The sequence below is a fragment of the Barbus barbus genome (genome assembly GCF_936440315.1).
Source record: "Barbus barbus genome assembly, chromosome: 12".
Taxonomy (NCBI): Eukaryota; Metazoa; Chordata; class Actinopteri; order Cypriniformes; family Cyprinidae; genus Barbus; species Barbus barbus.
In genome coordinates this window covers 11,501,084-11,645,262 of record NC_136740.1, presented here as the reverse complement: position 1 = coordinate 11,645,262, position 144,179 = coordinate 11,501,084, and the positions used below count along the sequence as shown (strand labels likewise).

The window sequence follows — 144,179 nt, the reverse complement described above, 5'->3', positions numbered from 1 at the left end:
CTCAATGAAAACCACAACTGTGCATTGTAAATGCACTGGTTGAACGACATAATCCTTTTGTTGCATTCACAAGGAAAGACTGCAAGCACAATGAAGCTAAACGTAGTTCTGCCTCTCTATTTTGAAACTAACTTAGATTTAGCAATTGTGATTTAGGTGCATTAAAGCAAGAGTAAAATTAATTAAAAAAGAATTATGTAAATTGTGATTTTAGACATAGCCTATATGATATGCAGCCATTCTGATGAGTGTTAAACTCATTTTAAATGGTTAAACAAAGGATTTAGTCTCTCCCTCCCTCTTTCTCTGTATGTTAACATATGTAATGGTCGGGTTGCATTCAGCTGTGCGTTAGCTCATCACCCCTCTCCTATGACATCACCCCCCAACAACGCCACCATTCATACAGATGTTGCTTACAAAACATGGATTTAGATTGTCGTTGGGCAAACAGAGCTTCACACACTACCTGTGCACCAGCTGCAGGTGTCTCTTCAGTAAAGGGCTATACCTTCCACTGATGGCGACTGTGAAATTACATAATTCAATAAAGCAGAAACTCTGAGTCATTGAAATTAGTCTGAAATTACGCATGAGATTTAAAATTAAGTTACATAATTGTATATCCCACATTTACAGCACAAGGTATGACTGTACATTACAGTTTCCGTACAGACATAATACATACGTATTTGCTGAAAAAAATGAAATTATTTTCACTCAAAAATTACTAATAAAGCTCACAAAAACTTACAAAGGAATGGCAAGTAACATCAAATTAAATGTAAAAATTTAAAGTAGAAAGTCTGAAGTATTTTCATGTAAAAATACTTGAAAACACATCTGCCAAGTTCTTAGAAATGCACTCTTTGTACTTTGTAAAGTTTTAATTCAATGATTTCAAAAAGACATGGTTTAACTAAGTAATCAAGCATAAAATTATTAATTATCAATTAGTTTTGAAAAACAAAAACAAAAAAGACCACTTTTTTCTAATAAAATATTATACCAAACTATTTTTCTTTTAAGGATTTATTTTCATTATCATATCAGGACAGTTGTATCACTAACATTTATGACTATGTTCTCAAAAAATATCAAAATAAATTTTAATTCCGCAATTATACACAAACTCATCGCATCAGAGGTGTATTCAAGTCATTGCATGTATGAATTAATCATATTTTTAATGTATTTTTTGAATAAATGAATAGATTCAGATAAAAAAGCAACATGTCATTGATCCTAATTACAATAGAAATAATACAATTATAGTATAATTATAAGCAATACCACAAAATATTTTTATAAAATAGTGTAACCCAGAACAATTATAAAATATTTTGTTTAAATAAATTTAACAAAATGTAACTTTTTGCTTCAAGTATGCCTGAATCTGAATACTTTTGCGATCAGTTACGATCCTCTGTGGATGAATGAGGGTGCGATTACATAAGCCTGAATCTCCAGGGCTCACATAAAAACTTTACATCACTTTGATAGCTGTATCCCTCGTTGAAATTTTTCTTTAAGAAAGGTTCCTTTTTTTCCCACTGCTCAAGTAAAAAAACGAGTGCATTTAGAGCATGCCAAGGATTATGTCATCTGAGCGACGTGTGCCAGCACAAGGGCCCCGGAGAAACAGAGCAGGAACATATAGTATTGTTTACCTCATAAAAGCTCACCACCTAGTCTGACGCTTAGTGACAAATTTATCATCCTTAGTAACAATGTAAACAAAGGATAATTACCCCATGATAAAACAAAGAACCACAGATTGTTTTTAACTGTCACTGGCATGAATAGCGAGACTAACATTCCAAGCAGAAGTCGTAGATTTTCAGTTCCTGGTCAGGAGAACTTGTCTGGAGCAGCTATAAGGAAATACCCTTGCAAATATTAAACTCATAAACTCAAAAAAATGCATTTTAATGATTCTTTGCATAATTAGGTTATTTTGTATTTTTAGTTAAATCGCTTTCATTTCTTTCTTTTTTCTTTTTTAATTTCTTTCCATGCACAGAATGGCTTTTTTTTTTCTTTTTTCTTTTTTTTAATGAAATAATACATTTGGTGCAATTTATACTTAAGTAGGAAAAAATCTGACAAAATACATTTATATTCAATGCTTTCATTTTTATGTTTTAATTTGCTTATCAGGTTCATTTACTTTTAAATATGCAATAAAAATGAACTCTATATGCATTCTTAACGCACATTCCTGGCTTGTTTGTTTGTCTTTCTACTTGTTAATGAAAAGTAGAAAGAAAGAATGACAAAATATAGTAAAAACACATGCATAACAATTACTGAAATAAAATATAAATTTACTTATTTTACAATATCTTTACTAAAATAAAAATAAATAATTTGCAAATGAATCACAATAAATAAAAGTCACACTTCCAACACATTAGGCAAAAAAAAAATTGGATAAAGTTATCTACAAGTTAAACTCGATTTTTGCCTCTATCCTAGTCATTTTTCACATTTCAATCGAGTCCCGTATTTTTTCACATGTAAATATTACAGTACATTTCAAAACTTGTCTTCATTAGAATTAAGCGGCTTTGTCAAACCTGTTATTTACAATCGAATATCCACTTATTTACAGTTATGTATTGTATTTTTTCTCAAAATCAAGACAAAAACACTGAATAAGAAAATATATTCTCGTTTTCTGTCTCACATTTCCCTTTATTACATTAGTTTACAGCTCTAAGCAAATATTTACATGCTAATGTTTCAAAGGAAGCTGTAAACTGTATACAGTGCATAACTGCCAAAAAACTCATAGGGACCTTTCTCTCGAAAGCCTGCACATGCCAAAACAGTGGTGGAACTGAAAGTGGATCCGCACTGAGTTTGACAGGGTTCAGCTGGCACATACACAGGCCTTTTCCTCTCTCTGATAAGAGCGTTTGTGCTTCCTTTTGCACAGACACCAGAACTTAGATGTATCAAAACACAGCATGTGGAGGAAAAACTAAATGACCGGGTACGGAGCACATGTGCTGTTTGGCTAGCTTGTTGTTGAGTATACATCTATGAAAATATATCATAAGAGTAAATGGAGAGATAATTATACTGTATTTCACTCCCACTCCAACAACAGAGCAACTACATCTGCCTAGCACATCGAACAACTGGATATCTGAAACGTATAATCAGTGACTTCATTAATAATAAATATTCTGCTGCTCGGCCCAAGAGCAAAACAGCCACAAACACAAGAGCCTGCTCATCCACATCTGGCCTGAGATAAATGACACCTTAACCACAGAGTATGAAGACAGCACGGCACTCTGTGTGTGTGTGTGTGTGTGTGTGTGTGTGTGATGATCTGACTACGGTCCCGTGGGAACAAAAGCACTTTTAGCAGGGGTTTTTTTTTACCGGAGACCCCCTGGCCCACCACAAAATCAATCTGGCTTCATCGGCCAAAGAGCACAGACACACACACACACGTGCACACTGATCCTCCGTCCAACATACTATCGCCTCACACACTCTCTCTCTGTCTTTCTCACATACACAGACTTCCACTTTCCTCTGTCTCTCACTTTCTTCATGTTCTCTAGTTCGACCCTCTCTCTCTTGTGGCTGAGGGTTGGGTGTGAGGTTACAGTTGGGGGAGATATTTCCCATTTGGAATAAGTCAACATCTCTGTATAATGAGATTAGGGCTGGAGCTCCACACTCGAGTTGTGCTGGGCCGGGCCGGGCAGTGTGGGGGACACATGGCTCCGATCACCCCAGAACAGGTCACCTGATAGCACGGACGCCATAGTTTTTACAACAAAAAAAAAAAGGTGAAAAATCATGCACTGAAAAAAAAAATTGGCGTTGTTATATAGTAAAATATAAAAAAATCTTGTTTTCAGAGAATACATCTTTTTTTCTTCTTCATTTTTATTACCAAGCAGGGAAATCGTTTTTTTGTGTGTCTGTGTGTCATTTTGTAAAATTTAGCTAAATTTAAAAAATGTAATTAAAAATAATAACAAAAATATATAATGGTCTGATTATATTACACTGTACAGTATACATAAAATTATAACTATAGTTATATACTATATATATATAGTTATAGTAACTCTTTTTTTTCCTTAAGTTTTTAGTACTATAATAATATAATTAATAATTATTGTTTTATAATTAATATTATTTTACAATAACAATCTTAATTTTGAAATCTCCGTTTTTTTGTGGAGTGACTGTTGGAGCACTAGATGTTGGCAGCTTTCCTTTCATCACTTTAGGATTTAATTTAAAGTACATGTGAACTGCATTTTGTTTTTTTATATATATATATTTGCATTCTTACAGATAATTGAATTATCCGGCATCCAAAGGCGTGGTGACCTTTGTTTAATTATTCCTATAAGATCGTTTTAGTGACTCTTGAAAGCTTAAAACAAAAGGTTTCATGTGTCAGAGCAAAAGAAAAAAAAAAGAGGAATTTATAATTCAATTACAATCAGGGCCGAGAGCGAGGCAGAGAGGGGGGATGTGCCTGGAGTCCAGCCAGAGGACAGATAAGACTGCACATTAAAGTAATATTATGCTCCCCCTGCACGTTACCATAGCAACAAACGAAAGGATTAAAAAATACACATGGTGATCAATCTCCAGCGGGACGGAGAGAAGGAAAGAGAGTTGAGTGCTCTTTGAACGCTCTTTCCACCATCAGAATCATCACTCATGCTTTGACGTGCAGACACTCTCTCTGTCTCCTTCTGTCTTTTATCTTGTATTGTTTTTCAGTCTCCTCCTTTCTCGAAATGTCTGCGCTCCCCTTTTTCTCAGAGCAAAATAATTAACTCCCTCCTGAGTCCAATTCCAAATCCACAAATACCGGATTATTACATGGTATAATTAGTGGATTTTAATCTAATTACCAAATCTGTCTTCCTGATCCTCTTGCCACCGCTATGAAGCTCAGCTAAAATGTGTGAGCAGCCACATACTTAAATGGGATCTTTGGTAACTGTACAAATCCTGGCAGACGGATGTAACGGTCCTGGAAGAGTTCACAAAAATATTAACTCTGTCATCATTTACTCATCATTATGTGGTTCCAAACCTGTAGGATTTTCATACACGGAACAAAAAAGTACTAGATGTTATTTCCATACATGAGGCTGTCAGGGTTCAATAGTGATGACAAAAAAAAGCCTTGACGAGTCATATTTGAATATTTGAATGTAAATAAATGCAAAATAGCAAAATGCTAAATTTTGGAGTTTTCTCAACTTTTTGTTGAATAAACTGAAAATAACAAGTTGAGAAAACTCAAAAATCTCTTGAAGCTGATTGCCTTAAACTTTTAAGTTTTCTCAACTTTTTATTTTTTTTTATTTTAGACTTTTCAAAACACAAAGCAATGTTTGCACTTGCGTTTGTGCATCTTGATTGAATGCATTGGTTTTGCACACTAAATAATGATAATTATTTTAATGGTAAAGCACTGTAAAAATGGTTATTGGCAAATTCTATATTTGATGAAAAAATCTAATGAGACATTTCATGTAATTTTACAGTAAAATACTGCTAAACTCAGTTTTTGGAAGTTAAAAAGAACTAATAAATCTCATAATTTACAGGGGAAAACTATAAATTTACAGTAAATTCCCAGAATTCCCTGTGTGACAACTTTTTCTTTAAAAATGTTTCTTCTTCTTTCTTTTTTTTCTTTCTTTGTTTCTTTTATTTTTATTTTTGTTATTACTTATGTTATGTAACTGTATGGTTGTATGCTCTTTTTTGATTTTTAAACTAATTTCAGTTTTCTTTTCTTTTTTGTAGTTTATAAGTAAAAAGGCACCTTTTTGACATTGTTTGAGCTCATTACTGTCACTGTATGGAAAAAGCAGCCAGAACATTTTGTAAATATCTCCTTTTGTGTCACAAGACACAATTTTCAATGTTTTGATCCACTGATCAAATCCACTAACAGCTTGTGTGTGCTGTAAGATTAGTACATTCTCATAGCTACTAGAGTGCTATAAATCAGTTTGTCATCGGTACATATTGATGAAATGTGTAAAAAAACTAAACATATTCCTTTCCATTCCAAAAGAAAACTACTAGACACTCCTTCCCGCTTTCTCCACCAGTCTGTTTCTTTCTCTTCGTCTTTCTCTCGTTCTCTCTGTCTCTGAGAGCTCTGACTGGCTGCTTTGTTTCTGATGAGATCACCTCCATGCTGAACTAGTGCTAACAAGCAGCAGAGGCACAAGTGTATGTTCAGGGCATCGAGATATACATCAGACAAGCTGGCATACATTGTAGTAAAAAAGAGAAAGACGTGAGTGTGTGTCTATGTGTGCGCATGCATATGAGCGACAGAAAGAGAGAGAGGGAAAAGTCTTTTTTATGCTTATACGTGCAAGTGTTGTGTATCTTACACGGGTGACTAGTTCTGTAACAATAACAGAAGATAAAAATGAACTCAAATCAAATCATACAGGGTAGGCAAGAAGGAAAATATGCAAGTGTGTGTGTGTGTGTGTGTGTGTGAGACTGACTCACCAGCTTTGCCTCTGAGTGCATGGATGGAACATGAGGAGAGGAGCATGAGCTGTTGTGGGCGGGGCCTTGCATGCCCATCATGTTGGAGCCCATAGACATTTGCCTCTCCATCTGTACCCACAAATGTGAACATAATACTTCAGAATCAAACACATTAATGCTTGACACAACTTAAATAACTACAGTGTAAATGTGAGTGTACGTTCTAAATATTTGACGGCAAAATTACATAAAAATGTTACAAGAATTAGTTAAAGCTTACTTCTTACTGCTTCAAGCTAACCCTAATGTTTCAAAAAGTTGTTTCAACTTAAAATAATTTGTTCCCCCGCTGACTTAAAATTTTTAGTTATTTTAGGTTTAGGGTCATACTGTAGTATTTAAAATAGCTTTATATGTAAAAGTTCATCTTAGAAAGTCTTATTTAGATAGGTAGGTAAATATGTATGTGTGGTTTTGTGTGTGTGTGTGTGTGTGTGTCTGTACTTGTTTATGCTACATTGTGGGGACCAAATGTCCCAACAATGATAGTAAAACCTGAAATTTTTGACCATGTGGGGGCCGGCCTGCAGTCTCCACAAGGGGAAAAAATATTAAAAATAGTAAATGATGTTTATCTGAACGTGTAACAATGCAAACAGATTTTCTGTAATGTGTAGGTTTAGGGTTAGGGAATAGAAAATATTGTTTGGTCAGTATAAAAGTAATAGAAGTCTATGGAAAGCCCCCACAATTCACAGAAACCTAACGTGTGTGTGTGTGTGTGTGTGTGTGTGTGTTTGTGTTTATCTATGCATATTCCGCAACTCTGTGGGAAAAGCAGCAGTCAAAGACAAGCTAAGAGAGGAAGCTGAATACTGCAGAAGTGTGAAGCTTAAAATAGGACTATTAACAAGACCATAAACTAAACCAAAGCTCATTTCTGTGAGAAAGACAGAATGTCTTAATTCAGAAAGTCTCAATTAAATGTGCACGTAGACTGAAATTGAGGTTTTAGATGTTTGCACTCATACAAAGCACGTTCAGGTGATTTACACTCGGTTTAAGGTGAGACAAACTGTAAAATGGTACTTTCAATGCGTGTGTGTATGTGAGATTGAGAGAGACTGGGGGTCCTGTTACTAAAACCCAAGATCTCCCTCCGACCCCTCTTTCCAACCCCCTGATGACCTATAGCAGGGTGAAAGCGCAGCAGTCCGCTGTAATTATTGGAGGAATATTTGGTTTAAAAATATCACCCCACCCGGCACCCCTTTCCTGGGATGTCAATCGAGATTGAAAAAAAACGTCCTAGTTTAATTTAATCAACTCTGTGCTTTTACCTCCATAGCCAACATGGACTGGCTTATGTTACAATGAGAACATGTGTCGTGTCATTAGAACTCTGATATGGGTGGCTCGCTCAAACACACACACACACACCTTCCTCAGCCTGCATTCGAGTTCCTATTGGCATATCTGAAATAGAATTAAACCAGATTGAGCATTGGTAGAAAATTACACCTCTGCTGATGGGCGTCCTGATAAAGCAGTCACTGATATGGGTCATAGCACTGGAAAAGGCATTAATTTAAAGCAGACCGCTGAGAAAAGCATGAGAATGGTCTATGAAAGATGAGTTTGTGTGCGTATTAATGCATTTCGGTTGTCAGAGGCATCAGGAAACCATGACTGGGAAGTGTAAATGCATTGTGTGTGTTTGTGGGTTTATTTATGATCTCACAGGCATCAGAACAGCAGACGATCCTTGCATAGTTGGGTCAGGCAATGTGCCAGGCATGGAGGCCGGCAGTGGCTGTCGCTGTCTGTTCCTCAGGTGCAACAACGAGGAAAGGGAACCAGGCACTGGCCTAAGAAAGAGAGCCAAAAGAAAAAAAAAATGAAAAATTTGACTGGTTTCATCAGATCAAAGTTCAGAAGAAAAATGACGTCAGAAAAACCCATTTGCCATTATTAGGAAATTGTACCATACAGGCGGCGTATTCAGTTCTCGTTTCAGTTTGTCATAGTTCCTAAGAATTTTCAGTGCCTCATTCAGTCTTACTTAAGGTATAGTTCATAGAAAAATGACAATCTATTAGCATTTACTCATCCTCATGTTGTAAGTTTAGGAGCTATTTAATGTCCAAAATATAAATATATTGTAATATATAGAATGACAATCTCATATAAAAGTGTCTATGGCAAAATATTTAGAAAAATTAGTTAAAAATACACTTTAGTATAGGGACCAATTCTCACTATAAACTAGTTGCTTAGTTATTAGTACGACTATCATTATCATATTGGCTGTTTATTAGCACATATTCTGCATGACCTTATTCTACATCCCTAAACTTACCCAATACCTAAACTTAACAACTACCTTACTAACTATAAATAAGCAGCAAATTAGGAGTTTATTGAGGCATAAGTCGTAGTTAATGGTTTGTTAATAGCGAAAATTGGACCGAAAAATAAAGTGTGACCAAAATAACATATGCCAAGTTCTAAGAAAATTACACTTTGCATTCATTTGCCATTTTCAAGAAAGGTTTACATCCTAAAACATCTCTAAAAATGAAATTTGGTATAATCATTATATTAAAAAAATTTATATTTTTGTCATTACACCTTAAATACACGTTTGAATATTGTTATTTTTTCACAAACACCATGAATTATCAATTCATAAATATCAGCAACTTCGCCTTTACATAAGAGGGGCTGATATTTATTTATCTGATATTTTAAGACTCAAACTGACCTTGAAACGTAGTTATGAATGCCTGTCGTTTTTTTTTTTTTTTTTTTAAATCAATAGCGTCATGTCATTGACCCTTATAACAGAATAAAAAATTTGGGGTGAACTATCCCTTTTAGAAGTATTCAGGCATGCACAGAGAGGCAGAATGGCTTTCCCAGCAAGAGACATTTTGCTGGAAGCTCTCAATGGAGGTTTACTGGCTCTTGCCTTAAGTCTGATCAAACCCTGCATTCTTCAATAAAAGCGTGGGTGTGGATGAATACAAAAAAGATGGCGAGATGAATTTGACATAACAGCTTGTTACAAATCTCTCTCATAGTTAGTGGAGTCTGCAAACATGAGAGAGTTTAATAGCATAATACAATCAACATCTATAAAGCGTTCTTGCATACAGGTAATGCACTTAACAGGGCCTCAGGTGTGGCACACAATATATGTAGTTTCAACACACCGACTACACAACTTCCTCTCTGGGTTGGCAAGAAGCTGCTAGCACTCCACTTCCCCTGACCGCACTGATATTTAGGTAGAATGTGTCAAATATAGCACTCACTAACTTCACCACTATACCACCTATAGACTTTGACTACCACACAGTGTGGAGAAACGCAGCTTGTCTGAATAACCTTTAGCCTCAGATGACAAGCATTATTTCGGTCTGATTGGAGAGCTGACGGACAGCTGAAAGGGAAAGGAGGGGGTCCCCACCTGAACAAATACCTGTATTTATCCGGCCTAAATAGCAGCATTTACACTGCATGATTACTGTGTACGCATACACACACACACACACACACAAGCACATACGGTCTTTAACATTCTGACATATTGTCATTTGTGTCTAACACTCCAATCCATCACATGCTTAACAACCTCACATCTCTGAAACACACACATATACACACCCATTCGAGATTTGGCTTATATTTTAAAGGAATAGTTCACTCCTAAATAAAACTCACATGAATGAAAGTGACAAAAACAATAAATTACTATAAATATCTATTTCCTCATGTTTGTATAAAAAGTTGCCATCTGATAGCTTTATGTGAGGAACAGACCCAAACTGAAATAATTTTCTATAAATATTCCTCTCAGCTGTTAAATCTCATTTGCGTTTACATATATTCAAGTATGCAGTGTCAAGATGTCATAGCAGGTTTATCAAAAACATATGTAGCTTCTTAATACTTGAAATAGTGTATACAAACTACTTTTATTGGACTTTATGTTATATTTAGAGCTTGAAAGCCCTAATCTCATTCACTTTCATTGTAGTGAAACCAGGATATCAGGTAAAATGACTATTTTTGTGTTCCACAAAAGACAGTATGTGAAAATGGCATGACGCTGAGTATAAGTTCACAGAAGATTCATTTTGCAGTGAACTATAATTGCTTCGATCTAACATATTTAGCAAAAAAGTAAAAAGCTAACAACATTAGCATTCCGATAATAACACAAAACCTGCACTCATTACCCACCACTAAATACCGAAACTGCATCCAAAATCGCATACTCTCTGAGAAGACTTTTGAATTTACATACTTACTTTGTGACTATATTCTATTTAAGTATAAATGTGTGCAATATGAATGTAATCCAGACATACTATATTCATCATGTTGCCATTTTCTCATGTTGCGTCTGCCATTCACAACTCTTCTCCCATGGTATTGTGGGTCACACTTTAAAATCTCTGTAATTCAGATACTTTTTGCCTACAGTTTTATGAATACTATGAACTTAGACATACTACTCTTTTCACATACTGTTTTTCTACTTTATAGTAGGGAAGTACTGTATGCATATTCAGAGGCAGCCTGAGCTTGTCTCCTTTTGTTTTCTGGTGTAAAATAAATATAAGGGAAGAAAAAGGATTTATATTATTGTGGTGGAGAACAGCCACAGCTCAGCTCTGAACCACAAACCACACCAACATAGGCTGAAGAAAAAATTGTCTTAGCCTGTTACCACTGAGGTGAAGGGAAAGAGAGTGGGAAACAGAGAGCGGGGCAACTCTCTGCGGGCCAGTCCTGCTGCACATTAAAACTCAGCGAACAGGAAATGGTCCTAATTAAGAGCTCAATCTAGCCAACGGGAAGAAAGACGCTTTAGACGCTGTACAGGTTCCCTGTCAAACTCGCTCACCTGCTCCTCAGCGAGAGAGAAATAAAAAGCGTGTGTCAACAGAGAATAAAGAATAAACCTGTTATGAAAGGGCAAAATATCATAAGACAAAAACTTTCCATACACCCAGAATTACTGCTCATGTGGGTGTACATCAAGTGCATGACTGTCTGTGTGTGTTAGTGTGTTTGTATGGTCTACTGTATATTTTGTATTAATGACAGGCTGTCATTTCAGAGGGGATAATAAGACCCCCGGAGGGTGAGGGGTGGGCATATGTACACACTCAAAAACACACACGCACACACACACACACACACACACACACACACAGTGCAATCCTGACCCTCTCCTCTCACATTACATACACTGTCTCCCTGTTCCAACATGACATCACTCCTCCCTTTCTATTCCTCGCTGTCTTTTCTCTTTTTCTCTCTCGATTTCAGCAGGATCCTCCACTATCATTCTCTCTCTGAGCTAAAAGACACCAAACCCAACATCACTGACCTTGCTAGAGAGCCTCAAGTCTTAGAGAGTTTAAGATGTTACTCTATACTCTCCTTGCGTATAGGGTTATAGCAGGTTAATCTTATGGTGACTTTTTCAAGCATTTACAATACATAACGCATTCTAGTACAGAATATAGGGGGCCTTACTCAGGAAACACAAGCAGAATACTGTTTAAATCATTGTGAAATGACTGTTACTGTATGTAAATTGTCATACAGTTTAATGCAATCATTTACGCAAGAATGGTTTTGAGAATGGTTTACTCAGAAATTCATTCAGTTTTTTGTTTAATGAATGGCCCTAAAAGAAAACATTTAAAACATTCAATCGAAGATTAGACTGAGTTCTAGTAACATATTCTAGAACAGAATCTAAATTAAAATTACTGAAGAATTTTAGAATATTTAGAAGCATTCTAAATGTAAAAAGTTTTAGTGACATATTTACGGCATAATAGAGTATAATATTGCAGGGAATAATTCTAGTTTGTTTTACACAGACACATTCTAGAACAGGATCTAAAAGAAAATATTGAAGAATTTGAGAAGATTTGGGACCAGATTTACTAAACAGGGCAAATTAAGATGAGACTGCAATCCCATAAAAGCACTGATGTGCATTCAATGCATTCTATAATCGAGAAGGGAGAAAACAATTCTAGAAAAGTCATTATTCTGAATAGCAGTACACATTCTCCATTCTGGAATGTGACTTACAATGCATTTTTGAACACTATCTAGAAGGGAACTCCAAGAATTTTAGAAAATGTACACATATTTCAAGCTTTTCCATAAGCAAAACATGTTCATTGCAGATTTTGTACGGCTGTCCTAACCAGTATAAACATAATATTCCATAATCATATTAAGTAGGAGTCATTATTAAAGAATTCTTTAAAAGTATAGTTTCTGCTAGTGACATTTTAGAAAATCTAAAGAAAACACTAGATTGGATTCTTGAAGTGATTCTTGAGGACAACATTCTAAAACTATCAATTCTAAAAGGTTCTGAATGAATCTTTGAATCTATTGAATATTTCTAGAAAATTCGCAATTTTGGATGGTTATGTATAATGAATCTTTGAGGAATTTCAAAAAATTCTTGAAAATGTTATATTCTACACATAATCAAGCAATGCATTTTGCATTCAGTCTTCGTATGGCAGTCCTAAACATAATATTTCATCATGAGTATTGGCATAACCATATTAAGTTCTGGAATACAATCCAAAAACTCTAAAACATTCTGGACAATGATATTCAATGCATTCTATAATTGAGAAGAAAAAGAAAACAATTCTAGAAAAGTTCTTATTCTGCACATTGATAAATGATTTTCTATATATTTCTATATATTGTTTCTCAACTTGTTGTTTTAAGTTTATACAACAAAAAGTTGAGAATCTCCTACAAAAATAAGTTGAGAGAACTCAAAAGTCTGCCAAAGCTGGTTGCCTTAAAATTTTAAGTTGGCTCAACTTTGGGGAAGTCGTGGCCTAATGGTTAGAGAGTCGGACTCGTAATCCAAAGGTTGCGGGTTCGAGTCTCGGGCCGGCAGGGATTGTAGGTGGGGGGAGTGAATGTACAGCGCTCTCTCCACCCTCTATACCACGACTGAGGTGCCCTTGAACAAGGCACCGAACCCCCAACTGCTCCCCGGGCGCTGCAGCATAAAATAGCTGCCCACTGCTCCGGGTGGATGTTCACGGTGTGTGTGTGTTCACTGCTGTGTGTGTGCACGTTGGATGGGTTAAATGCAGAGCACGAATTCCGAGTATGGGTCACCATACTTGGCTGAATGTCACTTCACTTCACTTCACTTCACAACTTTCTTTTTTTTTTACAGTGTATACAAAATCAAGCAAAAATATAATTATGTTTTCTAGAAGATTTTCGATTCTGGATAATGATAATTTTTGAACAATTTAGATAAAGAATTTTAGAACATTTGCAGATCCTACACATAATTCAAGCCTTTTCATAAGCAATACATGTTGTATGCAGCCTTTGTACGGCTGTCATAAACACAGTATAAACATAAAATTTCATAATCATAGTAAGTTGGAGACATTATAAAGTTGCTTAAATGATGCATTCATCTCTACATGCCCAACTGAAGTGACTTCAGCTTAAGAGACTTGACTACCACTTCAGTGAGAGAGAGTGAGATGAGAGCCAGAAAGAGAGCGAGAAAGAGAGCCAGGCACAGTCAGCCCACTGACTCATATCCTTCCCTTCTGACTCCACTCCAGCAATGATGTAATGCTCTTGGCTTCTTACACCCCCCCCCCCCCCACCCCCCCACCTATCTCTCTTTTTAAGTCACACCATCTCTCTCGCTCTCTCTGAATACCATGTTCTCTCTTTCTCTCTCTTTCTCTCTTACTCATTGCACCACACTAACTTGAGCAGACACTGCAGCAGCGATGGTGCAAAAATGTTTCTCTTTTTTTTTTTTACATTCGCTGTGTGAATGTAACCAAAACAGCCCGGGGCATGGTTCCAGCCGCTGGGAGACGATGGTGCGGTCTCCATGGCAATGGGCCTAAACAGCGGGAGAAACAGAGAGAGGCCAAACAGCTTGCAGCTGCCTGGTGCTCCGAGTAAACACAGCACAGGACCTGCCCCTGATTTACCACTTTAATCACACTCAGAGAGAGAGCGAGAGAGCGGGCTTGCCACGGGCCCAAGGACTGCAGAGTGGGTAGAATCATATGAATCTGATCAAATAAATCAAGCTGAGAAGGGCCGTGAGGGAGCCTGAGTCTCATTAAAGACCGTTGGGGATGGGGCGATGAAAAAGCACCGTTCGGAGGAGGGACTTCGTTGACAGGCGGCGGTGACTTAGACTTAAGTTCCATGTAAAGTCGAGGTCTGTCAATGAGAACAACGGCGAGAGCCTTATCCTGGAATACCTCGGGGCGAGCAAGCATGGCACAGCTCACCACAAAGCCCCAATTATGCATGGATACATCTCTCATCGCTGCCGGCTGAGAGAGAAAGAGTGTGTGAGGGGGAAAGAGAGAGACAGACAAACAGAATAAGTGGTTTGGCTGACAGCCAGCCAGTTGTTTCTTCCCGTGACTGAAACTATGCTGAGAAGCTCTCCGGCATGACTGACCCAGGGAGGTTTCAGCCTCCGCCCCCACCTGTCTGTCAATTCATCACACTGATTTGAATCCTTCCCATGGCTAATCGATAATGCTTTTAGCCATGGAAATGCAAAAGACATGTAATAGAGTTTTAAACCATTCATCGTGACAAGCTTGTCTTGTGTGGCCAACATTCAGGTTAGAAAATCCTCTTTGTTGCTTTTCCAGAGTGTATTAGGGGAAAGTGTTTAATTCCACACCAGCTTCTCTTGTAATACATGACCTTTCACACCAAGGATGATAACTATAATAACTATAACATTTTAATAATCATTCCGATTCTATGAGAATAGGCAAGTACAGTCTCCACAACTAAACAACACAGAGGAACGATGTCTTTGGAATCACTTTAAGAAGGATTTTTTACAACTGATGAACAATAAAAACATATTAAAACAGCCAATAAATCTATCCGACTTTAAAGAGCTCAAGCATTTAAAGTAGTAAATTATATAAATGTAGCATGTGTTTATAATGAACAGAACATTATTGTGCGTTGGAGTGGACGCTAATATAGTTGTCTTTATAGTTATAGTTTTTGGTGTGAACAGGCTTTAATAAGCACAAAGTGAACATAAAATTCATATAGACACTATTTGTGTGATGTCATTTTAACAAAATCTGGCCAAAGTTTGGTTGGAGTTTGTTTTGATGGTTTGAAACAGCCAACCAGGACAAACTTTCCAGAAAACTCTCCGCACCCAGAAAGTTTGCAAACACAAGCTACAAACCTCTTTTTATCCCTGAGTGAAGAACAAAGAAAAAACTTTGAAGTGTATAATGGGGCATTTATTGTGAGCGAATTGCACATATAATTACAAAGAATGACACCTGTCATTTGAAGACAACTTCACAGGATCCTATCAGTTCCCAATGTATAAAATCCATATAAAACAGATAACAAATGTTGTTTTGTATTGACTTCAAAGACTGTGAAACCAACAATCTGCAATGTCTATCTTCAACATGCTAGTATGTTTTCTAAGGACATACTGTATACTGTATCTATACAGCCGAGAGCCTGACCAAATTTTTGTCATTGATCATGGTCACTGTCACAAATGTACTTTTTTCTTTTAAGACCTAAAAATGGTGCAGGATCGTAAAGAAACAGTTCACCCAAAAATGAAAATTTTGTCATCATTTACTCATCTTCATGTGGTTCCAGACCTGTATAAGTTTATTTCTAATGCTGAACACAAAAAAAAAGATATTTTGAAGAATTTTGAAGAACCAAACAGTTGTTGGTCCCATAGTAGGCAAAATAAATACTATGGAAGTCAATGGGGACCAACAACTGTTTGATTACCAGCATGCTTCAAAATATCTTATTTTACGTTCAACATAAGAAAGAAACTCATACAGGTTTGGAACAACATGAGGGTAAGGGTAAAATTTTAATTTTTGGGTGAACTATCCCTTTAAATACTAAATTGTTTAACTTTATTAATAACATTGTTTTATTTGACTTTTCAAACAAATTTTGAATTTTACATTTTCAAAGTCCTAAAACTTTGTTTATTTCCTAATTTAAATTAGATTTTGAATCGCAAATTTTAAATGTAATCTCAGACTCATGGACACCACAGTACACCTGTCTCTCTTATTTATATCCATATAAAAGACTTTATTTTATCACTTTGTTCCTCTTGTCTATCCAGCACCCTAGATCTTTTCCTCTCTCCCTTTTCCATCCTTTCATATTCTCAGTCTAGGACCCCTGTCTTCAATCTACCCCTGATCCCTCTCTTCCTCTGACCAGCAGTTCCTGTCTTCCTGATGTTTGCTCCGGGGGTCTCTCTCTTTCTCTCTGTCTTTGCAGGAGTGTGTGCGTTTCTGCATGTGTCTGTCTGGTGGACGGGGATGACACAGTGGTGCTGGAATGAGAGGAGCAGGGCCTGGGCGTTCCTCTCCAAACGCACTATTAAACTCTACGCCGTACACAATGAGCTCACTCTAATTCAGCTCAGATGTACATCCTGCCTGCCAGTCTTCTCTCTCTTTCTGTTTCCCTCTGTCCTCTGAAATTCTTTCTCTTTCAGACATGCACAAGACATACACACTCGCTGCGTATCCAGAAGATGCCACCCTAAACGGAAAGATCTTCTCAGGGTGGGTCACCACAAGTTTTGGCTTTCTCTGCATGGTGTAATTAGCTAAAACATCAACCACAGTTTGTTTTTTCCATCAGAGGGGTCAAGAAGTTTAAATCCTAACAATGGGGCTCTGCATTTCTGATCAATGTGATTGAAAGCAGTCTGTGAAGAAATCGATGACGTCTGTGTTTTGGCCCACAAGAGAAACTGGAGGGGGGGGGGGGGGGGGGGGGGGGGGGGGGGGTATGGGAGGACTCTCCTATGCAGCCTCGTACAAAAACAACACTGCACGCTGCCTCGGCTAGGGTGAATCAGAGTCCCAAAGAGCAAGTATCAAGTTTTGACAGGTTGGAGTCATAAAACTGTGCAGTTTCAATTCTACAGTGTCCTAAGAGAACAATAATCAAGTTTTGTTTCTTGCCTTTTATAAGAGAAAAACAAAGGTTATCATGAGATGAGGTTTAAAATCAGACATGCAGTCATATTGTGATATATAAAGTCTCACTGTACGATATAAAGTTGCAATTTACCTATCGGTAAGCCCCGCCCCCCTTAATTACTGTTGTGCACTCGGACAAATAAACATTACTAGTTGCTACTGTCTTTCAATGACAGCTGTCAGTGTGAAAACCTTGTACCAAGATATTTTTGTCAAATTTTGGACATGGAAGTACTATCATTTAAGTGGGACTTAAATATGATATGGAGGTATATATAAAACATTTAAAAATAATTATGTAAAAATACAGATCACAATGCAAACAGGAGAAGTCTCATGTTAAGGCCGTTATGATCGCAATCACAACATCTCGGATCAACAGTGTTCATGTACCTTAGGGTAAGATTAAATTAATTTACATTTAACAGTTTAATACGGAGAGGCACTGAAATGTAGACCTTCGTTTACGTGTTTTTGGCTTAACTACACTGTGCATGACGTGAGAACAGTTCGCTATTTAGGTTTGTACGTTAGCATGGACTCACTAACTTTAACGTTAGTTTTAGCCAGAGATACCTTGCTGAAGCACAAGATGACATTAATGTTCTGCTTGAGCAGATGAAAATTGTAACTTAATAAGAGGATAGCAACCAGAAAATGATCGTTTTCATCTTTCGTCGTTTTCAGGATTGGGGTTGAATGCTTAGGGACATTTTTACTCTGTTTTGTTTGGGTTTAGGAAATGTAATAAATTCTATTGCCTATCCTCTCGGGATACCTGGAATCAGTGTTTCAAGTACCCCAGGCACATAGGTTTTCCATTTTTGAAGCATAAACCCCATCAAATTGATGAACGCTTCGGATCTTCCAATGTTTCTCTATGGCGCTGAAACCTAAAGATTTCCGAGTTCCGCTCCCCGTGCAACTGATACTCGACTGCTATTGGCTCATTTGAGATAAGATTGCAATTAAATGTCCCAATTAAAGGAAATAAAGTCACAGGCAGATATAAAGTCAAAATTACAAGAAATAAATTCAGTATAAAGTCCCATGCAATGTACAAAGTAAGATATTTTTCTAATTATGAGGCAACTGTGAGATAAATTTTGAAATCAGTCATATTGTGAGATATATAGTCTCACTGTAATACATAAAGTTGCAATTATGAGGTCACAGTTACCAGATATAAAGTTGCATTGTGAGATTAAAAAGTCAAAATTACAAGAAATAAATTTGCAGAGTAAAAAGAAACATATTTTTGTAATTTATTTTACAATAAAATAATTGAAGCAGCCATGCTTCAGAACATACCTAACCAGCATATGCTGGTTTTTTCAACAGGGGTGAAGCATGTTCGTGGATGTATTTGTACTACACGCCTATATACCTACAGAATGTACTTCATCAACGGTTGAGAAGTAAGTTCCCCATCAAATTCAGTAGGCACTCAGAATGGAATTTGGACACAACCATTCTAACGGTTAGTACAGGTTAACATCACTGAGTCACTGCATCTCATGCTGTTGTTGCAATGCACAGCTTCCTTTTCAACCACCAAAATACTTCACAATCTTCCTGTTATTTATGGGTGTGAAAACCAGCTCCCCTTATGTTTAAAGGTGTGAAAACACGCAAGCATGCAAACTGCACTTTCAAATGGCATCGAATTTGCAGTGGAGCTACAAGAAATTCCTGCAGGCACATGGAGGTATGCGCAATTCTTTTAATAGTGCAAATGCATAAAAAACAGGGCAAATCAGTATTAGTGTGCAATTACACAAACGCGCCGATGGGAAGGGAAAATTCTGTGGCTGATTTACTAACAATGCGCACATTAAAGGACACATATGCAACATCTCATTTCCATAATGACCAGCACAATTTGCTTTTTTGGGGGGTGTTAAATAATGCTGCAAATACCAGTAATTTGATGAGTGTAAATGTTAATCATTGCGTTGTGTGATTAATTTTAATACTCTCCTCCCATTAATTTTGCGTCTGAAAGGGAAACTCATACAAATGCAAATTCAACAAGGTTAGGCTCAAAAATAACTGTGTCCACACCTTTTCAGCACTAATTCTTCACTGCTCTTTAGTCTTTAGTAAATCCTGACAGTATTACTTTAACACCAAATCTGGCCCTTAATATTTAATATATTTTAATTATGATTATTAATTATTATATATATATGTATACACACTAAAATAAATAGCTTTATCTAGATCTTGGATTAGAGGAAATAACATGTTGAAGTGAGGAAACTCTGATTGAGGAAAATAAAATTCATAGGCTCGTCCTTATGTCAGAATGAGGATTTTAGTAATAGAAAAGGAAGTGTGCTATAAAAATGATCTATTTTTGTTTTATGAATTTAGAAGTCTTAATTAGAATGCTACCTGTTAGCATGCTAGTAGTTCTGCTGAGTGTTATTTTTTATACATATAAATACAAAAGAGTTATTTTGAATTAGGAAGCTAAAATTCTTAATTAGCATGCTAACTGTTAGCAGTGGTTAATACTGAGTGTTGAGAATTTATTTTAATATTACCTGCTCTGGTTTCACTGAATGCTACACAGGAACTTGCATTGAGCTGTTCTTGATGATCAGTTTATATGCACCAACGGCAGTTTGCATTGCCATCCATTTTGTAGCCTATCTATTATATTGTATGTCGCAAGAGCGTTTCAACTAAAACTATGTCAATCACCACAGCCCCAGAAGAAAAGAACTATTGTTGCTGAACTTGTCCTCCCATATCCATCTCTCATTCAGTACGGCCACCATTCAGACACTAGTTACATTTAGTATTTGCTGTTACCAGTTATGTTCTCCAAGCCCTGGACTTTCTTATCACTCAGTTAAAGAGGTGGAGCTCCCTCACAATGTTTTATCTCAAGCCGACTGACTATGTCTAACATATTTAACACTGACATGACTCAGGAACAGATGTTAGTAATTCACATGCAGAGAGCATTCAAATAATTTGGACCCTTTGAATAGTCATGACATTCAGATTCCCTGTGCTCTTTCATATCCTTTTCCTTTTTTCTGTTAGTCCAGAAGGGTTTAAAATGTTTTTTGTCAAACTGCCTCTCTCTCTGAGGGACTGCATTCCCTTCTGAAAAGCCCAGATTCATGGTGGTTAGTGCTGGTTTTTGATGCTTGCCTACCTTGTGAACCATCATACTGCAGCCATGCAAAATACAATGAAAGTGAATGGGGTCCAAAACTACAACTGGAACATTTTTCAAAATGTTTTCACAAAAGAAAGTCATGCAAGTTTGGTAGACATGAGGGTGGTTATAAGATGAGAGAAATTAAAATTTTAAACTATATCTACAGTATATTAGCATCCCATGCAAGAGGCCAGCATCCAAAATATAACATATGCCGGACTTTTTAGCAGGGCTGGTGTGAATAAAGGGAAAAACCCAGAGTAACGCTTGGAGAATCACAGGAAAAGTTGGGGGTTGAGGGTCCTTGTGTTTCACAGCTGTGGGCCCCCCGCCTGAGCCCTGTTAAGCAGGCAGACTTGAGGAAAGCCAATCTTAATTGATTCCAAGCCTCCAAATCTCTTCAGTAAACATGGCGGAGCAATGAAAATGACTTGTTATCCTAATTCAATGGACGCTGTATAACTCTGTCAGTCTTCACATCCAAAAAAACTCAGAAAGCAGATGGACCCTGGATTAAGCTTACTGCAGTCATTCACAATCACTGTACAGGTAATTACATTTGTAGAGAAAGGGGTACAGAAAAAAATCGGGTTTTGTAGGCCTAGTTGTAAATTGTATAATTTACTGTTATTTTCTATTTATTTTATCTCATTATTTTATTTTATTTTTCATTTTATATTATTTCATGTGGCAACCTTTTGTGTCTGGAAGATGTAAGTACTGTAAGTTCTGTTGCCGAAGTGCGTGTGTCAATATTGCTCATTCTATTTCTGATAATTTAACCAGATTTCTCTCAAAAACAGGAACAATATATTCTTAGAAGATGAGCTTAGTTCTCGCCACTGACAAATCTGTCAACAATGAAACACATAGGCTATAGAAGGAGAGTGGATTGTGTTGTAACCAAATGAACTTCGTACAAGGATCAATAGCCCCTAATTAGTGAGTCTTCTCAGATGTTCTCTCATTGACGGAACAGTGTCATTCATATATATTCATATATATATATATATATATAGCTGATGTCAGTTCGCCATTGAAAATAGTAACATTCCGGCTACTCTGATGTAAGCCTGCCATCCGATACACCACATTTTTATGCCAAATTTGATTCACCCCTCTTTTCTAGGAATAGTTTAATATTATGAACATTTCACAACAGCAAAGTATTTCTAAATCGTGCACGTCAATACTGCATCATTCAGGATTTTTAGTTCAATCATGGCATGATTCTTCGGTTTAGAGCAGCAGGAAGAGAAGATTAAACAGTTTGTGAACAGAGGCACTAACTGGCCTCGATGGCTTCCTGCGGGAAGTGGAGTTTCTGTGTTAAGGGGATTCAAAACCTTTTTTCCCGCTGAGGTGGACATTTCCAAACACACTGATACACGCTTCCATAGGCTGACCCCTGACCTCCACAGTCCCCATAACAAAACAACACTCTCACACTTGTGGAGTCATAGAGAGCTGCAGTTTCCAATGGACATCAGTGAAGATTTAGGTAGCAAAAAGACCAAAATCAAAATTAAATAAATCTCCATATCCAGGTCATACAACTCAACCAGAGGGGGGTACAACACAACCACTACCCATGGGTTATTATAGTTAATAACTACAATCATAAAAAATATTTTTTGTTATTTGAAATAAAAGAAACGTTCACTGAAGAAAAATCTAAATTCACTGAAGTTTAACTTTAAGTACTAAAATAACTCAAATAAATAAACTAACTAAAACTAATTAATAAAAAATATAAAATATATAAAAAATATAAACATTTAAATATATAAAAATAAAAACGAATACAAGTGACAAAAACAACAAATTACTAACACTAAATTACTAACCAAAAATTTAAAATAAAATTAATTCAAAATATATTAACAAAAATATAATATACATCAAGGCCACTAAAATAACACTAATACTACAATGATAAATATTAACTAAATAAACGTTTACCATTTTTGCATTAGAATAATAAGACCTGGAGTAAACATTTGCTTAATTGTCATGAAACAACATACAATTGCCATAAAAAAACAGTTTGGATATATAATAAAATTTTTGTATAAATGTAATTTTGTATTTCTTTTGTTTGATTTTGGTCTGAAATGTGACCCATACAAGTTCTTGACAAATTTCATGATATTGACCAATTACTGTAAGACTAACACAGCTTCTCTCAATAAAATATACAATTTCCATAAAAGGTTGAGGACTTTATGATATCTGAGCTGCATGAGTGTACATCCATAATGAGTGCTATAAACTGTTTCTTTACAGCTTTAGCACATGCACACCCACGTACCAACACAAAAACAGCACGGGCATCGCATATGCTCTGCATGAATTTATATTCACCTCCCATTTCTACTGCTGCAATCTAAAACACAGCAGAGCATTCATAGCAGCGTTCAGCATTACTGCCCCTGACGCTGCAGAAACCCTTCTAACAAAGCTCTCATAAGTTTTGTTCCGATGGTATGCAAACCAAAAGAAACTTTGGTTTGGTCATAAAAATCTGTGCATTTTTCATAACTTTTTTACAGGTTTGTCTAGTAAGAAGTGTCTACTAAGGTCAAAAAAAAAGTTAATGCAGCAAAGAAATGAGAGCTAACTAGTCTCTCTCTCTCTGTCTCTTATCCTCTCTCTCTTTCTTTGACTGTAATTCCATCCCTTTCCCAGAACAAATGCACTGTCAGACCATCAATCAACTTGATTGACAGGCCTTCCATCCAATATTCACAAGTTGTCCAATCTGGGCATCTACGTCCTATCCTGTCTTACCATTGGCAAAGAGATGTGCAGTATTTCTTCACAAAAATCATCAAACACATACACAAACATGAAGTAAAGAGTGTGTTATTAATCGTCGACTGCTTTCAGATAAAAGCTTCTCCAAACACTAAGCAACCCGTATATAAACTTCCTAAGTGACAGTTTAATTATGAAACATCTTGTTTGTGAAAATGTGTTGTTATACACAATAAATCTGTGATTTTGGAGTCAGCTGCAGACATGACCCTCAAATCTTCATCCTAAACCTCCACCACGGCTGAAAATGATACTGTCCTCTCCCTGCGGCCCATCATGTGTTTCAGGTGGTAATTATACTGCAGACAGGGCGCATTCTGATGCAACAAAGAGACAGAGAAAGAAAGACATCAAGAAAGAGGGAATAAGACTGTTGGAGAAAAAAGAAAGACGGGTCAGCAGTGGTATGTGTTTGCGCAAGAGCGGCGTCATCCCAAAAAGCTGATATCCCCACCAGAGCTGCACCACTGATGTCATCACTGTGGGATACACCCAAGCTGGCTACATGACACAGAGAACTTTAAGAGTCACTGCAGGGACAACTGGAAAGATTCACAAACACACACACGAGAAAAGCACGGACATCCAAGGAGTGCTACAATCTTCCCAGGAATGTGAGAATGTGCCCTTTCAAGGACACTTGGCTGATTACTGTAACTGTTTTAGCATTAAATAATGATTTGCTGATCAAATGATGAATATTTAGTTTCGATGAACGTTTTTAAGAAGCATTTCTATTTTGTAGTCAGCAATGTGCTTTTTTTAATTGGGTAAAAGTTTGTGAGAGTGTTGGTGTGTGTATATGAAACTCTGAATGTGTGAAATGCAAAACCTCATTAAAGGCATATCTTCAACTTTGACCCCCATCTAGATTCTGGGTCTAATTTTGTTTTGAAAAACACAGACTCAAACACAGTCTTTTGAAGAACAAAATCACTACTTCTCCACCTTGTGCAAGTCAACTGCTGTATTCTGATAGGAGAAATGCAAACAGCGGCATGGACCTTGGACTAATATTAAACACTAGCCTTCGTCTATTGAACGTTGTACCAGTCACAGCGTTCATGTGATGATGAGAGGGGCGACTTACCCAATCTGTCTGTTGGTGGAAGGAGCTTGAGTGATGACAGAACTGGACTGAGGAGAAGGCAGTGCCTGCTGGATCACTATGCTGCTGTCGTGGTTGGCCATTCTTGAGTGGGTCTGGTGGTGCTGGTTAGGGCCCCCCTGCCCATGAAGAGTGATATTCTGGTCAGAAACAGACATGAGCACAGGGGTAAAACATAAACTGAAGAACACCCCCTACAAGTCAAACCTAAACTACAGTACTAGGAGCAGTAATATTGGCGAAATTTTGCAGACAAAAAGATCCATTGTCTCTTATCAGTAGGGTAAGGATGCATGAAGCTCAAACAGAAACTACCTTCAAACCAAGCAGCTTTTCATACCTGGAGTAGGAATGGAGTCGTATTGAAATGACTGGATTTAGCATTTGGAAATACATTGAACAGCGGTAAATGTGATCGCACCTTAAGGAAGTAGAGCTAAAACTAGAATAGAATGCATGAAGCACTCACTAAACATTATATATAGCAGCTTCTTTGGTTTAGGCCACTTTGACACACCCTGCACTATATTTGATGTGTGAAAAAATGAGGTTTGTTGGTCAGAAATGCACTCTGTTGCTCATTGAGGACCACACCTTGAAGGCACAATTTAAAGTTGCACCTGTTATGGTTTAGAAGATAAACAAGTGCACAGAAATCTACTGATTTTTTTCAGTAGTTTTCTTCATTTGCATCAACTAACCAAGTACTTTGTTAAAGAGGAGAGAATAAATTGTGATTCTGACAGTGCTGTTTATTTGCAATGTCCATAGCTTTAGTGTGCATTAAAGGAATTACGCACAATCATTTTAGATGCACCCACAAAATCTGTGCTGAACACAATTTAACGGTTGGTGGATAGTATACAGACTATCTGATGTACTTTAATGACACAAATTATAATGCTTTTGATCATCATTACACAAATAACTGCATTCATGATCAATCAAAAATGCATACAAATATCTCTTTCAGAAATTTTGTTCACCTCTTTCTGGCTTTTCAGTAATTGCTGCTTACTGAAGACCTTAAATAGATTTTTGTGAATACGACGCAATCTAAATTTACAAAGAAAGGGGCATGTTTGCATTAAAAAGAAAGACAATGACTCAGAGTGCGGCACTATTTTAGCACATTTAGCATCATGGTTAAACTGAACTGTGAAGTAGATTTTGCGTTAAATCATAACACACCGTTTAGCCTTTTAAACACACAGCATCTAACTGCCCTAAAAAACACATCCATTAAACACAATAGATTTGTCTTCCACATTTGTTTTCAGTATACTTAAGACAAGCACAGCAGAATTCTCTAAAAAGGCTCTGGGCGATATCTTCCTCTCACCTGTCTGCACCTGAGCTCAGCAAAGTCCTGCTATAACCTGCAGCTTGCTGACTTGGCATGGTGTACTAACCCTAAACCTCAAGTGTAAACTCCCCAGATTAACAGACACCATCAGTTTATCTACAGCGTGGATAGTAGGGTGCTGGTCACTGAGCCCAGCCATCTTGTGACACAGTTGTGGTTCAAGTGCTAAAACAGTCATTAAGGTCTAAGGTGTCTGAATGCGTCATTGTCAGACCTTGATGATCACCGTGGCTTTGCAACTATCATCCTATTTATTACTTCGAAATATGACTTTGAAAAACATGAGAATTTTTTTTTACTTCTTAGATAGTTACACACATATAACTTGCCATGATTGGCTTGCTGTACTCACAAGACCACATTTGCTCCTGTTGTCCATGTGTGCACATGTATAAGTAGTTCAACATTTCAAAATTGGTCAATCAGTTGTGTGAACTTGAAGTAGAACTGCCTATTTGTCCAAATAAAGGAAGATGAGAGGAGTGTTTATTTTTTAAATTCTCTTTGGCGTTGCTAGTGATGCAGAAATTACTTGCCTTTAAAATGGAACAAGAAAAGCAGAAAAAGACAGTTAGAAGTTCTTTACTTATGCCTACTGCCTAGTAAAGAGCAACCTGACCATCATGGAACCTTATAACTGACTGAAAGTAACCAATTTGAGACGTTTTCAAAAGAGTCTAATGGTAGCTAACTGTACAATAGGCCTACTCTAACAAGTATAAAATATATAGCACACAAATACTTGTTAAATTAGGTCATCTTTGTTGCAAATGTATATTGCATTCTTAGCATTGTGGCAAGAGGGTCTATAGTGGTTATTAGCATGCATGTCTTATTTCAGGGTCCGCCACTGTCAAGGAAGGCAGAACGACAGTTTAGAGAAATTCATGCAAAGTTAAGTTAAAAGTTGCTTAAGTCAGTTTGAAGTCAATATTCTATGGCAGCCTGTTTCCGCCACTGAATAAAATAAAATAAAAAAGGTTATTGCGACTTTTTATCTCACAATTCTGACTTTTTTTCTCAGAATTGTGAGATATAAACTCGCAATTGCGAGTTAAAGTCCAATTTTGGGGGGGGGGGACTGATATGTTCTCAGAATTGTGAGTTTATATCATGCAATTCTGAGAAAAAAAGTCAGAATTGTGAGATAAAAAGTCGCAATATCCTTTTTTTACTTTTTATTTAGTGGCGAAAACGGGCTTCCATAATATTCTCACATACTTATGTGAAGTGTGTTTCTGGTTTTAGACCTGAATCGAGATATCTTAGCAGCCATAAGGTAGTTGCCTACCTTTTGGAAAAGTGTTCCACATCAAAAACAAGGCTATGATGCTTTAAAATAGGCAGCTCACACCGTTTTGGAAAAAGTGTGATATTTGATATCCAGACAAACAACTCTCTTTATGAACACAACTGTCTATCAGTTTGAAGCTCAGCTGCCACATGTGATCTCTGGGTGTATCTTTACCTGCTTCAGCAACTGAACCTCCACCTGCCTGTCATGTATGTGTGTGTTACACACAAAGCTGAAAGTCTTCAGTGACTCGTTGTTATGGTGGATGGGGTAATAGTGACAGCGACCTTTAGCATCGGGGATCACAACTGCGAGACCCACACTATAAGCTCACCTGTTTGCTGTCCTCCTCCTCCTGCGCCTTGCAAAACTCCTGTTCGATGGAGCAGTCCAGCTCGCTGAAGAGACCCACCTCCTCACAGTTCTTCAAGAAGCGCGTTGGGGTTGGTGTCTGGTCTAGAAATGTTTGAGGGAAAAAATATTGCAAAATTTAGCAGGGCGTATTAGTTTAACTGTTTACAGTGACATTGAAGGTCTAATGGGTTTGATTATCGAGGAAAACATCCCATTTTTAGTACATATCTATTCATTTATTCATAAATACTTTGACAATGGAATTTACACATTCAAAGACACAAATGCACTTTATTAAATTGAATTCAGTTCTGAATTTAAATTAATTTTAATATTTTTGAGGGCATAAAGTGAAGAAAATCAGGTCGGTACAACTGTCCTGATATAATAAGAATAAAGTAAAACAATAATAATAAACCCTCATTAAAAGGATAAAATCTCTAATGGAAGAAAACGCTTATTTAGTAGTTTGGCATATTTTATTATTCACACTTCTTATTATCTTTCATTATTAATTCTATATCAAAAATAAACAGTGAAGCCTTTTTTTATATTATAAATATTTGACATTTGTCACCAAAGTCATGTGGTGAAACCAATGTGCAGAAACAGGGCAACAAACACAGAACACAGACAAATATAGAAATATATATATTTTTTAAATATATATAAATATTTTGAATATAATTATTTAAAATATTTTTTAGAATCTAATCACTTTCTATTTTTACCCAAATTTAAAATTACATTTTAGTTATTGTTAACTCTGCATGAACAAATTCTGAGTGTTACTTTCCTGACAACAACTCTGCATCTCTGCACACAAGTTTGTTCTAAAGTTCAAAACAAGTTTGCGGTAAATTCCCCATGCAAATTGAACCCAACCCAAACAGCTAAATAAAAGCTTCTGGAGGGACCATGTGGTCCGTGGCACTAGGATGCATTTCTAGCTTCATGCCGTGTCTCTCTCCACTCAGGCTGTGATTCTGTCCTTTTCATTATTTACCCTTGTCAGAGTGGCAGATCAGATTTCTGGGATCAGCTTTGGGTTTCTCATTCGCTTCGCATTCTTTTACATGCAGGCCCTTCTTTCAGTTACTCGCTTGCTAACGAAGGTGCACATGCGTTTCTCCACTCACTACCTCTCGTTTGCTCAGCCTCTTTCCCTCAAACACACTCCATAGAAAAATCACACACACACTTCTTATTGAGTTTGTGGTGGGATGATAATTTCTAGCCGCTACTGGAACCACATAGTAACTCATTATCTTGCACTTTATCAACCCCACGATGAATATTACAGTCTAGACTGAACCGCACATCCCGGTCTCGTAGAATCCTGTAAAGAGTTAATTATTTCAGGATCCCTGATCTGTGATAATGTGAACAGTATCTTGATAGAAGAGGATGAATTATTTAGATATATTTAGATGCAAATACTCTTGCATATTATTGATAACAAATAAGAGAAATATGAGAGTGTCCAAAATTGCATGTGCCAAGTTCTTTTTATTCATGGCTTCATAAGGTTATAATTATCCATAACTCATAATAATTTAATTAATTGCATAATAAAGCAAGTGGCGCATCTTACAAATCACAGAAATCTGATTTGTTTTTCACATATCATCTATAGGACTTGTATCATCATTTTGCAAGTTCTGCTTTCTTCAACATTCAGTGGAAAGAGAGGACAGAATCTGAAGATTTTTCTTTTGCTCTTGATCATTATGGTACATTAGAAAACATTAGTGATTACTGTATTTTACATATTCATAAATAAGCTCATTTGAGTTTGAAACTCCTTATTGTTTCCTTGTTTGTAATACAATATAAAGTGAATGACACACAGTTCAATATTTGGGGCAAGAGTGAGCATCACAAATGACAAAAAACTACATGAAGTCTGATCTGACCAGGCAGACTGAGAGTCATTTACAAAAATCTGATTTTAATTGGATTTCAAACCACATCCGAGAGTGGATCGAATCTTGTATATGATTTATTTGTATACACGTCTAAAAGATTTTATACAAAATGACTAGATAGATAGATTGTTGATTTGTATATGTAAACTAGACAAAAATACTGATTTGTTTTGTTACTAAACAAAAACACTGTTTTGTTTTTGTTGTGATTTTTGTGTTTGTGTTTTGTTTTGTTTTGTTTTGCTTTGCTTTGCTTTGCTTTGCTTGCATGGATTTCATGTGTTTTTTATGTCCATTAAACATATTTATGTCATATACACCAAAAAAGGCTGCCTTTTTCAACCGAGCCTAAGTACACAGCTTTGGTTAGCTAGTGAACTAACTCTAAATATGCATCTCTAAATGTGCAACCCTCCACTTTTTCATCATAGTTGTTGAGGCTTATTTTCTTTTCTTCCCTGCACTGTTCCCCCTTCCCCTCGTCCCCTGAGAGGGCCGGCAGTCTAATTGATATGGAACTCATGGTACGGGTTGATGACTGGGATTAGGGGAGTGAGGCAGAGCACAGCACAAATATTATTTTAGCCACATGGCTCTGCATTTAAAACTACACCTACGCACTTGCCAAGTCATGCATTCTGCCTAATACACCTAATCAAAGACAGACACTAAACGGACACTCACACATGAGCTGCATGTGTGTGTGAGGTCTTTCTCACCTGACAGCATGTTGTCATTTTTGATGGAAGGGAATTTGAGGGTCATCTCGTGCTTGTGCCGATGAATCATTAGATGATCCTCTGTAGGGAATCTCTGGAGAACATGGAAACAACTGGTTGCAATTTAATCACACTAAACACATTAAAGAGCAGAGGTTTGTTTCCTTTCCATTTTGTTTTCTTGAAAAGCAGAATATTACAATTAGGGACTTTATCAAGCAATATTATACCATCATATACAGGACTGAGCCTTAGGCATAAACTGTCTGTCTGAACAGATTACAATAATACCTTTCTGATTGAAAATACCTTCTCATTATCGTAATTACATTATCTTAATATATGTTTAAAAGCACCTGAGAGGAATATTGTTAATAATTGTATATTATAATCTGTAAATGGTCCACATGAACCAGCCTGCTCAAACAGATTGTGACAGGCCTAGTCTAATTGTGCAGTGGTTCAAAACAGGTGGATTGTGATCCGAAAATGGGCCACGGGTGTGTTCTGATTGCAGAAAGAAGGAAAAAAAATACCCCCCCCCCCCCCCCCCAAAAAAAAAACCGATGCTATGTGCAAAAAAAATAAAATAAATAAAATAAAAATAATAATAGTAATAATAAATAAATAAATATATATATATATATATATATATATATATATATATATATATATATATATATATTATAGAACAGAGGAGAGAAAGATAAATATACTTTTAAAAAGGCAGGGAAGCACTTACTTTATCTTTGGTAGATGATATCAAATCAGTGACAATCAATCAAAATCTGTATTTTGTAGTATTTGTATTTATTTTTGTCAGTTTGTGTATTTGTCATGTCAATATTTGAACATATTATTGGACCTTTGCAATCCGTGGAAATATTAATACATTTTAAAGTATGCTTTTGATTCCTTTATTTAAGTTAAAGCTTATTTTATTTCAAATGAAAAAGTATTTTTTATGGTTTTTGTTTTAGTTTTAGTTAAATATAATAACTCTGTTGAGAACCACAGTAACGGTTGAACTGGAGCTAGAGGAAAATATCCATTAATAGAGAGATTATTTACCATATAAGGATTCCACCTCATCCAAAGAAATACCAAGCCAAGAATCTTATATCAAGACCCAGTGGATGACATTTGCCTCAACAAGATAGAATTTCACTGTTGTTGTCTGTGGCGCAGTTTCACATTGAGAAAGAGCTTTCTCGAGTTACAGGACCGTTCGTCTTCGCTATTGTCTTATCAGACTCACCTGAGAGCAGCCCGGGGCGCTGCACACGAACGGCCTTTCCTGCTCGGAGTTCATCACTGTCACTGGCTCCTCATATACCTGAACACAAAGCAAAGGAGAGAAATTCAAATCAGGGGCGCCTCCAGGACTCAGAAGCATAAAGACCCGCTAACATTATGCCACTGATGTATCGTGTGCCAGTGATAACCAACTCCGTGGTTCCCGAAGAGGCTTTGACGGAATCTCGGTGAGGATTCTGTGTCTTATGCCCTGGGAGAGGGCATTAGGAGTTGTAAAGGTTTAGTCTAAACTCTAGGAGGGAGGCTTAAGAGGCTAAAACTGACCCCTAAAGTGTCACCCTGCTCCTTCGTTGCCATGGAGCCGTCGCTGACACAGGGTAAGATGTAAACTATCCTCTCTGTGTTTTGCACGCAAATCTGTGGCTAACCCAGACACACGGCACTGAGGTCAGCGTATCAAAGAACTGCCGGTCATTAGCAACTCTTTTGACACCTAAACTGTCCTTTTAATACCTCGCCAGCCATGGCTTTAGCTGCTCGTATTAGGAGGGTCAATGACAAATAAAAACCATGTTTAAAACATTTAGAAATGTATTCTTTGTATTCAGTGTATGTCATTAAAAAAATGAAAAATAAAAAAATAAATATATATATATTCCCAAGTACAAGTTTTAAAAAAAATAGTTAAAAAAGTACACTTAAAATGTTTATAATTTCCTATAGGTTATGATATAATTTATCTTTATGACATCATTTACTATGATATAACTTATTTACAAAATAATAAAATAGTTTCAAACAAATCTATATCAAAAATGATGCATTTATTTATTTACTATATTTATTATATATTATTTATTTTCTCATTTTTAATAATATTTAAAGTAGATATTTGATCATATTTGATCAAATATTTGATCAAATACTGACAGTGTGACAATTTATGTATAGAGGGGAATAAAGGGTAAAAATGTTTCAATACAATGACAAAACTCTGAACTATTTCTAGAGTCCGTTTTACAAGAGGTGATTACATTTCAATGACAAATCTCTCTCTCCATTACAGCTCACTATGAGCCCTGGAATCCCTTCTTCAGTGCCATGATGCTGCTAAATGCCATGGATGACAGACTGACAATGAAATGGTATGCCAGCCATTCAGTTTCATGCGCATGGAGTGTAATCGGGCCGCTCCTCTGATGCTGATGGGACGTAGTTCACCATTGGTGTTCTTATGCGGGCCCACGCTGAGCCCTCTACTACTGTCGCCATGGGGATCAGAGTGCGATGCTGTGGAATATATCAGGCACCATTTGTGCTTCAGTCTCAAGGGCGGCTTGTTCTATTCAACTAGTGATGGTCTATAGGGTGCCTGGGTGCGTGATTCTGACTGTACGTCCCTCTTCTCACCCCTGCATTCTTAAAATAAATCTATGAGCATGTAAAAAGCAGGCCAGGGTTGACACAATGGCGTTTTTTTGTTTGTTTTTTGTTTTTTTCTTGGTCATTGGAATTCTGTGTTTGATTTGAATAGGGTAACGTGTCGACTGGACAGTGTTGCGAGTAACACATTACAAGTAATGTAAAGTAATGCATTACTTTTTAATATACAAGAAAATATCTGAGTTGCTTTTTTTTCTCATTTATTGACTGACAGCTCTCTTGTCCCCAAGTTTAGAGAAATCATGTGTTGCATTTCCTTCAGCATAAGGCTTATTCATTTCAACTTTGGTGGGAAAAGCATTTAAAAGCGTTAATTTACATTTGGCAAAAATTGAACGTTTATATTAAAAACAAACAAGCAAGCCCAGCCCAGATGAGAAAAAGTAACGTCAAAGTAAGTTGATGCATATTTTCCATAAAAAAGCAATTAGTTACAGAGTAACACAATATTAATTGTAACTTTCCCTAACATTGAAACTGGAAATACAGTAACCCATTTTTGGTTGCTAAAACATTGTCAAATTTACCAAAAGATTAAACTAAAAAACTTTCTGCAGTGCTCTGTGGATGCTGACTCTGTGTGGGCCTGATTATAAGATGCCAGCGAATGCTTATGATTATTTGATCACAACACTGAAACACTGTTGTAGAATTTAGCTGTACGTCGTGCATCACAGGTGATCATACACTTTACCAATGTTTCTAACACCTGTTTTGGGAAATTTACAGCACCCTTATGTAAGTTTTGTGCAAAAGAGTAACAGTATTATGGTCTACAACAGCCTAATGAGACACAGCTGTAATAGTCCATGACAGCCAGAGTCCAGTCCCCTTCATATACAGCAGCAAAACACAGACTAATGACTGTGGCTACGTATTGACACACTGCTTAGACAGCTAACAAACACTTTCCAACTGCGTGGAAAATAAACACGTTCGAAACTTTGAAAGATGAAAACATGAAGAGTATGAATTCAAATGCTTCAGGTCTGGATATGCATGAGCCCTGCTGTGTGAACGCTTTCATACACGATTTGCATGTGCATTTTTTTTCCTGTCCGATTGGTCTAGCCAACTGTTTCCTCCCATGCAGTCAAAACTTGCAAATTTGCCGTTATGTTAACCAGACATCTTTTTCCTTACAGTCCGGCCTTGGGACGGAGCCCCTTCAGGTGGCTTCTGACACACGGCCCTTGGGGACACATGGTCTGGACAGGGTGTTTCTGTAAGCGAACTGACATCAAGAACACGTCTGCTAAATGACAAGTCACTAACACTTATTTTTTTCTGTTTTCTGTCTCTCTCTCTCTCCATCACTCGCGTATCAGCTCTCAGAAAGTTGTGTCTCCGTCCACAAGTCTTTACCGTATCTGTATTATTCCGCTCTCACTTCTTTCTCTGTCCTGGATAATTTTTCTAATTGTTAATTGCTATTTGAAAATGGTCATTTTGGCTTTCAGTATTTAACTCCTCTGCCACTGGATGAAATTGTCCACTTTTTCCAGCACTCATTTATGGTAAATTAAAGAGACAGTTCACCTGCAATGAAAATTCTGTCATCATTTAGTCATCCCACGTTGTTACAAACCTGTCTTACTACATAATCTTACAGAACACAAAAGAAGATATTTTGAAGAATCTTGGTAACCAAGATTTTCCCAAAATATATTTGTTTATGTTCCATGAAAGTCAATACGGGTTTGGAATAAAATATAAAGTTAATGAGAATGACAGAAAGTTCATTTTTCTTTAAGCAAATTAAAGTGAACATTTACTTCCGTAACTTGGCATTTCTGAGTGAAATAGGATATTCAACAAGATGGAAATGTAGGACGGGACTTAATTTTATCCATCAGGAATTGATCAGATGTTTCTATTTAAAACTCTTCAAACAACAGATGATGTTTCAGAGGTGGAGTAAGACATTATATTTTTTTATGAAAGATTACCAAGACCAAACCTTTTTTCTTTGGAATCAGGTGCACCGATGAATCATTCAAAACGATAAGCAAAAATGTCTTTTAAAAAAGAAAATTCAGTCAGTTTTGATTTCATGTTGACTTTAACACTTCACCCTAGAGAGGAACATGTTGCTGTGTCCATATCTAGCCTTAAACTTCACAAACTTCTCTTCGTATCAGTCCAGATTTGAAAATGTGTTTTAATATTTGTGTCCCTGCGTTGTCAAACAGACCTAAGATATGCCGTCTTTTGATATCACATCTGGCCAGATTCCAAAAGCAAAACCACCAGTGCAACACAATCAGGGCCCTGCAGCAATATTTCACATTCAAACTATGTAAGTTCTCCAACATGCGAAATCCGTACTACAAAGACTGTCATCAAATCTGTTAATTTAAACATACGATTATGCACTTCATTCATTTTCATGAAAAATATTACCGTATCATTTCCACCCTCAAGCAAGTCTTTTAGCCACCTAAACTGCTCAATATCCCCATGTGACACAAGGCCAGGTGTGAGATGTTTGCTCACCGGTGGTCATACACTACTTGGCTTTTATTTCACCGGTGTTTTCATTTAACACAGGAAATTTCGTTACACTTCAAATTTAGAATGGCCCGATGTGGCAGCCGAGGAGGATTAGGGGACCGGAGTACAGTTTCAGAGGAACTTTCTCCTCTGGTACACATTTGAATTCAAACAGTATGGTGCACAGGCCGAGGAGAGGAGGAGGGTGGTGTTACAGCAAGCACAAACTTGCGCTGCAATTCAAATCCAACCTCCCCCCGTCCTCTGCAGGCCTTCGGCAGCAAAGGTTCAAGGTAGGATCAGCACAGGGCCCGGGGGAAGGAATAAGAAACATACAGACAATGCAAAGGATGCCGTAAACCTCTCATAATGAACAGACGAAGGGGCCCCACAAAGGTAACCTTCAATCACTGTCAGTCATCACATCTTCACAAACATAAACTTACAGAGACCTAGAGAAATTCAGGTTGACTTTTATATCGGAGGTACAAACATTTGAAATATGAATGTATCGGAATGTTGTTCACTTTGTCATTTGTGATCAAACTTAAAATGAAAAAGATTTTCACTGCTATGTTAGCATACACCAATAATGAAGATTTGCACGCAAAATTGTAAACTTATTTTATTCAACACATTTTTGCATACACTACATATCACACTTTTATTAAACGCATAACCTGCATACACTATATAGCCTAAAGAAAATTTTATGTAGTTAATACAGAAAATATATTTATTAAATTTTCCCATTTAGTGTAATTCACTTAGGCAGCTGGATTAATTAAATCAGAGAGCAAAGAAATCTTTATAATGGACATTCTTCCAATACCAGTCACTCAATTTTATTAGATAAGTCTTGTTTCACAGGTGACAATATGGTATTTCACAGATAATTATAATACATGGTTCAAATAAATTAAGCTATAAACAGAATAGTTTTCTCTGTCTCATGTTTTGCTGAACTCATTCGACTTACTTTTTTACGTGGACCACAAAAGGAGATGTGTAGATAGAATTCTAGGGACTGACAGATTCAGTTACCATTTGCTTTTATTGATTCCCCCCCCCATAATGAAAGTGACTGGAGCTGTCATTCTGCCTAACAGCTCATTTTGTGTTCCACAGAAACTAATACAGGTTTGAAAGTGAGCAAACCATGCAGATTTTTTAGGCGAACTATTCATTTAATCTCCATGTTAGAAGCAATGAGATAGAATTAACTTCGTATTTTAATTTTCCCCCCTGTATGAAGCTAGTTTATCTGTAAACGGAACGCTTAATATAGGCTACTTTTTACAATTAATATGCATTTATTTTCTGTACTTTCCTATAAATATGTATTAGTGTTGTAAAAAAAGAACCCAGACAAACTTCGTGTCAGTGGATTAAAATCTTGTAAGCCTTTAGGCTTTTAGAAAAGAGTTTGCCCCGTCAGCACAAACCATTAAAACCCTCAATATCTCGACGGTAAATCAAACAGTCTGACTGGCCTGCATTATGCCGTCATGCTTCGATACATTGCTTTCTTGTTACAATATTACAAAACAAAACGTGTGATTCAATGCGAAGATTCAAACACGCGTGCATAGCCTACCATTCTTTTATCATTTAAGAGCGAGCTGGACTGGGACCCCTCTGACAGTCTCGATAGCTCTTGAACGAGACGGGATAACATATAGCTAGAGGTGCAGTAGTATTTAGAGACAAGCAAAGTTTCTCAATTTCTGCATGTTGATGAATGAAACAAAACCGGTTCAACGTTACAAACTAATTCTCCCGGACCGCTTCAGAGGAACAATGCAGAACACTTGTGTCACAGCGCGAACGGGACACAACATACACACGCTGTGGCAAGCCAATTTAACATTTATTCCTTTAAACTAGTAGGGTACAATGGGGCTGAAGGCCCACCTTAAGAAAAAAATTGCTATGCACTGCGCCAAAAATGTAAAATGTAAAATATATATACATTGTATTCAGTGCTTGAAGTGGAAAAAAAGAAGTGCCGGTACTAAATCGACTGCCTTTAATATACGGATCCATTCAGAATGGCTAAATCTCTGACCACCGCATAATCAGCGTTCATTAGAAAACACTCTTGCTTTTAAGCCAAATACACGCTGAAAAGAATAATTTTACTGACATCTGGACTAGTCTCTCCATAATCGCTGATTAAATCGGCCGTGTTTTCTCTGCATTAGCGCTGTTTTGAGTTTACTGTTTGAATTCGTTCACTGGATCCTTGGACTTTCCAGGAGTTTACTGTTTAAAATGATGTGATTGCAAAAGCCTGCTTCTTTTCATTTTAAGATATGATTTTCGCTATAAAGCACTGATTCAAATTAGTAATCAATAATTAATTATTATTCTACTACTCCGCGCATCACGCAATGAAGCAGACCGACTCTGCTTGCATTCATTCACGTGATTGGTCGAGATGAGAGGTGATCCCACCTGGGTAGTGTGATTTACATAGTTTCTATATAATTTCTAATCATATATGGGATCATATAGCCTAATCACCCAGACCCTGATGATTTTACTCTGAGTACCGGCAACATGTCAGAAGTGCCGGTACGCACAAAAAAGTGCAGGTACACTAAAGGCTAATATATAGAAGTGGTGCCGTACCGGTGCGTACCGGCCCACTTCAAGCACTGGTTGTATTGAACATTAATGGAGCAACAGATTTTGTGTGAAAATAAATCATTAAAGTTGTTTATTTTGTTTAAAAATCTTATAAATATATGAGGTGGCAAGAGGGGCCTTTTACCCCACACACGGGGTAAAAGGCTCACCAGCATGGGGTAAAAGGCACACGGTATTGATACAAATACTTTGTCTCAAAATATATGCATTAATTTTAGCGATTCTCATTTGCTACTTAAAGCTACAACATTTCAAAAAACATAAAATATTAGATCAAGTAAGCACAGAATCAACTTTGCACTGCTGCGCACGATCACGTCAAAGATCAGACAAATATACACGTATATCTTGAAAAGCTAATGTTTTGGAAAGTGCTACGCCACGTTTTTGTGCCATCTAGTGGTTTATATAAAAATAATATCAAAGGCACCTTTTACCCCAGGGTGCCTTTAGCCCCGTTGTACCTTATATATTTGTTAAGTAATCAAATAGTGACAAGTATCTTTTTCAATTAGTGACATATTCATTGCTTATTCAATTAACTATTCCATTGTTACTGGAATCAAATTGCATTTTAGCTACTAGGTTCGATTTGGATCTGGTTTAGATATCAAGTATTCATTTCACACTGTTATGTAGCCTATTCCATATTATGTTGGTGAAACCCATTCCAACTGTTACTGTTTTCACTTACAATTTATTGTTCATATATGCAAGTTGCTAATAACCATCTAACAATAACTACTCCTGCTATCTATTCAAGATTGGCTAGTACTACTTATTTATTAATCCTCAGCACATATTTATGATACACTAGCACTGATTTTAATTATTACAAGTAACGTTTCTTACTGGTTAGAACTGTATTTTTGCTCATATTTGCTGATGCCTTGTCTTAATAGCTGCTTACTTATAAGATAAAAACACTAGTCTACAATGAATGTAACTATTATGCAACTACTATGCAATTACTGATGCTAAAGAAAGTTGAACAAATAGCCTACTGTATGAATAGTTACTAATAACTAAAGTAGGCTATAAGTAATGTAGTAGTTACTAACAAAATAGAAATACAGGCTACTTGTCTCGACTGCATTACTTACTAGCATTTAGAAATAAATGCTAGTAACAAAAATCGAGTTAGTTAAAAGAGTAACTGTTAAATTGGCTTGCCACAAACATGCACATACAAACACATGCACGCACAAGCAAAGTAAAAACTGTAGTAACACAACGATCGTGTTTGACAGCTTCTTGCGCGCAAACTAATAACTCCGCGTAAAGTTTTGCAACATACAGCAACATAAGTTTGAGACCAGAATCAAGAAGGAGCTAGCTGTTTAATGGGACACGATCCCAAGATCGCGCAATTTGGGTATTCAAAGCGCAAAGCTGTTACATGCACACAATCCCTGGAGATCCGAAAAGAATAAGTCAAGATCGGTGTGTTTTCTGCATGAAACGTGAACGACTTAAATAGACGCGTTCAGTCAGACTCTGTAAAAGTACTTGAAATTCGTTCATGTGAATCCCTAACAACTTGTCACTTCTTCAGGCTCAAGAGAATGATTATTTCAATTGCACCGACTCGGCAAGTGCATGTGAATGCGAAGGCATGGATGTATCGGTATGAAAAACAGCTCAAACAACTCACCTTAGAAGTCTGAAGAAGATGCACCACACTTTCTGAAGGAACCACGTTGGACTGAGGAAAGATTACAATACGATCTATTTAGAGAAGCATTACATCACCCTTTGGTGACGTCACGTGGGATTCCTGAACTTCTAAATCATTGCGGTCCCTCGTAGGGGCGGGGCGAGCGGGGCAGGCGGGGCGGGGTCAGGGCCAGTGGGTGTGGCGTCCGGACAGCAACATCTGTCTGACTTCAAGTTGTTATTGTGACAATTAAGCAACTAAATAAACAGTTCAGGTAAATTATTATGAAGCTAACACTTGACTTATTATTAATAAATTATATTATTAATACATACACTAATTTTTCATTTACATATTTGATGAACAGCTAACCTGTTATGCTGTATATTATGCTGAAAGGATTTTGATTAACCTTTTTATTTATTTTTTCTGACAGGAGACATAACGCTTCCAGACTAAAGGCACCAAACATCCAAGCTCAGTTATCCAGGTCTGTTAATTGTGCACATCTTGCCAATGCCTCTGTGCTTACTAAATAATGAAAGTGTCAGGGGTAAATAAATGATTGGATTATGTCTGCCTGCAAGTGTTGAATTTAGAAGATGGTGTTACAGAATCAAAGCGATGACTCCTTTGTCTGCACGTAATTGCCAGGCAGACGTAATGCGATGCAGGTGGCATTGAAGGACAAACAAAACAATACCTTTGTTTATATCTGTATCATTCAGTACTTTCTATTAATTCCAAATGTAAACAGGTGCTGGTAATGCAAAACATATAGTGTTAAATAATTCACAGTGTGTACAGTCAAATGTTGGAAAACAAAATAAAATATGATACATAGAAAATGACTGGTAACACTTTAAAATAAGGTTCCATTAGTTAACTTGACTAAAGGAATAATTCACCCAACATTCTGTCATCATTTACTCACCCTCATGTTGTTCCTTACCTGTATGAGTTTCTTGCCTCTGCTGACCACAAAAGAAGATATTTTGAAGAATGTATCAGTTGACAGTAGCCGCTGATTTCCATAGTGCAGAAAAAAATACAGCGGAAGTCAATGGCATCGAATCTTTGGTCACAAAATTCAAAATATCGTATAATTTGCATGATAATGCATCATTTTATATGTTTTAGTGGACAATCCCATTCATGCAAACTAACAACGAAAAATACTTCTAAAGCATTTATTAAGTTAATGTTAATTTTAGCATTTACTAATACATTATATAATGAATCTGAGCTAACATGAATTAAAATGAATAGTTTCATTATTATTTTTTACATTAACAGAGATGAATAAATTATTCTAACAAATGTTTTGCTAATTGTTAGTTAATATTAGTTAACCAGCATTAACTAATATGACCTTATTTTAATGTGTTACCAAATGAACCATATAGTTTTAAAATTAGATTAGTTGGAGGGCAAAACTATACATTGAAAAAAGTGTTGGCCTGCAATTGTTATCTATTTTTGCCTGATTTAAGACATAAAATGTAGGTTGATTCAGCAGTAATATTATTTTTGACTTTTAAAATCAGTTTACTTAGATATTGCTATTTTTAGGTTACAATATTTTTCAGTGAGCTATTAAAACTGCTTTAGAACTATTCATTTAATATACTGTCATTTTATGAGTATATTTTTACCTGCAAAGAGACAGTAGCAAAGAAAATGGTCATGGGGTTCATCGTAGCTGTTAAACTGTTAAACGTCAGCCATTATAGGGTAAAAAATAAAAAGAGTCACAAGCTGCTGAGAGTAGACAGAGTCACAACCTTTCAAGCTTTAGCGAATGTGCTGGTGGCGGCAGTGTGATTTCTGATGTCGAGGGTACACTAGAGGAGTCTGGGATTGCTTCGGCGATTAATGACTGTCTGCTCCTCTGAAAAGAGCTGTTTACAATGAGCCACCCGTGCTAAGAGCTCTGTCACGGGAACAATAATGCTAGCCTCAACTGCCATCGTAACTCAGCCGTTTCGCTTGCCTGTGTCTTTTAACCTGGGCCTTAATCAAAGCTTTATGACAGTTTTTGTTCCTTTATGGTCTATATATTTCTCCCAGCCATCCAGACATAATCCCATGGGAGAGCTGTGCAGTAAGTGGCATAAGTGCACAGTCAGTGATGGGTCACTGACCCCACACTTTAAAGGATTGTATCTCTAATGCATGGCAGGTTAGTCTGTCCCCAAATGTCTAGCAGGGCTGAATTCAGGTTGCCAGGAAAAGGTGCAAAAGGCTCTTTTTTTATGTCAGGTCTAATTTGGTTTGATTTTTTTTTCATTTAACATTTCATTTAAAGATATCTATGTAAATAAAGATATTTGTCTCTTTTCGTTATTTATATAAAATGCTAATTTCATTATTTAATAATAAATAATAAGCCAACAAATATATAGCCAAGTCATATAATCAGTCATTATGGCAGATTACACTCAATTTACCTGAATGATAAGAAATTCGTACTTAAGATGACCCATGCCAGGAACCGCAACAGAACACGACAGCTGAAACCTGATTGCGATTTGACATCAGAGCGTTGATTCACATGAGACAGAAGACTTTAGAAAACCTCATCCAAAGTGAGGTTCATTGTCAACAAACACAAGCAGGAGATCATGTGTTTAATCAGCTCTTTGACTTAAGTTGACCTTCACTCTTAAAGGTGCTTCAAAAGTTACTTCAAGCGCAAGCGATGCCATAGAAGAACCATTTTTGGTTCCACGAAGAACCATTCAGTCAAACGTTCTTAAAGAACCATCTTTTCCTTACCTTTTTATAATCTGAAGAACCTTCTTTCCCCACAAAGGGGACTGAACTAGATTCGCCTTTGATGGTGAACATGTCCCAGAACTGTTTAATTGCATTCAGAAGATTGGAATGGAGTATGTGTTTCTGTTACATCGGTTCAGGAGATTCACAGATCAGAAAGTAAACTGCACTTTTATAGGTGTATACAATAAATATTTTTAATTAAGGGTTAATTTAACATGGACATGTAATATGTGTTTATTTATTTATTTTTCTAAATGAATCTACATACATATTTATATCAGTCAAATAGCATACAGTGATTATTTGTTGTTTGTTTTGTATTCTTCTAATGGAGCCACATATTTATATCAGTTTAATAGCACATAGATATTGATATTTTCGTTGGTTTGTTTGTTTATTCATGTTTTTAGCATTCTTTTAAGTGGATCCACATATTTATATCCAATAGCACATCATGCTAATTTGTTTGTTTGTTGGGCAAAAACAAATAATTATTGTTTATATTTACAGAATACAAGGAGTTTGTTCAGGATTTAGTTAATCAAAACAAACCCATTCAGATGCAGCAGAGCAGTGTGTGTGTGTGTGTGTGTGTGTGTGTGTGGCTGACCACGACATGTACCCATGTATCATAAGATCCAGAAGTGCATCTAATTTTGGCAGTTATTAAATCCAGTATTATGTCATAATTCAAGATGTATTTTACATTCTATTGAATGCAACTACAATGCACATCTCAAAGAAAAACATACATGTCTGTTTGAATTCTTACTTCAGATTTGTTTAAGCAGCATTTTGCCTCAGGTTTGAATGATTCTATGAATGATCGCTGGATAGAGCAAGGAAGCAGATTGGCTGTTTGATCTTCTTAACAGAATGTTCCAGCCTCTCTCGGTTGAGTCATCTTCACGTCTTCAAGTGCCTGCAAGGATGGAAATGTTGAAGTATACAGCTTTGTGTAATAACACATGCCTACTCCCCCAACTATATTCATTGTTTTGCTCGAAGTGGTGGTCCACCACAGGAGAACACTTTTAGAAAGAAACAAAACATTAGTTGATATGGAAAGATGTCCTGCACTTCAAATGTCAGAGGAAGTGATGTCACAAAGAAATTGTATTGCTCTGCACTATAAGAGGTCATCTGGATTTTGGAGCCAGACCTTTTCACACAAAAATAAATAAATTGTTAACCCCAAGTCATTCTGGATCTCACACTGATCCGTTTTACTGATCAGATATTAAGTTTCACACTTTACATTTATAAAGAAAATGGAAGTTAATGTTCTCATTTTCATATTGGTCTATATGTCTCTAAGTCTCAATAAACAACACAAACTGTATAAAGTCGACAAGAAATGAAAATGCACACTGTTTTTCTAAATGAATGTTATAGATAAGATCATTTGAATGATTTAAAAATATATATATATATATTCTTTCTTTAAAAATTTTAATCAGAATGCCATAACTGGATTGTCCAGTAAAAACAGTCCATTTTTCTTTTTTTCAATAATCTGTTTTTGATATATGTCCAAATACAGAAAAATACAGAAAACATCTGTCACTGCTTCCATTACATTGTGACTTTAAATAACTTCTTGACTTGATTTTATAAATCTTTTGGACTTATTCCTGACTGTACCATTAATCCTAAACAGACTTTTTGGACCATAACTGTAAAATTTAAAGTCTGTTCTTCACTCCAGTTAACACATTTTCCCTCAAATGCTGAAAAAAATACTTTGTGTTAATATTTCTGTAACTGTGAAGCGCATGAATATTTAATAAGGGTCTGTTTATGATTAGTTGTTTCCTTCTGAACAGGTGGTCCTTACATTCTAAAACAAAGAAAGAAGACAAAAAAGCGCTAACCCTGTTCTCCAAAATTTCAAGTGTGAAACGCTTTACTGCAATATTTAAAGTGGGTCTAAAAGAGCAGTTTGAAAAGCTCATATTAATTTATATTATATTTACCAATCAGGTCAAATAAAACCAAAAACCTGAGGGCTTGCATGTGATTTCAAAACCTGGCAACCTTTTGACAAATACAGTACAAATGCCTACCACTGTACCACGCTCAAACTTTAAAAGCCACACAGCACATTATAATGCTATTACCAACAAAATATGCACTGGAACCATTTGAACCGAACAATGCAGCCATTACATAATGAAGGACAGCCTTTCTGAGTAGTTTATGCATTATGACTGTGCGTCTGAATTCTGCATTTTCCGCTGCCGAGGGAAGGCCAGTATTTGCAATAGGTATGCGTCTGAACATTAATGGGGTCTGGGGGTTTACGTTTGGTAACATTAGGAGACCAAATTACACTTTGTGGACCTTTGAAATACCAAAATGTTCAATGCCAGTGTTTTTAGCCTATCAGTCATCACAGAATAGCTTCTATTTGTGTGATCTTGAAATAATATTAAATAATAGTCAGAATCTTGTTTTTTGAATCTATCTATCTATCTATCTATCTATCTATCTATCTATCTATCTATCTATCTATCTATCTATCTATCTATCTATCTATCTATCTATCTATCTATCTATCTATCTATCTATCTATCTAATTTAGAGTCCTTAAAATTTCATGTATCAAATATGATACTGTAGGCTTAATGCCATTTGCAATTTTAGGCCATCTACTTCCTGTTGACATCATAATGCACCAAAGATAAATCACATTTAAAAATATGGTTTTATTGGTTTCCGAGATACTAAAAATTCAACTTTAATGTGGCCTTAAGCAAAAGGATCTGAATCTCATGAACAATTGCGAAGTCTCAGAGCGACAAATTTGACTATTTGTAAAAATCTGAAGGGTAACAGAATTGAAAGCAAAACTGAAGGCCTTAAGCTCTGGAGAGCCTCAAAACAGAGTGAGTCAATGATGTAATGCTTTCACAGACATGTCCCACAGCGTGCTCCAGCACTGCTGGAAAAAGCAGACCGATCAGGGTGCACAGCTGCCCGTGCTGCGCTCGGCTGTGGTGAGTAAATGGGGCCCAACCCAATAAGGTCCCCATTACACAGTACCGGGCACAACACCAGCACCAACAACCTCTGCCAATAAACGTGAACAGGAAATCATGGAAAAACAGAGGCGGCGAGAGAGCAGGAGAGTGGGATGAAGCACATGGATGTGAACGCGAGCAAAAAGAAAGAAAACAGCCATAATGTAGTCCACACCACTGGGGCTTTCTATTACTGACAGAGAAACGCAATAGTGATCAAGTCATCTGTGTGAGCCTTTCTGCCTCTAGAAGTGCATTTATTTGTGGCTAAACGTATAGTAGATTGGACGTACTGTATGCAAACTTGAGCAGAATGAGAAGCTTGATCATACAAACCAACAGTGATGTTGGTTTTAGGAGCTTTATGATAATACTGAAGCTCAAAATCGATTAAAAAGTAGATTAAAAAGTTTTCAAATCAAATGATATCTGCATACCTTCAATTCTAAACATAAATCACAAAAAAGAAGCTAGTTTAGCAGCAGCATTTAACATGTCTGATAAGTTTTTTTATTTTCTTTATATTTAAGTTTATTTAGGCCTATTTTAATTTTAATTTTTTTCATTTTTATTTTTTTATTATTATTAACTAAAAAGGGTAACACTTTATTTTAAGGTGTCCTTGTTACACGTTACATGTAAATACTAGTATAATACAAATAATTATGCATAATTACATGCAAATAACCCTAAACCCGACCCTAATCCTAACCCTAATTATATAGTGAGTACATGTAGTTAATTAATATTACTCAGTACTTAAATGTATAATTACACTGTAACAAGGACACCTTAAATAAAGTGTAACCCAAAAAGTACTATGGGGCCACCATGATTTGGTACAGTGGTATTACAATGTTTATTAAGAGGTTGTTTAATGAAATGTCATGGCTGTAGAAAGGAGCATTTCCGTTTGTAATTCCACGCTGCCACCATGTGGATTTCTACTGCACTGCATTTACTTCCAATGAACGGTTAGGCTAATTACACTTATTTAACAGTTTACACTAACTTTATTTTAATTAGGCTACGTTTGTTAATGAGAAACTCATGCAAGGCAAGGCAAGTTTATTTATATAGCACATTTCATACACAGTGGTAATTCAAAGTGCTTTACATAAAAGAAAATAATGAAAAATAATAATCACAGCAATAAAAACAAGGAATTAAAAATAACAATAATTTTAAATGATATAGAAATTGATTTAAAATGAATTTAAAACAGTTAAGAGAAAATTATTATAGATAAAATACGGTGCAGTCAGTTCGGACATAGCACAGTGCTCATTCAACAAATGCACAGCTAAACAGATGAGTTTTGAGTCATGTGGCTAATGTTTCAGCACATCTGATTTGTGTTATTTTCAGTCTGACCATGTTAAAATACCTCGACCAACCACAGAATATTTATTTATTGTTTGTTTGTCTGCATTTGCAAAACACAAGCAAAGTCGGTTTCACGCTTTGCAAACAAAAAATCCACACTGTCAAACTAAGTCGAACATTTTTTTATAGAAAAAATAGCAGAGATAGAAAATTACTCTAATAAACTAAACTTATATAATAAAAAGTTTAACAAATTAGGCTATATCATTTATAAGCTTATTAATTTATAAAGATAAATTACATAAGTATATTATATAAATTATATAAGCTTTTTTACTGTTTTTCTTTAACTGCTTTTTTTGTCTTTTTAATTGCTTAATTTTTAAGAGTGTTGAAATTATTAGTTAAAATCAGAATTTCACAGATTGTGGCTCTTTCTACATACAGAGTTTTTAATACCTTTATGATAAATGTATAAAAATGTTACAAAGATCAATATATTATGTGACCCTGGACCACAAAACCAGTCATAAGGGTCTTTTTTAAATTAAGATTTATCCATGAATAAAAGCTGAATAAATAAGCTTTCCATTGTTGTATGGTTTGTTAGGATTGGACAATATTTGACTGATATACAACTAGATTATTTCAAAATCGGAATCTGAGGGTGCAAAAAATCTAAATATTGAGAAAATCACACTTTAAACTTGCCTAACTGAAGTTCTTAGCAATGCATATTACCAATCAAAAATGAAGTTTTGATATATTTACAGCAGGAAATTTTCAAATTTATTCATGGAACATGATGTTTACTTAATAATCCTAATGATTTTTGGCATAAAAGAAAAATCGATCATTTTGACCCATACAATGTATTGTTGGCTATTGCTACAAATAATATACCACTTGAAAGTTATAGGCTATAGTAGTGTATCAAAGCCATGATTAGGCCTTTATCCATTTAGTGTTTTAACATATTTTGAAGAAGTATTCTTTCGAGTGAAGAATCACCCATAGACACGCGCACAATGGCTTATGGAGCAGGACTAGTGTGCAGTATTTCACATCAACAGGTATGACGTGTTGGGCCCTCCTCTCTTTCTCTCTCGTGCTGCGTTGCTCCAGCTGCTGCCGCCGCTGTCTGTCTGTCTGTATGTGCGCGCGTGCGAGTACGCGCAATCTCCTTTCCGCTCGCGCCGTGCTGCTGCTCCTCAATGTAGCAAAGACCATGACAGGCATCGCTGCCGCCTCCTTCTTCTCCAACATTTGCCAGTTCGGGGGCTGCGGACTGCACTTCGAGTCGCTGGCCGAGCTCATCGTGCACATCGAGGATAATCACATCGGTAAGTGCGCTCACGGAAGCACAATCTGTGCCGCTGCAGCGCGCACAGCAATGGCCGGCTCGCGCGCTCCACAGTCACACTCACTTCCTGCGTCGCAGCGGCGCTGTTGCTAGGTGTGGTGAAGCGATGGGACTTCGGTGCGTTTTGCTCGATTTCGGGGCTCTTTTAGGTGTCCATAGCACAATATATGAACACGTTCGGGCGTCGTTAGGCCGCTTCAAACTAGTACATGGTCTGAACGCGTAAACACAAGCGGTAGTGCTGCAGTGGGAATGTTATGCAAGGCCCGCAGACGCGGAGCTTCGTGGAGATGTGTCCATCTCATCAGCTCACAGCAGCTCATAAATACGAAATGCATGTATAAAGTAGATTAAATTCCATCCAGAAGTGATTAAATGCTTGTTAGCTAATGCAGCATAAGTGCTTCCTTAATATGGCTAAAGGTAACGGGTACGTGTGGATGCGTCATAATAATGTGCAATGGTCATGGCAGAAATGCATTAATAGGTTAAACGACTAAATGCACAAAAGCACTGGGATCAGATGACTGCAAGTATGTTTTCACTTATTGAATCATGAGTATGGTTTGTATGTGTTAATCCACTATTACAATGTCCTGTATGAAATATGACACTATGGTGGCTTGAATTTCAGAGCTATTATATCTCAAATGTCTTGTCACAAAGATTTCAACGTTTTCTTAGAATAAAAAAATAAAAAAAGGAATTGTGTTTTAAAGGTTAAAATAAGTCACATTGTAAGATACAATAATAATAATAATGAGAAATAGAGATTTATGTAACCACCACTGTATGATACACAGTTGAAATGATGAGACATAAAGTTGCAATTAGAAAAACAATGTCACAGTTACATGAAATAATCACACTGCGAGATAAAAGTTCATAATTTAAAAGATATAAAGTCACACTATAAGAATAATATGACCTAGCTTTAACCTCTGAATGGTACTTTGTGCTGAAATCAAATAAGCATATTTTAATATATAAAGAAACAATTCTTTTAATTGTTTTTTTGTTGTTGTTGTTTTTTACTCGAGTCAGATCCAAAACAAACAAAAACAACAACAACTGAGTTCTGGTCTTCTACACTGACTTGCATTTTGTCCAGGGTATTTTTGATTTAACCGGAAGCACAGGTGGTTAAATTAAGGCACATTTGACCTCACTTCATAGTGGTTTGTATTATTTACAAGTGCAGATGTAGGTCATAAAGTTGCACTGGTGCCTATCAGGGTCTGATTTGTTGTCATTCTGGAGCAGGGGTCACACTGGGGTCAGGAATCCCTTTGAGTCCCAGCCTGCAGAACTTATATCCAGTAGAACAAATGCGTAGGGTCAAGGCCCTTTATAGCCTGTATTGTTCCACTGAATTACTATTAGTGTTAAGGCTATATTAATGCAGAAATAAATGTATGGATGTGTGCTTGTAAATGTGTGATAAATTAAATGTGGTGTTACGGTTTCGCACAAAATCAACAGTGTTTTCTGGTTTCTCTGGCTGTTGGACACAGAAATGGAGCAAAAGTAAACAAAAGATGACTGAGAAGTCCAAAAATGTAAGCATAGCATGAGATGGAATGCAGGTTTACTTTGAGCACACATGAAAAAGAATATTACATACCTATCTGTCATAATCAAAATACTCTCATGATATCTCTTTCATTACGGTCGGTGATTCAGTCTCTAGAGTGCTGATGGATATCTCAGTCAATGGGGGCTGGATCTGGACTCTGCTGATGTAATTTAACACCATTGGACTACCTGTCCAATGGACACTGGCAAGAGCCTGCATGGAGTGAATTTGTAAAAAGAAACCTGATTTCTATGGACAAAGCGCCCCGCTTCCCCTTCCCTTCCCTTCCCTTCTCTCCCCTGCTGACTGACATTCTCTGTTAGCTCAGCTGGCCTCTGAGAGGGAGATCTGTCTGGAGAGCTGGTAGAAATCATCAGTCCAGTCAAGCGATTTAGCCTGAGGTGTTTTCTGCCATCCATATGCACTCCAAACACACTCTGCAGCTCAGATACTCTGCCGCAGACTGAAATTTGCCATGAATGCATCACTTTTTGAAAGCGTGATATGCTTGTTTGCATAGTTTTTGAATTTATGTTAGGCAGAAGCATTTTCAGAATTATGTGATCTAATGGTGCACAATATATAAGTACCAGTGTCAGTTATAGATATTAAGTTATAGATTAGTATTCAATTAATTAATTTTATCATTATTTTATGATTCATTAATCCATTTTATTTTATTAAGATAAAATAGTATGGAATTAAAATAATATAGATTTAAGCATTTTTAATATAATAAATGTCATTTTTGTTTTGATCTGTTCTAGGCCTTCCTGTAGTTTAAAGTGTCAGATGCAGCCCCTAATGGCTTATTCAAATTAGACATTTTACATATAGGTCATAAAGATCATGCTGAAGATATAGTGAGGGAAAGTTTTGCATACTAAACCTTGCATAATCTTTTAAATCATCTGCTTGAGACAAAATGCAGTTGCACATATTATATTAATCTTTACACTGCTATGTATTATTTTGAATGCATCCACTAGGCCCAACCAGTGTTCAGGTCCATGCGCCCTATGAGCAGTTTTGTGGTATTATTCTGAAGTGGAATAACAAAGTGATTGGATGTATAACCAATTCTAGGCATAGACAGCCTAGGTCAGGTGTGGCGAACTCCAGTCCTGGAGAGCCGCAGCCCTGCAGAGTTCAGCTCCAACCCTAATTAAAACTCACCTGCCTGTAGCTTCCTAGTAACCTTTCAGACCTTGATTAGCTTGTTCAGGTGTGTTTGATTAGGGTTGAAGCAAAACTCTGCAGGGCTGTGGCTCTCCAGGACTGACGTTCGCCACCCCTGGCCTAGGTGGTTGCTTAAGGTGCCACCAGCTGGTAAGTGCCCCAACATTCCTGTTAATTTTAAAGGTGCAGTATTTAATATTGACAGCTAGCGGTTAAAATGAGTACTGTAGTCCACAATCACAATATATGAGAGAGTTGTTTCTCCTGCCCCCTTCTCCTCAAACTTGACGCTCACACGAGTTGCCAGATTGAGGACACTCAACAGGAATGAGCAGAACTGACAATGATACACGATAAGCCTTGCACTGAAAGTTGATGAGTTGATTTATCAACATGTCTCCGGTCATAGAGCTTTTTAGGTGGATGCCGAGATTTTTAGTTTGGGTAGAATCTGCGATCTTCCCGCAAAGATATTAGCCCCTTTCACACATAAAGTCTTTACTGGTAAATTACCAGTGAATTACTGTTAAGAGATCATTTGTGAACTGGACCTTTTCAAAAAATACCTGTCAATTCGTTCTGGCAATTTACTGGTATGAGAAGTTGTAACATTACCAGTAAATTACCAGTAGTGGGGTCTGTGTGAACGCAGAACGAGATTACCGTCATGAGCAATTGAAGTTGTCTAATATGATGTCTCTGGGCCAAAAGCAGCTGTATAAATGTGAACATTTGACACAAAAATGAGAACATCAACAAACCTCCATATTAAAAAATGATGTCACATAATTTACCAGTATTTTGAAATTGATGTATTAATGGTGCTTTACTGGTTAAAAGACGTAACATCATTGTCTGTGTGAACAGCGCATTTTTGTATTTACCAGCAAAGTCATTCCGGTAATTTTATGGCAATTTACTGGTATTACTGTGTGAAAGCAACTATTGCCTGATAAGTCAGAGAGGCAACAAGCTAACTGTATAAGCTTTCAGATGCAGCCAGTAAATTTTGGCTTAAGTTTAGCTGGCACTTATTCATCCGAATAGGAATGGGAATTTATACTGACACCTGTTGGCCTGGATGAATGAAGTTTGTTTATTAACCGCTAACTGCCAATTCATACTATTAGTAGTGGTAACTCTGTCAATTTTATGACACAGCTGGTCTTATGTCAACATGGCAGTTCTCCTGAGGGGCGATGTAGAGAGAAAACAACAAGATTTTATAGAAAACTTATACATGTGAGTGGACAATTTTAATGATATTTTCCAAAAGTGTTCTTTTTTTTAGTGTAAAACATTTTTTAATTAGCAAATAATTTCTGCGTAGCCCTTTAAATTCCACTATGGCAGATTTGCATTTGTGTGTGTGTGTGTGTTTGCTGTGGTATTGCTGTGGCTGAATGTTTGAGTGCATGCTTGTATTACTATACAAAATGGAGGCCTAGTTGCCACAATGGCAACACACAAGAGCCCCGCTCTAACAAAATAAAATGATCTAGAAAAACATTGCTGTTCCACTCAGCACTTTTAAATCTGTCGTTCTGAAAACTGATACCCTTAGGCTGCCTGCCTTTGTTTAGCTTATTTTCACCATAGGATTTATGTACCAGGTTAAATTGCCCTCAGGACCATCATGCTTAACAGTTACATCTAAAGTAAATGTGTCAACACTCCGTGGTGCCCCATTCTCTGATCGGATGAGATGGAGGTTGATCAATTCCAGGCAGCTGACCAGAGCTGAGCTTGTTTTAATACCTCTTCTGCTCTCTGATTGCACGTCTCGAATGTGTCTGGGGTGTTAGCTGAAGGAGAGTGTGGCTAAAGTGACTTATTGCGCAGTAATGAGGCAATTAGTGTCCCATGGAACCCCTCCCTCACCCACAGCCCTGCTCCTGGCGAGGTGTGAAATCTGGCATGGCCCCACATAGGCCTAGAGCAAGCTTAATTACAAAGTGGGATGGTGGATTGTGGCCTCTCTTACTCTTCATCTGGGGACCTGCTGCTAAAAACATTCTCTGCTTTAATTAACGCCCGTCTAAACAAAGCTCACATTCTTACGGGTGAGGTGGGTTCATTGACAGGTGCTCTTGTGACCAATAGGGGGCGATGACATGCTACCAGAAGAACAGAGTGGAGATTTGCGAGGTCGGGTGGAGAAATGTTGGGGATAGGCCTCATTGCTTACAGCAAATGAGCTTGTGAAGTTCTAAGGTTGTAATATTTTATCACTTTTGAATTCTCCTCCGTCTTCAAGCAAATTCGAGTTTGTGGTTAAAACGCTCTCTAGGGTTTGATTGTTATATGTATTACGATGGCAACAGTGTAAATACAAGGAAAGAGGGTGTGTCTGAACCTTTTACTGTTCGTACTTGTGCATGTGGGTTCTGTAAGCAACCAAAAAAGATCCCTCCGAGACTCTCGCTGGATGTGACAATTTATGCAATTCTTTTTTGACTTCCAGCTCTTAAAATTGTGAATTTAAAACTGGCAGGCCGTAGCCACCGAGGGTTTCACATTAAAAGTGTTAATATGACGTTGAGATGATTTAGGGAGTTGAATGGGTTACAGCGCACAGAATTATTGTAGTTGCGACTACAGTGTTTAGCTAGCTTAAATCCTCCTGGTGTTTGGAGACTATCATAAAATAAAAAAATACAGTTTTCACCATGTGCTGAATTATTTTATTTTTTTATTTTACGTTTTTTCAAAAGATTTATCTCCACCATTTTGGATAGAGGTTTTTATATTTCTGATTGTATTTCAATTGTAGTTTTAGTTATTTTAGTACTTTGTTAAACATGTAAATAAAAGTTTTTCTTATTTTATTTCAGTTAACATTTATTTTTAATGGTTTTAGTTAAGTATAATAACCCTGCAGAAGTCTTCTGCTTTCAAGATGTAAGCTCTACAGGGGTGATCTGCAGGCCTCTGAACAATGAACCTCTGAGCTTCACCACATGGAGGGCTCCTGGAATGGCCTGGAAAAAAATCTCAACGGAAATAATAAATTTGAGCAGTGACTGGTGCCCCTAGAGCTGCACCTGGTGGACCCAATTACCTCAAACCAACACCCCCTGTTCCCTCCCAGCCCTCCATCCAAACCCAGCGCAGGCCAGCTAATGACAGGAAGAGCTGATATTACCTGGATTAACCATGGCAGGGGGCTGCCGCTGATTTAGAACGTGTGTGTTGTGATGTTCACTTGTACAAGACCACCCATGCTCAAAGGAGCAGCTAAATGTTGTATCTTCTGAATGACGAGAGCTTATATAACAGCAGCTACTAGTGCTGTTTGGATCCTGGAGTGTTTTTGCTGATGTAATCCAGCGTGATTTATCTCTCCACAGTTTTTTGAAGGGAATAATTATCCTCTTTTAGTCACATAGGATGCAACCACTCTGCCTGGTGTAAATCTATCACAATATTGGCAACATGGTTTCCCATAATGCTCCCCCCCTTATTCGTTTGCTAGAGTAAAATAAGGATTGTGGGTGGGGAAAAAACAGTGTATGTGTGGAGAATACACTAATGACTAGATCTAGACTAGACCCCCAAAAATGCAGCCAGTGCAAGACAACACAAACAGACATTCACACTACTACACAATCAATAGCAGTTTCTGCAAAAATTGCAAGAATATTTGATACACTAAATCACACTATGGATGCATGATATATTGGTACCTTATAAGTTTTCCACTGATACAGGGATTTTAAATTTAGGCCTATGTGTCAATATTCGAAATTTAAGTTTGCATGCTTATTATTTTTGCATTTAGATTACCTTTGGTGTCATCTAACATTCATTCACACAATAAAACCCAAAATAAAAATCCATATTACTACTGAAAATTATGAAGTTGTTAGTTCACTTGTAGCTTTTGAAATGGTTTGTTTATTTTTTTTTTATTATTTAAACAAAATATTAATAATCTATTTCATTTATCAGCCATAACAAGCCCGATCTCACGGCAATTCGTACATATTTTACGAGGTGGCTAATTTGTACGAATTTGTACGAACTCACTCGGGCAAATTCATACGATTTTTGCTAAATCGTGCATATTTTTATAAGTTGCCAATTCATATGAATTTGTAGGAATGACCTACACCTAACCCCGCCCCTAAACCTACCCGTCACTGGGGTTTAGACAAATCGTATGAGTGAGGTCGTACGAATTAGCCACCTCGTAAAATATGAATGAATTGGTTGTGAGATAGCGTTGGCTTGTCATGTTCAAATTGCATATTTTGCTAGTAATCTAGAATTTTTTAATAGTTGACTGTTGTTTTTTTTTTTAATGGCCTGTACCAATATCTAGAGAGCAAGGTGACCAAAATATCTGTAATATTATATTGATATGCAGATATGTAATACAGCATATTTTCAAACTTGTTTGGCTTTCTTTCTTCAGTGAAGATAAATTTGAACATAAATTTTCCAGTGAACATACATTTTTAAATAAACATTTTTTTTAGTCAACATTCTTCAAAATATCTTTTACGTTCCACAGAACAAAGTAAGCCATATATGTTTGAAATGATAAGAGGATTATTAAACGATTGGCAGACTTTTAATTTTTGAGTGAACTCTTTCATTCACTAAAATATTAAAAACATGTGGACAAAGATGTTAGCTGATTTGAATTTTAAACAAAGATAATGCTGATAATTGTTAGCCTAATTGATCTAACCAATCACCTATCGGTCTATTATTAGGATAATCTCTTACTCTACCTGTTTACACTTCCTTTGATCTCTTCAAACTGAAAGTCTTCCTAGGTCTTGAGCAGTAGTGAAATAATGTGCCTGTGTGTGGGAGAGAGAGAGACCACCATGGTAGACCACCTGTTTGTGTATTTGTGGACCACCTCTCCCTGTAATGGGGTCCTGGTAGGCAGCAGCTCTGGGGCCCGTTAGTGACTTCAGGCCCTAAGGAGCCCAGGCAATTCTAGGTGTGATTTACGGAGTGTGTGTGCGGATTGATCCATGTGTGTGTGACTATATGCAGCTCTTGTTGTTTCTCTTCTTCTGGGGCTTTTCCCCTGCACGGGTCATATGCACACATACAAAACTCCTTTTTCTTGGCACAGGAACAGCATGGTGCCTAATGCATCTTTTGTGTGTGTGTGTGTGTGTGTGTGTGTGTGTGTGTGTCTGTGTGTGTGTTTGGCAGAAAGGTGTGGGGTCTTTCCTGCAGTAGTTCAATCAATGCTAATGAAACACTTTAGCTGAGGTGCAGGCCGAGCTGAAAGCTTTAAACAATAAACCGACGTGGAACAACACACCTACATCCTACCTGCACCGGCATCCGGTGTTGTTTGATAAACATCATAGCAAATAAAATAAAATAAAAATTCTGAATGGCTGTATGAAAACATGTAAATGCTCTTTGACTCGATGCGGATGTACTGTAAGCGGGGCAAATACTGAGACAAATATGAGGATATTAATTAAAAACAGAATACCTTGATTCACAAATAGGTGAATATTTTGATTCACAAATAGGTGAATAGCTAACACATTATACCGCTATATCCATAACGCTGTATTTCTGTTATTCTATAAGTGCCACCTACTGTCAGAGACTGAAACTGCATGTTCATTCAGCCCATATACCGTTTTTTACAGCATTGGTCTGAACCATAGACTGTAAAAAAAAAAAAAAAAAAAAAACAAAAGACAGACAAATCGCATGTAAAATTCAATACAGAGTTCTGGCTAGAAGGGATACAGCTACGGCTGGAAGTGACGCAAAATCTCTCCATAAAATAACAATTTAATTTTTCTACCTATCATATTGTTTTATTAACATCTACACCGAACCAAACCCTAAAACCTACCCCTTACGATAATGCAAATACAGTAAATATTGTTGTTCAGTGTGACAAAAATGACACAATATTGATGTACGCATACCCAGTAAGCTCTGGTGGCTGTTGCTGTATCCCTTCTAGCTCTATTCGGCAAAATGTAAAATAGTTACGAATTGCCTGTTGGGCGTCGCCACGGTGTAACAACCAGGTGGCAGCATCTGCGTGCCTGTGTAGTTACGAGGCGGCCGAGCCGGAGTGTGTGATTATGCCACGCTGGCCAGAATCACAGTTCTGACACGCGGGGTGCCGCTTGGTTTCGAAGAGCCCAGACAAATATGTTTCGGGTTAAACGGGGCAGAAAGAAATGTGTTTACTCACAGCAGAGGCATAAAAAGAGGCATTGAGATGCATCACAGGGGGGTGCACAGGGGAGGCTCATTAGATGAAACTGTGTTTTGGCACTGCTTGTGTTAATGGTGTTGGAGAATGCCCGGAGACGGAGAGACAGGCATCTGAAAACCATTACCCTGGCAGAGCCGCTGGTATGTGGGCACCGCCGACCACAGAGGGGACGTTACAGTTGCTGGGACGTTAAGCGGATTATTATTATTTTTTTTTCAGGCAATAAGATGCAGTTTAGAGACATTTTAGCCTGTTGTGTTCAAATGTATTATAAAATAACTAGGTGAAAAAACTAACTCAACCTAGAATGTTTGTCATTCGCCACAAGGTGGCAGCGTAGTCCACAGTGGTGCTGCTTCGTGACTGCATTGACCGCATAGAATCAGAAGCCGTTTTGACAGAACAGCCCCAAAACAGATATCTTTATTTTTGAAGTCGACTCTTTAATATGCACAACTAAAAACCAGACATAAAACCGTCTTTGCCCTGGCGTGCGGGCATTTGGATCCAGTTGGAGGGTGATCTGGGTGGCCCTGCCTAGAAAATGAGCACATCTGGGAGGAATGGCAGAGAGCTTGTTCAGTGTGGTGTGGTGTGACACTAACCAAATGGCTGTCTTACGTTTACAAACAGCTATTGGATACGCTCTCCATAGCCCAGTCCGGTCTCTCTCCCATGCAGAAGTGCTGATTTATTCTGCCACTAAGTAGAGTTTAATGAAAAAAACTTGATTAATGGAGTTAATTGCCATCTGCAAGTGATTGTGTACATGTTGTGTGGCAGAATCTAGTATTGAGTTTGAAAGTCAGTGACTTTAACAATAAAGTGAGTAATAGCTTCACTCTGGCAATGACACGTAAGCTTCCACAAACACACTGACTCCGATGCCACAAAATGACTCTCTGGGGTGATGCAGATTTAAACAGGTAAACAACACTGCTGTCACCCAAAGAGTTCTAGCTATATTTTCTTTTTGTGTATGTTGTTAGAGTTTATTGTTATACTACAGAAACCCTTAAAGCCTCAAAGTGCTCTTGGTTGTTCTTTTGTGGTGTGTTTTTGTGGTGTCTGTCAGTCTAGTGAATTATTCATCTCTGTTTTGTTTAGATACAGATCCTCGTGTGTTGGAGAAACAGGAACTGCAGCAGCCCACATATGTCGCCCTCAGCTACATTAACAGGTACATGAGTCATGAGATATTCAGATTTTATGGTGTAATTATGATTTAAAATTTTGTAGTATTATGTACAAATGTTTTTATTGATTGTATAGAGAGAGAGTGATCTAGTTCATCAATATGTGTGTGAATGTATTGTTTATTTATTTCATATATAAAAATATTTGTATTTTCCACAGCATTACTCAAAAATATTTGATAATAGGAATTTTACATTCCTGTTTACTGTTAAGCGGTGAAGCAAGTGTCCTTTGGCAGATGTCAAATTGCTTTATTGTCCACAATGTAAATTGCTTTTGGCTCGCCACCACCACACTGTAAAAAAAAAAAAAGTTGAGCCAACTTAAAATTTTAAGGCAACCAGCTTCAGCAGATTTTTTTTTTACAGTGCATGTATTAAAACAAAATGCAAACATAAAGATAAAACATGTTAAACATTAAAGGGATAGTTTACCAAAAATGAAAATTCGGTCATCATTTATTCACCCTCAAGTTGTTTCATACCTGTGAGTTTCTTTCTTATGCTATTTTGAAGAATGTGTGTAACCAATGTGCGTTTCTGGTCCTTGTTGGCATCCGTAGTATTTTTCTCCCGATACTATGGAAGTCAACCAGCGACTGTTTGGTTAAACAGAATCTTCAAAATATCATCTTTTGTGTTCAACAGAAGAAACAAACTCGTACAGACCAACTTGAAGGTGAGTTTGAGAATTTTTATTTTTGGTCAAAATACTAATGACCGAAGACTTTTGCACAGTACTGTATCTTTCAAAAATTATGATATATTTATTAAAAAAAGAAAAAAAAAAAAGAAAAAAACATATATATATTAATGCAGGCGATTATAAGACTTGGGTTTTTCAACCTTTAGACTGTGTACAAAAGAAACCAAATGACAAAAATGAATCTAAGAACAGTCCAGCATTTTCCTTAATGGGATTCTGTAGTTTTTGGAAAATGGCCATGTGGTCAAGTCCTCCTCTACATCCTCTTAGGGATCTGGTCAGTTTATGAAGCTGTAATGAACTTCAAACCAGCGCCCAAGTTATCATATACACTCAATTTCACTCTGTTGAATGTGGTTTGTGTAGGAATACTTCGAGACAGAAAGCAGCTCCAGTGTTAAACCGCTTTAATAGGCCGAACGGTGGTGGAAATTGTTGCATAACAAAGAGGAGACATTTTTGTCCATCTCTTACTGCTTTGCGGCTTCTGGTTGGTAGTCTGTTAATTCCACACCAGCTTTAATAATGTCTGTGTGAACATTTATGCTTTAATACATACATTTACTGACAGTTTTATAATGCAACAAAATAAGATGGAGTGAATGCATTGTTGTAAGGTGGATTAGACCTACTGAAGCATCTGAATTATAACAGATAGATGACAGATGGTTCATTTGTATTGCAGGAAGGAGTAGCAGTTTGGCACGGTATTTGAGAACTAAAAGCAAATTTTTACTTTATGGTTACAATGGTTAAATTTGGGACATCAATTGTACATGCACATCACTCTTGTTTGGAGAGAATTGGGGGATGTACTCACAGGACACATTCTTGCATTCAGAAACGGATAAATGGAGTGCAACTGATAAAAAGGAACAAAACACAGGTGTCTTGGGACAACCTCCTATTTGATACATGTACACTACCATTCAAAACTTTAGGATCTGTTGGATTTTTCATGCTTTTTATAGACGCCACTGATGCTCAACAAGACTGCATTTATTTGATCAAAAATACATACAAAATATTATGCTGTTGTACGTAATATTGTGAAATATTACATAAAATGCCAACGTGGTCTTATCATGAATATTCATATTGCTGTTTAATTATTGTGGAAACCATGAAACCTTTTTTAGGATTCTTTGTGAAATGGAAAATTAATAAAACAGCATTTATTTGAAATGAAAATCTTTATAACGCTATAAATGTCTTAAAAACACTACTGACTGCAAGCTTTTAACAGAGGTGTACATTGAACACCAACAAAAAAATAATTGCCCACCTTTCCATTCATAATACTCAAGTTCTTGGCTGATTTATTTAAGGTAAATGAATGTATTAATATATTGGTGCAAAAATATGATGATTAACCTCAAGTAGGTCGAAGAATTTAGCTTTTTTGCATTCTGTCAAAGTTTGATAAATTGGCTTATGTGTTGGTTAAAGTAGTGCTGGATGATATACCGGTTCAAATGGTAAACCGGTTTGAATTACACACGCTTTATGCATTTTTCAAAAACTGGCATACCAGTAGAAGTGGCTAAACAACGTAGACAGCACCGTGAATTGAGAGTGGATCCCTGTTAAATACATACACTTCTGACTATTTGTTGAGAGATATTAATTACACACAACTAATTCTTTAACTGGGCGAATAAACTAACTGTAAGCTATGAAGGTAAACTGAGCGTCCATGACAACTGAATTTGTAGATGTAGAGAATAGCCACACGTGTGTATCAGTAAATACACCTGATTCACCAGATTCATACCTGCTGTCTGAGAGTAAATCTGCGTTGTCATTCGGCCCGTCTGATGTTTTTGTTTCGAGCTGGCATGTTAAGTAGGATAATTTCACAAAGCTACGGTCAGACCATTCTGTTTTAGCTGCATTTTGAAATTATACAATCTAATTTACATTAAAAACTGCTCATGCTACATGGAACTAGGGGTGTGCCATATCATACCATCCACGATAATACCGGTATAAATTTTTACATGATAAAAAAAGTGTCATATCGTGATATCAATGATATAGCGACGCAATGACGTATTTGCTAGGGATTGTTCGGCAGCCGAAATTATTCGGCTGAAAATAGCAACAAAAAAAAAAATTAATAATACATTTTTTCAAAAACTCTTTCAGTGTTCGGCCGATTAAACAAAAAGACTGAATAAATTGTACCGAACAATGACGTGTGTTACATAAAATTAAAAAGTAAGACAATAATGATAGTAATTACAACAGCTCTATCAATACATTTATTATAACATTCACACATAGTGTTCAAATTGGGAACTGTAATATTTTCTAATGTTTTAAAAGAATTCCCTCAGCAAGGCTGCAGTTATTTGCAAGCCTGATTCAAGAAGGGGGTCTCAAAAATGGCCACAAAATATTATTTTACTAACTTATTAATTTGAAGTTAAATTGTGCTTTGTTGGTATGTCTGCTAGAATGTTTAAAAAATGTTCAGTGTTAAATAAGTATTTTAAAATTGTTGTTTTGTGTTAGTGTACAATGTTTAAAAATAATAATTTATTCCATGTAGTGTCCATTTCAGTCATTTAACATTGGAGGCACCCAAGTTTTTTGACACATTTGAATTTTTTTTTTAAGTAACAGAATAGTTACTTTCCATGGTAATTGCTTACTTTTATAATGATGTAACTTATTTACTAACTTAGTTACTATTTGTGAGAAGTAACTAGTAACTATAATTACTTTTTTAAAGTAACTTGCCCAACACTGGTCACTACTATTGCACTATAATGCTGCTTCTGCCACCTTATGACAATAGATTCACACGTGGAATTAGCTAGTCTGTCATCAATGACAGTAGCTCATTGGAAAAGGACGGAAAATGCCCTTCATTGTGTTTGCACTAATAAATGCTGCTGCCTGCCAGCTGCAATCACCAATAAAACGTTGTTCCATATTTTTTTTTTTATATCATCATAAATATCATTATCGCAAATATTCTTGAAATATCGTGATATAGTTTTGAGGCTATATCGCCCACCCCTACATGTAACATGTTTGATTGGATCTTGATTAAAATACAGTGGTTTCATGCATTCTGATTCATATAAAGGCACAGTCAGGAAAACATCGTGATAAACCGTGAAACCATCAGAAGCCTTAAAAAAAAAACAGCAGTTTTGTTGAACCTGCTGTGTGTGTAATACATGTGCAAATGCACTCCATTTTGTTGCCACAGACTTTTTCCTTTAGCCATGTATTCCTTTGCCAGCTCATTTTCATTGCTACATTGTGCTCACTGAGACTGTATCTTATCAAGGTATTTTTCTTTCAGTTAGACTGGAGCGATAAAGGGCTGGATTTTTTTTTTTTTGTCCCAGAAACATCAAGTAGCTTTTTGTAGTGAGTAAATTTAATTGACTGGAAAGTCTTTGTGCACAAAGTCTTTATAAAATTTTTTGTTGTTGTATCCAGTTATTATTGCTCAGAATGTGTGATGGCAAATGTACTGATGTTTGTGTGGCTGGATTAGAGTATTTTAGTTTATGACTGTTACTTTACATGTTTGGGCTTCCCAATAAGCAATAAGTCTTTGTTTTGAGTTTGCTATAATTTATTGTAAATCAGTTTAAGAACTTCATCTAATAAAGTTCACTTCCCTCTCTAGGTTTATGACAGATGCAGCACGGCGGGAGCATGAGTCTCTGAAGAAGAAAGTTCAGCCAAAGCTGTCACTCTCACTGACGGGCAGCCTTTCACGCAACAGCGTGGCCACGCCCCCTCGCCACAACAGCGGCAACCTGACCCCGCCTGTGACTCCGCCCATCACGCCCTCGTCTTCATTCAGGAGCAGCACCCCCACAGGTACTTCTTCAGGAACTCACTTTATGCCTATGTTTCCTAGAAAGAGGAATTTTGGTAATAACTCCATTAAACCTGCAGTGCTTGTTTGATGTTCGGTTGTAATAGATAATCCAATAACCACATTGTGAGTCACACACTGTTTTTTTTCACCGCTGCAGTTTCCCATGGCCCTCTCTAGAGCAACATGTGCTCTCTCTCCCACAATTAAATGTTTTAAGCATTTTATTTTTGTGTGTTTGGAACAGAAACTAAATAGTCTCCAAATTGCTTGTATCATACTATTACTGTGCATTAACTTCTTATGCCTTCCAGATTCTTTCTCATAAAACACAAACGCTTTTGCTGGCTGGGCACAGTACTGTGAGAAAGATAACTGTACTAGTTTTCCTTAAAGCTATTGTGTCTGCGGTGGTGGCTGATGGGAAATGCCGTTTTGTTGTTCTAGCGGTGTAGTGGTTAATTGTCTGAAAGGTTTGATAACATGATCAATTACTAAATGATTATTTGTTCTGTACTCTCAGGCAGCGAGTATGATGAGGAGGAAGCGGAATACGAAGAGTCTGACAGTGACGAGTCGTGGACCACCGAAAGTGCCATTAGCTCTGAATCCATCCTCAGTTCCATGTGCATGAACGGTGGTGATGAGAAACCGTTCGCATGTCCCGTGCCTGGCTGCAAAAAGAGATACAAGGTAAAATGGCTTAACATATCTACTTTCATTTGTCTGTACACTATAGGTTTGTGGATAATTTTTGAAGACTAGAGAAATCTTGACAGCATGGAAAACATGCAACACAAAAATTCCTTAAAATGATCAAAATCTTATTTTTATGTAATATTTTTGTGAAAAATTTAAATGTTATGATTTTATAAAATTAATAAATAATTAGACATTTTATACATATATTTTAACTAAAAGAGTCATATACAATGCTAAAAGAACATTAGTTTGTGTATTTTGTGTAATGCAATGTGTTTAAGGTTAAAAAACACATTATTTTCCACGTATTGTACATTATTGTTGCTCCTCTGTGCCCCGCCTTTCTGAAACGCTTCGATTTTTACAAAGGTCATCGTTCTGAAAAGCACGGTGTGCTCTGATTGGCCAGCTATCCAGTGTGTTGTGATTGGCCGAATACCTCAAGCATGTGATGAAAATGTAACACCCCTTACCATAATTGGAAACGCACAGTGTCTCCATGACATGGCAGCAGCGGCGGCAACAATACTACAGCGAGAGTAAAAGTTATGCCTTCTTTCTTTGCTTAAACATTTGGGGGGTGTTATGCAAATCTTCCAACACAGTGAGGTAGACGTGGGGGCGTGTTTAAATGAGGCATTTAAGGAAGGCGTGGATGAGTCTTAACTTTTATTAAGAATATCTCTTTGGGTTTTGACTTTTACGGATCTTATATATGCATAAACAGCTTGTAACACTCCAAAGACAAAGGAAAATTTGAAATCGCATCATATGACCCCTTTAATATATTTTATTTGAAATATACTTTATATTATTTAAAATGTGTCGATTTTTAAAATACTTTTGAAAGAAGTCTCTCATACTCACTTAGGCTGAATTTATTTAAATCACAAATACAGTAAAACAGTAATATTGCGAAATATTATGAAATTTAAAATAACTTGTATATTTTTATGGGAAAGCTGAATTTTCTGTAGCCATTACGCCAGTCTTCAATGTTATACAAAACCATGATCCATACTCGCATGAAACAGTCTTTCTTTTAGTTTTATTCTACATTTATCACGAATAGGACAAGGGCACAAACGTTTCGGCTCAAAGCAACCCTCTACGGACACCTTGGCAATTGAATCGCCATTGGCTAGTAAATTTTTTAGTTTACTCGCCAGACTGATATACTATATATGCATACATATGTGTATACAGTGCCCTCCAAAGGTATTGGAACAGTAAAGAAAAAATTTCTCTGTTGGCTGTGGAGTCAAGACATTTACAAATATGATTAAAAGATGAATATGAGACAAAACTACAGAATGTCACGTTTATTATTGGGTGATTCAACACGTTTTACCAGCTAAGAAGTTTTAGAGAAGCACTTTTAGAGTTTTATCTGATGTGAGCATAAGTATTGGAACAGTTGCCTCACAGGTCTTTCTAAGTGATCAGCTGTGTCCTGTTGCATTAATTCTTCAGATATTAAAAGCAGGGAATGTGTCGTATCAGTTATATCCATTACTTCTGTATTCTGAATCTTGCATTCGATGACACACACAAACCAGGATGAAGACGAGGGAGCTGACTTTGAGAGAAAAGCAAGCAATTTGGATGCAAAAAGAAAAGAGGAAGTCAATTAGAGCTCTAGCAAAAACAAAGGGCATGGAGAAATCAAGAGTTTGGAAACCACCAGCGACAGCAGCAACCAACAACGACCTGATCGGCTGAGAAAACAACAGTAGGTGATGGCAGACAACTCATAAAAGCTGTGAAAATGAATCCTAAAATACATGTCTGTAAAATAACCAACACCTTCCAGAAAGCTGGGGTGATGCTCTGACAATCTACTGTCCTCAGGAGACTTTGACACAGAATTACAGATGCTACACAGCAAGATGCAAACCTCTGACCAGCACCAAAAATAGAAAGGCAAGATTAGAGTTTGCAAAAAAGCACAAAGGTGAGCCAGAAGAGTTTTAGAACTGTGTTTATGGACCGATGAGACAAAGATGAACCATTATCTAAGTGATGGGAAAGCAAAAATGTGGAGAAAAAAGGGAACTGCAATGATCCCAAGCATATAGCCTCATCTGTAAAGCATGGTGGAGGTGTTGTCATGGCATGGGCATGCATGGCTGCCGCTGGAACAGGCCCTCTCAACTTTACTGATGACGTAATGTATGATGACAGTAGCAGAATGAATTTGGAAGGGTACAAAACCATCTTGCCTACCAATATTCAAGAAAATGCCACCAGATTCATTTGGAAGTGGTTCATATTGCATCAGGACAATGACCCAAAACACCCTGCCAGGTCAGTCAAGGTCATCGTTCTGAAAAGCATGGTGTGCTCTGATTGGCCAGCTATCCAGTGTGTTGTGATTGGCCAAATACCTCAAGCATGTGATGAAAATGTAACATCCCTTACCATAATTGGAAACGCACAGTGTCTCCATGACATGGCAGCAGCGGCGGCAACAATACTACAGCGAGAGTAAAAGTTATGCCTTCTTTCTTTGCTTAAACATTTGGGGGGTGTTATGCAAATCTTCCAACACAGTGAGGTAGACGTGGAGGCGTGTTTAAATGAGGCATTTAAGGAAGGTGTGGATGAGTCTTAACTTTTATAAAGAATATCTCTTTGGGTTTGAGACTTTAGTCTTTGTCTTTGGAGTGTTACAAGCTGTTTATGCATATATAAGATCCGTAAAGTTGCAAAGGAAAACTTGAAATCGCATCATATGACCCCTTTAATATATTTTATTTGAAATATACTTTATATTATTTAAAATGTGTCGATTTTTAAAATACTTTTGAAAGAAGTCTCTCATACTCACTTAGGCTGAATTTATTTAAATCACAAATACAGTAAAACAGTAATATTGCGAAATATTATGAAATTTAAAATAACTTGTATATTTTTATGGGAAAGCTGAATTTTCTGTAGCCATTACGCCAGTCTTCAATGTTATACAAAACCATGATCCATACTCGCATGAAACAGTCTTTCTTTTAGTTTTATTCTACATTTATCATGAATAGGACAAGGGCACAAACGTTTCGGCTCAAAGCAACCCTCTACGGACAAGGAATTTATAAGGGCAAAGAAATGGAAAGTCTTGCCCAAGTCAATCTCCAGATTTAAATCTGATTGAACATGAATTTCACCAGCTGGAGAGGAGAGTAAAGGCAGAAACTCCCCAAAACAAGCAACAATTGGAATTGGCTGATTTAAAGGCTGGGAAAAGCATTTCAAAGGATGAGACCAAGAGTCTGGTGATGTCTATGGGTCACAGACTCACTGCTGTGATTGTGTGCAAGAGATCTGCAACTAAATAATAGCTTTTAATCTTTTATATCTGCCTTATGTTCAACTGTCCCAATACTTATGCTCACATCAGTGAGTGGGATGAACTCTAAAAGTGCTGTTCTTTTTATTTGGTAAAACATGTGTGTGTTGAAACGGCTAATAATAAAATGTGACATTCTGTAGTTTTGTCTCATATTCATCTTTTAATCATATTTGCAAATGTCTTGACTCCACAGCCAACAGAGCAATTTTGTCTTTACTTTTCCAATACTTATGGAGGGCACTTTATGTGTGTGTATAAACACTCACCGGTCACTTTATTTGGTACACCTTGCTAGTCCCGGGTTACTAGCAAGGTAGGTGCTCTATTGGATTGAGATCTGGTGACTGTGGAGGCCATTTGAGTAAAGTGAAGTCATTGTCATGTTCAAGAAACCAGTCTGAGATGATTTGAGCTTCGTGACACGGTGCATTATCCTGCTGGAAGTAGCCATCAGAAGATGGGTACACTGTAGTCATAAAGGCATGGACATGGTCAGCAACAATACTCAAGTAGGCTGTGGCGTTTAAACGATGCTCAATTGGTACTAACGGGCCCAAAGTGTGCCAAGAAAATATCCCCCACACCATTACACCACCACCACCAGCCTGAACCGTTGATACAAGGCAGGATGGATCCATGCTTTCATGTTCTTTATGCCAAATTCTGACCCTACCATCTGAATGTTGCAGCAGAAATCGAGACTCATCAGACCAGGCAACGTTTTCTCAATCTTCTATTGTCCAATTTTGGTGAGCCTGTGCGAATTGTAGCCTCCGTTTCCTGTTCTTAGCTGACAGGAGCGGCACCCGGTGTGGTCTTCTGCTGCTGTAGCCCATCTGCTTCAGGGTTCAACATGTTGTGCGTTCAGAGATGGTATTCTGCATACCTTGGTTGTAACGAGTGGTTATTTGAGTTACTGTTGCCTTTCTATCATCTCTAACCAGTCTGCCCATTCTCTTCTGACCTCTGACATCAAAAAGGCATTTTCGGCCACACAACTGCCGCTCACTGGATATTTTCTCTTTTCCGGACCATTCTCTGTAAACCCTAGAGATGGTTGTGCTTGAAAATCCCAGTAGATCAGCAGTTTTTGAAATACTCAGACCAGCCCAACATATATATATATATATATATATATATATATATATATATATATATATATATATATATATATATATATATGTGTATATGTGTTTATAAAATGGCACAACTTATTAAATATTTGAAAGTACATTCTTAACATCAGTCAATCAAGCATTATATATGATAATCAAGTATCATTTATGCCGAGTTCACACTGCACGATTTTAGCCTGATTTTTCACTTGCTGACAGGTTTTGATAAATCACAGACAAATGCCTGAGATCGGAGGCAAATCGGTGCTCGCTCACGCGAATGACAATCACGCAGTGTGAATTATCAAAGACGCGATCTGAGGGAATCGCCAACACGTCGCCGACGTCCGCAAAATATTTGGCATGCTAAATATCTAGAGCTGTCGACGATTCACAATCACACTGTGTGCAATGATTTCTGACTGAAAACTACAACTTAATTCAACTTTAACCATAAAGGGATTTGAGACATTATAGGGTACAAACGAAAACCCCTTTCTCGGAACTGCAGTTTGTTCAGTGGATAATTCTTTGTCCGATAAATTGAATACAATGTTCTCTTGGTGATTTAAATCAGCACAATTGGGTGAAGTTACCTCCTGAAGTTTTTTTTTTCCTTTTCCCCAAACTTTGAACAGTAATATGTATATGATTAAATAATAAAACAATTTCTTACAGACACCAGATCTATTAGCACCATTATTTAAAGCAGTTTACTTGGGATTCATTCATGCAGTGTATCCATAAACAATAGCAATCACCAGTGGCACAAATATGATCAAACAGTGAATGCTGGGCTCTCACTGTTTAGCAGTCAAAGAGTTTATTAACACTAAGAGCTGTAATGGGGACAGGACTGGAAGCTTGACATGCATTTTAAAGGCATACATGCAGTCCACTGAAGGCCTGTGCGTTTTATGAGATTTTCCACTGCCATCTGGTTCTGGCTGCTGAGATAAATGATGTGCAGCCTGTGAGAGCCGCATTCAATAAGAGGGAGAGGAAATGGATGATGACAGCCATGAGTCTCTGCAATGTTCAGATGTGGCTCTGATTTGGGTTTATGTGGGTTCAGTGGGTGCCTGGTCTCCACTGCTGTCAAGCAGCTGATGGTTTTCCTCATTATTTCACACGACACTGGATGTTTTATATGTCTGGAATTATTAAAGTGCATTTTTTACTCTCAGATCGTTTTGTTTGCCTTCAGATTATTGATCAATGTTATAATGCGATATGGAATTCAAAACTTAACTGAAGTGAATTAAATAATGTTGTTTGCACAGTGTAAGCTGCAGTTGCATCCTCTGTGCCGAACTGAGTTCATATAGGATCACAAAATGATTTCATTGGCTGAAAGTATTTTTAATAAGTAGTATTTTCACTTCCTGATTAGAAACTGGCTTTAGGATGTATGCCATCTGAACTGTTATTACAGACATTAATGTCTTCCATAGATTATAAAAGATTGTGTGAATATAGATTTTTTTAGCTTATGTATTACGAGCTAAACACTCTAAAAACTACTGTAGCTTAGCTAGTGTTAACCAGTTAGCCTGCTAGCATACATTTGTTTTCTTATTTTAACCAAGGCTGCATACATTTGACCAAAAAATACAATAAAAACTGTAATATTGTGAACTATTATTATAATTATATTACAAATTTTAAAGAAAAAAAAAGTAATATATTTGTGTGATGGGAAATGATACTTAAAAAAAATTATATGCTGTAATATGAAGAAACCTTTTTTAATTTATTTTTTTATATGTTGAACAACAACATTGATAACCGACATTAACAGTACTAATAAATTATTATTTTTTTAATAAATGTAATTATATATTAGTAATAAGTATCTATCTAGCTATCTATATAGTTTGTGTGTGCATATATATATATATATATATATATATATATATATATATATATATATATATATATATATATATATTAGTTATTGTTTAGAATTAATAAATTAAATATTAATTAGTTAAGTATATTTTATATTATATATTAATTTCTTTTACAAATCGCACAGACCTAAAACCTTTGAAAACGTTCATATTAAATGCATTTTTATCTGATCAGGCATTACAAACAGGAACCCCTGGAGGTCCTGGGTGAGCTCAACTCATGCCATATAGATACAAAAATATTAATAATTAATTTAAAATTTCAGTCACACTTCTTTTTGTGAACCAGTCAAGACTTACTATAAAATCAATCTAAATGCAGCAGTGAGTTGTTGTTTTTTCTCCTGTGTAGTCCATTATTGTCTAAACTAAACAATGATCCTCTTGTTTCTGCTCTTCTCTGCAGAATGTGAATGGTATCAAGTACCACGCCAAGAACGGCCACCGCACTCAGATCCGTGTTCGGAAGCCCTTCAAGTGCCGGTGTGGTAAAAGCTACAAAAGCTCTCAGGGGCTTCGACACCACACCATCAACTTCCACCCACCCGTCTCTGCCGACATCATCCGCAAGATGCAGCAGTAGAGTGCCAACATCCTCCTCGACATCCCCACACACACATGTATATACAGAACCATGCGCACCAGCAGCTGTGGCTGTCCATTAACTCTGACTTTGACCTGTCTTTTCCTCAGTTTTTTGGAGGACATCCAAAAAATATTTGTCTGGAGGACAGTTTGTCTTTCTCTATTTTGCTCTTTCAAGAGTAAGACTTCTTCACCTCCCTTTTCATCCCACTCCTCTTGAGGAGGAAACTTTAATCTTTTTATATTCCTCTTCCTCAAGGAAGACTCCTGAATCCCTGTATCATTCCGTACCTCCATGAGGAGGATTTGATTCAACCATCTATCAAAACACTACATTTTGAATCGCATGCTTTAATTCTGTTATTTTTTCTTATTTCCTTTGCTTATTTGTATCTTAAGAGTTCAGTTTTGTATTTTTGCACATTTGCTTAATCTCTTTATTTTCCTCGTCTTTAATTTTTGATGCTAGGTGCTTATTGTAAGACTGACGGTATGTTTGGGAAGGAGAGAATCGTGACTAGATAACCAGCCTCACGTGAGTCTCTGTGAGAAAAACGAAAGATAGGAAAGGCTTGAAAAGTTTGAATGTTTATCTATCCCATATAAGCAACATTCACAGCTACAGATTGTGCATATAACTATATATTCTATAAGTTTCATAGTCGGATTTAAATTCTAAAGTTTATTCCTAAGTTTTATTTTGTATATTTTCAACCGAAGTTCAGAGATGACGATAGCGATTGATTATAGATGTGCAGTTTTCGGTAGTGCTTTCACCCTTTCCGTTAATCTCAGAAAAGTTTTGAGTTATAGCACCAAATGACTCTCAGGTGACAAATCGCCAGCATTTCAAAATCATAATCCTGATCTAATAGTATTTTCGAGTAGGCTGTTCCACTCTTCCCAGGTCTGCTGTGGCCGGACCGTTCTAGAACTCCACAGTGATCTGGAGAAGAACCTAAAGCACTTTGTAGTGACCAGTTGCCAACCTGTTTAGGGCATTTTGTATTGCCAACAAGTTGCAGAATGTTTTCTGCAAGTCAGCTGCGAAATTCCAAGGACTAATATGGCACTTTGGAGATCTCTCTTTCTGAGGTTCATTTTATTTTATTTTTTCTAGCTAAGGGAATTCATTCTTTCGCTATACCTCCAGTGTGCTTGTTAGATGTGAGATAATTGAAACTGGTTGCCTTGAATTGTGGTACACCACCACAGCATTCCAGTACAGTATATGTGTAGCCAAGTGATTCAGATTGTGTATTCGTCCTGATTCTGGCTCGTCTCTGGTGTGTCCGTGTGACTTTTATAACCCTAAATTGTCACTGGGATGATGGAGAGTCACAACCCAAAGATATTCAAGTGTGGACTCATACCTTGAATCAGAAAGGTACTTGATTTGATTTGCTTTTGGACTTGTGTGTGGTATAGATAAGTCGCTAGATCCTCCAGAGATGCTGGCCAGATCAGGGCCTGCCAATCACTCATTATGACATTACTGCATGGACGTTAATGTTGTTGGAATTGCAGTATCGGTTTAGATGCAACATTGTAACAGTATTACACTGCCAGTGCAGAGGGAAGTATTTGATATATTGTGTACTTAATGTATTGTCTTGATGTGAGTGCTTTAAATTATATTTTCTTAAGTTTCTGGACAACAATGTTCCTACATGTAATGAAGTCAGACACCAGGGTTGTTTTGGAACTGGTGACATTTTCTGCAACAAAACTGAAAAAGGAAAAAAAAAAAAAAAGCTGCTTCATAAATGTAAACCTGGTTACATTTTATATATTAAAATGGCCTCTGATATGTTTTAAAAAATTGTCTTTTTATTTCTTCCCGCCAGGAATGTGGATTCATGGTCAATTTTAGGATAAGGATAGAGGAAAACTATTATATACCCATTTTTATTTATTAAATGATATGTGACTCTGGACCACAAAACTAGTCATAAGTAGCAGGGGAATATTTGTAACAATAGCCAACAATACATTGTATGGGTCAAAATTACCGATTTTTCTTTTATGCCAAAAATCATTCGAATTTAAATAAAAATCATGTTCCATGAAGATATTTAGTAAATTTCCTACCGTAAATATCAAAACTTAATTTTTGATTCGTAATAGGCATTGCTAAGAACTTAATTTGAACAACTTTAAAGGCGATTTTCTCAGATTTGTTTTTTTTGCACCGTCAGATTCTAGATTTTCAAATAGTTGCATCTCGGTCAAATATTGTCCTAACAAACCATAAATCAATGGAAAGCTTATTTATTCAGCTTTCCGATGATGTATGAATCTCAATTTAAAAAAATGTACCCTTACAACTGGTTTTGTGGTCAGAGGTCACATATTGTTTTTGTAATAGATATATAGTCAAAGTACAAAACATACAATGTCTTCAAAGAAGAACGCAGGTGGTCCTCGGTGTGTTTGACACGTGAACTAGAAAGCAAACTTGTAGAGCTTTGGCAAAGACTGTTTATTTGATGTATCATCAATAAATTACCATAACCGCAGTGGACAAATATTGCCACAGCACTTCAGCAACCAGGTGAGTAATCCTTCTAAAGAATGAATACATATTTTCTTAATGTATAAACCTTATGCTTGAAGAAATGGCCTATAATCGCAGTAATTTCTCGTGAGAATTTATGAGAAAACGTATTTTTGCTGATGGTCGGGAACGCCTCTTCACTGAATGTTTTGTAGTGTGTGCACCTCGTCAGCGTTGTGTTGTGTAGTATGCGCACAGCTATGACAAGATGACAGATGAGAAGAAATCTTGTTGCGTAGTGTGAGCAACAGTGATTTGGCTAGTCTTTCAATCATGTAGTGTGAGCTTGCCATTAGAGTTTGCATACGCTTAAATCCACGCCAACGCTCATTTGTAAAAACTGGCTTTGACGTAGAAAAGTGCTTAGTGTCACGTCAGGGTCTGAGCAAACGTACACTTTTTCTTGTTCGTGTACTGCAGGTTTTTGAAAATGTAAGCTGTTCTTGCAGCTCGCTATTCTAAATGAAAGAATATGGATGATGACTGGTGATCTTTTACATGTTAATGACATTAATTAGGGGTCGTTTACAAGGCAGAGAGCTGAAAATATTCATTTGCGCGCTTATTTGAGAGATGATCGTAAGATCAATTTTAGGATGGTTTCCTAAATGTTTAAAAATGAGGCCCCAGGTGTTACAACTTCTAAAAACTAGTTATTTAAAATTGTAGTATGTTCCTTTTATAATAAAAATAATCATTATGGATAATCCTCAAAATTAAGCCTTACCATGTGGTTTTGGTAAGTAAAGTTAAATGTTTTTAATTTGAACAACTCCACATGACCAGCATAAATATTGCTTCAGTGAAATCTTTATTGGTTTAGATCAAGTATATAAGACACACTCACAAAGTAGGAGACCAAAAGTACTTAACTAAGGAAATGGAACAAAAATAAAAGATCTAGGTTTGTGATTTCAGTGCACAGGAAACGCGAGCATGCGACTCAATTTAAATAAATGATTTAAATAGATAAAGGAAAAAAACACTAACTCAAATAACTTGATTATCAAGGTTAATCTTTAAAAGCTTATTCTAAAATAATTGTATAATATAGAATCACCCTCTTAGCTGGTCACATACATGCCCTGACAGAAAAAGCTGTGCTCTGCCTGCACAGAGTATAGTAGGCCATACCTTTCTTAAACTATGGAACCTGGGGAGGGTTCTTAAAAGAATGCTTTAATATGACATTTGCTCAGTGTTCTTAAATTATTCTTGCAATGCTAACTTTGATATGAGAAGCGTTAAAGTGAGCTAGAATAAACAGTCCTATTGACAGAAGTAATCCCCAACTAAAATGGACTTAAATAAAGACCCTAAAACGTCACCCAGATCTATCTTTCATTTGGAATTCATTAACAGTATCAAGACTTTATCTTGATTGCGTTAAATAAAGAATCGGTACTCTACAGATGAATGCTCAAAGCTAAATAGGCGGTTTAAAGTGGATGTTAACTGTAACACAAATTAGCAGAATATGAAGTGGAGGCAAGGACTCTTTTTCTCGACTAGAAGTTGAGCACGTTACTGTCGAAGTGGGTGAGGACGTGCTTCTCGAAGAGCTCCTGGTCGCAGTCGAGAGGGAACTGTTCGCCGCACATGGGGCAGATCTTCCAGTGGCTCTCCACGTGCTCCTCAAATTTGGACTGGTCATAATGAGGAGGGAAGATCACTTCACACAGCGGACAACGCTTCTGCTCCCCACTGCGAGATGGAGAAATTAAACTGGGTGAGAAAAGGCTAATAAAAATACAAAAATAAAGGCTGAATGAGGAAAACAAAGTGTGGCAAGGTGTGTTTGTGTGTGAATGAGCTGGTGCTGGAACAACAGGAGAGTAAACGGCAGTAAAGCAGCATCTGTGTGAAGGCGATGTGGGTGGGCCATTGAGCTAATGCACATTGTCACACCGCAACAAAGCTCAACCACATGATAGGTAACAGCCATGAGGTTGGTATTTGTGTGTGTTCTTACCTGGGTTCAAAGCAGAATGGCATCTGTCCATCATTGAGAAACTCTGCGGGGTCAGTGGCTGTAGGCTGATCATTGGTTTGCTGGGGAGAGAAGAAAAAAAAAAGCAGAGGAACCGTAAACCACCTGAAAACCTCCATTAGGCCATTAACTGTGAATAATTAATATCGCAGGAAATCTTGTTGGTGTAATTTACTATTTTTATGCATACAATGAAATACAATTGTTTTGGACATTCATTGTATGCACAAAAAACATCTTAAACATTCTTTAAAATATCTTCTAAATAAGTAAACGATAGAATTTTAATTTTTGGTGATCTATTGTGGTTGATATTACTTCCAGTTCATTCATCACATCTTGAAATGGAGGCGCAAGTTGAAAGCTCTGCATTATGAGTTACAACGCTCAGCACAGTGTGCTTTGTTGTATATTTCACGTTTTAGCTAATTTAGCACATTATCAAGGACAGGTATAGAGTGAATTTTTGGCATGAAGTTTCAATTCATTTGGGTATTCTAACTTTTTAAAGAACAATTTGGCATATAGTTCTAGAACGCAAAATTATTTGTGTATACTTCTGTATACTTAGGTCACATCAAACTTGATGTGAACAGCCCACTTAAGATGAAAAGTGACTTTTATGCTGACTGACTGAAGCTCTTCCATGTTTAGTTAGGTAAATCCACCATTATCCAAGAAAGGCTAATGAGCTCTATTAGTTGCGAGCGTGAGCACTTCCTTAATGACTCTGGTCTGGGTTAGCAGGGCTTTAATAATGCCAGCTTAGCTAAGCCCTACCGGAGGCCAGCACAGCGGAGAGAGAAGTCCAGATAAAAGAAAGACAGAGATTTGGGAAGAGTTTAAGGCCATCTGCAGTTCGGACTTGATTAAAACCTTAATCCCACCTCTATATCACTTCTAACAGCTAAATGTGGAGGTAGCCGTAATGAACTCACAGTGTTCTGCGGCTCCTCTGGTTCCTCCAGTCCATCGGGGCGGCTGAGGTTCCGAGCAGGCTGTATGCACACTACATTGCTGTCCCAGGATGGAGGCCCAACTGGGGGCAGTCGGGGCATCTGGTCATCAGAGAACTCTCCATCGGCTCCATCTGACAGGAAAGGAAACCCTTTAATGCCTTAATATCTGGATTTATACCTCAAGAAAACCATGTAGCTTAAACAAATATCAGCAGGAGCAATCAAGGAGTACATGCACAGCCGCCTAAAGTCTTTGGAGCCTACAGTCACACTTGAAAATGTTTTACGGTCATAACACTCAATACCAAATATCAAAGGTATTTATTTTTAAGAAATATGGAAAAAGATTAGGGCTCATTTAACTCATTAAATTACGAGAAAAAAGTGATTAAATTTAGAGCAAAAAAAAAAACTTACAATTTCCTGGGAAAAAAAGTAAAAAAAAAAAAGTTGAGAAACTCATTAAATCATGAGAAAAAAGTCAAAATAAAATGCTAAGAATAAAAACACTTGTGCCATGTTCATTGGACAATGTCTAACAGCGTCTGCAGTGGCATAGGTTAGAGAGTAAAGCACATGGATGTAGCATGATGCGATCTGAATCTGTCTTTTGCTGAACTCGATTTATTCCTTTTCTCATCACATATCACTTTGGAAAAGTGGAAATCAATTGCCTAACGAGTGTTTAATAAGAAGAAATCACAAATCACAATTTAACTAGTTTAATCGTGCATTATGATGACTTTAATCTCAAGATGGTTTTATTTTTTTATTATAAATACATACAATATGTTTTAAGGTGCAGTCACAATAGCAAAATTTTGGCAAAATTTCAGGTCAATTCAACTTTGATTCTTTCGACCTCATGCAAAATTCTCAATTGCATGGGTTCCAATTAAAATGACTGGATTTTGCCCATGAAAAATCGGTGAACAATGGAAAAGTAACTAGAGTTGTACTCTATGATTCACTTACTGACATTTTTTCCTTTGTTTATAAATTTTATTCCTTATTTAAAATGAGCAATTGAAATGAATGGTGAAATAGCAGCATAGATACCCCTGGAATCAGTAGAAGAGTAAGGGTTCCCAAACATGAGGTCAGTGGGGCGCTGGGGAACCAGCAGAGGAGATGGGTCGTCTTGAGGGTACGGCATCGGGTACTGCAAGAAAACTGACTGCGCATCCACATTGCTATCTTTCTTTTCATGTTCTTCTTCCCTGCTGACACTCCTTTGCAACTCCTGATGGGACACAGGAAATACAACAGCTGTTAAGTTTTGGTTCGCTTCAAGAACAGTCGCTGAAATCAGTAGCTAATCACCTAATCCACACATTTGAATTGAAACTTAAATGTATTTATGCCAATTAAAAGCTAAACTGAGTGAAATTGGTCCAAATGTGACCAAACTGAAAGCAAAGTCTAATTTAAGGCCAGCCATGATGTACTGACAATAACTCAGAGTCAGGTCCAATTTTTCCAGCCTTCTTTTCATCCTTTCCTCTATCTTTGAGTCCAGACAGTACATCACTCACCACAGCGAGCAGAGGCAGCAGAGTAGAGTAACTCGCCACCCTCGCACAAACAGTTTAATTAGGCCCTTCATTAAAACTCCTCTGCCTGTTCAAAGGGAGGCAGAGCTCTGACTTTTATTGAAGTCTTCGGCAGGCGCCAATTTCATTTAGTCTGAACCTCAAATTGGGCCATTTTACTTCTCGAGCATCGAGTTTTGTGTTGTACCTCGACTATGCGTCCCTCTCTGTGGTCCAGGGTAATTTAATGGAAAATAAGGACTCACTTGCACTGCTGGCCCAATTAGAGAGATATGTTAAACCCAAACCAGATCCTGAGAATAAAACAACAAGCAAGAAAAACAACTGCATTTTTAGATTGGCAGAGGCCTGCGGAAAATGAAAACGAAAGCACGCACCCGCTCTAGCTTCTCTTTTTCTTTGGACAATGAAAAAAGGCTGTCCTTCAGCTCCTTGAGTTCTCGGCCCTTCTCTGCCACCTGGCTCTGGAATCAGAAAACAAAGCTGTTACTGAGATTATCTGCTAAAAACATTATTTAAAATGAAAAGAGAAACAATTTTACTCTAGAATTAGAATAATCAGTTAATTTGTGAAAAATAATGTACAGGTAGATATATTCACATAAAAAATATTAAATTGATTCATATAAATCGTAATCGAGTGTGATGTGTGTATGAGTGAATGTGTGCATATTTTAAAATGATGTATTTTGCAGATAGTTCAAATGGATAACTTTACAATAAATTCTAAAAAATTATCTTTACCTAAATCAATTCCCTTAAATCAATTTAAAAGCTTTAGTTATTTAATTTAAAAAAATCAATATTTAAATATAAAAATATTTTTAAAAAATTCAAAAACATTTAAATAAAAAGGACCATTACATTTGTTGTACATTTGTTAAGAAAGCTGGTTTGCATCCACCTAAAGGGTTTATTTTGCAATAATGACAGGCTGACTGTGCATGAATGCACACACACACACAAAATTGAGTTGCACAAGAAAAAAAAAAAGGTATCTTGGCAGATTGGTCAATTATACCGTTTATTATATAATAATATCTGCCTGCATGATTGACCAATCAGAGTTAAGTATTCCAGAGCCACATAATAATGTGATTGATTTACTTAAGATGTGACAGATAAAATAATTATAAAAATAACGGTCTTGCAAATGCTTTTCAATTGTAACTGATATGTTTGGGATTTTAATTAAGTACTTGTTTGCTAGTAAAAAAAAGATCTCCATGGCTTCTCTACCACTCATTTACATCTGTCTTTGCATGGCTCCACATGAGTCACGCAGAAAAACCGTAAACTTAGCCTGAAGACTACCACTGATCTGCACATGACCTTACTACTTAAACAGAACTGAGTCCCTCGCTCTGTCTCCTGCTGTGTAGGGAGGCAGCCAGCAGATGCATTATCCTGTCTTGATCCCAGGACTTCCAACTGTCCTTCCTCCACTGTCTCCATGTCTGATGTAAACAGCAGTAAAAGTCAGTCTCCTCAGTGACATGCTCATAAACCAGCACTGTCAGTGTATTTGTGCTAATGCAATGATATCGGGCTTGACTCAGAGCAGCCGTAACTGTGTGGAGGAGAAAATGGTACTAAGGTTGTTGTGGATCTCTTATCAGAACATCTGAAGGTCTGCTTATCTGTGATCACATTTCCCTCTGATCGGAGTCATATTGTTCAAAACGTACCAAAGAAAAAAAAAAACCTTTGTTGAGTCCCAGATGCTACAATAAAAAGAAACTACTCTGTGATATTATGAGGTAAACATGAATGCAACCTCCGTTTTACCGGTTTACAATGCAAGTAAACAGTGTTTACAAGAGTTTATCAATATTCCATTATTATTCCAGTATTCCATTTGTTATGCGAGTTGTCAGCGGGAAACTCATTCACTCACATTCACTTCTCCCCTACCACAGAACACTCACTGTGGCTGGATGCATTTAAATCCCCAATAATCTGCCGTAAGGATGCTTTCCTGTCACATACCTGTCACGCACTTCGATAAACTGATGGAACACAGGTTAAGGTGTTTATATGTTGGGCAAAATCAGGATAATTTGCAAATATCTAGCTCTGTCGATAGGTTTATGCTTAAACGGTTTATGCCCTACGCCGATAAAGGAAAATGGTTTAACGCATTTACATGACCGTGCATGTTGTCAACAGGGGCGGATCTAGAAAATCATTTTTAGCGTGGCATGGGGTCTACATAGGCTACATAGATGGCATAAATCATGTTTTAGTGCGAGTTTAAGAGTAACACTTCTGAATTTCCTAACATTAGAAAGAAATACAATAATATCAAAGCATTGAAACTGGATCGGTTTTGAAAATAATATTTGATTTTCTGTTATTACCAGAGGTGGAAATGTCTGTCATCACCCAGAACACACTATCAAAAGTCCAGCAACACCCCAGAAACTGCATAGCAAGAGCCTAGAAACCACCCAGAATATCCTAGCAACCAACTAGCAACACTTTAGCAAACATCTATAGAACATCTAACTGACCAAACTATAAATGTTTCTTAAACAAGACTTTAAGACAAGCCAGTTATTACAGGTATTCTTAGGTGCTTACACACAATTCAAATACACAGATGACTTTCCTGCCCCGTGAACACTCACGAGATCAATAACACTTAAAAAAACTCTTATTAGGATTCAGGAATTATTTTGCAGCTCAATGTCTATTACAGTATACAACATAAATTAAATTACAGATAATAATAATAATAATAATAATAATAAGTCAGCAATGAACTTTCGCGAACAGATAACTTTCATTTTACTACTGTAAAGTAATCTTGCAGTAGATGAAAAACACTAGAAAAGTTCAAATACCAAAGAACTGTATATGAACTTGGTATGCATCTCAATACAGTACAGTAAAAAATAAAAAAAATCAGCATCCTCTGGTCAAATTTCATTACAGTATACAGTACTATAGCAGCTTCCTGGTCTCCTGACACAAGACTAGCTATATGTGACCCTGGACCACAAAACCAGTCTTGGGGGTAAGTCGTTGGGTATATAAAAAAATACATTGTATGGATCAAAATTATAGATTTTTCTTTTATGCCAAAAATCATTAGCATATTAAGTAAAGATCATGTTCCATGAATATATTTTATACATTTCCTACTGTAAATATAGCAAAACTTAATTTTTGATTAGTAATATGCATTGCTAAGAACTTAATTTGGACAACTTTAAAGGCGATTTTCTCAATATTTAGATTTTTTTGCAAAAAAAAAAAAATGGAATCAATGGAAAGCTTATTTATTCAGCTTTCATGTGATGTATAAATCTCAAATTCTGAAAAACAATGAAATTTCCATCATCTAATATATTGGTAACTGTACTGTAATTATACTGAATGTGTAAGTTTAAAACCCATGTATATTATTCGTTCAGCTCTGTCCTCTCTCCGTTGTTAGGATGCAGAGATTCTGATTGGTGTCATCAGTTTTTCTAGCTAATGTTTAACTTACTCATTGTTAAACGTTTTGAAAAATTCTTTGTCTTTGTCTTGAGAACTGAATAAATGGTTTGGGAAAATGAGCCAACTAAAATCAGTTATATTATGTTAGCAATCGAGAAAGCTGCAATACAAAATTCTTACCTAACTCTGCTATTAGTTTTCGTGATCGGCATCTTTTTATTGATTTCATGTTATTGTTTCGTCTGATATGGCAGAAAGGCCTATATCCATGATGAAAGTGGAGCGAGCGGTCTGAGAATCGGATCACCAAACAATTACGGGATGAATCTCAGACATATCCAGATTAGATTTCTCACAGGACTTCTGAATAAACCGAGAAGCAATATCTGATTCACGAACAAATGTAAAAACAATTTGTTAGTGAATGGCCTGCGCTTTGTGTTTTTGACTCAAAAAGAACCGGTTCATAAGAGTCATTTGTTAATGAAGCCGGCTACACTGATCGTGCTGCGTGCAACCATCGTGCACAGTTTAGTGAAAGACGTTTTTTTGCCATTATTTTCCTTTACGCTGTCATGCGGCTGAAAAGTAGCACATGAAACACTGCTTAAATCTATATTTTATTCTGTGATAATTCTGGGGTGGCACAGCTTTTTCTTAGGGTGGCAGCTGCCACCCTGTGCCACCCTGATAGATCCGCCCCTGGTTGTCAGATTCCATGTGTTTTGCATCATACAAATGTTTATTTAGATCTCATATTTACTAAATATTTGATAAAACAACCTCTTCTGATATATACGTTAGCTTTCGTCTTAGATATGGCGTAAAGGCAAAAATGGCAATTATACTCCGCTGTAGATTAGGTGACATGTTTGCATCTTTCTCCAGTTTTAAACACTACTAGGAACTGTGCATGCGCAAGTTTTGTTCAGAAGTTTTGTTTATATGTAATGCACATGTAAACAAACATGTAAATTGGACTGAAACGTTTAGGGTACATATAAACAGAATCTGAAATTGATTGATTGATGTAAATTAGAGCATGAAATTTAAATTTAATTTTGACTTTAAAGCAAGCTATATAATAAAAGCCATAAAAATGAAGCAGTCTTAAAGGAGTAATTCACTTCCAGAATGAAAATGTCCTGATAATTTACTCACCCCTATGTCATCCAAGATGTTCCTGTTGTTCTTTCTTCAGTCGAAAAGAAATTAAGGATTTCCAGGATTTTCCTCCACATAGTGGACTTCAATGGGGATCAATGGGTTGAAGGTCCAAATTGCAGTTTCAGTGCAGCTTCAAAGGGCTCTATATGATCCCAGCTGAGGAATAAGGGTCTTATCTAGCAAAACGATTGGTCATTTTCTAAAACAAAAATACAAATTTATATACTTTTTAACCACAAATGTTCTTCTTGCACTAGCGCGACCTCACGCATTACGTAATTACGCACGCGTGATGTAGGCGGAAGTACCGACCCAGTGTTTACAAAGCAAACATGCAAAGAAAGTCGAACACCCTTTACAAAAAAAGGTAACAACGATGTCAGACAATTTTGAAGTTGAAGAAAATAAGATAAGAGAAAAGAAGAGTTTTTCACCCTACCCTTCCTTTTTGAACTGAAGTACACAGACGAAGGATTAACCTGCGTGACTTTTCCAACGTGAATACGCAATGCGTGAAGTGCTAGTGCAAGAGGAGCATTTGTGGTTAAAAAAAAAAATTGGTAAATATATATATTTTTTTTAATCGTTTGGCTAGATAAGACCCTTATTCCTCGGCTGGGATCGTGTAGAGCCCTTTGAAGCTGCATTGAAACTGCAATTTTGACCTTCAATATATTGGCTACTATTGAAGTCCATTATATGGAGAAAATTCCTTGAATGTTCTCCTCAAAAAACTTTCTTTGCGACCAAATAAAGAAAGATATGAACATCTTGGATGACATGGGGTTGAGTAAATTATGAGTAAATTATGAAATTTTAGCAAAATGTAATGCAAATTTAAGCAAAGTCAATGCACAGGGCCAGACCTGATTGAATCTTACTGAACAATGGTCACCAGGTTGTCATCTGTCGTTTATTTTGTAACTCATTTCACGCTGCCTCTCTTAAAAGTTATCTATATTATTTTTTGTATAACATAGTATATCTTCTAGTAGAGTACAGAATTAAGTTTTAGTTTAAACTCTGGACCAGTAGGTAACGCTGACCTTGTAGCGATCCTCCTCAGCAGCCAGCTGCATTCGCAGACCCTCGTTGGTTTTCATCTGCTTTCTTAGATTCACCTCCATCTTTGTGAGCTCATCGTTTATCGTGCTGCAACGCTCTCGCTCCTCCTGTGGGGGAATATGCTTAGTACTTTAGTATATCAGATTCAGTGTGTCAGAGAGAGAACAGAAAAAGATAAGTACTCACATTAAGCATCTGTTTGCATTTTCTGTATTTGTCATTTTTGTCTGGCTCCTTGCTTGCACTTTTCAGCTTGCCCTGAATGATGGCATCTAGCACAGCATCTGAAGTACCTGGGCTTCCTGTTAGCAGTTCAGAGAACACAAAAACATGTCCATACAATGTCTAAAAACACTTGGAAGTTGAACTTTGCATAGATTAATATACACTTACCTGGTGCAGATGCCTCTGGACTGGCAGAAAAAGGACCAGCTGCTGGTTCAGACCCTGGACTTCTCTTCACCTGAGACAAAATACAAGGGTTGGCTGAGACTAGCCAACAGCTAAAAACTCAAAACACAAGACTCTGCAGGTGGTATCGCTATATAACTTGAAGGTTTACTCACTCCTTGCTGTTCAGTGAGCTTGACCACTTGTTTCTGGAGCTTCTGGCATTCCTTATATTTGTCTTTATAGTGTTCAGCAGCCATCTGCAGCCTGAGCCGTAAATCTTCAACTTCTCTCTGCAGTTCGGCAACAGCTAACCCTTCTGACTCCTTACACTGCTGAGGGAAAGAGAGACTGGTTAGTTAAAATGGTCTGCAGTTAAACAATGAAAAAGAGAACAGTTCATAAGATTTTATAGTTACATAGTTATAAGTGGTAAAAAAAGAGTGTGCAATCTGTGTGAATTTTCGTCCAAATTTTCGCACAATGAAAAACAAATACGACCTCACGTCATGTCAATCACATTTACACACTGCTTCCGAAACTTTCGTCCGTCATAAAAAAAATGGCCCAGGTTTGATTTTCTGTGTTTTCACATCTCTAGGAAGCATTTTGATAGGAAAGGATGACGAATACGAAAAATGCATACAAAAATCTCGGACCCAGTGTGCAAGGACGTCAAGTCATAAAGGTGGGCATCTCTTTACCGCCTCCTGCTGGGTTGAGTTTTTCATCTCCTCCAGCTGCTTTTCCAGGCGGCTACACTCAGCCTGGGCTTCCATCTGTCCCTTCTTTAATGACTCGGCCTCCAGGCGGATCCGGTATAGGTCGGCCATGCTTCTGTCACGAGCGTTAGAGGAGTCGCGCAGCTCAGCTTTTAGCATATTTGCCTGCTGCTGGGTTGCCTGCAACTGTTCCTCTTTCTGCCTGAGCTGCTCCCTAAGAGCCTTACTTTCCCCCTGACAAACAAAAAATAACACTCATGAGAATACAAACATTCATAAATATGCACGCATTGTCATATATCTATTGCAAATGAAGCCAACAGTGAAAAATACTGCTTCAACTGCTCATGCGGATGTGTTTTCTGAAAGTTGGCCTTTTTGCCACATTTATTGATATATATACATAAAGGAAATTATCAAGAGAGGAAAATGGGATCAAGGACCATGTCTTAACCACTAGTCCACAGCTTCGTATAACATTAACATTAACCATAACATTGATTTTAAATGAGCAATATCCCAATATAGAGTGGTGTAGGGATGACGTAGTGTTGTAGGCCAACCCATAAAAAGCCATTAAAGATATTTCCATTGGCTTTTGGATTATTGCTGAAAATAAGATTTGACTCTTACGCGTTTCATTCATGAAGATAATATTCCCAAATGAACACAATTTTTATGAACATTTAAGCCTAAATACAATTGTCAAAAGTAAAACTAAAGTTAAGCTGTAAACAAACTACTCCGTGGACGAATTTAACATCATCACTAGATTCCGACAGCTCTTTCTGTCTTTATTTAAAATTGACAAGTCGGAAAGTCTGAGGTTGAATAGTTTGCAAGAGTGTGAGTATAAACACAGCAAGGCTTTAAAAGCGGACTAGTGAGTAAATGAGTTTTCCTGTTTGGTGTGTTGGCGTTTCATGTGACCAAAAAACCCTGTAGTCTCATTTAGCCAATTAGCATTTGCCTATTTACAATATACAAGTAAAAGCTTTAAAACATAACAGAGTCGGGATGTACTGATGTATTTTATGTCATAGAATGCAGTCTGAAAATATCTTGAGCTTTTGTTAACCACGGACCTTATTTCAGGCATTTGATCAAAACCCCATTAAAATGGTAACTAATTTCTGGGTTTTAGGATTCATTCCTACAGCACTCTGAAATATAGGTTAAGCAGAAGCTTTTGTGTGTGTACCGAAGGTGAACTGTTGACCAGTAGTTGGTGGTGCTGTTTTTCTTTCTCTGCCAGGCAGGATTTGACTCTAGTGAGCTCCTCCTTCAGCTGAGCAATGGTGTTCTCCTTATTCACATCCACAGACTTCAACATCTGCAGCTCAGAACTCAGCTTAGTGTTCTCAAGCTCCCGGTTCTTCAGGTGAATCTGTGCCAAACACACACACACACACATACACACTTGATTCAAATAGACTGTTTGACTTTCTCTTTGCACATCTGCTGAGTAATAACCTGGGCCCATGGCACATAAAACTAGCAATGTACCAAAGCCAGTCCAGATCCCGGACGAGCCCCCAATTATTCACATGATCTCTAAATGAGGTGTATTTCTCCATGGTGAGGAAGTATGCAAGCTAAACCTAATTATAACGTAGCAGTAAGAGAGCAGCGACTCAGCTCCACCCCCACCCTTCTCTTTCTCTGCCTCAGGCAGCTGCTGTGAAGTGAGGGCCGGCTGTGTTTCCGTGGCTACAGCCCAGCGTTAACCCCCAGTTCCTGTGCCCGCCACAAGAAAGTATGGATGGAGGGTGAGACAAAGTGAGTGATGGAGAATGAGAATTACACAGTGCAAGCTAGAGTAATTAGGAAAAGTATGAGGGTCTGTATTACACTTCTCTGTGGATAAATGCATAAGCATTTTCAAATCAATAACTAAAAAATGTCTGTTTGTTGGTTTTAGGTAAATTAAATAGGTAAGGGATAAAAAAGAGACATAAAAATACTAAGAAATTATACTTTGGAATGGGCATGTATTAAACCAAAAGATACAGAGTAAGGATAAATAAATTTATACATTTAAATATTCAAAATGTAAAAATTAGCTTTTTCTTAGCTTTTGTGTAAAATATATATAATATAATATTTAAATCTGAAAAAAAAAAAGTATAATAAATAAATATAAACTAAAAAATATATGGCAGAGAATCTGGTTGTAGTGTTATTTGACACTTGCATGTATTTGTATGTAACAGACCAGTTACACTTGTGTCAATGGTTGTATTTTATAATTAAAATGCATTACTTTAAATCAAAGAAATTATGCCTTTTGAAATTAAACTCCCTTTACATACAAGGAAAGAAAAACCTCACAGGAAAGCAATTTATCTCATTAGCTCTGTAAAACTGATGTTATAAAAAAGCAATTATTATTAAGATCATTTATTATATTTATTACAAAGATCTGCATCACAATGACCAATGAAATATGTACTTTGAAGGCCTAAATAAAGTTGAAAACTAAGGAAAAGCAGCATTTTATTTTATTCTTTGGCAATGTAAACTGTAAAAATATTTAGTTTCAATAGTAGTGAAATAATTTCTCAAAATATTTATTATGTACAGTAATGAAGTGCAATTTTTCAGGTACTTTACACCCCTGGCATGAACAGCATATATTGTGAGGGCACAGTGTTCTTGCATTTGGGTAACCAACAGAGGCGTGTGTGAGGTAGTGAGTGAGTGGCATTACCTTATAAAGCTCCTTCTCATCTTTCTCATTCTTCAGCTGACATTCAAGAGCCTCTTTCTCCAGGGTTAACTTCTTCACTCGATCCTTCAGGCTGTCAAATCAGAGCCATTATCAATCATTTAGCCACACAAGGAACATATCTAGAATATGTTAAAAAACTCTTTTCTTGTCAAAGTTCTCAAAGTGAATCTCCTAAAAATATTAATCTAACAAATATGACATTTCCTGATCCTATCTAAAGATATGTAAAACAATTACATGGTTTGTTATAGGGATATCAAAAGTCCTGGTACTTCGATACCAAAGTACTAAATTGTAAATAACTACATATCAGTTTTTCTGCAGTATCACTAGTACTGATTGAAAAAAAAAAAAAAAACCTTTATTGTAAAATACTTGAAGGCTACATGCCATTTAAAAAAAAAAAAAAAGATATCTTTTAAACGGAAACTGTGGACAAATAGCATATTGTTTCATCTGTGGTACTGGAACAACGAAATTTTACTGGAATTGATTATGGAAATGTTGGTATCAAGACAACTCTAGTTTGTTAATCTAAGAGATTGCTCTAGTTTCTCTGATTGCCTCTTTGTAGCTACTTCATTATGGTAGGAAATCACACCAGTCTAGTTCTGTCTCCTTCTGCAGGCCTTTTTGTGTGACTCCGATCATATCCTCCTCTAACTGCAACAGTCGTGCCGTACTCTCCTCCATTCTCCTTTTCACCTCCTCTCTCTCCTCCTGCAAGCTCTGGGCAGACAGCTGCAACTCCTATGTTCACACAAAAACAGATAAGAGAGTAAATTCCCTTGGTCATAAGCATGTTGTCGTTCCAGCTGCTGCAGAAATGATGGGAGTTATTGCGGAATAAACTATTGTCTCTTGAGTTATGCTTGAGTGTGGTCTCTGAGAATCTGCAAACATGACTAATGGGAAAGCAGGTCTCCAAATCCCACTCCAGTCTCTTCTGCAGTACCACTTCATGTGCAGAATTTTTTGAATTATTTTAGCAGCACATAAAAAAACGTATAAAAGTGTGGTCATAAAATTAACAGCCAGAAATGGGTGTGCTTGTTTTCATCTTTAAACTAGCTCTGCCTCAGAGCTGATACATTTATACTTTAAGAAAATTGCCACTTAAAAGCAACAATTGGCAATGATTTTGATTGTCATGTCTGTAAAGATGTAAATTATTATATTATATGTATTTTTTTTATGTAAAGAGTCCAAAGAGAGACTCTCACTAGAGGGTGCTGACAGCCTTAGATGCAAACTTAGATGTAAACAGTTTAAGACTTTTTTTTGCCATTCACATCATATTTGAGAGGACAAAATACTGTCTTTTACCCATTCAATAAGATGTGAAAAAACATTTCTATTTCCAATATATTTGTACAGTATTATGAGGTCAAGTCAGGACAATAACAAAAATCTGGAAAATAATTCCTTTTCCTCTTTTTAAACATTTTTTTCTCTCTGTCCTCTCACCTGCACATCTTTCCTGAGCTGAGCGCTGCTCTCTCGCTCCTGTTCATATTCTTTCTGTAGTCTGTTCTTCTCATCAATCTGTTCATCCCTTTCTTTCTGAAGTAGGTCCATGTTTTCCAAGAGCTCCTTCTTTTCCTGTTGAATTTGTTCCATCTTTTGCTGGAAAAAGAACCAAAAGTGACAATCCTGGCATGTGAAAACTGACAAGATATATATAGTTCAACTATAGTTCAAGAAATCTCAAGTTCAGTAGTTCCAAAACAAAATCCCCTCACCTCCAGATAACTAGCCTTGGTGGTGACCACCAGGATATCAGAGCCACCTTCATCCTCCATTGTCAGCAGTTCCTCCTCTGTGGGGCTGTTGGCGCGGAATTGGAATGGAGTGCTGGCCCCACGGATCTCTCCCTTATGTGTGACATAGCAAAACTGGTAGAATTCACTATCATCATTTGGGACATAGTAACCTGCAAAATACCCCAGAATCAAGCAGAGAAAACAACCCTATCGTTAGAGTGGTTCATGGAATGTTTTACACCAAATTCAATTGTCTTTCCCATAGGTTTTAAAACAAATGACTCTAATGAATGACAGCTAAGACTAATGAACATAGCCTGAAGTCCATTATTTACATCATAACTTTACAATTCCACTGCAGCTTTATGACAGACTCATGTAATTTTTATTTAATGGTATATTTTCTTAATTGCCGTGAGGAATCCAGACTCATGCCATGAAAACCCTGTAATCCCTCACAAAGATTCCCGTATGTGACCTGAACCACTCCAGTAAAACTGGCCCATCAACACTTCAGCCCTCTAATAGGAGGCCTCAGTGTTTCCTATTTTATTGCATCAGTCACTACATATTAAAAGCCCTCAACGAACCTTTGAGGGGCCTTCTCTCTAGCATGACATTCACTGAAGAAATGCTGGCATGAAAGCCCATTTTGACAATGTCATTTTTACCTTGGAAAACCACAGATCTGTTGACTGCGATTCCCTCGGTGTAGTTGTCTGGAAAAGGTGACCACAGGAACGTGTAGTAGTCACGAGCGGTGCTCCAGCCAACCTGTCAGAAACAGAGAGGTTTTAAACATCTAAATATTTTAGCATCAAGACCTCGTTTTTCAGTATCGTTACCAAAACACTTCTGTGTACTTTCTTGCTTACTTATAAACAGCCCGAGCTATCAGGGTGATAATGTCACCATTTTTGGAGTAATGAGTAATGTAATGTCTCAAAAGTGAACCGGTTTCAGTCATTAAGTAGAGAGGTAATGCTTCAAACAAGGTTCTATTAGAGCCCCTGTGCATGATTGTGTGTGTGTGTGTGTGTGTGTGTGTGTGTGTGTGTCCTGTGTGTGTGAAAGAGAGAATTCTCCCACATACACTAATAGGAAGACTGTAAATGCTTCGTCAGGCTGTCGTGGTCTTGACCATTGCCTGATTCACATCATGTTGCAAAATTCTTTGGCACATTGTGCATTTTTCTCATCTCCATGAGGCCTAGTAGAACGCCTTTGAGATGAGAACATAAAAACATGAACTCGGCTGTGTTTTACGGGGGCAAGTGAAACTCAGCCTGTCTGCCACATGTTTCTCGCCAAAGCCTCGTGAATATGTTCGGTTGAGGGAGCGCGACTACAACTCAGCCTTAACAGGAAGAAGAAAATAGGTGAAAATTTTATACATACTTCAGAATGGAAACCAAGATGTAATTATATGAATTTTATGTGTTGTTAACTGATGGTTGATGAGGGGGAGTACAGAAAATACATCCATAATTTCAGCCCTCTGTCATAAAACTGTCAAACAAAATCAGACTCACATCGGGCTGACTGTGTTTGTGAACATGCAAAAGCACAAGCCTAGTACCTGCTATTGGCATCTACGTGGGAACTCTATCGCATCCTGGAAGTAACACACAGACACACATGCAGTAAAAAAATGCAAACTCGCTACAGCTCAGTCGGATTAGAAAGTTGTGGGCTTGTTTGCTCAAACCATACAGCTGTCCTCTATGTCCACAATAACATTAGTGTTGCAGAAATCCCCTGATTGTACAAGAAAGTTGCCCGAGGTGCTGGAGCTGTAAAGAGCAGGAAGCCATTAAAGGCATGGCCCATACAGAACGTCATTACTGCCTGGACCAAACTCCACTCATTAGAGACGTTTGGGGTGAAAGAGGACAAAAATTAAGCCCCTGTGTGTCTCTCATTTAGGTTTGCGGAGGGAACGATAACCAAAGGAAGAAAAGATGGATGAGAATGAAAATAGCATGAGAAACTACACAAGAACCTTCAGGACGAGAGCAACTCCAGATGCATTTAAGAAGAACAGACAATGCACAAATAAATATAAACTAAAAATAAAATAAAAATAAAAAAGACAGAGGGAAATGACTAATTAGTATAATTACTATAATTCACTGGATAACATTTTAACGGGTGAAAAACAATAGAAAAATATATGAAAAGTTATTTTCATTACTTGACAACCTAATGAAGTGAATTGAATATTATATTATATAAAAGTAAATAAACTGCAAGGACAAAGGTAAAGTTAACAAATAAAAAAATAGATACATACATATTCCACATATATAACCACTATCCATATAAATATTTTACATAACACATAAGTCATTTCTATTCTAACTACTTGTATTCTTTTTATTTATTATAAAAGAATTACTCTCAAACACTAGCATTCTCTATTCTTTTTTTACTTGTTCTCTTTTTATTTTATTTATTATATATTTTTTTTAACCGTGCGTACTGCATTAGGCAAACTGAGACTTGTCACAGCACTTACATATTGTTGCTCTTTTGTTGATTTTGATTGCTTCGGTTGTCCTCATTTGTAAGTCGCTTTGGATAAAAGCATCTGCTAAATGACTAAATGTAAACGTCAATGTAAATGTATACAATATGTGAAATGTTTGGAATAATTATGATTTTTTTTTTTTTAAGACTTTTATATTCACCAAGGCTGAATTTATTTAATAAAATACAGTAAAATACAGTAATTTGTGAAATATTTAAAATAACTCAAGAATATATATATTTTAAAAGCATTTAAAAAAAATAAATCATAATTATTCAAAATGTTTGTCAGTGTACTGTATGAGAAAAATATATAATTAAATTGTAATAATTATATTATAACAATATATTACTTTTATTCACATGCCTCTAAACAAACAAGCTAAACAAAAAAGCTAAATAAATAAATGATGCAGCTTTTGGCAAATTTGAAGCTATAAAGTGTTTATGTGAATTCTCCCACATACACTAAGAAGAAGACTGTAAAATAAAAGTAAAAGTAAAAGCCATGCAGTTTAATATTTAGTGCAGTAAAATGTACAAACAAGTGTACAAACACTTTCTGGAACTACTGCATATAATGAATAAAACTCAACAGAGAACAAAAGAACATCCCAGTGTTTGTGAGAAAGTACCTAATTCCCTGACTCGCAATGACGCACGGACTTGGCCCATGACTCTGTCTGTGCTGACTACATACAGCCAGTCTATATATCAGGATGCAGTACAGAGAACAAGTACTGCTCTGAAAGGATAATTATAAAGCAGTGTTCACCTTCTTCGCGATGAGTCTGATGGCGTGTTCTGACAATCCAACATGACTCTCACAAGTTTTTCAACTAGATTATCTCTGTAACCATTCCAACTTCATAAGAGAGCCACAGGCAGCATGCCTGCTCAAACAAGAAACAATAGGCAAAAGGCAAATTCAGTGATGCTAAGCACATTTCTCCTTTGAGGCTTTAAAACAATATCCTTACACATAATCTTATGTCATAACAGACAATGCTATGGCTCAGATAATGGTGACTTAAGAGGAGGAAGTAGTTGGAGTTCCCCATTGTTTGACATTTACATTTATGCATTTAGCAGACGCTTTTATCCAAAGCGACTTACACTGCATTCAAGTTACAATTTTTACATTTTATCAGCTCTTGCTTTCCCTGGGAATCGAACCCATGACCTTGGCGTTGCTAGCGCCATGCTCTACTATTTGAGCTACAGGAAAGCCTGAATCACATTTATGCTATATTATTTCCTGATTCCAAGAAGTGTACCAAGACTTTCCCTTTCATAAAGTTGGCGTTCAGGTGTGATCAGTTAATCTCCTGAACACTAGGTGGAAATAATATCCTTACGACTACCTGCCGCTCCAGGCAAGTGACTCATGTAACAGGTCTTGCAATTTTCTGGTGTTTGGCATGGTTGCCTTTTGTCTGTCAACACAGACAGAGCCATGTTGTGATTTATGATCATGTGCCCTTCATTGCCAGAGGTTATTCTGTGTCTCTGGGTACAGACAAATGCACGTCAGTCAGCCAGCTCTGCTTGGAGGAACACGCCTTCCCTTCAGGGTATCTGAAGTCACTGTTATGTAGTCTGACATGCCACTGGATCACAATGTAAGTTCCATCATATTTCAGAACATAAACAAATATTGCAATTGGACAATGTTGTCCTCAAGGACCAACTGCCATTCCTGTATGTAATGAGGGAGTTTAACTTTGTGAATTGCATCTGTTTTCTCAGTAGATATGTAATGTGGCATTTAGGGGAGGTTGGAAATGTCAGATTTATGAGATTTGAGCACATAAATATCCAAGAAAAGAAGAATTCTCTTAGGTTTCTGTGCCAAACTACTATTAAGGTCATATTTACGAATTATGATAAGATGGTGTAGAGCAGACAGGAAGGAAAGTGGGAAAAAGAGATAGGAGGGTGGGATCGGGAGAGGTCCATGAGCTGGGATTCGAACTCGGGATGCCCGTAACGCAACGACACTGCCCACATTTTTTATAAGATGCCATGCATAAATAAGCAATGTAATAATCACGATAGAATCATGTATTTCTGTATTATTTTTCAGACATAATGTATCATAATAATAATGAGCTTCAAGTGGCCAAGTAGGAGCTTCCCAGCTCCCAGTAAACTCAAAGCCTCTTAAAGGTGGGGTATGTATTTTTTTAAAAATGCTTTAGTAAACTGAGTCGGGCCAAGTACCAAAACAAACTTGTAGCCAATCAGCAGTAAGGGGCGTGTCTACTCATGATGCAGAGGAGAGAGCTCTCAGTGCTCATGACAGACATTAGCCGAGCGACGACAGAAAGATAGAGATGGCGGAATAAAAACAAAAGAGAAAAACGTCTGCGGAACAAAACAAGGCTTACACCGTGTCTACACCGAATGTGACCGTTGTCATGTCGCGCAGCACCACAACAGCTAAAGTCTGTCTACACTGGACACAACAAAGTGACCATTGAAAATCATTTGAAATTTGTTTCGATACATCAAAAATAGAACGCAGCAGCAGTTTACTGTCGGGGATTTGTCGTGTCGTGGCACCGCATCCAGTGTCTATACTGGATGTGGCGCCACGACACGACAAATCAGTAAGCATCACTTACTGCAAAATCAGTAAGCATCACTGATTATAATGAGTTCTATAGTATTTTGTCGCACCGTGCCGCTTGCGTCCAGTGTAGACACTGTGTTACGATAAGGCAAGAAGTAGGAACCATGTAAATATTGGATCAGCTTTCCAGCACTGGAGAGAACTCAAGGAGCAGGAAGGCCTGCGATCGAACGCCAAGGTTGCTTTGTTTCTTCTCGATAGGCAAGTAACATTGGTTTTGCTTTGTTTCACAGAACTAATCGTTGCCTGGGTTGCGTACGTATGTGTGGGGCGGAGCTATTAAAATAGGAGCGAGACCCTTTTGGGATAGGGGCGTGTTTGTTTTGGTGATTTGAAATATCAACATTGGCTACCAGAAATCCCACCTTAAGACCATTGTGACTGAAAACTACTGCGTGCGACTATGAAAAAAATATTTAGGAGAAACGTGCGACTGACCCGATCAGCATATTTGTGTTTGTGCTGAGGGAGCTTTAAAGGTTTCTAACGTAGGCCTACTTACGTGTTTTTGCAGCATTGAGTAATGTATCACAGACATATTTTCTCATTATAACAAAAAAAGTGTAGACAGAGTGTAAAATAAGAGATTCATTGTGCAGTGTAAGGAGCTTCGTTGATTATAATGGAGTTTTGTGAGATCGCGATGAACTAAGATGAGGGACAGCTTTTAATGATTATTAAGGGAGTTTGCAAATGTGATATTGATTTAATACAACCGTTCATTAAACAAGAAGTTAATATTAAATTACTTATATTGTCTGACTACAACACTATTGCCTTATTTTGCTCTATTTCATCAACGAAAATAGTTTCAAACAAAGTCTCAGCCAAGCCGCTTAGCATCTCCATTCAAACACAGTGGTGTTTCGTTTATGAATGAACTGCGTTTTTAAAAGAATAATGAGTCAATGATTCAATTACCCATTCATAAAGACAGTCATGTACATCTGAAAATACACCTACAAGCCACTTGTGTTCTCCTGTGCCACCTCTGTAGTACTTTTTTTTTTCTTAAATACTGATTTCATTTGATTGGTATCTACTTGTTTTTATTCTGTTGTATTAATTAGAAATTATAAAAAGCTTATACATTTTTTTTATTATTTGACATAAAAGATGACACTTTTAATAGTTAGAAGTTAGAAAATGCCATTACATTTTTTATCAGAATTTTTGATTATTGATTTGAAGGTGCTCCTAAATTTTTGACTGTGCTCCTAAATTTTTTAAATTAGGAGCACAAGCGCTCCTAAAAAGAAATGTAAGTGTAGAGCCCTGACCTTACCCCACCTTTAAATGGAGTTCACCAAAAATAAAAATTCCATCTCATATCGTTCCAAACCTATATGGATTTATTTCTTCTGCTGAACACAAAAGATGATGTTGGTAACCAAACAGTTGATGGAAGCCATCGATATCTATAGTATGGAGAGAAAAAAATCCTATGGAGTCAATGGATACCGTCAACTGTTCGGTTACCCACATTTTTCAGAATATCTTCTTTTGTGTTCAGCAGAAGAAAGAAACAGGTAGAAAGGTTTGAAACAAGTAGAGGGTGAGAAAATGACGGAATTTTCATTTTTGGTCAAACTGTCCACATATTACAGCTTATTCTGGCTGAAGAACCCCTTATATGGCATTATATTGTAAGTATATATGGCTGTGTGAAAATTTATAATATTTAATATTTTTGTAATGCACCACGTTGGAAGTTTCCATGTATATTTTTTCCACATGTAAACATAACAGAATTACAGATGATATATGCCTAAATTATTTAGAATGTAATCAAATCAAATAAGATTTTTGGAATCAAATCTACATGTTGTGAATCAGAATTGAACTGAATCAGGAATATACAACCCTAAATACCTAGGTAATTCTGAAAACACCACACTTTCTTCTCAAGTATATCTTCTCTTTTTTACTACTTGAATCAAACTGTAAGTAACTTTGAAAGATTTAACTGCATGAACTTCACAATCTCAAAGTCTATGGAGATTTTAATCTGAAAGTTGTACCCGTTTCTCACGGGGGGGTTGTCCCTTTTAATCAAGAACATAGGCCAGAATGTGATAGAGCTGCTGAGAAGCAGAAGCCCTCCTGACAGCCGGCCGTAAAACAGCTTCATCAGACTCGCTATATAACACGCAAAGTAAAAAGGTCTAAAACGCCACTTTGATCTGGTCGGATCCGAACCCAGACACTAAACCCTGAGATTGACCACACTCAACTCCCCCTCCACTAACCTACAGCAGTCAGAGGTTCCTTTTATTTCCTCTCGCCGTACAGTCCACATCCATAATGCTGTAAATGCAGTTTGTTTCATGTTCTCCCATCCAGCAGTAGCTGGGGAACGCCAAAAAGCAGATGGAGCCAAAACACCCCACTTATCCTGCCAACCCACATATTTCATTACCGTGCACACTGTCATGACCACACTCGCGTTCAACTACGTTCAACCAGCATGACACACCGATTTGTGCCAACATAGTGGAATTTTCAAACTACCAGCAGGTTGTAATAATTTATATCTTTTTTTTTCTCTGCCAAGATCTTTCACAAATACTCAAACCGCATTCTGTTATACAAGCCGCTAGTAAATGTTAATGTTCACTTGATGAAAACCTTGTTAGAAGAGGAACCAGTTGTGACTGAGTTTTTCCTGGATATGATTCACAGTTTTTCCCGAATAACATGAATAAGACATACATAGCCCATCAGTTCAGGGAGTCGCACCACATTTCCTTCAGGTTTAAAAGAGATTATTTCCTAGTTAGCTCTCCATAAAAACATCTTCCTCAAACACCACAGCAGGTGATCATCTTAATGGCTTGCGAGGAAGTGACCGGCTATATAACCTACTTTGGAACCGGCATCAAAGATGCATCAAGCACAGACATTTGGGTTGCACTATATATAACAGCAGTAGTTATGTGTTCTAAAATGATCTTTCGGAGTAAAACTAGAGCGAAATCTTGTTCTGAAAATCTTTTACAGCAGGAAACATTTAAGTGACCAGCAGTAAATCCAACATTATGTTAAGCAGCAGTAATGGCGACTCCCCGAACATTACACTGCCAAATATGACAGCAGGGCCTTGTAATTTCCACACTGTGGAAAGTGAAGATAGGAAATGGAATAAAGACATTAAAATTGCAGTAACATCACACATGATTCCAATAAAATAGTAGGAAACCAACTTGGCTGACTTGAGCACTGTCCTGAAATATGTGAAAAGGGTAGCAGATGTAAAAAAACGGAGGGTTGAAAGTTCAGTAGGTTAACATTGTGTTGACTGGAATATTTGAATTCTAATTTACCAATCGACAATCACTCACTGCTCTTGACCCAATAACTAACCATTTTTAATCTGTATTTAATTTATACAGTGAATACTATGCAATGTTATTTTCCCCTTGTTTATTCAATTTCTGTGCCTAAACACCTACAAACCTGAAAAACTTTAAGCATTGTTTAATTTGTATCATTGTTTTATTGTATTTCTTTGTTCTATTGCTTGTAATTTGTTTATTTGTTCTTAATGTTTGAACTTTATATTTGTTAAGCTAGTGGCCATGGTAGATAGTAGCTAACGTAGCTAGTTGCCGTGGTACTGAAGTTGGAATAGAGAATTGTAAAATTTAACTGGTATCTAAAATGTTGGTGTCATAAGCCTTTTTATTCATTAGGACAACATAACATGGGTCAAAAACAATGCACACAACAAATATATATATTTTTTTGTGGCAGAGCCAGTGAAAATGTTGGCAGGGCAAGTAAAAATCTGAACCACTGGAAAATGTGGGAATATTCAGGGTGGGACATTAGTCTGCTAAGCACCATATTTCATTTTTGACAGGAATGAAAATGAGGCTGTGCAATTGTTTAACAACATACCAACTGTGTAGCTGATGAAACGTATTTCTGTTGACAAACACCTCATGAAACAGATTTGAAAGTTGCAACAATTACATGATCTAGTACCTTTATACAGTGTGTCCCACTGTAAAGACTGTAAGTCTATCCCTCATAGCCTCGTTTTCAACCATGTTAAATTCAATATGATGTATAACTTCATTAAAATCTATTGAGGAAGGAAATGGGACACATAAATATTGATACAATCCACCTTCATGCTAAAAGTATTTAAAGTTTCTGGAACTCATTGCTAAGTTATGTTTTAATATACTAAAATGTTACATTTACTATAAATAATTATATTTGTTTATATAAAATCTTAAATGTAATTGACTTGTTTGAAGTTGGACTGGTGATGAGATGAAACAGAAGAATCCAAGCCAAGTTACAATCTCTTATCTAGGGCTGTGACGGTCACCATGAGTTGTCTATTGCCATCGGTGGTAGTGCACGTGACATCACACACTCTATAACAAGCATAATACAAAGTTTTGTATACAAGGGTATTAATAGTAACAGTTGCTAATTGTTTTAATTAGACTATAAGTCTATGCTAATTCACAAATTACCTCAAACGCCATACACAGCGTTTCCTTTAGATTGGCAGGTTTGAGCGCAGGAAAACAGAGTTATTCTGCGTTCAGCAAATTTATTTTGTGTTGAGCGATGGGCCTTGTTGGGAAACCCAATACTACATCACCGATCTGGAATCATTTCCATTCATGTCACCCATCCGCGTTTGTACAAGGGTCTTCAAGATCATGTGATCGTGAACGCCCGGCTGGTCAGGTTTGTATTAGTGAGGCTTGCTCCATGGCCAAATACAAACGAGACAGCGGTAAATGAAAGATGCTAACAAGAAATGTGGAAACATACACCGCGATTCCTATTCCACAGAGAGCGCGTGCAGATGAGGAGTTAACGCGCCCGCTTGCTTGGCGGTGGAACGGTGAACTGTGTCTAAACCGGACTTGACAGTTGTCACGCGGCGTCGCAACCGAACAGGTTGAATCTGTCTACACAGGACATTTGAACTTTGTGTCAGATATCATAAATAGGACGAAGCTGTTTACTCTGGGGGATTTGTCGTGTCATGTCACGCCACATCCAGTGTTGACAGCATCACTGACTATAGTATTTTGTCGTGTCTCGCCGAGCCGCTCGCGTCCGGTAGACTGGGTGTATTTAACTTTCTTATTTAAGGCCACTTTATTATTTAACTGTATTATTTCTTTGATATTTATTTTAGTGTTTTGCAGGCTGCATGTTCACTGACGGAAGTGCTAAAATAAACACGCACGTTTGTTAATAGATGATCGAGCCGCATTTATTAAATTTTTTTATTATAAGATTTATTTATTTATTTTATACACACACATATATATACATATATACATTTTATGTATAAGTTACATATATGTAGCCTAATTAATATCACAACATCGTGCCACCGGCGGTAGTTGGTCTATTACCACCACGGTGATAAAACTCTGCCACTGTCACAGCCCTACTCTTATGTATTCTTCTCTTGGTAGAAACTTCATATCCAAGGATTGAGCAAATCATGCCAGAAAGAAAAGGTATAAAACAGAGACAAAACGACTGTCACCTTGAATATGCCGACCCAGTCCTTGGGATGTGGTTTAATGAACTGTGTGAGGGTGTAATGGCACTCTAATGCTGCGTGAGGAAGGTAACTTTTCCCCATATTCTGGAAGATGACATGAGCAAAATTGGACGTTTCCATGGTGCTGCTAACTGCTGTCCCCTCCAGGAATAAAGCCATCTGTCTATCAGCAGCTGCGTCTGTGGGAATACAGGACCCATATAAGAAGTGAAACAAAGAAGAGACACAATATTTTGTGCCAGATTCTACAGTTATTCAGGGTGAATATCTTTATGCAACATTATGAAACAGTCATTGCCAGTAACAGAACACACAGCTTATTTTGCCTGCTTTACTAATTACATGTTGTTAAATCTTCTGATAATTGCTGCAAGATTAAAGTTTCAAAATCACACAAGCAATGATGTACCAGTTATTATTGCAAAATGATTTAGACATAAACACAACTGGGTCTGTACTGACTGCACATTATCCTACTTTTTACCAAATAAATGTGGAAACTGACACAAAATATTAATTTGAATTGAACTTCTTTATTGTGTGAAAACACCACTTTGAGTCCTAATTACAAGTTAGAGTTTATTTTGCACTAATGACAAGCTGTGTACAATACATTATTTGCTAGTCACCCCTAAGTTTCGTCTGGTGACTATGGGATCTAGGGCTTTCAGTGTTGTTGCTCCCAGATTGTGGAATGCTCTTCCCCAAAACATCCGTCAAGCATCCTCTCTTCTCTCCTTTAAAAACCTCTTAAAAACACATTTTTTTCTCTGAGTATTTCTCTTCAGTTCATAGTTTGTGAATTGTACCCTGTTATGGACGTTTATCTACACTCTCTATGTATCTCTAATCTAATCTTGTCAGTGATCTCTGTACATTACTCTTAGCTCTTGTACGTTCTGTCTTCTGGTATTGATATTTATTTGTTTCTGTTCCTTAAGCCTGACTTGTAAAGTGACCTTGGGTGTTGGAAAGGCGCTATATAAATAATAATTATTATTATTTCTATTATTACATGACTGTTTAACAAAGAAAAAAATACATGACAATACAAGGACATGAAATATTGAAGATTAAAGAGTTTGTTTGAGGTTCAGTAGCTTAGTGGCATTATTAGGAGGACTGAAGACAAATGGCATGGTTCCTTATAAGCCAACATGACTCATGTACAAATTGTATTTCAATACCAAGAAAGTCAACTTATCAACTAGTTTAATTTATATTAATTAATTTTGATGAATTAAAGTTTTGATGCGATTTCTACAGCTGTAAGAGATTCCTCTAATCAAGAACTACACATTTGATTGACTCAAAATAAAAAGTATCAAAACACACATTGGCAATTGAGATAAAACAAGTAATTTCTTTAAGTATTTATTTATTTTATGCCTACCTCTTTATATTTCAAAATAAATCAAATGGGCGTAATAATAGGTTCCTTAAGCACTATTACCTAAAATTACATTTTTTAAAAACTTTAAAACTCAGCAGAGCCTGTGTGGGCTTGATGAACCTCTTTCAAGTGAAATATGTGAATAATTAGCTGACGTTAATACTGCTTGGTTATTAATTGTTTTAATAAATATATTTTGTTGTCGACCAGGAGTAAAAACATGGTTATGAAACCTCATTCTGTCACACGCATACACACACACACACACACACACACATAAAGTGCCCTCCAAAAGTATTGGAACAGTAAAGACAAAATTGCTCTGTTGGCTGTGGAGTCAAGACATTTACAAATAAGATTAAAAGATGAATATGAGACAAAACTACAGAATATCACGTTTTATTATTAGCCGTTTCAACACATATATGTTTTACCAAATAAAAAGAACAGCACTTTTAGAGTTCATCCCACTCATTGATGTGAGCATAAGTATTGGGACAGTTGAACATAAGGCAGATATAAAAGATTAAAAGCTATTATTTAGTTACAGATCCCTTGCACACAATCACAGCAGTGAGTCTGTGACCCATAGACATCACCAGACTCTTGGTCTCATCCTTTGAAATGCTTTTCCCAGCCTTTAAATCAGCCAATTCCAATTGTTGCTTGTTTGGGGGAGTTTCTGCCTTTACTCTCCTCTCCAGCTGGTGAAATTCATGTTCAATCGGATTTAAATCTGGAGATTGACTTGGGCAATCTAAGACTTTCCACTTCTTTGCCCTTATAAATTCCTAGGCTGAACTGGCAGGGTGTTTTGGGTCATTGTCCTGATGCAATATGAACCACTTCCAAATTAATCTGGTGGCATTTTCTTGAATATTGGTAGGCAAGATGGTTTTGTACCCTTCCAAATTCATTCTGCTACTGTCATCATACATTAAGTCATCAGTAAAGTTGAGAGGGCCTGTTCCAGAGACAGCCATGCATGCCCATGCCATGACATCACCTCCACCATGCTTTACAGATGAGGCTATATGCTTGGGATCATTTGCAGTTCCCTTTTTTTCTCCACATTTTTACTTTCCCATCACATTAAGGTTCATCTTTGTCTCATCGGTCCATAAACACAGTTCTAAAACTCTTCTGGCTCACCTTTGTGCTTTTTTGCAAACTCTAATCTTGCCTTTCTATTTTTGGTGCTTGTCAGAGGTTTGCATCTTGCTGTGTAGCATCTGTAATTCTGTGTCAAAGTCTCCTGAGGACAGTAGATTGTCAGAGCATCACCCCAGCTTTCTGGAAGGTGTTGGTGATTTTACAGACACGTCTTTTAGGATTCATTTTCACAGCTTTTATGAGTTGTCTGTCATCAACTACTGTTGTTTTCTCAGCCGATCAGGTCGTTGTTGGTTGCTGGTGTCTCTGGTGGTTTCCAAACTCTTGATTTCTCCATGCCCTTTGTTTTTGTTAGAGCTCTAACTGACTTCCTCTTTTCTTTTTGCATCCAAATTGCTTGCTTTTCTCTCAAAGTCAGCTCCCTCATCTTCATCCTGGTTTGTGTGTCATCATCGAATCCAAGATTCAGAATACAGAAGTAATGGATATAACTGATACGACACATTCCCTGCTTTTAATATCTGAAGAATTAATGCAGCAGGACACAGCTGATCACTTAGAAAGACCTGTGAGGCAACTGTTCCAATACTTATGCTCACATCAGATAGGGGGATGAAACTCTAAAAGTGCTGAACTTCTTAGCTGGTGAAACATCTGTGTGTTGTGTGTGTTGAAACGGCTAATAATAAAACGTGATATTCTGTAGTTTTGTCTCATATTCATCTTTTAATCTTATTTGTAAATGTCTTGACTCCACCGCCAACAGAGCAATTTTGTCTTTACTGTTCCAATACTTTTGGAGGGCACTTTATGTATGTGTGTGTGTGTATGCGTGTGACAGAATGAGGTTTCACAACCATGTTTTTACTCCTGGTCGACAACAAAATATATTTATTAAAACAATTAAAAACCAAGCAGTATTAACGTCAGCTAATTATTCACATATTTCACGTGAAAGAGGTTCATCAAGCCCACACAGGCTCTGCTGAGTTTTAAAGTTTTAAAAAAATGTAATTTTAGGTAATTGTGCTTAAGGAACCTATTATTACGCCCATTTGATTTATTTTGAAATATATCATCTTTTAATCATATTTCGAAATGTCTTGACTCCACAGCCAACAGAGCAATTTTGTCTTTACTGTTACAATACTTATGGAGGGCACTGTACATACACTCTAAAAAATGCTGGGTTAAATACAACCAAATACTCTTCGATACAACCCAGCGCTGGGTAAAATATGGATGAACCCAGCGATTGGGTTGTAGGATTACTGCCCAGAAGTTTGGGTTAAACATTTAACCCAACTGTTGGTTGAAAACAACCCAGCATATTTACCAATATTTTTTAGAGTGTATATATACACATATAAACACACACAAACCTATATATACACATATACATATATATATGTCCCATGTCTCAAGAACCCTTGCTATAACCGTTTCCCCACTGACTTCCATGGTGTTTTTTCCAAACTATAGAATTCAATGGGAACCAGCTACCCGCTTTGTCACATTCTTCAAAACATCTTTTTTTTTTTTTAGGCCCCATTTACACTGGTGACGCCTATCGTTTACACTACTCCAGTGTTTTCAAGATTGAAAACGGAGACTTTTGAAAAAGCTTCAGATTCCATTTTAGTTCGAAAACTCTGAGGTTGCGTTTCAGGGTAAACGGACCAAAACAGAGACTTTTGAAAACGATGGCCTGGCTGCCCACATTCTCTCTGCGTATCCTTGATGACCGTGTAAACAATAACCTCATGCTCATTGATGTACCCATAGATATGTAGAGGTAGATTCCCCATTCGATCGCTCCAAGCACATGGACGCATCCGCCATCTGAATAACAGGCATCCATTTATACACATCTATGGTTGTACATGAATGGTCATGTGACATGCGTTTTCGATTGTGTAGTGTAGACGGAGATCATTTCTGAAATGCAGTGGAAACACCAGTGTAGACGAGGATCATTTTCATTCTAACACGCCGTTTTAAAACGAAAACACACTAGTGAAAACGAGGCCTAAATGTTCAACAGAAGAAAGAAACTCATACAGGTTTGGAACTACTTGAGGGTGAGTAAATGATGATAATTTTCATTTCTGGGTGAAACAAGTCAATTTGATCTTAGATTAAACAGCACAGCCACTCTGTCAAAGCCTTCCATGATTTTTTAATGAATTATTATTATTACAGACACATTTGGCCCATATCACAATAAAAATAAAACACAACAAAAGAAAATACTTTAATCAAGTATTATTCTTTAAATAATCTTTATTAAAGTAAACTGCATTTATTGTACCTAAGGTAAACTGAGGTAGGTCAAATTATCATCACCACAACTATTAAACTCTGGGAAATGTACAAATTTTGTACTAATGTACTTTTTATAGACATTCGTCACTTCTCACACTCATAAGGTGATGATGACTCAGTAAGCAATGAACAAACTGAGTCTGATGATTTTTCTGTGGTTGTGAACAGTCAACACTAGCTGCACTGATAAGAAAAAGTAATTTGTCTTGTAATCATGGTGATACCTACATATATTTCAGCAGCGAAGACCTTGATTGCAAATTATTTGAGTTACACGTTGTACATAAAAAACCTTCTTTACCAATTCTTCACTAAGCTGTCACTTAAAGTGATTCACACTGCTAATTTTTTTCATTTTTTAATCTAAATAAACATAATCTTGTGTGATAAGAGTACAGCTGCAGAGCAGGAAATTCCTGACACGCTTTCAGAAAAAGCTGAGCTCTACCGAAAAAAAAAAAGAAAGCAGCTTCATAATGTTGAGGACATTTCAGCATGAGAAGGCGTGTAAACTTGCGATAAACGCCCATAGAACAGAATAGCTCCCCCCCTCTCTCAAATCTAAATTATTATGACCTTTATCCGAGTCGCGACGTCCCACATGACGTGTCTTGTTGACTTGAACTGTAAAATGCAGTTTTCACCATGTTTACTCTATCACTTAACCCCGTAACAACAAAACTGCATTTATTGCGGCTATTTAACTTAGTTAAGTTATAACTTCCGTGACACTATTTTCCCTGACAATCCAAAGGTCGTGTCTCTAAAAATAGCACAACAAAAAAAATAAATGTGACCTTATATAATTTAGCCGAAAAATATAAATGACTGTCAATCAATGACTTGATTTCTAGACATAAATGTTTTGCTAATAGGCCGAAGTTACTAGCCCTTACACTTATTACAACTTCGAGTGTTAATCATGTTAAAACGAGGAAAAGTTAAATAAAAAATATATGTCATACCGCATAGTATATAAATTGTATATGTTTATACCAAATATATTCATCGAGTTTTCTATATTAGCTAAGCTAGTGGTAGCGATGTAGCGTGCTAGCAGGTTTTAGCTCGCCTTAGCCGTCTGGCTAAACAATAACAAACCATAATGTCAAGACAATTACAGCGTATTAGCTTTTGCCATTCAATCAGGGTTCAATCATCCCAAATCCACATCTTATCTGGTCTTTATTTCTGTATAAAAATGCATCAGTTATTATCCCAAGACAAGTCAAAGTGTGAGGCCGATAGTTCAGGAATAGCCCTTTTCATGTCTTTCACCACAACACAGCTCAAAATTATATTAAAAGTCAGTTAACATACAATCATAATAGATACTTAAGACTAATAAGCATATAAACAGACAATACAAGTGAGTAAAAGACGGCACAATACCTAATTTTCATGCTGAAGTATCACAAAAAACCCCAGCGCTGTTTTTGACGCACTTTCCAGTCTCAGCGCAAGTACATCCCCCTGCTCTGCTCATGTCAGTGGTTTCCCGGAACAACACAACAACAATAACAACAACAACACATCATATCCGCCACAGCTCAATCCAGTTTTCATCGTCATGTAGTTTCCACTCATATATCTATGTTTCCACTCACCAGACTAACGTATATTATTATTATACAGAATATTATTCGTGTTTAAAAGGTATTGGATTCACATTTAGTTAGTTAACCTGTAAAAAAATAAAAATAAATGAATAAAAATTAACTTGATTAATCTAGCAAAAGAATATACTGTTCTTGGTTCACACAATTATCAACACATGATGCACTCAAACAAACTCTACATATTTACATTGTTTAATTAACCATAAGAAATGTCGTTTTCGCGTAGTTTTATAGGCTACTTAAGTTCAAAATTGTCCTAAGGTTGAGTAAGTTTGTGCAATATTATGACAAATGTTTCTGTTTGCATATACTTAAATACGATTAAATCCTTTTATTAAATACAAATAATAAAGGTTTGTTGAGGTAAATTAAATAGCAGACTAAATAAGGGCAGTTACATGTTATTTTTGTTCATCCATTGATCTATTATGAGATTTGAAGGATGTCCCGCCTTCCCTTGAATGTGATTGGACGAAGAGTTCCGAGAGGAATAACACGTATGGAGGCTCATGTGTCAGTCATCGATTATCCAATGGCGTCACTGTAAGTCGAAGGTCAAGAGCGAAGCAGCATGGCCGCTCTGTTAAGGGGCTCGCGGTGTCTAGTTGGAAAGTGTCATAACCATGTCAACGCCGTGCAGGGTAATGTGTTTGCACCGTTATCCTAAAAATGTTATGTTTTTTTTTGTCTACTACTGTGCATTTCTATGCGGCAAACATCTGATATAATGCAATGCACTGGCAGCTCTCGGTAATAGCTGTTAGGCTAAAGTCACTGAAACACGAGAAGACAATTAACTTATAACGTTACTTATTGTGATCAGACTCCGCCGCCATTGAACTAATTGATGGACTGTTGTTAAATTGTTACAGTTGCAAAGTCTTTTCCGATATATCTAAGAGTGAGATTTAATATATCATGATAAATCAAGTTCATCTAACCAGATTGAGGTTGTAAAAGGATAAAGCATTATTCAGACTTAAGTAGTAAACAAGAATTTGATCAGCTTTCTGTGGTGCTCTTTTTACGGATTCGTTTTGTTTTTTAATTTTATATATCAAAAAAAAAAAAATTATATAAAATCCAGTGTATTTGCACATATCTGCCTCTAGGTCAACATGCAGAGACTTATCTATTCTTAGACTCTGCACGTCACATTTTCATTAGTTTAATCTGTAACAGTCATATGTTAAATGCTAAAATATCCGATGTGAAATTCTAAATATGACGCTAATTATATAATTCGTGTCTCTTTTTAGTCTCCATCAGGTCCATGGCCTCTAAAACCCAGGTGGGCTTCATTGGCCTGGGGAACATGGGAAACCCAATGGCAAAGAACCTCATGAAACATGGATATCCAGTGATAGCCTCAGATGTATTTCCAGAGTCCTGCAAAGAGCTACAGGAACTAGGAGCTCAGGTCAGGATAACGGACATAAAACTTATCCTGGTCACATCTGACTTGTTAAAGACTGCAATGTACACATTTTTGCAAAAAAATCTTTCTTATATTATTTCAGTCTGACAGTATATAGAAACCTTTTTTTTTTTTTTTGAGTGAGATGTATTTTATTTTATTTATATTGCTTGAATTACACACACTTCCTTTTTCCCCCATGTTCTCAGATCCTGGATAGCCCTGCGGATGTGGCAGACAAAGCAGATCGAATCATCACCATGCTTCCCTCCAGCCCCAATGTTATTGATGTGTATACAGGCCCAAATGGCATCCTGAAGTAAGGAAGTCTTTCCTTAAAAGGCTATATAGATTTTGCTGAACACAACATTTGAACTTCAGTTTATTTAGCAAACATAATTTGAGCGGGTTAAAAAAATCATCCATATTTGTCTCATCCAACATATTTGATAAAGCCATAATTTAAATTTAGATAATATCTGGATTAAATGTAATTTTAGCTGATTTGTGGTGGGAAATGTTAAAAGTCGGTATTTTAAAGACATGACACCCGTACTGGACAGATCTTGTTTACTGATATCTGTACTTTACACCAGGAAAGTGAAGAAGGGATCCCTACTCTTAGATTCCAGCACTATTGATCCAGCTGTCTCCAAGGAAATGTCAGTTGCCGCAGAGAAACTTGGAGCTGTTTTCATGGATGCCCCAGTGTCTGGAGGTGAGATGACAAAAACTCCCACTTCCTACCCAACACTGTATGCATGCTAGACGTAGATGCGGTAACTTGCGTAGTGTGTCATCACCGTGACCTGAACCCTGACTGCCCACAAACCGCATATGTAAGTGCAGACAATGTTTGTTAGTGCATGTTTTAAAGGTTTCATAAATCACACACCCATAGTCTGTTACACAACTAGTCACTGTCTGGGAATAGGTAAAGAATCTTTGGCTCCAATTCAAGCAGAGTGGAATTCAGTTTCGCATTGATGATCGTAACCATCCTTTGACTTTAGTTTCTCCTTGCTGCAGCAAGCAAACTACAACTGTGTTTATGTGGTAATAGTGTAGTTTGGTAAAGATATAGATGGGTAGTTGACATATCAATGTGTCCTATGGTGTGACGGAAAAAAAAGTAAAAAAAAAAAAGAAAACTAACATTGAAGATAAATATCTTCTAATAAATTATATAGATATTTGTAACTCTAAGAATGAAGATACATTTTTCTCATGTTATTTGTATGTTAAGTTTTTTTTTTTTGCTATGTCACACCATAGGAAACAGTCCAATTTTTATTTGTCAACTGCCCATTTACAAAACCCATGCATTTTCAGGATACACCAGTTACAGCTCAAGTTTTATTCTTTCTGTCCTCTGTTTTAGTCTGAAATGGGTGATTTGCAGGTTTGTTGATAGGAAAGAGTTTTATCACCTATCTCATCTTGTCCATTTTCTTAATCCAGCCATTGGTGTGGACTCTTTGAGTTATAGACTAAATCAAAAGCCAGCATCTGGGAATTGATCCCGTGACCTCAACTTATGGTGAAAATGGAGACAAGTGCTGAAAATCAGGATCTCTAATGCCATAATCTCATGTAACCCTTCTTTTAGAAACCTATACTGTATAGGATAACGTCCCACAACATGTTTTTTCATTCACACTTTTTTGAAACGTGCATCTAGTATTTGAAGTGCACTACTTGGAATTTTCAGTGTAAACGCACTACTTGCACGATTTAATAAATAAACTGGTATCGAATAGTATGCAAATTGGGACGTCTGAATCTGTGCAGAGGTACATTCCTCAGTATCCAATAAAAGAGCGCTTCAGTAAGAATAATTTCATGTGCAAACTAAGGTTTTGTCCTATGTAATTACCAAGACATGTAGACTGAGAAGAGAACCTTGACTAATATAGGCAGCGGTTTTGCTTAAATTATGAGGGAAGTGAAAGGAATTGAACGGAGAATGATTCATGGCCTTGTAGTGGCCTTATTTTATTTCTGTCCACCTTGCAGCCTAATAAGACCCACTTTCTTTGAGCGTCTCAGATGTGTCCTAAAACCTAGTGTAGTAGTTAACTCAGATTTATGCCTTTGCTTTCTTTCCCACTGCACTGAATTAAAGGTATCCACTTCTTTACACTCAGCCTGGCTGTCTGGGGCAGTTTTGAGCTCCGCAATATTAAGAAGGAACTGTTCCTTTTGTTGTTCTACAGCAGGGTTCCTCAGATCTTTCCCTGGAGGGCCAATCTGCTGCAGAGTTTAGCTCCAACCCTGATCAAACTGACCTACCTGTTATTTTCTAATGATCTTGAAGACTCTGATTAGCATGCTCAGGTGTGTTTGATTAGGGTTAGAGCTAAACTCTGCAGGAGTGGGCCAGATTTGAGGATCCCTGTTCTACAGTGTTGCTTCCACAGTTCATTGTCATTGATTTGACTAATCATACATGCATAGGCAGTTCTTTTATTTATTTTTTCCCCTCCTTCATATTGTTAGTGTCAGATTCAGACATTCACTGGCACTACTAGTGATTAGTATCAAAACTGCAGACTTTCAACTGGGTAAAGCTTGGACCTCCACCGGTTTTGTAATGCAACCAATATTTTCTTCCTTTTAATGCAGTGGTTCACAACCATTTTGGTTGTTCGATATTCAATAATATTTAAAAGCGCCATAATTTTTGCAGTTTCGATTGTTTTTTTTTTTTTATAGATAATCATTAAGGATAAAATGTATTTTTTCTTTATTTATTTTACGATTTCAGTTTCTTCACAATAACATTTTACAGCTTGGAATAAACAGAAAACAAATGTATATTTATAACATGTGAAACCATGATCCACATTCACAAAAATAGTCGTCTTTTAACATTTTATTGCATTGAATAGTTCAGTCCCTCCACCCACCTTTTAAATCGTTATTTATTTTAATGTCATCATTGAGCTGCAAAATTAGCCAATGTTTTATTTTTAATGCATGCCCATGGATTTTATTATATTACATTTACTTTTCCAGGTTTAGAAAACACTTAAAATTAGGCAACATGTTTCTAGACTATGGGAACCCTGATTCTTCAAAGAAAAATGGGTGAATTAAAACAAGTTTAATTTTCATTTATTTGATTGATTGGGTAATGCTTGTTTTGTTTTTGCTGATGCCCTCTACTGGGCCCTGACCCCCTGGTTGAGAGCCAGTAATTAATTGGGGTTATATCATAATGTATCTATCAAATAATCCTTGATCTTTTAGGATAGCCACTGTAATGTCTCTTTTCATATCATTCCGAAGGATCCTAGTGGTAGGAAAGAGTGACTGGAGTTTTTTCCCTGATGATTCCGTATTGAAGGATGGGGGCGTTGAGAACAATTTGACATGACTACAAACCCGAAAGCATTAGAGCAGATCCTGAGAAAAGGTGCTGTTTCTTGTTTCTTAAAGGCAAATGTATATAATTATTTTTTTTTTTTTTATACAAGTGGATCATAGAAATAAAATTAAAGCAAATGACCCCTTTAAATAGCAATCCATTTGTGTCAAAATTGACTTTTTATAAGTCTAGTGTAATGTACTATGCACATACTTTTCTTGAATTTGTGTGCTGCTTATAAACTTGCATGAGGTGTGAAAACGGCCTGTGTTGTCGCCTAACAAGAAAGCTTTAACTCAGTCAACAGCTAGTTTGTGCTTTATGACGATCCTCCTTTTTAATCAGGAAGTTGTTTCCTCTGGTCTTTGGGCACATAAAAACAATGTGCTTCTAGTTTGCTTTCCTTAAATTGTTGCCTATCCCGATTCATATGCGTCAGTGGGGTTTGGCTAACATACTGTTGGGCCCGCTCTTGGTTTGTGAAACAGTCATAAGAAATCCACAGACCTGCTCATTCTCTTTACTTAGACCCTCCAGACATTATTCTCAGCTCCGTGTTAGCGCCTGTGAAGGAGGCTTAATGAAACGTGCGCCACAACAAACTGTCCCTGACGTCATGTGCGTCTGTGTTCACAGCAGATGGTGAAGTGCTTGTGCATTTATAGAACTTTCCTCTCTGAGAGTAATTATGGCACTTCGATGGTGTTACATTTTGAAGACACGTCCTCTCGATCCTTTAAGCTTAAAGAGGTTACTGGTATGATGATGTGGACACAATCGCATTAGAGCTTAAGTCACTTGTTCATGCATGTGGATGCTAATTCTCGGATTGGTCATTTCAGTGACGCGTTTGATCGAAACATCACTTCCATTGTTATTGTTACAGTGGTCTTCTGTGGAACTTGAGCTTGTATGTCAGTTTAAACGGGTTCACCCTAAAGAATTCTTGCTTTTCCTCACCCTCATGTTGGTTTAATTTCATATGGACTTTTTCTTCTGAATAACGCAAGGAGATATTTTGCCAAATGTTTCAGCTGTTTTTGTCCTAACAATAAAAAAATTTGTGGTGTCCAGAAACTTCAAGCTCCATATCCTGTCCATGTGACTCAAGTGGCCCAAACTCCAAAGTCTGCTGAAGTAGCTTTGACTCACTTTGTCTGATGAACAAATCCAAATGTAGGTCTCCGTTAACCTAACGAGAGAACCTCACAAACTTCAAATATCAGCTAACATAAAACCTCATTGGTTCTTTGATGTCACAAGACCAACATCAGATTTGATGTAGTCAGTGTTCAGTTTTATTTCAGTGAAAAAAAAAAAAAAAGCTTAAAGGGATAGTTTACCCAAAAAAGTTCATAAAAATATGGTTGAACTACTGATGTCACATGGACTATTTTAAGGATGTCCTTACAACCTTTCTGGGTCTTAAACGTGGTAGTTCCCTTGCTGTCTATGCATGGTTAGAAAGCTCTCAGATTTCATCAGAAACATCTTAATTTGTGTTCCGAAGATGAACAAAGGTTTTACGGGTTTGGAATGACATGAGGATGAGTAATTAATGACAATTTTAATTTTTGGGTGAACTATCCCTTTAAAACTCTGTCTCTGTTAATGATACAAATTATGGACACAAACAGCTGTAATGCTCTTAAAAAATATATCTTGTGTTCTGCAGAAGTCATGCACGTTTGAAACAACATGTATGCATAAATTACAGAATTTTCATTTTTGGGGGAACTGTACCTTAAGTGTGCGTAATGTACTGTATGTGTGTAATATGATCTGCATTGTTGTCTATATTTCTCTCAGGTGTTGGTGCTGCCTCTTTAGGTAAGCTCACCTTTATGGTTGGTGGGCCAGAGGAGGAATTCAATGCAGCCAAGGAGCTTCTAAGCTGTATGGGTGCTAATGTGGTGTATTGTGGCCAAGTTGGCACCGGACAGGTACAAACAGGATGCCTTTTAAAATATAGTGCCATTCTTAGAAAAGGGCTGATTTATTTCTGGTCATAATCTCTCTCTTCCTTGTTTGTAGGCAGCTAAAATCTGCAACAATATGCTGCTGGCCATCGGGATGATTGGAACAGCAGAGACCATGAACTTGGGAATCAGGTGCAGTTCACAGTTGAATTAATTGAAGGAATAAGTGCACCCAAAAAAGACAATTTGATGGAAATGTACTCACTCTCAGGCCATCCAAGATAGATGTAGATGAGTTTGTTTCTTTATCAGAACAGATTTGAAGAATTATAGAATCACTTCATCACCAGTTTTGAATTCTGGGTGCCGTCAGAGTTCAAAATAGTTGATAAAAGCATCACAGTAATCCACACGATTTAAGTATGTCGATAAACATCTTTTGAAGTGGAAAGCTGTGTGTTCGTAAAAGAAACAAATCCGTTATATTTAACTTTAAACTCTCACTTCTGGCCAAATCTGTTCTGATGAAGAAACAAACTCCTCTACATCTTGAATGGCCTTTTTCTACAGATTGTATTATTTTCTACTTTTTAACCTGAATGGATGGCTTTATTAAAATTTGTGCATTCACAGATTAGGGCTTGACCCAAAACTTCTGGCGAAGATCTTGAACATGAGCTCTGGCCGCTGCTGGTCAAGTGACACATACAACCCTGTCCCGGGAGTTATGGAGGGAGTGCCCTCAGCAAACAACTACCAGGGCGGATTCGGAACTACACTAATGGCCAAGGTTTGCATTGTTTTTCATATATTTGTTTCTACAGTGGTTATTACTAACATAAGAGGTAACTAATAACCTAAATAGCTGATTAGTCTATTTTTCCACTTTTTATATTGGTGTTCAAATGTTTGGAATAAAGAGTTTGAGAAGTTGTTTTTTTTATCAACAAATGCAGTAAATATGGTAGTTGTTTATTTTTTTACAATGTGAATATATTTTAAAATGTAACTTATTCCTGTGATGGCAAAGCTGAGTTTTTATTCTAATGTGCTGATTTGCTGCTAAATAGGGATGCACCAAATGTTTAGCAACCAAATTATAATTTAATTTTAGAATAAGTGAAAAGATCGAATAAATTGTACCGAACAATGATGTGACACGATCAAATAGCAACCAGCGTAAAGTGAGAGGCGCGCACTCTATATATTGCAGCAAACTTGTCAGCAGTGTGGAATCATTTAAAACTGTCCAAGAAAGACGGAAAAACCATTAAGCACCGACACCGAAAGATTTAGTACCGCATCGCATGCCTTTGATGAGAAGAGGGTGGTTGTTGCTGATTACTGTATGATGATTGAAATTGCGTAATGGCCTTAAGCAATTAGTAAATAAACTGCAGAATGTTGTTTTGTAATACACTCACAAATTGCATGTATTATAACAACGATGATGAGCTCGTTAGTGAGGGTTCAAATCCAAAGCATGACAAAAATCTGTGCTGAAACAGTGTCAGTTGGTCAGTATCATTTTTATGAATTTTTACAAGGCATGTGACAATGCGATACATGCGACAAACATCTTCCCAAATTCATAAGAATCATTTATAAATCTGTTTGTCAACAAAAAGAAGCACTGAGGTCTCTGCCAAATGAGGTTTCTGCCAAAATAAAAGCTGAGCAAAAGCAAGAACTCCAACACTCATAAATGTTAGTATTGTAATCTTTCTGTTGTTCTGTAAAATAAAAAAGGCAATAATGATAATTACAACCAGCTCTATTAATTCATTTATTGTAACATTCACACATAGTGTTCAAATTGGGATCTGTAATATTTTCTAATGTTTTAAAAGAAGTTTCTTCTGCTCAGCAATGCTGCATTTATTTGTACAGTAAAAAAAAATACATGCCTGATTCAAGAAGGGGGTCTCAAAAATGGCCTAATAAAAATTTAACCCCTTCAGGATAATACTAGATTTTTCTACTCATGAAGGTATGTTTATGATAATAAAGTTAGGACTTTAAGAACTTAATAAAAATTAAGGAATAAATTTAATGGAACACTGTCAGTATGTCTCTAAATGTAAACGTCTTGTATTAGCAATGCTTCAGATTAATTTGTTAATTTTAAGACTGCATGTTAATTTAGTAATTGTCGTCTTTAAAATTGCCTTGAGACCCTGTATTCTGTTGCAGATAGCCTTTTTAATGCAAGAAGATATCTAATAGTTATGTGTATCTCTCATGGACATTTGCTATCATTTATCCTCAGGATCTGGGACTTGCTCAGAATACAGCAACTAACACAAAGACCTCAGTGCCGGTGGGCTCTCTGGCCCATCAGATTTACCGCATGATGTGCGCACGCGGCTACGCCAGCAAGGACTTCTCATCTGTCTTCCAGTTCCTTCGAGAAGAGGAGGGCCAGTAGAAGGCAACACTCTCTGCCCCCTCCACAGCCTTATCCAGCACTGCCTGCCTTTCACATGACCTGACATGCAAAACTTTGACACAACTATGTGATTTCATTGGCATGCGTGTGCTGGGAGCCATAAATGAGTGCGTGAATACATAGGTAGATTGGATGGTAGTGGGAAAGATGTGTGTGTGTAATGTTTGAGGCTGTGAGTTCCTGTTGGAATCATGTTACTTTTGTGGGCCCACTCATGTAGTAAAGCACCAATCAATTGATGAAATGCTGTGAATTTAATTTTTGTTCAGATTTGTTTTTTTCTTGCCTTCATTGCTGATCTGAAGGCTAACAAATATGTAACATTTCATTCTCACAAACTTGCAAGATTCAGCTCAGCCGTTACACTCCTATTCTTTGCATCATGTACAGTTTTAGATTTTGTCTTTAATGTATCTGTGTCTTAATTTGCTGTGGGCTAGTCTTGGTAATTGTTAATGCTGTTGGATCTACATGTTTTCATGTACATTTAAACACCTGGAAATTAAAGCAGGAAATATGTGTAGCTTTGATGTTAAGACTGGCGTGTTGATACAGGTTTATAACACCTATTTTTCAGTTGTATACAAACCTGGAAACTGAAGTGGTATTGTAAGGGAACTAAGTCAGGTTTACAATTGCATTGGTAATCCTGATTAATGTGGTTAACCAGTTAAAATGCAACAAAGCACATATGTTTACCTGGTCTCCTCCCTCTCTTCAAGGTCAAGCAGTGGAATGTTTTTTGATGCTTGTTTATGAAGCCTCACCTTGAATTCAGTGGCACTTAACATGCACAATAAAGATGACTCATCAGCACTATAAATATTTTACACATCAAGGAAATTGTATTATTTTTCTTTTCATGTTCTCAGTGTTAGACTGGACCCACAAATAATAATTTCGTCACTATTTACTCTGTCCAAAACCTTTTTTTTTTTTTCTCATAGAACGCATGAATTGTTTTTATCAAGTCAATGGGCATCAAAACAATTTAAGACCCCATTGACTTTAATTGTATGGACAAAATATAATTTGTTTTCTAAAAAACATTAATTCATAATGGTTTGGAATGCCATAAGGGTGAGAAGATAAATGATATTTCAAGGTCAAGAACCCATACAAATATTCAAGCAATCATTAATATGTAATTTCGTCTGTTTGTGTGTCTTGGTTCCATGACGCTAATAATGATACAGTCAAGATACAGGTTGTGAGGAACATAATCAGGTTTGTCTTCATGACTCCTGACTTTCTCTCTTGCTCAATATTTTCCTTTTCCCCAATTTCTCCCCTCAGAACTTTGCGTTGCTGCTCCATCTTCTCTCATTGTCTTTCGCCTCTTCTTGTGACACACTTGCTCTCCTGGTTTCCAAAACGAGGGAAAAAGCAGTCAGCGGTATGTTTCTGATCTACCCACCAAAGAGCCACAGAGAGGCCATAATGCTAGAGGTCACATGATCACAGGACAAACCCATAAAAAGTCCATTAAGCATGGAGGCCTAAGTGCTGTGTTATCTAGTTGGCAGGTCTTACAAATAGGACCATGGGACCATTTTTTTTATATATATATATATATTTTTTTTTTTTTTTTTTTTGCCTAGCCGTTAAAGGTGTATTGATTGAATAAAACATGTTTCTAAAACTATCCAACGGATGGGAACTCTTATATGACTCTGGTACAGCTCAGATGTGTGATCTTCGAGTTATTTAATATCGTTAAGTGTGCGCATTCTTTGTGTAATTGTAATTATATTGTCATTTTACACGATTTTTCTTCCGCAGGTCGTTTTTTTTTTTTTTTTTTTTGCCTATATTAATTTTTATTTCTGAAATGATCAAAATAGACAAGACACTTCAAAGTAAAACTCTTGCTGCGTCATGCTCCATGAACTACGAGTTCTCTCAAATTATATTTAATGAATTGTTTGATTTAATTTCATTTTTCATGTGACAAATACGTACAGTAGGTTTAATATGTTTTATTTAATTGTATGGACCTTGACACGAGCAGCAGGTGTGGTCGAAATAGCATATGTGTCCTATACTTGGATTTTGAGTATGGTGTAATGTGGTTGTTAGGTTTAACTGCTTGAAATACAGCATGCCAACTGAGACCTCACTATCTGGATTTCCAGAACAGACAGGTTTGAGAACTCGATACAGAATTAGCTGAGAGGTCCGGTGTGTTTATCGTAAATAAACATGGGTCCATCTATCACTCCTTGCCTTATAATTATCCAAACAAATATGTTTAATTTTCACACATTGTTTCATTAAAAAAAATCATTTATATAAATCATTTTATTTAGTAATTGAGTACTAATATTCATAATCTTTGAGACGTTTGTTTGAATTTTTTTTTTTAGAAAGTTCTTTCATTGGCATTTTTTTTCCAACACTTTATTTGCAAAATTGTATCATTCAGGATAATGATTTTTTTACTTATATCTTATAATAGCATGGACATTAAAAAGAGTTAAATTAAAAATAGTCTCTTTTCGCTGCAATATAGCCTATAACACACATGCAACACACAAATAGTATTTCAGTCAAACTGTTTGGTTTCAGAGAAAGAATTATACCTATGACGAATGTTTGGACTTTGAATCATGATGTGCCAATAAAACTATTTCTTCCACATTTCATTAAAACATTAACTAAGGTAATGCGATCTTTGCTAAAACAGAATATATTGTAAAAATATAGATTTTCTCTTTTTAATGGTGGGCTTAACATTTCATTTATTGTTGCATAATGGTTGGAGATATTTTATCAGCACTGAAAGTAAACTGGACAACTGGAATATACTGGACATAGAGTTTCTGCTCCAAAGCATCGAAGTTGTTACATTTAAAAACCTTTGCATTTATTTTAATACAGTTTTATTCCAGTGCAACAATAACCTGCAGAAAAAATATCCAATCCATTCATTTTCAACTATTTATCTTGGAATAATGTTATAGCTTATTTAAATATGATTTCATCTGAATTGTTTCGTAGCACAGACATATATGGTTCTCTAAGGCCTGCATTAATTCGATTTTTCGTGCATTATATAGATTTTTAATAATTAATTATATTAATAGACTATTATATTTGCTTGATTAATATGTATTTTAGATGGGTCTGGCCATTATCATTCCACAAGACCAATGCCGTGCAGTTGTTTTTTTTTTTAAAGATATTTCTGACCAGTACCACACATTTAAAAAGATTTCTACGTATATCTGATCATGTAAAACTGTATCAAACAGCGTCATACGAATAATTAATTGGAAAGTAATTCTTCTGGCCATTGTAATTTCGAATTACAATTTACATTTGCAAACATTATATCAATCCATTATTAATTAGTAGGCGACATACGCAATATAAATGTTAATACGTGTCTGAAATGCAGTGCAGGTGATATTAAGTGAGATCTAAAGCCTGATGTGCTATTTATAAAATAAGGTCTTAAGGCTTCGTTCCTCTCAAATAGGCTATTTACTTTTAATACATTTACACAAGCCCCTACTACTTTGTCTTTATTGGTTTTCAGATTCTCTTTTGAGGTATGTAGGCAACTAAATGTGCACACATTTCACTCAGTTCCAGTCTTGTGCTCTGTTTTAGATATTAGATCCAAGCCTCGCTGTGTCTTTGTTGGTGGTTGAAACTGTTACAACAAGACTTATTTCAGTCCTTTGAAATTACAGACGCATTTACAGATTTTTTTTTTTTGCTATCCACATTGATTTAAATTATCCTAAATCTTACTACCACAAACGTAACAGTATATCTAATTTTTAAATAAACACCATCATTAATATGCTCTGTGAATTTATAAATATAAAATAGCATAGATATATTAAATAGTCCACAGTTGGCCTGCTCACCGGGTTAAAGTAGCCTAATCTAGTCTAAAAACAGTAAGTGTTTTGCGTAAAATCTTGAGGAAGCAATTGATTTTTTTATGTTGATGTATGAACGGTCGCCTCATCTATCTTCAAGGTAAATTTAGAAGTGCATTGAATCGTCTAGATCTAGTGCAGCAACTATTCTCACATCCTTCTGTACACATGTTGACTTTGTCTTTTTCACAGCTCAGCTCTTGTGAGAGGGTAGAACAACGCTGAACGTTAATAGCTCAAGAAACCTTAAAAAGATCAAATAGGGACTTGGCGCCTAACATGCCAGTGTTTGCACGCCAGCAGCGAGCTTATTTCCTGTGTACTCTGCTGGATAGTGAGCATATACAAACGACTGCCCGCTAACTGAAAAAAGACCTGATTCTTCAACAGCACTCTAATTTATCAGTTTATCATTTTTCTCTGCTCCAATAAACAGCTATGCTGTGTGCACATAATAATAATAACAACAGTAGGAATTAATCTATTGTTTAAAAAATTAAATCACCTTACTGGCTGATATTATTCAACATTAAAGTAACAGTTTCTGAGCTGTAAGGGACTCGGTGTTTCGGTGTCAAAAATATTATTGACTGTATTTTAAAGAATCATTCCAAAACGAAGCTATATGAAACTTACACATTTTTTTGTGTTTGAATTTATTAGCCTGCAATTCAATTTATAAATAAATAAAATACAAATATGTTTTGAACCTTTATGTCATGGAGTACAGTATCCTCGTATGGGCTACTATAGCTGCTCATCCTTTGTGCTAATTTCAGAAAAAAATAAAACTGATTTAAAATAAGATTGAAATAAATTTGATTATGCATGCATCCTATAATCAATATAATAATAGACTCCTAATAGGTAGGAAATAATATTCATATTTAAATATTTAACGTTTATTATTATTATATATATATATATATATAAGCCTACGTCTCTTTACTCTATCGTCTTGCTATAATTCCAGCAGTGCCAGACCTCTGTGCCAAGACATCAGATAACCAAAGCTGTAATGAAAACATTGATCAAGAGACGTTCATGCTGAATCTGTGGCATCACAAGCAGTAATACCTTTGTGCTCCTGTTTACAATGCACCCGGAGATGTGTGGTTGTTTCCTGACTGACGGTCTAGCCTTCAATGACAACAAGGGCCCTGGCTAGACTCCAACTTTCAACTTGACCTTGGCCTCCAGCAGTGTGTAACTCATATGTAAACGAGTCTTGCCAAATTGTGGGCTGGATTTCTAGCCGTATAGAGTAATAAACTGGTGGTCATTTTCATAAAGTGTGATTTGTTATTTGACAATTTCATGGGGCTCGAAATGGTCGATTGTATTACAGTGGTGGTTCACTGTGGCTGTGCAAAATTTCGTAGAGTAAAAAATACATAAAGAAAGAAAATAGCCACTTTAAGAATTTTTGGTTGCTTGTTTAATTTTCACATCATCAAATGACTTGGATGACAAGCAAATGTTTTTCTTAATATATTTATATAAAGCATAGGAACAGAAGGTGAGTTCGAAACGCCACCAGATATATATAGGCTATATATATAAAAAGTTAAGCTGTCCGCGTTAGCTTTTTCATTACTGTCTATGTGAAAAAATGATATTTACAAATGTGCAATAATCTTACTGTTAAATTGTAGTCTATACTTATAAAGGAAGGTGCGTAATATGTACCAGCCCCATTGCGCAATGGAATGGCACTTGGTTTCCTCGTCAGGATAAAACTTATCTCCAGAATCTTTATAGCTATTTTTGACCAAATCCCTCCACTTTGTTTCAGTTCAGTGCAGTATGCTTGTATTGCTAGATCGGCGTTATCTCCAGTTTAGACGTTTATCAGCCTCTTTGCATGTCACGTGCCTCCGCTCGTCCAATAATAGTTGGATCTTGACGCACACGGGACGCATGGATATCTGTTACTCCACTGATCCACTGCTTCCCTTTCAGTCTTGGGGAATTCTAAAAGAGCTGGTAGGCTCCATGTAGGGCGTGCTATGACAGCGTCTTTACTCCTCCATTCCCGCTGGATTGACCCGGTGATGTTTCTCTATGACAACGGCTTGGATGATATGAGCAAAAACATGGAAGGATTTGTGGGAGGCAATTTTGCTGCTAACCAGTGCAGGAATCTTATTGCCCACCCGTCTTCTTTGGCCCCGAGCACAACCTACACGTCGAGTGAGGTGCCAGGATCGGGCATGGGGGAACCTGTCAAACAATGCAGTCCGTGTTCAGCCGTACAGAACTCTCCCAGTGCTTCTTTGCCCTATGGATATTTTGGCGGCAGCTATTACCCGTGTAGGATGCCCAAGTCCTGCACGCAGCCCACCTCCTATGGGGATAAATACATGGACACGTCTGTTTCTGGAGAGGAGTTCCATTCTCGTGCTAAGGAATTCGCCTTCTACCAGGGTTACTCGTCTGGCCCTTACCAGCCTGTACCGAGTTATCTTGACGTGCCAGTCGTACCTGCGCTGAGCACCCCTGCGGAACCCAGACACGAGTCTCTTCTGCCTGTTGAAACGTACCAGCCCTGGGCAATCACGAACGGATGGAGCAGTCCGGTGTACTGCCCTAAAGACCAAACGCAGTCAAACAGCTTATGGAAATCGTCTATTCAAGGTAAAAATGCTGTAATTCTGTGTTATTATTTTAGGAATAGCAAACGCACGAGGGATTTAAACGAAAAATATAGTGTGCGTAAAATTTACCGTAAGGCCTAAGAATAGCAAGTGATATTTAAAAACGAAGGAGCTAACAAGAAATTCCTCGTCGTAAAATTGTATTCTCACCACTTTTTTGCAATATATTGCAAATAGCTTTTGTGTTAATATTTCACTCGACGTTTTGGTGTTTTCTTTTGTTGCACTGCTTTTTGTGTTTGTATTTACTGGTTTATTATTTGACATTTCTGACACGAACATCTATTCTCATTACGTTTTTGCAATTGCAACTAACCTTATTTTGGTTTTCTTCTGACCCCTAGATACTGTGTCGGGTACCGATGGAGCCTCGGTGCGTCGAGGGAGAAAGAAGCGGGTTCCCTACACCAAGGTTCAATTGAAGGAACTAGAACGAGAATATGCCACAAATAAGTTCATTACTAAGGACAAACGAAGAAGGATATCTACTCACACAAACCTGACCGAGCGACAAGTGACCATTTGGTTTCAAAACAGGCGGGTGAAAGAGAAGAAAGTGGTCACCAAGTACAAGGGCATCGGTTAAGGTCTGAAAGAATTAAAAACTGAAATAGCAAAGGGGTATAAATGGAAGGACCTTCAACATTATTTATTCTGAAATCCATTCCATCATCTGTTCCACGTCAAGAGACTATGCGGAGATGCGCAGGAGGGGAAATGTATATTTTACTTCCCTGAATATTGCCAAGACACTGACACTAATAAAGGCGAACATACTGAAGCCATATTCACCATTTGATTTTTTTTATTCGTTTTAATCTATAAATGTATTTGGCAAAGACGTGGGAGGAATGTAAAATACACTTTCAGCAAAGAAAATCAGTGAAGCTAAACAGACAAAACCATGGAAATTCGTGTATTTTTTATTTTTACACATCAAAAACAACTGTAGCCTACCTTTTAGACTGTGGATTTGCATGCTTTACGCTAACTGTACAGTAAATTTACCCCAAGTCGTGACAGGTTTTTGTTTTGAGCTTTTATTTTATATTCAGCCTACCCCATACGCACATTTGTAAATAGTCTACAAAGTCGCTTTCAGTCACCTGCAAAATATACAAAATCATTCATGTGTTCTTGCAGACAATATGCAAATAAAACTCCCCATATTAAATGATGTACTACCTTATTTGTATCTGTATAGCCTAATTATTACGAATGTCAACATTCTGCCAAAATGTTTAACACAAATGCATAAACAGCTACAGATGTTTATCGCAAATTATAAGTTTCTATTTAATGTATTCAGTTTCCAGAAAATAATGAGTAAAATAGAAGGATATCAGCTGCTAATACGAATGAGTGAATAGTGGCTGTGATATTGTTGTCGAAGCACTGATGAGAAGTTTAAAGTGATTTTTTTTTTTTTTGTCCTAGAGAACCATTTTCCATGGGCGTAACGGTGATGCCATCTAGTGGCATAAATATGTATTTGCCTTGACTTCTCGAAGATAGTTCATTGTTCCTCATAGAAGTATTTGAGAAAAACATCAGAAATCTAAGAATACGAGATTTGTGTGTTTGCGTTAATAAATAGCAAAGCACTTAAACCTTTGTATAATAATCTGTTTTGCGTATTTCCAGTTATCTGATACAACGATGACTTCGAAATACAAAAGCAGGTAATATGGGGATAATATCACAGTCGATGTTTTGTGTGCTTTTTTATTTATTTTGTAAATGAACCTACTTGAATTTGAATCATACAGTCAGAAATAAAAATTCGAACGAGAAAAAGGTGAGTGAAAGGCAGAGGAAAGATGCAGTCCGACATTAGTGGTATTTATTTTCCTTCTCCGATCTTCTTTCAACCATGCGTAATGTACCCACGACCTAAATGCAGTTAAAAGACCCCCAATTTAGGTTTTAGAGTATAACTGCTCTCGAGATATGGTATGTTTTGCCAACAAAATTACAAAACAATGTTTCAACCTTTTCCTTCATTCAAATTTCAGCAAGAATTTACAGTAGACCCTAAATATAAAAAAAAAAAACAAAATATGTGACCCTGGACCACAAAACCAGTCTTAAGTGTCAATTTTTCGAAATTGAGATTTATACATCATATGAAAGCTGAATAAATAAGCTTTCCATTGATTTATGGTTTGTTAGGATCTGACAATATTTGGCTGAGATACAACTATTTGAACATCTGGAATCTGAGGGTGCAAAAAAAATCTAAATATTGAGAAAATCGCCTTTAAAGTTGTCCAAATTAAGTTCTTAGCAATGCATATTACTAATTAAAAATTAAGTTTTAATATATTTATGGTAGGAAATGTACAAAATATCTTCATGGAACATGATCTTTACTTAATATCCTAATGATTTTTGGCATTAAAAAAAAAAAAGATAATTTTGACCCATACAATGTATTTTTGGCTATTGCTACAAATACAGCGACTTAAGACTGGTTTTGTGGTCCAGGGTCACAAATGTAAATTGCATTAAAACGTCTTGCTGAAACCAGTTTACAGAAATGAGAGATAACCAAATAAATGACACCTGAAAGAAAGAAAGAAACCTTTACAAAAATAGAAAACGAATAAACAGACGTAAGAATTCATTCCAATAAAACGTGTGAAGGAAAATTGGTGACCGTTTCAAATTAATATATTTATTTCTATTCATATTATTTGTTTAGAAACTTTGGAATATTTGATAGTTTATTATAGTTTACTTACCCAACAAATGCATTTTCGAATGCATACTTACATTCCAATTGCTTAAGTTAAATCCAAACCCAATGCCACTAAGATATCAGTATATAGTTTTAAGAATATAATAAACACTAGCACCAGAAATGAAATGCACTCATATTAAATAATCCAGATTATTTTGATTAGGCTACTTATCTTTTTATTTTTGCATTTGCGAAATTAATTAAGACACATCGTGTAAAGTTTCACCACCAATATTTTTATTCTGAAAAACGATAACAGCATAGTCTACGTTTTTAAAGAACCAGAAAGATGTAATTTTCATCAACTTCTTGTGCTTGTCACAGAACTGATATAACTGCATTTCAAATAAGATGATACATTTGAATCGTTACTGTTTCATTAACAATTGCCCATTGATTCTATTCTGTTTATACTATTCTATTCTACAAATGCAAAAAATAACAAAACCTTTACATTTAGAGGGAATTTGCACCAGTATTTCGCAATTTGTTTATCACTGCTGAATAGTCACAAATAAATGATCTCCATGTGGGATGTGAGGGCAGCCTATGAGCTGTGGTCTCGAGTAGACGCAAAATGTGGAGAGAAGCATATGGACGGGATTCACTGTTTGTGTTTCAGCAAGCATTTTAATTTGGACTGTGCTGCCACCCAAAGGCATTCAATGAAATGGCATTTTAGTAAACCAGCGGTTCTGTGTTTGAGACGGTGTGTGAAAATGTATTTTTAGATGCTTTTGAGTATTTTTGAGTGTAGCTTATAACATTGTTACATGTTATACAATTGTATTTATCGGTAAAATGAAATATGTGATGTTTATATGCTCTCGGTCGGATATGTACATTATACAAATATAGCCTATAATGCAGCATGATCCACGAACACAAGTTAATATGAAACAGTAATATGCTATTGTTGCCTCCTTATTTTTCCGCAATAACAAGCAACAACGACAACAAATCCATTGCCGTTTTCCTTCATTGCTCATACGAAAAACAACATTTTAACATTAGGTGCTCGTCTCTAATTACTTTTACTCTAATTGCCTACTGCAGAAATAACTATAATGTTTATAAATTAACTATAGCCTACATTTTGAAGAATCTGATTTTATATAGGCTAGCCTACTCATTTCATATGAGTATTTCATTAATTTTATCAGACTGATTAACTCTTTACTGCACACAAAATTTGAATAAATTATTTTTGTTTACAGACGCAAACGTTCTAGTGTTTTAACTTAATACAGATTACGCGTTATATATCTCCTTTCTTACAGATACTATTGATAGAACATTATAATTTATTCAACACGCGATTTACAATTAATATTTATTAATATTTATTAATATCTATTTTATGGCATTTACTGCCCAGTGAAGGACGCACAAAGCCGTTCAACAGTTATTTTTTGGGAATATCGTTTTCTATATTTTAATACATACAAACTCACCTACTAATAAACGGTTACAACGTACGCCTTGTCCAAACCTACATTTTCAAAGAGCCTTTATAATGGCAGCATCGTACGTCATTTCTATAGGGGAAAAGAAAAAAAAATTAAAAAACTGCACTGCGACAAAATGCAGTGAAAAGACATTTTGTGCTAATTAAATGCACCAAAGCGTATAAGGCCACTCGACAGTAACATCACATTTTCACATCAAACTGACATTGTCTTTTCTTTTATTAATCACAAGCAAATGTCTTCTATAAAAGTGCTTTTTCAAGCAAATTAAAGGCGGACTAATCGTAATGCATTATTTTTGCTACGATCATGATTTAAATGATTTTGTTATAAAACGGTACGTTTAGCCTATTTCTAAATGGGATTAAAGTGTTATTTCTATTTGCAACAATAATACGTTTCCAGAAGTCTCTGAAGAACATCTATAATTCAGTTATTCCAATCAAAGGTCTTTGCGGTTTAAATAGTCTAAATTTGTTTAAATAAATAGAATTGAAATTGTTGTGGAATTAGGCTACGTCAAATAGAATTATGCGCGAGCTTTACAGCTTTTACACGACAACTGAACGTATTAAAATTTCAGATGAGAAGTTTGGAGGAGAAAAAAAATCCAAAGCCACAGCTTTTCAAAGGGGACTGAAAAAAAAAACTGAATAAATTTCATTTGTTAGTAGTATGTAGCCTATGAAGTGATGACAAATTGGCTTGGACTGTACCAATTACTGTGCGCTTCTCAAGAAAGAAGTGCTAACTTGAGCCAGTGCGAAAAGTTATCGGTCATTTGATTGATTCCCTGATTCGTGTGAGTCGAAAATAATCCTACAAAAAATGCCAAAGTTTCGTGCAATATTACAATTACTGGTGGAAACCCTTAAACCTCATCCGGGGGGTTGTTTGGGCTATTTGTAAACAACCACTTACACAAGTGACCCTCACCCTTCCACGAACTTGAGATCTTGTTCTCAAACTCTTAAACATGCCAAAACTAAATGCAAAGTTTAATCTGTTTCTTTGTAGAGTCACGTGGAGCCAGACGTGGACCATGTCTACATCTTCTATTATGACCTCCAAATAATAGAAATAGTTACTGTCCGAAACATGCATGATAACCTTTTATCTATCTACACGTGCATTAGATCTTATGGTTATAAACCTAAGATGTGCTAAAAACATCACTCTCACCCGATACAACGCACGGGGCCGTTGTCTCTCTTTAATATACTTTTTACCCGTGACTTCAGGTCTCATTGAAGTTCACGAATTCCAAGTAGGTGGCGTCTCGTGATCACTCTCCGACGGCCATGGCTTGTCTGAGCTGACAATGGCTGGAGGAAGATACCAAGAGCACCATAAAACCACGTCTGTCCTAGACTGCTTTTAGTTTTCATCGCCTCCCAGCCAAAGATTACTCATTAAAAGCCTTAATATTGACAATATTCATAAAGAAATATAACCATCTCCCCAAAACAGCGCGTTTTCCTTGTTGAACAGGGCAACCGATAATTGGGACGATTTTACTGCATGTTCCTGTTAGATTTTGTTGCGCAACCTTATTTTTTAATATTATATTTTTTCTTTCTTTATAAATGTTAGCATTTGAGCATTTCGGCCATTGTTCATGGTTTAATCAAATGTGATTCTGCGGGGGCCACAGCAAGTTAAAACTTTATGGGCCTCGACTGTGTTTTCAAGTCCCTTCACTTCATGACTCTAGTGCCCAACTCGGGCAAATACCGCCTTTGTCTTGCCTAAAATATTTGTTGGCAAGCGAAAAAACGTTTTAGCAATTTTGCACATGAGAATGCATATTTACCCTTAAACTGTCTTATTTAATGAATAATATATGTTGGGGGGGGGGGGGGGGGGGGGGGGGGGCAATTTATGAAGCAAATGGAGCTCCAAATAAGAGAAGCTTGTTTAAAGTCATGAAATAGGTGTACTATATTCATATTCTGTAATTAATTAAATGAGTTTGTTCTCATACTAACATTACAACACATATAGGCTACTAAAACTACCCAAATTGTATATTAACGCAATTATAATAGGACTAGCTGTAAGCGCCTTTTGTTAAATTATCTTTTATTTTGTGCTGTAAAATCTATTTGTGACCACACTTCAAACTGTGGTTTTGTGTTTTATTTTAACACGAGCAAACAACGTTTTCAAACAAACTATGAATAAAAGTGTACTGTATTCTTACGCCAATTGGTCGAAGGGTAGGCTATTCCACGTTTAAAATAATTCCGAACTGATTATCGTGAAATAAAGGCAGATAAATGAGGCCAGAAACGCAATTCTGTTTCAGTTTAACACATGCACGGCGATAACATTGCGTTCGAGTCAGTTTATTAGCCTACATGCAACTATATCAATTAACAAAGAGCATCACTTGCGAATTCAAATTGCAAGTAGACATCACCGCAAAAACCCTCTCATGTTTCTTCATGGCAACTTAATTTTTAAGAGCGTAGACTACAGCGAGAAAAAGGATGGAGAGTTACAGCGACATGTTTGAGACTTAATAGAACAAATCCATAAACATCAGAAGCCCTGGTAATGTTTACTAAGGCGCGTTGGCTGTTAAGCATGGATGGGTTTCTCCAGCAATCCAAAGTGTCAACATATCCAACCGTGGTCCACTGCAAGCGCACGTTCATCAATGAAAAGTATCGCTCACTCCTCGACTTGAACATTTGCACATGTTGGCATACAATATTCTAAGAGGTACATGTCAATTTCTACCCTTGGTCACATGACTGGCGCTCTCTGGAATGGATGGAGATGGATCTCCACGTCAGCTCACGTCTCAAAATTTCTGCTCGGCTGATCTGCTTCAAAGCCACTGAAGCTGAAGCAGCTCTGTACTACGATGCGAGGCAGTACTATGGTTGTGGCGTGCCCAACCAAGTGTCATGATGGATTTTGATGAGCGGGTACCCGTTGGGTCTAACATGTATTTGCCCGGCTGTGCTTATTACGTGTCTGGAACGGAATTTTCCAGCCTTCCTCCGTTTCTGCCCCAGACCCCGTCTTCGTGCCCCATGACATACTCATACTCCACGTCCAGTTTGCCACAAGTTCAGAGCGTTAGAGAGGTATCTTTCAGGGACTATGCCATTGACACGTCCAGTAAGTGGCACTCCAGGGGCAATCTGCCACACTGCTACGCGACCGAAGACATGGTGCACAGGGACTGCCTGTCCAATCCTGGAACTTTGGGGGACATGTTATCGAAAAATAACTCGGTTCTTTACCACTCCAACACGAGCCACACGTCCACAGTGTATGGCAGCGTAGGGAGGAACGGAGTTCTTCCCCAAGCGTTTGACCAGTTTTTCGAGACCGCGTACGGGAACGTGGAAAATCACCCGAGCGAGCAGGCGGTGGACAGAGCAACCGGGAAAGCGCCTCCGCCCGCGGAAACAGGCAGCGACAGTTGTCGGGGAACGGAGGAGACAGAGCGCTGTGAAGAGACGAGCAGCCCGGAGCCATCTTCCGGTAACAACGAAGAGAAATTCAGCGGCAGCAGTAGTACGTACTAAAGCAGTGAGAAAGTTTCTGATGTAGCGTGCTGTTGTTAAAGGTTTTATATGCTGTTTTATAAGCATATAAGGTTTATAGAGGGCCCTGTATATTTACCCTAACAAAACTTTGGTATAAACGCGTAATCACGTGCTCGAAATTGAAATTGGCCGTGAATGATAGGCCATTTCCTTTTGAGTCTTCAAAAGTGTGCATTCCAGGCTTCATTACAGTTTGGGCTTTTTATTAAAAATGTTATTTAAGAGATAATAGAAATCCTTAGCTTATTTGTCGCCTTTGAATGCACGTTGTACAACAGGGAATTTACATAACATTTTAATTCTTAGGTAGCCTATTGTTCTGGTGTTTTTCTTAAATATCAACTGATAAATCTTTTAATGTGTTTTTTTTTTTTTTTTGGTCAATGAAAAGTAATGCATGAAATTTTAGTCTCTATTAAAGGTTTCTCATTATCAAACGACCCTGGACGAGTGTGCGGTTGTAGAACTCGATATGTCATTAATTTAGGGCTAATTCTATAATGTGTTATTACGGATTTATCGTTTAATTTGTATAATTACATTTAGAGACCAGCTACAATTTGCGCAAAATTTTGGAAACCGGTAATTGGGTGTATTAACTATTCAGTTGTCTCTGCTTGTATTCGTTTAATGAGATTGTTTATTATTTCTATGGAATAATATTAAGTTAAAGTCAGATACTGACAGTCTTTCTTCCTTACATTTCAGATGGACAGAAGACACGGAAAAAGAGGTGTCCTTACACAAAATATCAGATCAGAGAGCTGGAGAGAGAATTTTTCTTCAGTGTTTACATCAACAAAGAAAAAAGGCTACAGCTTTCCAGAATGCTCAACCTCACCGACCGTCAAGTAAAAATATGGTTTCAAAACAGAAGAATGAAAGAAAAAAAACTAAACAGAGACCGCTTGCAGTATTACACCACGAACCCTTTGCTTTAGATCGTCTTGAGAAATTATTTAGGCGAGATGGTTCATTTCAAGTTCGTGGATGCACATTCCGGCTCCCAGAGACTGCTGCGAGGCGAGATGTGACCTTCATTCCTATGAGAGACTTTTTCATCGACAAATGCATATTCTCAGTAATCTCTTTTGAAATTAAAGCTATTATTATTAGGCTATTATTATTGCTGTTATTATTACTGGTAGGCTAATTTGTTATTATTATTATTTTTTCCATTCTACTCAGTTAAATGACTATTCAGTTTACAGGGATTTAATTTTTGTTATTACTATTATCTGACCAAGACCAGCAGTAAGTAAGCTATAGGCTATTCTTGAAATCTATTTTGCTGGGGGAAAAAAAAATGGGGAGCGCGAGATATAAATAATCTAATAATGAAAAAGAAGGTGGTTTTTAATGTTAAATACTCCTACTTATGGTTTATATTATTAGACTTTGTTTCATTGAATAACGCACATTTCATGAATATAACCTAAGCTTATTAAGAACTAAATGCATCATGCGCTCTATATTCTCTTATACTTGAATTGTGTGGACTGAAAGTGTATATTTGATATTAGGTGTCTTTATTTTCCAGTCAAATCGGGTGATCTAAGTGTGTTCAGAAATGTACAAAAACAGAGAGAAATTCTTATTTATTTTTAACGGACATTGGGCATTACCTAAGGCAAAAGCAATAACTGAACCAGCATGGACACTGCTCGAGTCCTCTGAAACCACAAACCTGAATTGTATTTTCTTTTTGATTTCTGTGTTTCTCCACGTTTTCTCTAAAACGCGTGAAACTATATATCGATGTTGCAGGAGCTCATTAATGTTCATGATAATCTCTCATGTTTATAACATCTCTCCATTGTTATATAAATCAGTCTCTTGAAATATCGTGTTTTCTCTCTTTTTCCTGAAGCAGGATCAAATGTTTGATGGATCTTGCGTTATATTGCCTCCACGCTTTTCTTTGATTCAAGGATCAAGTGTTTGTAGTTATTAATGCCTAGTATCCATTACAGAACTGCCCAAGGGAAGTCGTGGCCTAATGGTTAGAGATTCATAATCCAAAGGTTGCGGGTTCGAGTCTCGGACCGGCAGGGATTGTAGGTGGGGGGAGTGAATGTCCAGCGCTCTCTCCACCCTCAACACCACGACTGAGGTGCCCTTGAGCAAGGCACCGAACCCCCAACTGCAACACTGCTCCGGGAGTGTGTTCACGGTGTGTTCACTGCTGTGTGTGTGTGCACTTTGGATGGGTTAAATGCAGAGCACGAATTCTGAGTATGGGTCACCATACTTGGCTGTATGTCACTTCACTTTAAAAACATGGCTGTGTATGTCTCCATGAATCAAACGGCCTTTCAACAAATGGTTCTGTGTCGACCTTCCAGATAAGTCTTTATATTATATTACTATTTTGAGAGTGACATGTAGCATCAATTCAAAAATTTCTTGAGAATTAAACTCTAAGGAAACCATTTTTTTTCTTGAACATGAAAAAAGATAATGAAAAGTCTCTTGTTACTTCACATAATTTTATAGTTTCCCTGCATCAATATCAATATATCCAGAGGATCACAAATATGGCTTATGCCACTTATAAAAAAAAAAAGGTAGACCATAAGATAATAACGACTGTTTTACGTGATGACCCTGACAGTTTGCGCATCCTTTGAGGCTCGATGGAATTTCGCCCTAATTAGGGCACATCCCCCCGTTGCTGCAGCAACTCGGTCATAAAACCCGTCTTAGTCTGGAGCATTTGTAGAATTGGAGTGAGGTGCCATAAACCGTCTGAGAACCAAGGTTATTAACTGTGACTAAGAGCTAGAAAACAACGGCTGGAACCATTGAAAGCTTGTGTTCACGGACTTTTCCGCCATCATTTGTCTCAGTGTCCCATCATGGCACCACGGCTGGATTGCTCACTATTTCACTCTTTCGACGATATATGTCTTGCCCACTGGGTGGCGCACTTTAGATCAATGTCATTGCCGGGTATCTAAAATCCAAAGCTGAAACATGTTTACTTTGTGTACGGGCAAAGGACAACGTCTTCGTGAACTATACAAGGCACTGTTTAAGGTAAATAGTCAAGCTACCATTCGGAAAATTTTGTCAGCATTGTATTCATTTATTATAATATTTAGTTGATAATAGTCTAACATTTTAATGTTCAAAACGTAGCCTGCAAGTAAGGTTTGTTTAATGATAAAACACCTTTTAGTAGTACCACTTCTAACAGTTTTATTAGTCTCAGAGTATTTGTTTGTTCCAATTTGACAAATTGACCAGCGATTCATTTTTTTAAAAGAAATTAAGAAATTGATGACACGTTTTGATTCTTGACTTATAAATTACAGATTTACAATTTTGCATTTTATCTGTATTGTTCTCAAATGTTTTCTACGCCATATAAAATCAAGAAGTTTTCAGCAAATTGTTGTGATGCGTTAAATGGAAAACATCTAATCTTTATTGGCTAATTACAATTCAAATGACTTTTAAAACAATAGCAACCCGTCTTAACCCCATTTGATTTCTTAAAGCTAAAAGTACAAATAAATTACAATTCATCTGTCAACGTAGCCGAAAAATTACATTTCAAAGAATAATTAGTCAATTGCCCATTTTTTCCCTTTAACATAGGCTATTTCAGACGCGTTATAAGAACTGCATGCTTTTATGGTATCATTAGTTCGCTACAGTAAAAGCTTCCACTAGACACAGTGAATTAAAACATGATTGTTGGACAGGGACAACTTGACTATAAAGAAAATTAAGTTTAGGCTACTTTGGTGTGAGTATACCTATATTTTCAACGTGTTTTTCGACCCGAGTCATCTAATTACTGTAGTTGTGATATTTGGTCGATATTTAAAATTGCATGCTGATGCTCATGTGCAGTTTTTTTTTTTCATATATAGCCTTTGTTCATTCCAACTATAGGAACAGGCCTATTTGTGAATAGCTATATCAGTGGAGTATTTTTTAAAGCGTAAAATCCGTTGGAAAGAAAGTTCAGAGATAGAGCAATAAATGACCATTTTCCACATAGCATTAAGCAACATAGGCTGAAAAAAAACTTAAATGAAAACAAACATAACCCCCCCCCCCCCCCCCCCCCCCCACACACACACACACACAAACCTGAGAGAGAAATTTAGAATTATATAATTAAATGCAAATCAAATGACAAATATACAACGGCGGCCTATAAACATCACACAAGCTGGTTTTCAGATAAATGATAATATCTCCTGAACGCAAAAGGTAGGCAAAGGTCAATTTAATCTCACACAACATTTGCGTAAAAATGGCTATTGTTAAATCATTTAGTAAATGATATGGGATTGTGATGAGATTTATCTCTATGTTTAAAAATAATTCTGTTAACTCAGTATAGTAATTATAAAGCTTAGGCTAGGCCTATATATAACTTTAAGATTATCACAAGCTAAATCTTTATTCTACAGCATGGAAATCCACATCCAATGTGTTTCTGAAAAGCAGACTGAAAGCCACCTCTCGTTTTGAACTTGAGTGTAGTAAATAAATTGTTTTGACCCACCGCATGCATGAAAACCAGAAGAGCAGTCTGTAACTCACTGTTTATGTGCTTAAAGGGCTGTTGGGGCAATTACAGTGTATCATAAATGTTTACTATTTTAGCACTTGATCTCCTTTTCTATACCTTGTTGCTTTTTGGTTTTATATAGGCTACGTGGCTCACAAGGCTTTGCGGCTAAACGAAGTCAGTGGTCGTAAACATAACGCTGTTCACGTGAAATTCTGGTTTTATTCGTTTAAAATTTCAAAAACGACTGATCGGGTTTATGCAGATTTGACTTAAAAAAATCTTGTAGCTTGAAAAAGATATGGGACTCAAGGGTTACGTGCACACAGAGGGAGGAGTCATCGGTGCTCGTTGCGATTTAATTGGCTGTTAGCTCACACTGAGTTGTATAGTTATCAGTAATTATATTCAGCATGTTTTGCACAAGAAATGTCATCCAGAAAGGGCAATCTTCTTCCACCGTCAAATTATACCACAAAGATGTCATGCTCCGATAGTCCATCTGGAAATTCGTTTCTGGTAGATTCCTTGATCCACGGAAGGGCCGAGGGAAGTGGACACTACTACCAAAACAGCGGAGTCTACTTGCAGCCGAGCTCCGAGTATTCTTATGGACTGTCTAACTGTGGCTATTTTTCTGGACTCAAACGGAACGAGAGCAATTCGCAAAATGTAGTACCTACATGTGGGCCATATCAAGGCATGGACACATGGCTGGAGACGTCGAGGTCCTGTCGCATTGAACAGCCTAACAACCAAATTACCCCACGGTCGTTTTCGCCCACCATAAAAGAGGAAAACTCTTACTGCTTATACGAGTCTGAGAAGTGTCCAAAAGACACCGTTACAGAGGACATATCGTACTCCCGGCTGACACCAAACTCATGTCCATCTAGCAACAATAACGGCTGTGTTCCGGTACCTGGTTACTTCCGTCTATCTCAGACATGCACCACATCTAAAGGTTTTCCAGACAACCAGACTGTGTCGACTTATGCTGTTGCTCAACGCTCTACCCGATTTGACAGCTCTCTTTCAGCCATAGGAGCAGAAGCGAGCAGGGAAGAGAACGACGAGCCTCCCACATGCGAACCATGTGCCCCGGCAAGAAACAAGGAGCTAAGGGGGTCCACTGGTACCGCTTCATCGCCCGAACCACCGGACAGTCCGGAGAAGGCGATCACTGTTACAAAAGGTTAGTTTTGTTGTTGCCAAGTCCAAAGGATTCGGGCGTCCTTTGAGCGCGTAAAAACACTCACGCCTTTGCGCGCGCGATACATATAGCCTATGGAACTGTTTTACTGATTTTTTTTTTTTTTAATTGCATGTAGTATTACAGTAATATTTCAGATTTTATTTCAAACACCCTATAAGGCTTTAGACTGGCCAGATTTGGCAGTAAAATAATGTGCGAGAATCTTCTATTTAAAAAAACAAAAACATCTATCTTAAATCCTTACGTCTGTAGTCGTCTCTGTAATCCAAATAACACAGCATTCCTTCGTGCCAAATGCAATGTGCACTGACCATTTTTCGTTTTTAAAAGCTCACTTTTTAAAATAACAGCATAAAGACTATTTAAAATATACTTCTCACAAGATCTCATTTAACAGTTCAACAACCCTAATTTGGTTAATATGAAATATTTTAACCAATTCAATGCAAACCTTCACATTAAAGGCAGTGCTCACAGCAATAACGCTATAGCAATTTTTTTTAAATGATTAGCCTACATTAAAAAATCGTAAAGGGCCTATTGCTCTCGAGCCTGGACTATGCCCATTTTGTGCATGTCTATATATGTATATGGATTTAGCAAACCTATTTTTCATTATGCTGTTTATGAGATTGTAATCGCATGCTTTGATTTAATGTTAATTTCCCTGCATAGGCAGAGAGTTTGTAGTTGCAATGCCTATCTAAAAATATTCTATTACTCGAAACGACCGATAAAGCGTCTTCAGTGCTGTAACAAACAAAAACAAAATAATGATTAAAAAATGGAGAGAATAATCAGATAATAGTCAAAAACCGAAATATTAAATCGCAACATATAGTTCATACTATTAATATGGCCACACACATTAGTATCACAATAGTCATACTTCACGTTAAATGATAAAAGTTTATGTATGCACAACAGCGTTTGGAATTATTGTATGGATATTACACCTTGTTGATAGTAACCTATTATTAGTTTAGAAATTAAAAAGCCTAATATTCATTAGGCGTATCTGGTCACTGCATACCATTGTAAAGTGCTGTGAAATGGGGGCCGCAGATGTACATTTTGGACTAATATTGTCTCAAATTTTCAGCAGGAGATTCCAAAAGTGACAATACAGCCAACTGGCTGACGGCGAAGAGTGGCCGTAAGAAGCGTTGCCCCTACACCAAACATCAGACTCTAGAGCTGGAGAAAGAGTTCCTCTTCAACATGTACTTGACACGAGAGCGTCGCCTCGAGATCAGCCGCAGTGTTCACCTCACGGACAGACAAGTCAAAATCTGGTTTCAGAACCGACGGATGAAGCTGAAGAAGATGAGTCGAGAAAACCGAATCCGAGAGCTGTCGGCCAACTTCAGTTTTTCATGAAGCCTCCTCGCTTTCTAGATCTCTGGCGCCCTCCTCCATCAGCTGCAGTGGTAGCCTACATACAACAAACCGTCTCCGTAGGTGTGTGTGCATATATGACTTGTGCAAGATACTATTGATAACTTATTGTGTGTCGTATACTGTTGACGTTTTTATCTGTTTATGTATAATTTTATTTGACAACCCAGTCGTCATAACATGTCATGGTTATTTATAAACTGTCAAGAGTACTTCACTGTAAAAGCAAGAGAGGAAAATATCAAATTCTGAAGGTGCTCATTGTACATAGCATTCAGACTATATTGTACATGTATTGTATATAACTGCGGTATTTGCATGTTGTTGTAATAATAACTATTATGAACCCGTTTTTAAATAATAACGACACGTTTCTTCTAAGTACGACCTTGTCAGGTATTTGCTGTTCTAGGCATAAGTGGAAAAATCCGGTGTTTAAAATGTGCAAACTTATAAACATGATGGGACTTCTTGTATTATGTGCCATCTTTTTGGAAACATAGGCTAAAGAGATGGTCTCAGATGTAAATTAATTATTCACACAGGGCAGAAAATTAATAAAGGCATGTGTAAAATCATCTTAGCCTACTTGAAGTAAAACCCCTCCTGATTTTCTGAGCTCTTTTATAACGGGGATTTTGGAGAAGCAAGGACTGCAATTTTGCTGACTATAAAATTAAATGATTTATTTAATTATCAACACAGTCAGTAATGGTCCCGTGACAAGTCAAAAATGATTACAATCATTCCAATAGATACCAATTATATTCCTGTCTTTTGGGTTCTATTTTTTATTTAATTTACATTTAAGGGAATATTCCAAGAAAAGTCAACAAATTTTATGAGACGGTATTGGTTAGATCGCAGCAGTGTGGGCAAAAACTCACATTTTATTGTACTTGTTTGCTTGTGCAGAAAATACATAGATAAAAAAATACGGCGTATTTGCCTTCTAATCTCCTCAAGCAACAAACAAAGACAACTGCTAAGTGATTTAGGTAGTTTCATGTTGTTGGGCTATATTTTACATCCACACAACACGAAACTGTCTTAATTGCCTCGCAGTGAGATTCAGCACAACAAGACAAACATGCTGCGGCGAATTCTGAAAAGTATTTCCAAAAGCAGCCTATATTTTATCTTGGAAAAAAAAGACCAGAAATTCTCAGCAACATATATTTTGACGACACAATTCAATCGTGCAGTTCACGCATTAGAAGTGAAATCTTTAGGGCTGTATAAAAAGTAAATGTTGGAGCGCAGGTGTAGTTAGCAAGGCCTCGGTTACGATCAATGCACTTTGGCCAAAGCCGCGTGCGCATCTGAGACTGAGAGCACGCCCACACTGCCGGATGCGTCTGCTGGGCCGGAGGGAAAAAAACCACAAAGGCTTTATTGGCCATATTCAGGCCAGACAGCCAAGTTACAACCCGAAGAAAAACAGAGTAATAGCCCCTGTTATAAACAAAGTCTGTTGAAGTACCCAGAGATCCACTCTTCCGAGGACAAGATCACACCAATGCCCATTGACCAGAGGGAGAGAAAGCTCTGGTCGTCCTCTATTGACAATGTTTTCATGGCTGAGAGTAAAAAATATCAGGATTAAATTAATTTTCTGTTAAAACATCCCTTATTTACTCATGCTTTATGTTATAATTACGTTGCTGATTTCCAAATACCATGCAAGCTGTTTATATTCTGAATAAAACATGCCGAGCAACTCTACGTTTAACCACTGCAAATATGCAAATCTATTTACAAATACAACATTTTAATTATGAAGCATACAGTCACTGTTTCACTGAATGTGTGGGATATTGCTTCTGTTGTCCTTTGGATAAAAGCGTCTGCTAAATGACTAAATAATAATAAATATTGCAAAACAAAGCTTTCTGTCCTGTATCAGCTTATTCAAGAATACTAACAATAGAATATAATAACATTGTGATTGTGACATGTTGTTGCTATAAAAATCATGTTTATAATAATTTGTTTTTTGTAGTGTTGATCAAACACATTTAAAATGTTAAATCTTTTTTCACTCATTTGAAATGTTGTAAGGTTTTAATGCATAAAGCTTCATTTTAAACATAAAACAAACGGTCTATTTTGTACATTTAGCCTACCTGATAAGAGTCCGTTAAAGCTTTTTTTGTATTTTTTCCCCAGTTAGTTTTGTTCACAGCTTAGTTCACGTTCAGATTTAGTTTGACTTGTCTGCACATCACAGTCTGCCTTGTTTAGGAGCAGACTGAAGTTTTGAGCGCGTTGTAACTGAATGACTGGTCACTTAGCAGTCATATCTCAACCATCCAATGGCACTTATTGCCATATAAAGTATACATATGGCTCACGTAAAGATCCTTTTTATGTCTGAACTATTTTATGTCTTATTGTGCACGACTAGGCCGCGCGGATTACGTGCATTTATCATAATATGTTATTTTTTGGGTCTGCAAGATTTGAGAGAAATTAAATTAATTCCTGTCTAAAAAATGAGTAGTTGAATTGGACTGCAGGTATTTATCTAGATGCCTATACAATGACATGGCAACGCATTTAGCGTACGCGTTTGGGGTTTTATTTTATTATGGCAAACAGTAGGCCTACATCTACTCTATTAAAAACTGGATACGAAAATTCTACAATAACGCTTCTCAAATAGCCTTTCTTGTTATTAGATGCTGAAGCTTAACACCACGAATAAAATCAAATCCACCTTCATAAAAGCATATGGCTATACCATTAAAAATATGACTTGTAAAATGGAGGCCATTTAACCGTGTTCACTGGTTAGGCTTTCCCCTTTATATCCCACGTTCTCTCCCACAGTCACGTGTCTAGCACATCCAATCCAATCTCTGCAGTGATTCAAGTTATCAGAGGTCTGTAGTTCACAGCGAAGTCAAGTAGTTAGTTACTTGATTTCAACGGATTCTGCTTTTGTGTCAGATTCATTGTGGGTGTATCCGTTCGCCTGGGTTCTCTTTGCTTGTTTTTGTTATGTCGACATTGGGGACACTGAGTTACTACGCTGACTCACACATTCCACACGAGAATGACGATCATTTGGCACCGAGGTTCTCATCTGGACCCGTGGTCCAGCAGCAGGCTCGGGAACTGACGCTACTTGAATATGGCGAACAGGAGCAGTACGCTTTCCAAGCCAAATCATCAATTTTTGGTGCGTCATGGAGTCCCGTGCCCGTGCAGCCCCCAGGCACCTCTATCGCCTACCACCCGTACATTCATCACCCATGCTCAACAGGAGAAACCGATGGAGCATCCGTGCGTTCCTGGGCGTTAGAACCGCTGCCTGCCCTGCCTTTCACGGGATTATCCACAGATACACACCATGATATAAAACTTGAACCACTGGTTGGGAGTGGTGAGTGCACCACGCATACATTGCTTGTGGCCGACACTGACAACAATACGACCCAAGCAGAGAGGAAGATAACAGACGATGCGCTTTCCAACGGATCACAGGATGAGAAAGCTCCAGCAGAGAAGAAGGTGGATCTAGACCCAAGTAAGTGCAGCTACATTTATATCAGAATGCGTTTGAATATGTAGGATTACCTTAACAGATGAATTCAATAGGCGTCGTTTGTATAGCTATAAAATAAAAAGTAGCTATAATCTATAAAAGATAGTCTTTTGTGAGAGAAGTCAACAATGGCCTGTTTATTGTAGTTAAATATTCCTATATTGTACAGTATTTTCAGTACAGGTTATAAGGAAGGCTAAAGGTCTTCTAACTTGGCCTTTCTTTCTTCTTTCGTTTTGTGGGTGGCAATAATCTGCATTTGAATCTGACAGCCTATATGCATGTTTCAATGGAATGTGTCCAGTATTAAAAAATGCAACATATTTGCAGTTCATGTAATCATTATAGTCTATAGACTGCATGTCATGTAACATATAGTAATACTTCTGTCCTACACATTACATTCGATTAAAAGATATGGATATAAACGCACAATTGTTGCCATAAAACGTACAATCTGGATTTCACAGGTTTTTTTTTTTTTTAGATAGACAGCAAGGCCCTTGTTTATCCCTTATTTAGTGATGCCAAAATTGCCAGTAGCTAGGAAGAAAATTATAGCATGCACATAAAATTTTCGATCATATAAAATCCACCCGCAGCCCAGATGCATGTAATCCGTGATTGCGCGTTCCAATTTCAGCATATCAAAACTGTATCGTAGCCTTTATATTAGACTCTTCTTTCTTCTCGCGCGCTGATCATAAAATGGCCGCAGTATTTTTTCAAGTGGCAACATGACTAGCTCTCTCTCTCTCTCCGACCCTTCTTGCAGATAACCCTGCGTCCAACTGGCTGCATGCGAAGTCCACTAGGAAAAAGCGCTGTCCATACACTAAGCATCAAACTCTTGAGCTGGAGAAAGAATTTCTGTTTAATATGTACCTCTCACGCGACCGTAGATATGAAGTGGCAAGACTCCTAAATCTCACCGAGAGACAAGTCAAAATTTGGTTCCAAAACCGTAGGATGAAGATGAAGAAATGCAATAAAGATCGTCCAAAAGACATTTAAAAGTGGAAAGCTATAAATGCGCACCGCAGTGGATGAAGATATTTGGTTCGTGCGAAGGTGTTTGTGAATTAGCCTGTCTTTTTCCTCATGCACAACCACAGTAGATTATTATAGCCTACATTTTGTAATGTTAGATGTACATTGCACAAACCTTTGATCTAAGGGTATGCTTGTATATATCATTTGGTCTTTGTATACAACTTGTTGGTGACAGTTCTCTTATTTGGTTTGCTTGTTGTAGGTCAGTCATTTCGCATTCTGTACATTTTAAATATGTTCAAATTTTATTTTCAAAAGTTTTAAACCATGATTTCAGGGAAAGTTCTGCGATGTGAAATGCTGATATGCATGAATTTAAGATTTTTTTGTAATTGTAAAATGACTTGTAGCGTAATGTATCAGTGTTTAATGTGACTACCTAGATGTATTTGAACTACCTATGTATTAAGATTAATTTATGCTGTGTTGTTCGTCATTGGAATATTTCAGTGGATTTTGTAACATTTACGTGCTTGTAATGTTATATGTGAACACATGATAAATTGCATACGCCAATACCTCAGATCAACAAAGTGTTAGCCGTTTTCAAATTAAATTCCACTTGTGTACATAAATACATTTCTGATAAATAATACATTTCGTTAAGACTCTCTATACCAATGGTCTGGGCAAAAATATACCGAAAATCATACTTTTTTTCATGGGTTACACTCATGCCTAATCTGCGATATTGCAATAAATTGTCACTAATAATTGCAGTCCTGTATTTGTGTAAAGTTCAAGACTCATGAAAGACTCAACATAAATAAATCGTTCCTGAACGAGGTTGACAATGACTGCAATCCCGTGGTATTTTTACACTATACAACCAGAAATATTTTACTGCGCTCCAAACAGTTTTACACTTCTCATGTTCTCGCGCTCATTCTCCCGTTATCTTGCAACCCACTGTTTAGTGTCCTGTTAACGGCCCGGATGCCGTTTATCCGAATAAATAAAGCTTAGTTTGATGCTCGTAGACAGGCCTGCACATTCTATTTGTGCCTTGCCCCTGCAAGCGATATTAGTGGCTGCGCGGCAATAAACCACAATCACAGTCTTAACTGTTTATGGGGTGCAAAGCGATTGAAGGCGAAACTGGAATGACTTTTTTAGACGCCCAGCGCTTATATTACAATTACAATAACACATGATATATTTTATAAAAATGAAATAAAATAAATAAAAAAAAGTATTTTATTAGTTTTCATTGTAGTAGGCTATTATTATTATTATTTTCGCATTTCATTATTTAATAAACACACAAAATATAGAAAAACCGAAAAAGAAGAAGAAAAACTCTGTTGCTGACCAAATCTTCAAAGGCTCTACCCCAGACAGCATCATAAAATGGGGCTCAGCCCCACTGTCTGTTTTTTCTCTACAAATTACTTTATTACTCCTCAGTAACAATTAAAACGTTGCAGAACTGATAACCCATTTGTTGCCTCGTCATGCATAAAGTGACAACGGAAACACAACCTATGGACGCATTGTACTTTTTCTTGCGTCCAATATCTTTGCTACTTTGCATTTTGGTCATTTAAACTTCAACATTTAAAAGAAATTGAAGTGTCGTTTTAAAGTGAATGTTTAGGATAAAACACTCTTGTGCACTCGTTTTGTCTAAATGGCATAACTAGGGATTCTAAATATTTCCGTTTTAGTGAAGGTGCTCCCCCCAACGCTTCACATGTTGGTGTCTGTCCTATTTAACGCACCTGATTCATCAGTAAATCAGCTCATTAATAAAGTGCTTAATGATCTATATTTGGTGTGTCTGATAAGAGTGAGACAGTGTTGTGGGGCCTCTTTGAGCAGAATTGAGAATGTGTTTTAACAAACAGAATGAGCCTCTACCATTAGTATCCAGCAGGTGGAGACAGCGGCAAAGTGGATTCTGGCCTACAGCAAGCTCACTTAATAAGGGGCAGCCACAAACAAAACCTATTTATTGATGAATGCGAACAATTGTTAATTAGAATAAGGTCGCTGGTGAAAATTGAACTGTCATTTCATTTGGTTTTTACTTGTAGGACTAAGTTTGCCCCTAAATGTGTTCAATTGATGATGCAAATGGCTCATACATTATAAATATGATAGCTTTTGAATGTTCAAACCATTAAAACATGCATACATGACTGACATTTGTAAAACATATCACATCTAAGTACAGCATAGCATTCTTTTCTTGAATGCTATGTTGATCTGTGATATGTTGACCTTGTCTGACCGCTATGACCTTACTTAAAATTACAAACAGATGATCTGACACCATGTAGTTTCCTCTGATTCCAGCAATAAATATGAATCAAACAAAAATGAAGGCTTTATAATATGCTTCTTAAGGGCCAACTTGTTGCAGAGTTCAGCTCAAATGAGCTCCAACACACCTGCCTGGAAGTTTGTAGTGATCCTAAAGACCCTGGTTAGTTAAACTTTGCAGGAGGTGCATATTGCCACCCAGGAGCAGCATTGGATGCCCCTGGTTCACAGAGAAGCATGCACACACACTAATGCTCAAGGTAAGACAGCTGGTTCTTGTCCATTCCAGAACTTTGCTTCACTCTCTTATGAGTCAATATGGGACAAATGAGTTGTGCCTGCAATTCAAAGCATCACCTATGAAGTAGAATTTAAGAGCAAATGTAATAGAGGTATCAGGTCCTAAACAGTGGTCAGAGGGCTA

At 36.9% G+C, this 144,179-nt stretch overlaps 8 protein-coding genes across 9 annotated transcripts in view; 6 read left to right on the top strand and 2 right to left on the bottom strand.

The window, feature by feature from the left end:
* LOC306878523 (cyclic AMP-responsive element-binding protein 5-like) overlaps positions 1-41,572 on the bottom strand; it is a gene marked incomplete at both ends in the record, with an annotated part of 58,124 nt that extends 16,552 nt beyond the window's left edge. Inside the window, 8 exons of the mRNA XM_079430965.1 lie at positions 6,535-6,645; positions 8,258-8,384; positions 24,695-24,852; positions 27,707-27,828; positions 30,374-30,467; positions 31,632-31,709; positions 39,873-39,923; positions 41,531-41,572. Of these exons, the coding sequence (XP_079287091.1) occupies positions 6,535-6,645; positions 8,258-8,384; positions 24,695-24,852; positions 27,707-27,828; positions 30,374-30,467; positions 31,632-31,709; positions 39,873-39,923; positions 41,531-41,572 (783 nt within the window). The remainder of the gene's footprint in view (positions 1-6,534; positions 6,646-8,257; positions 8,385-24,694; positions 24,853-27,706; positions 27,829-30,373; positions 30,468-31,631; positions 31,710-39,872; positions 39,924-41,530) is intronic.
* Positions 41,573-48,162: 6,590 nt separating this feature from the next.
* On the top strand, positions 48,163-72,568 carry LOC306877587 (juxtaposed with another zinc finger protein 1). Its single transcript, XM_079429436.1, has 5 exons — positions 48,163-48,348; positions 58,451-58,523; positions 62,898-63,094; positions 63,616-63,785; positions 70,575-72,568. Exons 1-5 carry the CDS (start codon positions 48,234-48,236, stop codon positions 70,749-70,751), a joined length of 732 nt encoding a protein of 243 aa, XP_079285562.1. The 5' UTR covers positions 48,163-48,233; the 3' UTR covers positions 70,752-72,568.
* A 655-nt stretch (positions 72,569-73,223) lies between these two features.
* On the bottom strand, positions 73,224-106,221 carry LOC306878307 (tax1-binding protein 1 homolog B-like). Of its 2 annotated transcripts, none has more exons than XM_079430573.1 (18): positions 106,033-106,212; positions 99,792-99,988; positions 89,769-89,871; positions 89,077-89,267; positions 88,802-88,960; positions 87,936-88,084; positions 87,314-87,404; positions 85,805-85,990; positions 84,586-84,837; positions 84,058-84,216; positions 83,885-83,954; positions 83,678-83,793; positions 83,473-83,598; positions 78,190-78,276; positions 77,319-77,502; positions 76,239-76,390; positions 75,283-75,362; positions 73,224-75,014 (listed from the first exon to the last, which is right to left on the bottom strand). In XM_079430573.1, the coding sequence occupies exons 2-18, from the start codon at positions 99,966-99,968 to the stop codon at positions 74,819-74,821; spliced, it is 2,478 nt and encodes an 825-aa protein (XP_079286699.1). In that variant the 5' UTR covers positions 99,969-99,988; positions 106,033-106,212; the 3' UTR covers positions 73,224-74,818. The 2 variants fall into 2 exon arrangements, with proteins under 2 accessions (XP_079286699.1, XP_079286700.1); XM_079430574.1 differs by having other exon boundaries at positions 74,101-75,014; positions 84,058-84,213; positions 106,033-106,221.
* Positions 106,222-106,775: 554 nt separating this feature from the next.
* LOC306877731 (3-hydroxyisobutyrate dehydrogenase, mitochondrial-like) lies at positions 106,776-116,546 on the top strand. The gene is made up of 8 exons (XM_079429669.1): positions 106,776-106,900; positions 107,519-107,679; positions 107,886-107,995; positions 108,273-108,394; positions 112,856-112,989; positions 113,081-113,157; positions 113,599-113,755; positions 115,235-116,546. The coding sequence occupies exons 1-8, from the start codon at positions 106,831-106,833 to the stop codon at positions 115,391-115,393; spliced, it is 990 nt and encodes a 329-aa protein (XP_079285795.1). The 5' UTR covers positions 106,776-106,830; the 3' UTR covers positions 115,394-116,546.
* Positions 116,547-121,273: 4,727 nt separating this feature from the next.
* On the top strand, positions 121,274-123,152 carry LOC306877615 (homeobox protein Hox-A13b-like). Its single transcript, XM_079429475.1, has 2 exons — positions 121,274-121,944; positions 122,309-123,152. Exons 1-2 carry the CDS (start codon positions 121,317-121,319, stop codon positions 122,548-122,550), a joined length of 870 nt encoding a protein of 289 aa, XP_079285601.1. The 5' UTR covers positions 121,274-121,316; the 3' UTR covers positions 122,551-123,152.
* A 5,939-nt stretch (positions 123,153-129,091) lies between these two features.
* hoxa11b (homeobox A11b) lies at positions 129,092-130,683 on the top strand (the record flags this gene model as incomplete). The annotated part of the gene is made up of 2 exons (XM_079429997.1): positions 129,092-129,710; positions 130,451-130,683. The coding sequence occupies 2 exons, from the start codon at positions 129,092-129,094 to the stop codon at positions 130,681-130,683; spliced, it is 852 nt and encodes a 283-aa protein (XP_079286123.1).
* Positions 130,684-134,702: 4,019 nt separating this feature from the next.
* LOC306877623 (homeobox protein Hox-A10b) lies at positions 134,703-136,869 on the top strand (the record flags this gene model as incomplete). Its single annotated transcript, XM_079429486.1, has 2 exons — positions 134,703-135,468; positions 136,592-136,869. 2 exons carry the CDS (start codon positions 134,703-134,705, stop codon positions 136,867-136,869), a joined length of 1,044 nt encoding a protein of 347 aa, XP_079285612.1.
* A 3,021-nt stretch (positions 136,870-139,890) lies between these two features.
* On the top strand, positions 139,891-141,451 carry LOC306877902 (homeobox protein Hox-A9b; the record flags this gene model as incomplete). Its single annotated transcript, XM_079429936.1, has 2 exons — positions 139,891-140,419; positions 141,213-141,451. 2 exons carry the CDS (start codon positions 139,891-139,893, stop codon positions 141,449-141,451), a joined length of 768 nt encoding a protein of 255 aa, XP_079286062.1.
* Between the last annotated feature and the right edge of the window lie 2,728 nt (positions 141,452-144,179).

Coding starts and splice junctions, on each gene's coding strand:
- LOC306877587 (XM_079429436.1), top strand. CDS start 48,234: ATGACAGGCATCGCTGCCGCCTCCTTCTTCTCCAACATTTGCCAGTTC. Junction 58,524..62,897: donor GCCCTCAGCTACATTAACAG/GTACATGAGTCA, acceptor TTCCCTCTCTAG/GTTTATGACAGATGCAGCAC. Junction 63,095..63,615: donor CAGGAGCAGCACCCCCACAG/GTACTTCTTCAG, acceptor CTGTACTCTCAG/GCAGCGAGTATGATGAGGAG.
- LOC306877731 (XM_079429669.1), top strand. CDS start 106,831: ATGGCCGCTCTGTTAAGGGGCTCGCGGTGTCTAGTTGGAAAGTGTCAT. Junction 112,990..113,080: donor GCCAAGTTGGCACCGGACAG/GTACAAACAGGA, acceptor CCTTGTTTGTAG/GCAGCTAAAATCTGCAACAA. Junction 113,158..113,598: donor ACCATGAACTTGGGAATCAG/GTGCAGTTCACA, acceptor GTGCATTCACAG/ATTAGGGCTTGACCCAAAAC.
- LOC306877615 (XM_079429475.1), top strand. CDS start 121,317: ATGACAGCGTCTTTACTCCTCCATTCCCGCTGGATTGACCCGGTGATG. Junction 121,945..122,308: donor ATGGAAATCGTCTATTCAAG/GTAAAAATGCTG, acceptor TCTGACCCCTAG/ATACTGTGTCGGGTACCGAT.
- LOC306878307 (XM_079430573.1), bottom strand. CDS start 99,968: ATGGCTTTATTCCTGGAGGGGACAGCAGTTAGCAGCACCATGGAAACG. Junction 88,085..88,801: donor AGCTCAGGAAAGATGTGCAG/GTGAGAGGACAG, acceptor GTGTGAACATAG/GAGTTGCAGCTGTCTGCCCA. Junction 83,955..84,057: donor AGCTCACTGAACAGCAAGGA/GTGAGTAAACCT, acceptor ATTTTGTCTCAG/GTGAAGAGAAGTCCAGGGTC.